The following is a 144,179-nucleotide window of genomic DNA, read 5'->3' on the forward strand; positions in this document are numbered from 1 at the left end:
AAGACCAAGTGGGCTTCATACCGGGGAGACAGGGTCCTGACCAAATACGAAGAGCGATAGACATAGTGTCTCTTATCAATTCCAACTGGGATGGGGGCTCATCCAGGCAGGGATGTCTTCTATCTCAGGACTTACAAAAGGCATTTGACACTGTCCAATGGCCCTACATTTTCAATTCACTACAAAAATGGGGATTCTTTTCTCAATGTCATTCACGCATTGTACTCAACTCCCTCAGCTCAGGTGCGTCTGCAGGGATTTTACTCAGACTCCTTCCCCATATCTAGGGGTACAAGACAGGGATGCCCACTCTCCCCGTTGATCTTCACCATAGCGATCGAATCCCTGGCGATTGCCATCAGAAACAATCCTAACATTCAAGGTATCCAAAGTGGTTCCAGATGTCATAAATGCGCATTATTTGCGGATGACATCTTGCTATTTGTTTCCTCCCCGCTGACATCACTCCCCAATATTTGCCGTCTCTTGGATGATTTTGGGAAGATCTCAGGCCTCAGGGTCAATTACGACAAATCTCAGGCGCTTAATATCAATATCCCAGATCCTCTCCTGTCCAGACTCAGGGACAGCTTTCGGTTCTCATGGAGCGACTCTTCCATATCATATTTAGGGATACAGCTGACTCCTAAGACTGAACTCCTTTATCAAGACAATTTTTCCCCTCTTTATAAAAAACTGGAGGAGGACCTATCTCGTTGGTCCAGGCTGTCCCTGACCTGGCTAGGCAGAATCAACACAATCAAGATGACACTACTCCCCCGCATCCTGTACTATTTTAGAGCTCTTCCAATACCGGTCGATAATACCCGTCTAAAACGCTTCCAGGCCAACATTGTTAAATACATATGGGGTAAAGGGGGACACAGATTCTCCAAAGCGATCCTGTTTAGACCTAGGTCAGAGGGCGGCTTGGGTTTACCAAACCTACTCTGGTACCTACAAGCGGCTCAATTAGCCCAGATCTCTACAGTCTACTCTCGATGGGAACATCCTGATTGGATCCACATAGAGAGGCAAGCGGTCCCCCTACACACCCTAGACTTCCTCCTCTGGAGCCCAAAAAACGTAGACCCCCCATCCTTTCCCCAACATTGTCGCATTCATTTGCATTATGGGACAGACTGAAAAGCAACAACCGCTTAACATCTCCCACGACACCACTACAGCACTTGTTCCACAACCCCGACTTCCCCCCAGGTCTCAATATTTCAGACTTTAAATGGTGGCTCGACAAAGGGATAGGACACTTCCTACAACCTTTAGGCCCACTCTCTAGAGCTTTTTGTGTCAGGAAACTAGATATGCCACAGTCGGAATCCTTTCGATTCTCCCAAATATCAAGCTTCTTACACAATAAATGTAGGTCTCTACCGAATGGACCCCAAATGACTCCTTATGAAATATGGTGTGGCCAGGCCTGCGAGCAGAGGGGGGGCATCTCGGTGATTTACGGGGCACTAGCCTCTGCACAGCTCAAGGCACCTTACATGCTAGCCTGGGAGGAGGATCTTTCTCAAAGTTGGCAGCTGGAAATTTGGCACAGGAACTTCTCCCAGTCCTACAAGAGCATTTTAAACACTGAACTAGTAGAAGCTAGCGTGAAAGTGCTAACTAGATGGTACCTGGTGCCCTCCAGGATAGCTTGCTTCTACCCTTTGGCCTCATCCCTCTGTTTTCGGGGATGTGGCCTTAGGGGAGACATGCTTCATACGTGGTGGACCTGCCCTAGAGTCAGACCATTCTGGCACAGGATTTTCACTTGGATTAGTAGGATGGCCGAAAGGCCTGTGCAAGCGTCCCCACTGGTAGCTCTCCTCAATTTCCCAGTAAGGGAAGTCCCCAGGGCTACGCAACGCCTCATCTTCTTCATCATTCTAGGAGCTAAACTCACCCTAGCCAAAGCCTGGAAAAAATCCTCAGTATCAACAACCCTAGCCAAAAGAAAGATCTCTTGGATCATGAACCAAGAAAAAATGGCTAGTGTGGTCCTGGACAACTCGACCAAATTCAAACAAATTTGGGAACCCTGGGCAAACTACATTGGCGTCACGCTTTGACTCTTTCTCAGAGCTGTCGCATCTAGATATGTCTGATCTCCCCCAGTTGACTCTTATGCATCTCTTTCTACATTTATCTCCTCCACCATCTCTCCCCCTTTCTTCTCTTTTTTTTCTCTCTCCCTACGCCTTTCGTCCTTTTCTCTTCCAACCTTAGCTCCTTACTGATGGTCGTGGGCATTGGCCTGCTCTCCAACGGCCATGACCTGGGCCTCGGCCAGGGTTCATTTTCAGTTTGCCTCCGATCCGGGCCCAGATTTGAACAGCCATAGTGGAATCCATACTCCCTGTCTCCTAATTCAATTATTTTTATTTTCAACTTTTTAGTTACTAATGTTGAACAGTTTCTGACAGAGCTATTTATTGATCGGAAGACATCAGATCAACTCATACACCCACTGCAGTGAGCATTAATTTTGGTAGCTTCCGGGCATTTCACCTTCATTCCTATTGGAGAATGGATATTTTCTTTTCTCTAGTTGGAAGAAGGTCCAGGGTGGGGAGGCCTCGCCACAGTATGTCCCCAATTGGGGTGGCGGTCCTCTTCATCCCAATATCACATACAACATCTACATTATCTGATCATATGTCTTTTCTTGTTTACCACATGTAAAGCTCATGTCTCACTTCGTTATCTCTATTTTATGATGTTCTGTACTCCATAGCTTTATTAAGATGTTTGTCATGCGACCGTGTTGGTCATCTGTTTTATGCTGACTCGAGATGTGGTCATGCTATGCACTGTTTTCCCCTCCTCCCTTTTCCCATTTTCATTTTGTCTTTTTGAAAATAAAAATATATTGAAACTAAGAAAAGATTTGAAGACAAAAATACAATGATGTTAATTAGATGTTATTATGAATAATAATTTTCTGTGTTAACAAAGTGATTTCCATATCAATAGACAGTAGTGGCCAAAAAGGATTAGGACAAGAATGATAAATGCTGCAGTCAGAATGATAGTCTTTTCTATTTGGACACATTCAATTTTTAAAAGTCATAAGCTGAAAAGTGTTTGTGATTGATGACCAAAAAACTAAAATTATGTTCCATTTTCACACATAGGAAATTTTGAGCCAAGAAGAAGCCGGGCCCAGCGGGCAAATGGAGTGCCAAATCCCTCCCCTGCGCCCTCCTATCAAAAGGGCCAGGAAGAGCCACAACCTGGATGAGGCCACGGCTGACTTCCTGAGTCGGGTAACATCAGCAATCACAACAGCTCCCGATAGTGCTGAAGGGTTTGGCTGTTTCATTGCAAATAAGCTCTGGGAGGTGGACGAGGAGCAAAGGGAGCTATGTGAGGGGCTGATCTCCAGCTCCTCTGCAAGACAAGGAAAGGTAAGCTCACACCTCCACCTCCTCCACAACAAGCCTACCCACCCCAGCAACCCTACCCACCTCAGCAACCCCACCCACCTCACCAACCCTACCAACCTCAGCAACCCCACCCACTTCAGCAGCATGGTGGTCAGTGACAAATTCAGCCCCAGGATCCCCAACAAGGCCACTGCTCTGGGGAGTTTCTGGGCTACTATTTATATAGTAAGTATTATTTGCTTGGTTATACTTCAGTTCCTTTTCTGTGTATCATTTGCTCTTTTTGTTTCAGTTTGTTCATTTTGATGACAGAGAATATGTCTACTAATTTTTTTCTTTTATTTTTGTTCTGAATGCACAAGAAACGAAATGGCCACGGCTGATGTGGAAAGAAGTGTGTAGAGCGATGGGCGTGGTTCGGTCTGGTCTGTCAAAAATCACAGCCTGATGTAGTACCACAGCCTGGGGACATATACGTCATCTGCTGCTGCTCCCGATCCACAAACTTTTTGTGCTCCCTATTGTATGGACTCCTCAGGTTCCCAGTTTTGCTCTTCACATAATTGATGTCTGCCCTGTGGTACAGAGGCTTCACCAATTCCACCAGTTGATCCATTGCTGCCTTCCTCTTGATTTTTATATGCCCTTCTTGTGCTTACTATTCTAAATAAAAAAATAATATAAAAAATACTTGCATATGTGTTTAACTTCTAAGGACATTTTGGGATTAGGCAGGTACATTTCTAAAATACAATCTAAAATTAATAACAAGGGACACAAGCAGAGTTGGAGCTTTGAGCTTCAAAACTACTCGGGGATAATGGGGTTGTGCTAACTTTACACAAAAAAAAAGAAATCTTATTGATATCACTAGAACACCAATCCTTTGTAAATAGGTTTGTCATTACTCCGTCAGTATCACCAGCAAAGCAGCTTTATTATTATCCCATTATAAAGAAGAAGAGAATGTGCGTTGCATTTCGCATTTTCATAATTTACCGCGTCACGAATGTGATATCTCCATTACAAATGCTAGTTTTACAAGACCGAAGGCTTCCGGTTGGTCCTTGCTTCTGAGCGTGCGTGTTTGTACTTTGAATTTTAGTCCGATGGACTTGTGTACACACGCTCGGATGAGCTGACGTAACACATTTGTTGTCGGAAAGTTTGAGAGCATGCACAGCGAACATTTGTCCATTGAAAAACCAAAAACAATTGTCCGATGGAGCATACAGACGGTTGGATTGTCCAATAAATCACGTCCGTCGGACTGCTGTTGTCGAAAAGTCCGATCGTGTGTATGGGCCTTAAGACTGTCTAGGCTATCTAGCTTTGTGGGTGTTGATTTCATTGTGAAGAAATTTTTTGATTTAGGTTTCATGGGCACAATTAACACCCAAGGACCAAGTTTTCCACACAGGTTTGCATATGAATTAAAATTTTGACAGCAAGGCAAATTCTTGCTTTCATCAAGAGTACCTCTATAGGGTTACAGTGTGAAGGCACCACCAACACCCAAAGCTCAATTATTCTGTACCTGTTTGCCTGGGGCATATCATTTAAATTTTTGACAGCAAGGCAAATTCTTGATTTCATCAAGAGTACATCTATAGGGTTATTATGTGAAGGAACCACCAACACCCAAAGCCCAATTTTTCCTCACCTGTTACTTCTATCCAAAGTCTGCGAAACAGACACCAGAATTTATCCAAAAGATATCTAATCTTGTTCTGATTGCACTAAATTGTGGCCTCATCATACAGACTGGCTCCCCAAGCCGTTGTTTATAAAATAAAGAAAGCTTGTAGGGAAAATATAATTTTTCTGGCTTTATAAATGTAATTTTTTGCTGCAGCAGGTTCTATACACTGTACAGATCCACCACTTTGCAGGCATGACTAAGGGGACCCCCAGGCACTATATTTAACCACTTAAGGACCACCTCACGCCGATGTACGTCGGCAAGGTGGCACAGGCAGACAGAATCACGTACATGAACGTGATCTGCCTCCCGCGGGCGGAGGGTCCGATTGGACCCCCCCGGTGCCCGAGGCAGTCTGCTTTTGTCCAGCGGCGATCGGAGGTGAGGGGGAGACCATCCATTCGTGGCCCCCCCCTCGCGATCGCCGCCGGCCAATCAGATCATTCCTCTGCTGCTGTTTGCTAAACAGCAGCAAAGGAAATTATGTCATCTCTCCTTGGCTCGGTATTTTCCGTTCCGGCGCCGAGGAGAGAAGACTGCAATGTGAGTGAAAACACTACACACACACAGTAGAACATGCCAGGCACACAAAACAACCCCCTTTACCCCCCGATCCCTTTTCTGATTACTGCATGGTGTCAGTTTGTGACAGTTAATGTGGTAGGACACTTACTGTTAGCCCCCTTTAGGTCTAGGGTACCCCCTAACCCCCCTAATAAAGTTTTAACCCCTTGATCACCCTCCATCGCCAGTGTCGCTAAGCGATCATTTTTCTGATCGCTGTATTAGTGTCACTGGTGACGCTAATTAGGGAGGTAAATATTTAGGTTCGCTGTCAACGTTTTATAGCGACAGGGACCCCCATATACTACCTAATAAATGTTTTAACCCCTTGATTGCCCCCTTTCACCACTGATCACCGTATAACTGTTACGGGTGATGCTGGTTAGTTCATTTATTTTATTTATTTATTTTTTTTTCATAATAATGTTTATTAGCAGATGAAATTATACAACAACTTGCACTGAATTAAAGGTATTTTACATTCCTTTTGTACATATTGATCCAGGTTACATATGTATTACATTAATATAGATAGGTACATGCATAGACAAGTTTAAACTCTTTGGTACAATCATATGGTACTGAGCGTAACCTCTCATAATCTGCTCGAAGGGGGGTGTAAATAGCCCCCCTGCGGTAGCCGGGAATGTGTTTAGTGGGAAATATATCTGTTTAACTTCTTGATTAGGCCAGGGTAATTGTCAAGGTTGGAATGTTCTGTATCGCTGGGTTGATTTGAAGTAAGTCCAGCAAGACCACGTGGTCGTGAACTTTTGAATTCGTTCCTGAGAGATATGTACTAACTCCTCCATCTCCTCTATCCTGGAGACCCTCCGGAACCATTCCCCTATTGTGGGGATGGAGGTGGATCGCCAATGTGTTGGTATGCAGAGCCTAGCCGCATTCACCAAATGCATAGCCAAAGATTTGAAATACTCACTTTTAGTCAGGTGAGTGTGGTGGAGAAGATACTGAGCAGGCGAGTAGGCCAAAGTGTATGTTGTGATATGTGAGATAAGGTCGTGTACTTCCTTCCAAAAGGGTTGTAATAGGTCACAGTCCCACCATATGTGTAACATAGTCCCTTTAGCTTTCCCGCACCTCCAGCAAGTGTCTGGGACAGTAGGGCAAAACTTATGTAGAAGTGATGGAGTCCTATACCAGCGTGTTTGGATTTTATATCCATTCTCCTGGATGGCTACATTAGGGGAGCCCTTGTGTATATATTCATTGATTCGTGTCTAGTCCTCCTCTGTCAAGGTCATCTGGAGGTCCGTTTCCCAAGCTTTGTGTGCTGAGTCAGGAGCGCATGTGGCGCCTTCTGAGAGTGCATTGTATATGTGGGAGATGAGATGTCTCTGTGGAGAGGTGCGGGTGCATATGTCCTCGAATAAAGTTAGTTGTCTGGTCCAGGTCGGGGTTGTTCCTTGAGTAGAAAGGAAATGTCGAATCTGTCTGTACGTCCAGAAGGGGAAGGATTTGAGCAGAGAAAGGTCGACTAGGTTCTCGTATGATCTAGGGGTTTTGTCAGCAAAGAACTGATACGCTAGTATTTTATCGTGCGGCCATATTTGTTTAAGGAAGGAATGTGATAGCCCAGGCACGTAGCCAGGGTTCCCCCTCAAGGGAGTCAAGGGGCCCGGTATAGAGGATATGTGAGAGAGTTTGGTTGCTCTTCTGAACGAATTGAGCGAAGCTGATATCAGAGGGTGTGCTGATGTCTGCTGTGGAGCTTGTCCAGGTAGAATCCAGGGTAGAGATTCCAGTGGGAGATGGGAGAATGATTTCTCCAGAGTAACCCAGGTTTTACCCGACTCATGGACATTCCAGTCTACCACCCGAGCCAAATGGCTTGCCAGGAAATACTTATGGAGGTCTGGAAGACCTATGCCCCCCTTAAGTTTTGGCCGCGTAAGTCGAGTGAATTTCATGCGTGGGAGGGAACCTTTCCACAAAAATAGATTGCACATCTTCCTATATGTAGCAAAAAAAGCGGCCGGTAGGTTGATAGGTATGCATTGGATGAAATATAGGAATCTTGGTAGAGTTATCATTTTTAAGAGGGCTGAGCGGCCGAACTAGGAAATGTTGAGGGGCCCCCATTCTGTTAAGTCATGTTGGGCTTTTTTCAAGGCCTGGAGGAAATTGGTCTTGTAGAGGTCGTCTAGTTTGGAAGGGATTTGAATGCCTAGATATGTTATTGGGCGTTGACTCCACTGAAAAGGGAAGGAGGATTGACACCGTTCAAGTTCCTGTGGCATAAGCGTGATATTTAAGGCTTGTGATTTTGCGTAATTAATTTTGTGAAATGTGTGATAGAGTCCCAAAGTGTTCAATGTCCTTGAGCAGGTTGGGTATAGAGGTGATTGGGGAAGACAGGGAGAGCAAAATGTCATCTGCAAACGCTGAGACTTTGTAGTCTCGTCCTTTGATTGTAATGCCTGCAATGTCAGAGTTGGCCCTTAGTCTGTTAAGGAAGGGTTCCAAAGATAGCACAAAAATTAAAGGTGAAAGGGGGCAGCCCTGGCGTGTGCTGTTACTGACGGGGAAGGCGTTCGACAGGTGGCCATTTACTCTTACAGCTGCACTCGAGTTAGAGTACAGCGCTGAGATGTGGGACAGCATGCGCGGGTGGAGGCCAATCCTCTTTAGAACCTCACGCATATAGTCCCAAGCCACTCTGTCGAACGCCTTCTCAGCATCTAAAGACAGGAAAAAGCCATGCGTTTTTGTGGTCGTGAGCCAATGGTGTAGGTTTAATGCTCTGATAGTGTTGTCCCTAGCTTCTCGGCCGGGGACAAAGCCCACCTGGTCTAATGAGATAAGTCCTGGTAGTAGGGTGGACAATCTGTTAGCTAAAATTTTGGTGTAGATCTTAATATCCACATTTAATAATGAGATTGGTCTGTAATTTTGTATTTGTGTGGTATCCTTTCCTTCCTTAGGGATTACTGTGACATGTGCCTCCAGCATGCGTCCCATGTTCATTGTAGAATCTGCTAGTGAGTTAAAGGCGGTTATCATTTTAGGGGCTAGAATCTGGACAAAGCATTTATAATATTGTAAGGTAAACCCGTCTGGGCCCGGGCTTTTACCTGTTTTCATCTGTTTCAGAGCCAATTGTAATTCCTCTGTGGAGAGGGTTTTTTCTAAGTCTTCCGCTTGTGTTTGTGTGAGTTGTTGTGGGTTGTATTGGGACAAAAAGTTTTGTATGTCTTCTTTTCTGCTTAGGGCTTGGGCAGAGTTCGTCTTAGGGGGGTCTAGGTTATATAATTTCTTGTAATATTGTTCGAAAGCACGGGCTATGTCTTCATTTTTAGACAGCAAAGTGCCTTGCCGGGTTCTAATATGGTGAATCGTGTTAGATGGTTTAGAGGCTCGTACTGCCCTGGCTAGCAATTTACCGCATTTGTTGCCTTGTTCGTAAAAGACTCGTTGATGAAGGACATATCTACGTCTAACGCGTTTATCTAGTTCTTCCAGGAGCGTTGTACGTAGATGCGTCAACTCCTGTAAAGTCTGTTGTGATTGGGACTTTTTGTGTGTGGCTTCCAGCCTGTTAATGTTGGTGATCAGGTCGTCTATGATAGCCTGATGGGCTCTTTTGACTTTCGCTGCCTGGGCCATCAGCTCCCCTCTGATCACGCATTTGTGAGCCTCCCACAGAATGGTGGGCGATACGTCGGGAGTAGGGATGAGCCGAACACCCCCCTGTTCGGTTTGCACCAGAACATGCGAACAGGAAAAAAGTTTGCTCGAACACGCGAACACCGTTAAAGTCTATGGCACGAACATGAATAATCAAAAGTGCTAATTTTAAAGGCTAATATGCAAGTTATTGTCAAGTGTTTGGGGACCTGGGTCCTGCCCCAGGGGACATGGATCAATGCAAAAAAAAGTTTTAAAAACGGCCGTTTTTTCAGGAGCAGTGATTTTAATAATGCTTAAAGTCAAACAATAAAAGTGTAATATCCCTTTAAATTTCGTACCTGGGGGGTGTCTATAGTATGCCTGTAAAGGGGCGCATGTTTCCTGTGTTTAGAACAGTCTGACAGCAAAATGACATTTTGAAGGAAAAAACTCATTTAAAACTACCCGCGGCTATTGCATTGTCGACAATACACATAGAAGTTCATTGATAAAAACGGCATGGGAATTCCCCAAAGGGGAACCCCAAACCAAAAAAAAAATAAAAATTATGTGGGAGTCCTCCTAAATTCCATACCAGGCCCTTCAGGTCTGGTATGGATATTAAGGGGAACCCCGGCCAAAATTAAAAAAAAAAAATGACGCGGGGTTCCCCCTAAATTCCATACCAGACCCTTCAGGTCTGGTATGGATTTTAAGGGGAACCCCGCGCCAAAAAAAAAAAAAAAAACGTTGTGGGGTCCCCCCAAAAATCCATACCAGACCCTTATCCGAGCATGCAACCTGGCAGGCCGCAGGAAAAGAGGGGGGGACGAGAGTGCACCCCCCCTCCTGAACCGTACCAGGCCACATGCCCTCAACATTGGGAGGGTGCTTTGGGGTAGCCCCCCAAAACACCTTGTCCCCATGTTGATGAGGGCAAGGGCCTCATCCCCACAACCCTGGCCGGTGGTTGTGGGGGTCTGCGGGCGGGGGGCTTATCGGAATCTGGAAGCCCCCTTTAACAAGGGGACCCCAGATCCCGGCCCCCCCCTGTGTGAAATGGTAAGGGGGTACTTACCCCTACCATTTCACTAAAAAACTGTCAAAAATGTTAAAAATGACAAGAGACAGTTTTTGACAATTCCTTTATTTAAATGCTTCTTCTTTCTTCTATCTTCCTTCATCTTCTGGTTCTTCTGGTTCTTCTGGCTCTTCTGGTTCTTCCTCCGGTGTTCTCATCCAGCATCTCCTCCGCGGCGTCTTCTATCTTCTTCTCCTCGGGCCGCTCCGCACCCATGGCATGGGGGGGAGGCTCCCGCTCTTCTCTTCTTCTCTTCTTCTCTTCTTCTCTTTCTTCTCCGAGCCGCTCCGCAACCCATGCTGGCATGGAGGGAGGCTCCCGCTGTGTGACAGCGCTCCTCGTCTGACAGTTCTTAAATAACGTAAGTATTAATAGGCAGTATTAAGGGGTGCTATTCCCCAGTCTGTTTAAGTATCACTGACCTCTACTGTGCAAACCATTAAAAAGCGTCTGCATTATTTTAGAAAAGGGGGGGGTCCGCTTATGGCTGCCTTGGTGACTCCAGGTCCCTCACATGTCTTCCTACTATCCATGCACTTTATCATTTAATACAGATGACCCTATTGAAAATTAACGGGGTAATGGGGGAATGGGACGAAGGGGAAGGAAAAGGAAAAGGGGGGACTGGGAAAGGGTGGTGAGGGAAAGAGGAGAGTGTAGTGGGTGGAGGTCGGTAGAAGGGGGGAGGGGGGGGAGAGGTGGTGGGAAGGGAAAGGGGAAGGGTACAGGGAAGGTGGGAGGTCAGGAGTGGAAGTGGGAGGGCATGGGAGCAAATTTAGGGAGAAGGGGTTAGGGAAAGGTCCAATGAGGTTAATTGGTGACCCAGTTACTTCAGTGACATTGCAATGGTTGTTCTCCTTAAACTAAGAACAGTATGTCTGTTCATCACCTGAAGTGATCATCTTCGGTAGCTTTAATGGGAAGAGATTGTTCTAAGAGTCTTCTGTATGGGTTGCTTCATCGGTGACGTAGTGCTGGTTCTGTAGCTTGTTGGGTAGTTCCTGCAGCCCGTGATGTCCAAATGATGATCTCGTCTCAAGACCCTTTGGCTGCCGCGGTCAGTTCTTTGTTTTTGCTATCTCCTCATGTTCTGTTTCTCCTTGCTGTTCTTGGGTGAATGGAGTGTGCTCAATTCCTCTCAGCATAATGGCTCCTTATGTTTGTTGAGTATTTCGGAGTCTATTTTGTGGCTGGCTAAAAGGTTATTTTCTGCTACTCATAGAGCAAGCAGTAGAACTTCCTTGCATGTATGCTGAAAACAAAGCGTGGAAGGGGCTGGGAGGCATAAAACGAACCAGGCAAATTAAAAGTCAGTAACAGTGGTGTGAGTCTCTCTGGAAAAACAGACCTACTCAGGTGGAATCAGGTACTGTGTATTTCAGGCTTCATGGTTGTTCCTTTGGGGAGTTACAGGTTGTCCCATGTCGCGGTATGTCGAATCTCGGTGGGAAGTGTGAGCACCGGGAGAGGGGGGCCCCGATCTTCTTCGTCTGGAGCGATGCCTCTGTGCTTTAGGCGAGGGGTTGTGTGAGAGTGGTCTCCATGGCTCGGACGGGAAGTGGAACGCACACCAGTCCGGAAGCTCCGTCAGCGGTAGATCGAGCTGATCACAAAAGGCTGCTAGATCGTCTGGTGATCTCAGGAGTGCAGTGCGGCCCCTGGCGGTGGCGGACAAACAGAAAGGAAATTTCCAGCGGTATTGTATGTTTCGCGCTCTGAGTTGGTCCAGCAGCGGGCGCAGTGCCCGTCTATTCTGTAGAGTGGTTGGGGAGAGGTCTTGGAAAAGCTTGATCTCAGTGCCATTGTGGTGTATTTGGCCTCTCTCTCTAGCTTTTCTCAAGATTTCCTCTTTCAACGGAAAGTTCACCACACAACATATAACATCCTTCGGGGGCTCATTGTCTCGGGGAGGAGGTCTGAGGGCTCGATGTAATCTCTCCATCTCAATTGGGGAGTCCGGAGGACGATCTAATAGATCGTTAAAGATGGCACAAACTACTTGGGGCAATGAACCGCTTCTAAGCTCTCCGGGACCCCTCTGACACGGATGTTGTGCCTCCGTCCTCGGTTGTCGAGGTCTTCGATTTGGCAGTGTAAATCATATAGATATGATAGTTGGGCATCGTATGTATGTTGCACTTGCCTGATAGCTGCTGTGTGGAGCTGCATGGTTTGCTCCACGTCTGTGATCCGGGCTGCCACTGCTTGAATGTCCATCTTGAGGTCTAATATGGCTGCTTTCAGGGTGCCTGTAATGTTGTTGGTAATGTCCACTGCAACATGTTGTAGGTCCGAGAGATTGACCGCTTGGCTGTGTCGGTGGATTCGCGTATCCCCGTCTGTCAGCTGCGAGTCCGAGTCATGGCTGGGTGAAATGGAGCCTGAGGCCTGTGGCATCTGCAAGGCCTCGTGGTCGCTGGACCGGAGCGTACGGAAAATCTCTGGGATATTGCGACTGAGCTGGGTTATCGGCTCCTTCGGTGTCCGGGAAGCTGAGGCGCTCCTATTAGGTTTTCCCATCGTGGAATATTGCGTTAGTCCCCAATAAAAAGCTGATTTTAATCCTCGGGTGGCCGGAGCTCTGTATTCAAGCGACCATTTCGGACTCCAGTCAAACCTAGTTCATTTATTTTTTATAGTGTCAGGGCACCCACCGTTTATTACCTAATAAAGGTTTAGCCCCCTGATCGCCCAGTGGTGATAAGCGTCACCCCAGGCAGCGTCAGATTAGCGCCAGTATCGCTAACACCCACGCACGCAGCATACGCCTCCCTTCGTGGTATAGTATCTGAATGGATCAATATCTGATCCGATCAGATCCATACTAGCGTCCCCAGCAGTTTAGGGTTCCCAAAAATGCAGTGTTAGCGGGATCAGCCCAGATACCTGCTAGCACCTGCGTTTTGCCCCTCCGCCCAGCCCAGCCCACCCAAGTGCAGTATCGATCGATCACTGTCACTTACAAAACACTAAATGCATAACTGCAGCGTACGCAGAGTCAGGCCTGATGCCTGCGATCGCTAACAGTTTTTTTGGTAGCATTTTCGTGAACTGGCAAGCATCAGCGTCCTAGTACACCCCGGTCGTAGTCAAACCAGCACTGCAGTAACATTTGGTGACGTGGCGAGTCCCATAAGTGCAGTTCAAGCTGGTGAGGTGGCAAGCACAAGTAGTGTCCCGCTGCCACCAAGAAGAAGACAAACAGGCCTGTCATGCCCATAATGCCCTTCCTGCTGCATTCACCAATCCTAATAATTGGGAACCCACCACTTCTGCAGCACCCGTACTTCCCCCATTCACATCCCCAACCAAATGCAGTCGGCTGCATGAGAGGCATTTTCTTTATGTCCTCCTGAGTACCCCTACCCAACGAACCCCCCCAAAAAAGATGTTGTGTCTACAGTAAGTGTGGATATAGGCGTGACACCCGCTATTATTGTCCCTCCTGTCCTGACAATCCTGGTCTTTGCATTGGTGAATGTTTTGAACGCTACCATTCACTAGTTGAGTATTAGCGTAGGGTACAGCATTGCACAGACTAGGCACACTTTCACAGGGTCTCCCAAGATGCCATCGCATTTTGAGAGACCTGAACCTGGAACCGGTTACAGTTATAAAAGTTAGTTACAAAAAAAAGTGTAAAAAAAAATAAATATATAAAATAAAAAAAAATAGTTGTCGTTTTATTGTTCTCTCTCTATTCTCTCTCTATTATTCTGCTCTTTTTTACTGTATTCTATTGTGCAACATTTTATTGTTATTATGTTTTATCATGTTTGCTTTTCAGGTATGCAATTTTTTGTACTTTAGCGTTTACTGTGTTTTATTGTTAACCATTTTTTTGTCTTCAGGTACGCCATTCACGACTTTGAGTGGTTATACCAGGATGATGCCTGTAGGTTTATGTATCATCTTGGTATCATTCTTTTCAGCCAGTGGTCGGCTTTCATGTAAAAGCAATCCTAGTGGCTAATTAGCCTCTAGACTGCTTTTACAAGCAGTGGGAGGGAATGCCCCCCCCACCATCTTCCGTGTTTTTCTCTGGCTCTCCTGTCTCAACAGGAAACCTGAGAATGCAGCCGGTGATTCGGCCAGCTGACCATAGAGCTGATCAGAGACCAGAGTGGCTCCAAACATCTCTATGGCCTAAGAAACCGGAAGCTACGAGCATTTCATGACTTAGATTTTGCCGGATGTAAACAGCTCCATTGGGAAATTGGGAAAACATTTTATCACACCGATCTTGGTGTGGTAAGATGCTTTGAGGGCAGAGGAGAGATTTAGGGTCTAATAGACCCCAATTTTTTCAAAAAAGAGTACCTGTCCCTACCTATTGCTATCATAGGGGATATTTACATTCCCTGAGATAACAATAAAAATGATTTAAAAAAAAAATGAAAGGAACAGTTTAAAAACAAGATAAAAAAAAATAATAAAAAAAAAAAATTAAAAAAGCACCCTGTCCCCCCCTGCTCTCGTGAAAAGGCGAACGCAAGCGTCGGTCTGGCGTCAAATGTAAACAGCAATTGCACCGTGCATGTGAGGTGTCACCGCGAACGTCAGATCGAGGGCAGTAATTTTAGCAGTAGACCTCCTCTGTAAATCTAAAGTGGTAACCTGTAAAGGCTTTTAAAAGCTTTTAAAAATGTATTTAGTTTGTCGCCACTGCACGTTTGTGCGCAATTTTAAAGCATGTCATGTTTGGTATCCATGTACTCGGCCTAAGATCATATTTTTTATTTCATCAAGCATTTGGGCAATATAGTGTGTTTTTAGTGCATTAAAATTTTAAAAAGTGTGCTTTTTCCCCAAAAAATGCGTTTGAAAAATCGCTGCGCAAATGCTGTGTGAAAAAAATGAAACACCCACCATTTTAAAAATATATAATGTTTGGGGGTTCAAAGTAATTTTCTTGCAAAAAAAAAAATTTTTTTCATGTAAACAAAAAGTGTCAGAAAGGGCTTTGTCTTCAAGTGGTTAGAAGAGTGGGTGATGTGTGACATAAGCTTCTAAATGTTGTGCATAAAATGCCAGGACAGTTCAAACCCCCCCCCAAATGACCCCATTTTGGAAAGTAGACACCCCAAGCTATTTGCTGAGAGTCATGTCGAGTCCATGGAATTTTTTTTATTGTGACACAAGTTGCGGGAAAGACAATTTTTTTTTTTTTTTTTTTGCACAAAGTTGTCACTAAATGATATATTGTTTAAACATGCCATGGGAATATGTGAAATTACACCCCAAAATACATTCTGTTGCTTCTCCTGAGTATGGGGATACCACATGTGGGAGACTTTTTGGGAGCCTAGCCGCGTACAGGACCCCGAAAACCAAGCACCGCCTTCAGGCTTTCTAAGGGCGTAAATTTTGATTTCACTCTTTACTGCCTATCACAGTTTTGGAGGCCATGGAATGCCCAGGTGGCACAAAACCCCCTCAAATGACCCCCTTTTGGAAAGTAGACACCCCAAGCTATTTGCTGAGAGGTATAGTGAGTATTTTGCAGACCTCACTTTTTGTCACAAAGTTTTGAAAATTGAATTGTCTTTCTTCATTTTCAAAAACAAATGAGAGCTGCAAAATACTCACCATGCCTCTCATCAAATAGCTTGGAGTGTCTACTTTCCAAAATGGGGTCATTTGGGGGGGGGGGGGGGTTTGTGCCACCTGGGCATTCCATGGCCTCGGAAACTGTGATAGGCAGTGAAGAGTGAAATCAAAAATTTACACCCTTAGAAATCCTGAAGGCGGTGATTGGTTAAATCCGGGGCTTAAGTCGTTAAAGGAGTTTGTCATTTTTATTATTTCACTTCAAGAATCGGTAAATCACTGCTCTTTTAAAAATTATCTTTTTTTACAAACTTATTTTTTAATGATACATGTCCCCAGGGCAATATCTGGACCCCATACCCTTTGCATGCCCAATAACTTGCATATAAGCCTTCAAAATGGGCGCTTTAAATTTTTCCAGTTTGGGTCCCACAGACTTCAGTGGGGTTTGTTGTTTGGCTCCGAACTGTGGCGACCGGGGGGTCGTTCGGCCCATCTCTAATCAATAGGCAAGAGGCTACCTAGCAATCCCTTCCAAAAGACCCTGTCCTGGTTGGGTCTGTCACATTGGGTCTGTCACATTGAGGTCCCTCTACACTTTCCACTTCATCGTTAGACCTCCCAACTGGGCTTCTTCTGGCTCTGAAAGCGCTGACAAAATTGTAGAACCATTAACAATACCGTTTTCCTGATGAGAAACTCTCCAGGTCACATTGAGGCACCTTCCAGTGTCAGGAGAGGATGGTCAGATAATACATGGGCTGCTGGTGGCCCTAGAGAGATTAAAGTGGTTGTAAAGCCTTACATATACCCAGTGAAGGGACTGGCCTCAGGTAATACACAGAGATTAAACAAATTAAACAAATCATCCTACATAAGTTGTACCTGTTTATCTGAAGTCTTCTTTCCTCTACATCCATTCAACTTCCAGAATTTATAAGCTTGTCTGAGCTGTTAAAAAAAGGGGAAAGAGAACTGAAATTACATTCAGTAAGGAGAGCTTTGAGAACTGATTGAGGGGACGAGGTACACCCCCCTCCACACAGCTCACAGGAGCAGAGCTGAGGCTGTCAAACTGCTGAAGCTCCCTCCTCTGTCACCTTTTATTTCCTGGTGTCATGAAAACTTGTCAGAAGTAACTCATCCTGATAGCAAAGGAACTAAGCAGCAGTTAGAAATCGCATTTAGAGTGCTTTCACACTTTAAGTGCCAGCCGCTAGAGCTAAAGCTCCGCTCACTTTAGCACTGTTTAAGCGGCGCTGTTTTTGCACTGCTTTTCGGCCGCTAGCAAGGTGCTTTTAACCCCATTTTGCTCTGTTTTCAAAGCACTTTTCATTCCAATGGGCAGGGCGTTTTGGGAGCGCTAAATACAGTGCTCCCAACCCATCCCAAAGATGCTGTTTGCAGGACTTTTCAGAACGTCTCGCAAGTGCACCACCCGAGTGTAAAAAGTCACACTGGAATGAATGGGAGGCGGTTTTCAGGCGCTTAGCAGAGGCTATTTCCAGTGCTAAAGAGCCTGAAAACTGCCCTAGTGTGAAAGGGGTCTAAGTGCTTTGGATAGAGATAAATACACACTATAGAGGGATATGCTTTGCTCATATGTCATGTCTGAGGTTTACAACCACTTTAAGCCATGACTCCTGGGCTGCTGTGTGTGTATACTGGGCCAGTATTCTAAGTTGACCCAGTCTTCACCCCAAAATGGAAACATTTATCAATACATTTCAATTTTCAGCATCCTCAGATCTATCAGATACAAATAAATAGGTCCATTGTATACAGTTATTATTTATTGCTAATATGATGCTTGTAAAAAAAAAGAAACCCCTTTGTCTGGCCCAACTAACTGCTTCGACCAGCATCTTGGCATTCCTGCCCATCAAGCATATTTTGTTGTTTCTGTTTTCATTTCAGTTTTCATTTCTTTTTGCTGCCCGTTCCATATATCCCCTTGGCAATATGCAAAATCCATAGGAAAACATTTCTGAATGCCATTTTATCAGTATGTTCAGGTCAAAAGAAGGAAGATTCAGAATTCACAAGAATAATTTTTTTTTTTTTTACACCTACCACATACTGTATATCTGTAAATCTCTGACTTTTCAACTTTTAATTTTAAAACATGAATCCATCAAAAATAATATTGCAGTTTTTAGCTTTGTTTTGCAGAATGCCAGTCAGACATGACATTTTTAAAGTGACATTATTTCAGGAAGAACATAAATCTGTCTACAGTACAAACACTGAAATGTAAATGTAGATTTTATTGTCTGCAATCACTCTATAATGTATATAAAGAGGGTCTGACTGGCTGTTTGTTATCACTGTCACCCACACATCACCTTTCCGGTGCTGTGTTATGTTGTCTGACCCTGAGCTCTACAGACTACTCCTCATATCATGCCTTATATTGGGGTGTTTGATGTTATTATCTGCGGGTATCCTATCTCCAGCTCCATCCTCCTGTCATCCCCTCTACAATGTTGCTCTTTGTCTTCCTCCTGTGTGTAGGACTTTGTAGACTGGAGATCCAGAGACCTTCCTCGGCCTGTCATCTGGATCTTGTTAGCGCTTTTGATGATTATGAATATGTGCAGGACGGAGACATCATCATTGGAGGGGTTTTCACTGTGAACCATTTTATGACAGAATTGGTGACAAGAGGAGAACATGTTAAAACTATGATGTTATGTCTAAGGTAAGCGGCATTGGCATTCTATTAAATTATTATATTATGCATCAGACAGAGTTAAGTGTACAGGGTGCAGCTCCAGAAAAGTCACAATTCTTCATATCACCCGTATTTTGATCTGCAAGAGTCTTCACAATATGATAGAGAATAAGACTAAATTCTGGAGGGAAGGTTTAACACAGGGCCAGATCTAGCCTGTCTGATGTAGGGAGTCAGTAAAAAAAAATTTCAGGGGGGCAGAGGATTTGGAATTCAGCAGGGAAAGGTACAGGGGGTCAGAGGATAAGATCATCAGTTTGTAGGACAGTGTACTGGGGCTATTAGATTTTAGGACAGCATACAGGGTTCATCTGGGCAGTGTACAGTGGGTCAGCAAGGAATTAGTAAAGGAGTATACTGGGAATCAGTAGGGCAGAGGACAGGGGTCATCACTGGCAAGGCAGAGGACAGGGGTCATAGTTGGCAGGGCAAAGTACAGGGGTCAACACTGGCAGGTCAGAGAACAGGGGTTACTGCTGGCAGGGCAAAGGACAGGGGTCTGTGATGTGAGTTATTCCTGCGCTACCGTGGGGGAGAGATCCAAATAGAACAGCTGCATGCACCGAATGGGGTCAAACAAAACCCATACTCCAATCACATCGCAATCAAATGGTGCCAAAATAATAAGTCTATCAAATGAATCTGAAAAGTCCTGAAAGTGTGCACAGGTAAAAAAACTGGAGAATATATAAAGAGTTCGGTGATAATATTTCTTCTTAGAGTAAATAAAGCAGTCCAATGTGCAAATAGTAAAGTGGGGTGCCGGAAGAAAGAGGGTGTGTATCCTCTTCGTGCACAAATCACACAGAAGTGAGCAGTGGCCCCTTACCTTGCGGTAATGGGAAAACCACAAAAAAAGTAAATGCTGATGGGGGTTGCCTCTCCTTGGGATTCCTGGACCAGAGTAGGTACTTGCTCTGTCTTGGTACCTCAGTGTAGGTGGAAAAGGTAATGAAAGAACGAAGGGGTACCAGATAGTGAAGTATTTCCAACAAAGATGAGTTTTATTAAAGTCATAGGGATGTACTCACATTAAACAGTAAAGCACAACATCTATCTCCTACGAGCGGCGAGCTCGTCAACCTCTGTCAGTGTAGAATGCCTATCCCGTCCCTACGCGTGACGTCACCAATCTTTATATATTCTTCAGTTTTTTCACCTGTGCACACTTTTAGGACTTTTCAGATTCATTTGATAGACTTATTATTTTGGCACCATTTGATTGCGATGTGATTGGAGTGTGTATGTCACACACCGCCTTGCACTGTTTATGTGATTTTGCATGTTTTCACAGGAAGTTTTATTTATTGCTGTGTTTTGCACATCCATTTATTTGCACCTTATGTCCAGGACTGCACACATTGCTCAGTACTATTTTATGATTATTTGCACAGGAAGTTTTATTTATTGCTGTTTTTTGCATATTTATTGCTGTATATTGCACATCTATGCATCTGCACTGTACGTCTAGGTCTGCACACTAGTGTACATTATTATCATGTGATCGTCTGCAGATAGTATTTTATTTATTGCTGAGTTTTGCACATTATTTTGTTCGTACTGTCCTTTAGGGCTTTAGATATTGCACACCCACTTGTGACTGTCCTTTATTAATACTAGTTTTTTATGATCTTATACTACACCGTAGTGTACACATACCCTGCTGCTGACAGCTCTCATTCCCCACTTGGCTGCAACATTTACCTTGTACTGCTACCTGTAGCAGGATTTTCTCACTTCACCAGAATGGCGCAGCACCAACCTCCATCCTTTCCAAAGGACAGGGGTCATCCCTGGCAGTGCAGAGGACAGGGGTCACCTCTTGAATGAGAGAGAACAGGGGTCACAACTGGCAGGAGAGAGGACAGGGGTCACCGCTGGCAGGAGAGAGGACAGGGGTCACTACTGGCCAGGCATGTACTGGCCATCGGGACTACCGGGAGTTTCCCGGTGGGCTGATGGCTCAGTGGGCCGGTCATGTGCAGTTCTGGAGCCGCTCCTCTCTGACAGTGAGTGATCGCGATTTCTTGCCTGTCAGGAGCAGCAGCTTCCATCACTTTCTGGAGAGAGCATTAGGCTTTCTGCTCCCTCCAGCCTGCAGGGGGAGATAGACAGCCGGCAGACTTTCCTTTCTCTCTCCCCTTATCACTTGTTATTACATGACTGGAGAGAGGAACGAGAAGCTGCCTTCAAAACTGTAAGTACATGTGGGAGGGGGAGGAGAGGGAGGACACTCTGAAGTGAAGGTGGCTGCTGATGGGGACTCTCTGATGTGAAGGGGGCTTCTGATGGGGACTCTGATGTAAGGGGGACGCTGTTGGGGACACTCAAAATTAAAGTGGGCCGGTCATGATGAAGTCCAGGGCCAAATTTTTGTCCCAGTCCAGCCCTGCTACTGGCAGTAGAGAGGCCAGTGAAAGAAAATCGATGAAAGGAAAAAGATGACAGGGGTCACCTTCGGAAGGGCAGAGGACAGAGATCACCACTGGCAGGATAGAAGACAGGGGTCATAACTAGAAGGCGGGAGGACAGGATTCACCGTTGGAAGGATAGAAGACAAGAGTCCCTGCTGGAAGGAGAGAGGACTGATATCACTGCTGGATAGAGAGAAGACAGGACTCATTGCTGAAAGAAAACAACCCAAGTGGCAAATTTGCGCTTACTCAAAAAGTATTAAGCCGCTAACACAGCACAAGAATAATTGCCCAATATCCAAATATAAAACCAAACGTGTAGCGCTAAAAGGAAGAATAAGGCACCTTCAAACTGGTAAGGTGAAGAGCCAGTGCCCTATATACAGTTTAACTGGAACATGGTTAAATGTCTCACATTAAAACATTAATATGGATACAAAATACAAAAAAAGGAAGTCTGTGAGTGAGAAACTGAATGGGTCACCGCTTATGAGTGATGTGTGAACCACCTTCACCGGCATAAGGCCATAAAGTCTTTGGAATGGTAATGAACAGCTGTTTTTTTAAAAAACATACAAGTCCAAGTTGGATAATGTATGGATGGATCAGTTCTAAAACGTCACACCACAGTGTCTTCACAAACGTGCAAATCACTCAGACGGTAAAGATGGAGGCTTACCGGAGGGTTTGAACCCAAGACAGTATATACTGTAAGGGTCAAACCAGCTTTTATTGCACACTGGCAATGGTGGGGAGACCTTGACAGCCAGAAGGGATCACAGGGGGTTCATGAAGGTGTGTCTTCTCCAGACGTAACAAAGAAACTCCCCGCATATGGCTCATAAAGGATATAAAAAAGGCCACATAGTGTGATACCGTAGAAACCGTATTTTATTAAAAAAAGGAAATACACTTACATGATTTAGATGATAAAAAGCGCTTGTATATAAAAGAAGGCGGCAGTGGAGTCCTTCCGACGCATTTCGTCTGAATAGACTTCGTCCTGGGGTACCCTCCACTGCAGCCTGACTCCCTAATATAGGTACTGTAATCCTCTTGAAGTGATTCCAGCCCATTTGATTCAGTAAATTGGCACTTCCGGGTTGCCCAAGATGGCAGGCCCGCGTGCGTTCCAAGCCTCCCTTTAGTAGGTATGCTGTGCGTTCCACCCCCCAGTATTATAGCCTAGTGATCCCCGTATATGTAACTTTAAAGCAGTTTCTATTTGCAAGACGTATTAAAAGTAATGTTGATATGGGAAACCTCTAGTATTTGTGGTTTTTAATGTCTTAGTCCGTTTCACGATGTGTACCGAGACACATCCCGGCAGATCTCGCGATACGACGCTGTACCGTCATGACGCGAGAGCGGAAGTGCACTGATGTGAATCTCGGAGTTTGCGTTCCATCAGTGGTTGGCCGGAAACTCTCGATGCGGCAAATCCCGGCAGATCTCGCGACATGACGCTGTGACGTCACGACGCGAGAGCGGAAATGCACTTCCGTAGATCTCCGAGTTTGCGTTCCAAGATCTCAGGGTTTGCGTTCCAACAGTGGTTGGCCGGAAATTCTCAATGTGACACCAAATCTAAAATACCCCAGTGCCGGACGGCATGTGCTCCAGTTTCAATGTAGCAACTGGAAACATGCGTTCCACCAAGTGTCATACAGAGAGTAAAAACAACTTAGCACACTCAGATATATACCGACATGGTTATTCATAAGAGAAACACCTGTTGATATAACGGTTGATTACTCATGGGCCTAGACTTTGTAGTTATAATTAAAAGAGTAACACTACATGTAAGGCCGAGACCAATGCTCGGTCCAGATGGTTATGAAAATTGATGCCCAACCCAAATGCGTTTCCATGTGTATAAATATATGATCTATACATCCCAAAAAAAGGATTTATATAGACAACCTGATCAAACCTGGCAGTGTATAAAGTCTATGATAGCAAAAAGATGCATGTGTGTAGAACCCATAAAACGAAATTGATGAAGGGAATTAAATGAACTGGATTCACCTGTGTCTACATAATTCACATCTATATCATCTATAATTGCCATCCAATGCAGAACATAAACAAAAATCAGTTCATATAGATACACCAGTGAACCATAAATTATATCCAATAAACTGTTCACCTTATGATTCGTCTAAAAAGGCATTAACATCTATCTCTACGTTAAGCCCTAGAGGGTAAAAAGTCTGTAACTCATATGCCCAAAACATTTCCAGGCGGGATACTCCCCTTGTTTTCGCACCCCCTCTCCAAGGTGGTGTGTATTTGTCAATAATGACAAACTGTGATCCATCTGGATTTCCGCCATGGAATTCTTTGTAATGTCTCGGGACCGTGTGTTTGGGGTCTCTTCTTTTAATTAGGGCGATATGTTCACCCACCCTAATAGAGAATGTCCTGGTGGTACGGCCTATATATTGTTTCTGACAGGGGCAGATAATGAGATACACTACAAATTTCGTACTGTAAGTGCAGAATGGTTTTATAGTGTATCTCCTTCCCGTAGTTGTGGAAGTAAACTCTGTCACTTTACGTGTTCTAACAGCATTATGTTGACATACTACACATTTCCTGCAAGGAAAAAAGCCGGTCCAATCATGAAAGAAGGAGGGGCGGGTGGGGGGGGTTTATAATGTTAGGGGCTATCCGACCTTTTAATGATGGTGCGCCTCTAAAGATAACATTGGCTTCTTCTGGGATAAGAGGTCCCAGAATGTTGTCTTGCTTGAGGACGCCCCAGTGCTTTCTCATAATATTTTTGATTTGTCTGTGTTGTGTTGAAAAGGCCGTCAGCATGGCCCACCTAAATTTCCCGTCAGGTTCTCTCATAGGTTTAACTTCCAATAGGGATTTCCTATCTGTGTTGATAGTTCTTTGAATTTCTTGATCTAGGCCATCAGTATCATACCCCTTATCTATGAATCTAGATTTTAAAATCTTGGCCTGCTCAAGAAATACCTCAATATCCGTACAGTTCCGTCGGAGTCTCAAAAACTGGCTCCGAGGGACCGCATTAAGCCATGAGACATGATGACAACTATCAACGGGAATGAACCCGTTGCGGTCTGTAGGTTTAAAATATGTGCTGAATCTAAATTGCTTATTTATTATCTCTATCTGTAAATCCAAAAAATGGATTTTCGTTTCGCTAGCTTCATAAGACAGAGATATACCTCTATCGTTTGAATTCAAATTCACGAAGAACTCCTCGAGTGTTTCCATGGTCCCATTCCATAGGAGAAGGATGTCGTCTATGTACTTAGTCCACAGAACCAGAGAACTGGTTTCGTGGACATAGACGACATCCTCCTCCCACTTAGCCATGAATAGGTTCGCGAGACTCGGTGCGAATTTCGCCCCCATAGCAACTCCACGTTGTTGGAGATAGAAATTGTGGTTAAACCAAAAGTAATTATGTTTGGCTGCGAACTCTAGTAACTCCACAAGATAATCACACTGAAAAGACGCCAGGGAATGTTCCTGGGCCAAAAAATGTTTAACAGCGTCAATGCCCTTATCATGTGGTATACGTGTGTACAGTGACGCCACGTCGGCAGTGGCCATGATGAAGCCATCCTGTACAGTGACGTTTTCAAGGAGTCTAATTGTGGAACTGGTGTCTTTCAGATATGAGGGTGTTTTCTTCACTAGGGGCTGTAGGAAAAAATCTATATATTTGCCTACTCTGGCTGTAATGGAATTGATACCGCTTACAATTGGCCTGCCAGGGGGGCAAACAGGATCCTTATGGACTTTCGGCAGGTAGTAGATAGTGGGGATTCGGGGTGCTGAAGGAATCAGAAAGTCCTTTTCTCTTTTGTTCAAGATATTCAATTCATAGCCCTTTGAAACAAGCTGGTGTAGTTTTTGTTTGTATTTATGTGTGGGATTATTAGGTAATATTTGGTAGGTACCCGATTCGTTCAGAATGCGATGCATTTCTGTTTCATATTGGCTTTTGTCCAAAATGACTATTCCCCCACCCTTGTCCGCTGGGCGAACTACCAGATCCTTACGTGCGCATAAAGACTCCAAACCCCCTTTTAACAGTGGAGGATGGTAAGTGCGTTTCATTGGTAATCTGGCTAAATCCCGTAAAACAAGGTCCCTAAAGATTTTTACAGCAGGCGCTGTGGGAACCGGGGGAGAAAAAAGAGAGGGATTGGATAAACCGGAATGAACAGTTCCTGACGTGGCTGCCGGGTAGTCAGTACGAACCGGATTAGATACCAAATACCTCTGTATATTAACCTTACGTATGTATTTGTGAACATCCATGAATGTATGGAACTTATCCAGTTTTTTAGGGGGGGCATATTTAAGACCCTTGTCTAATATGAATAGTTCTGCTTCCGTGAGGGTTTGTGAGCTTAAATTGTAGACACCTTGGCCTCTTACACTCTTTGTCTTTTTTCTTCTTTGTACTCTCCTCCCCCCTCTGCACCCTCTCTTTGATCTGGGCCTCTTTTTCTCGAGTGTGAAGCCTCGCGAAAAACCTGGTTCCCATATGCGTACGGATTGTGTATGTACAGGGTTTGATCATAATCATCTCTTCTACGTTCGGGACTGTAGACCTCCCTAAGAGGTGAATATCTGTTATAGGTGCGTATAGGAGAGGAATAACGATGATAGGACTCCCCTCTGTGCTGAGAATCTGGACCTGTTCTATATTCTCTAGGAGAGGGGTGATATGGAACGTGTTGTGAGTGGGTGTCTGGATGGTAACTCCTATTATGAGAATTACCCCTACCCCCCCTTTTCCCTCTAGAGTTGTTTTTACCCCTATGGGGAGTCTGAGGACTGTAATGTTGTACCCGTTGTTGGGATACATGAGATACTAGGTCGCGTTTGATACCACCTCTCTGGGAACCCCGGCCACGGGAATGAACACCCGTAGATTGAGAGTCTTTACCGTCTTTACCGTCTGAGTGATTTGCACGTTTGTGAAGACACTGTGGTGTGACGTTTTAGAACTGATCCATCCATACATTATCCAACTTGGACTTGTATGTTTTTTAAAAAACCAGCTGTTCATTACCATTCCAAAGACTTTATGGCCTTATGCCGGTGAAGGTGGTTCACACATCACTCATAAGCTGTGACCCATTCTGTTTCTCACTCACGGACTTCCTTTTTTTGTATTTTGTATCCATATTAATGTTTTAATGTGAGACATTTAACCATGTTCCAGTTAAACTGTATATAGGACACTGGCTCTTCACCTTACCAGTTTGAAGGTGCCTTATTCTTCCTTTTAGCGCTACACGTTTGGTTTTATATTTGCTCATCGCTGAAAGGATAGAGGACAAGGGTGACTGCTGACAGGGTACTCAGAATAGCTCCCATCCCTGCACTGTACATACACAGCTTGAGCACAGGCAGCAAGATCTCCTCCTCGGCTCTTCCCCCACACAGCACACAGCTGAAATCCAAATTCTCTTTCACACAGCTATGATCTGCACTGTGTTTAGCTGGTGACTATATTGCACTTCTGACATGTGAAATTCCCTGGTCAGAATGGAAGCACGACTGTAGTATCCAGCTACACACACTACTGCAGATTGTAGCTGTGTGAAAGAGAATTGTATTTCAGCTATGTGTTGTGTGGAGAAGAGCTGAGGAGGAGATCTTACTGCCGGTGCTAAGGCTGTGAATGTATAGTGTAGGGATGGGAGATGGCCAAGCACAGCAACAGGTGTGGAGGGGGTTGTAAATGGAAAGATTTGGGGAGGCGCAATTGAAATCTGGAGAGGGGGGTGCAGCCCACCCCAGCACCCCCCTAGATCAGGCCATGGTTTACAATCATATACTTCATTGAAAACAAGTAGAGATGAGCAAATCTGCTATGGTTCAGGTCATGTCTTTGTCCGCGGTATTTTGGCCTATCTTTTACCGCAATCAATCACTGCACTTTATAATTCAACTGTGTATTTTATTGCTAATTATATGAATAAAATTGTTTTTATTTTGTAAAATATCCAACATTATTCTGTTGCTAATAGTAACGTCTTTTTTAACCCCGCCTCTAATGGGCTTATTTCCCCTCCCTTCCTCCCCTTTAAGTAGTGTTTATGTGCCAATGGCTACTGCTACAGCACCCTAATGGGTATAGGGTATAGTACCGGTCATTAGACTTTCCTGACCAGGTACAGGTGACCACTCACGTACTTCATTCCCTTTCCCCCTTTCTCCCCTTTTGTTGTGATATGGTTCAGGTCAGCATCCAACCCTATGAAAGTTCACAGTGGTGGATCTTGACACAAAGTTCAAGCCAAAGCTAATAGGCAAGCTATTATTAAAATAAGAGCATGGGGACATTGGCACTACTATAGGGGGACATTGAACAAAGCAACAACATTTTTTAAACATAGTACAGGAGGTAGAGGGTCTTCTTAAAGCAACTTTGAGGGTGATATGGTAAAAACACCAATCCTTTAACCACTTGCTGACCGCCATGAGTATATACTGTATACGTCATGTCAGCAAGTGGCTATAAAACTGTCACGTTTACCCCTAGGTTTACCCCGCAGGTGGTCAGACACTATAGCTAGCTTCTGTGTTCTTCACCTATGACAGCACACTTTCCCATAAGGCAATCAGGCCTACCAGTACTCAGTTGCTCCCAGGACTTATACACAATGCTATAGTGCCTGGCCACCATGTCAGGGCATATGTGAACTGAGCAAAGCAAACAGGTACATGCAAATGCCAGAGTGGTTCAATGACAGTCCAGGTACAAGGCAGGCAGAGTTCAAAGAATAGTCGATATCTAATCTGCGGTCATTGACAAGGGAATCCAAACAGAAGAGAAGGACAGACAAACAGGCAGCTTGGTTCAAGGCTTGGCTGCCTGGAATCAGGAGTGGTCTCCACCCAGGGACTGGCCACATTAATCACCTTGCAGGTGGACAGAGAGACAAGAAGAATGCCACAGTCAAAATCAAGATACTGGAACGAGAAGCAGGAGCGCTAGATGCTCCTGACAACAAGAAGTTGCAAGCCACGAGCTATGTGTTTTTACAGCCGACAATCAACTATTCAGTAAACATATTCCAATCAGTTTTACAGCCACCCGATCACTTTGCTGAAATGCGATAGGTTGTCGCTCCTGCTGCCTGCAGTGTTTGCTGGACTTCCCGATTCCTTCAGGTAGCCTGGACTATGGTAAACGGACAGGATAGCTAAATATCCATTCCCCAATCTCCTCTGCGACTAATGTACAGTAGACATGGGCCGAACGACCCCCCAGTTCGCAAAAGTTCAGAATTGAATAACAAACCCATACTGGAAAAATCAAAAGTGCCCATTTTGAAGGATTATATGCAAGTAATTGGGCATACAATGGTTACAGGGGTACGGTTACTGCCCTGGGCTCCCCTGAAAAAAAAGTTAGTAAAAAACATAATTTTTAAATGAGCAGTGATTTACTGATGCTTAAAGTGAAACCATAAAAATGAGATATAACGATAAAAATGAAAAATTCCTTTAACTATAGTGCCTGGGGGGTCCCCTTAGTCTGCCTGCAAAGTGGCGCATCTGTGCCGTGTTTAGAAGCTGCTGCAGCAATAATGGGGTCCTGCTCTTTGGATCATCATCTGTGTTAGATGTTTAAGGCAATGAACATTATGCTGTCCTATGTATATTATGTTATGTACCCTAAGCTAAATATTTTTTTAGTATGTACACCAGTGTTCCTTTTATGCATGTTGGTTTTTGACTACATTATCAAATAAAATGTTGTATTTGTTTTTTATATATAAGTTTCCACCTATTTTTTACGTTTTGGCTGATCTAATCCCATTATATGTTTTTTCTTTTCTTTGCATCTACCTATTACGGATAATGGCCCATTCTACTTCAACCATACCCCTCCCCCTCCCCCCTATCTATGCTGCAGCAATGACGACATTTTTAAAGCCAAAAAAATGAAATTTTTCCTGCAAGCTTTCTTTATTTTGTAAACAACGACTTGGGGAGCCAGTCTGTATGATGAGGCCACAATTTAGTGCACTCAGAACAAGATTAGAGATTTTTTGGATAAATTCTGGTGTTTCTTTCACAAACTTTGGATAGCAGTAACAGGTGTGGAAAAATTGGGCTTTGCGTGCTGGTGGTCCCTTCACACTGTAACCCTATAAAGGTACTCTTGAGGAAAGCAACAATTGACCTTTTTGTCAAAAAGGAAGTGATATGCCCCAGCCAAACAGTGGCGAAGAAATTGGTCTTTGGGTGTCGGTGGTGCCTTCACACTATAACCCTCTAGAGGTACTCTTGATGAAAGCAAGAATTGGCTTTTCTGTGAAAAAATTAACCAGGTCAAACAGGTGTCAAACAGGTGCAGAATAATTGGTCCTTGGGTGTTAATTGTGCCCATGAAACCTACACCAAAAAAAATTTTCCAGATGAAATCAACACCCACAAAGCTAGGCAGCCTAATCCAGGACTGATTCATTTGGATAAATGTCAGTTGTCAACGGAGTTTGTAGACAGACGCACACTTTTATCTGTCAAAAAACCTCTGGCAGCACTATATGCCCATTCAGAAAATACACTGCATACAGGGCAGCCCAGCAGCTCAATTGCATACTGGGCAAGCTCTGGCCAGTGGTCTATTCTCATGACCCAGTAACTCAGTGGATTGTCAACAGGAAAGCTCTCCATGTCTGTTTTTGCCCCTAGATAATCTCCCACCATATGATGCAGACGCTGTGGATGGGATGTGGAAGCTGACAGCCCTGGGTGCTGAGGACTAAAAAAAATTTGAAATGCATCACTGAGGCAGCCCCCTTCTCCACTGCACCTCTCTTGACTAACAGAAGCCTCAAAACTACATTTTCCATGAAACTGTAACTGACCAGAGTCTGGAAAGGCATTACATAAACTCCTTTTTAAGGTGTCCTCAAGAGATTTCATCTTCTGCCCCCCCCGTGGGTACAGGATGAGTTCAGAGACTTTCCCCTTGTAATGGTGGTCAAGGAGGGTTGCCAACCAATAGTGATCCTTCTCCTTGATACCACATATTCTTGGGTCCTTTCGCAGGCTTCAAAGAATGAGGGAGCCCATGCACCGCAAATTTACAGAGGCATGAGAAGCAGACTCCTCTGGGTCACTAAGAATCACAGTATCTGGAACTGCCTCCTTCCAGCCACGTACTACTCCCAAGGGTTCTGGGGATGGAAAACCATCTGTTAAGGGTTGATGTATGTCTTACTTTGCTTCAATGCCTCCAAAACTGCCAGAATCCTCCTCCTCCCTCTCCTCTTGTATGTTCTGTGGCGTCACAAGAATAGTATCTGCATAAAGCTGGCCTTGAGAGAAAAGGAAGTCCTCTTCCTCCCGCTGCTCTGCCTTGAGGGCCCTGTCCATAATGTCATACAGAGTCTGCTCCAGCAGGAACACAACAGGGATTGTGTCACTGGTGCATGCATTGTCACGGCTCGCTATACTTGTCGCTTCCTCAATTGGTGGCAGTATAGTATATGCATAACAGCAGTAATTGGCATGGAAAAAAAATGAGCCAGCTTGAACCTGTCTTTGTGCAACACTCACACAAGTACTTGTTGTCAGCCCTCTGCTGCATGTGCAGCCACTGCAGCATTGCCAATGTCGAGTTCCACCTGGTGGGCATGTCACAAATCAGGCGGTTTATGGGCAGGTGGAATTCCCACTGAATTTCAGCCAAACGAGCACTGGCTGTGTATGACCGCCTGAAATAGCTACAGACTCTTCTGGCCTGCTTTAGCAGATTTTCCAACCCTGCTTAAGAAATGCTGAACCACCAAATTGAGGACATGTACCAGGCATGGCACATGCATCAAGTTTCCCTGTCTAAGGACGGACAGAAGGTTTGTACCATTATCGCACACCACCATTCCTGGCTCCAGCTGGAGTGGCGTGAACCACCTCTGGGGCTGCCCCTGCAGAGCTGCAAGCTGTGGCACCTGTCCCCTACACAGACCAGCTGAAGCACTGCATGGCACCTTTTAGCCTGACTCATTGAATAGCCCCTTTAACGCTTAGGGGGTACTGGTGCTTCATAAGACAATTCAGCAAAGGAGAGTGGGGCTGACAAATCTTGCATCATCACCACTAGCTGCATGGAGACGTGGTGGCACAACAAGCTGCAGCACTGATCCCTGTCCTGCATCCTTCTGAGTTGCAAGCAGAGTTACCCAGCTAGCTGTAAACTAAATATATCATCCCTGACCATGCTTGCTGGACCACATGTCACCAGTAGGGATGAGCTTCAAGTTCGAGTCGAACTCATGTTCGACTCAAACATCGGCTGTTCGCCAGTTCGCCGAACAGCAAACAATATGGGGTGTTCGCGGCAAATTCGAAAGCAGGAGAACATCCTTTAAAAGTCTATGGTAGAAATCAAAAGTGCTGATTTTAAAGGCTTATATGCATGGTATTGTCATAAAAAGTGTTTGGGGACCTGGGTCCTGCCCCAGGGGACATGTACCAATGCAAAAAGAAGTTTTAAAAACGTTTTTTATGGGAGCAGTGATTTTAATAATGCTTAAAGTGAAACAATAAAAGTGTAATATTCCTTTAAATTTTGTACCTGGGGGGGTGTCTATAGTATGCCTGTAAAGGGGCGCATGTTTCTCGTGTTTAGAACAGTCTGATAGCAAAATGACATTTCAAAGAAAAAAAAGTCATTTAAAACTACTTGCGTCTATAATGAATTGTTGGTCCCACAATACACATAAAAGTTCATTGATAAAAATGGCATGGGATTTCCCCACAGGGGAACCCCGAACCAAAATGTAAAAAAAAATGGCGTGGGGGTTCCCCTAAATTCCATATCAGGCCCTTCAGGTCTGGTATGGATATTAAGGGGACCCCGTGCCAAAATTTTAATAAAAAATGGCGTGGGGGTCCCCCTCAAAATCCATACCAGACCCTTATTCGAGCATGCAATCTGGCAGGCCTCAGGAAATGAGTGGGGGACGAGAGAGTGCCCCCCCTCCTGAACCGTACCAGGCCACATGCCCTCAACATTGGGAGGGTGCTTTGAGGTAGCCCCCCAAAGCACCTTGTCCCCATGTTGATGAGGACAAGGGCCTCATCCCCACAACCCTTGGCCGGTGGTTGTGGGGAGCTTATCGGAATCTGGAAGCCCCTTTTAACAAGGGGACCCCCAGATCACACCCCCCGTGTGAAATGGTAATGGGGTACAAAAGTACCCCTACCATTTCACAAAAAAGTGTCAAAAATGTTAAAAATGACAAAAGACAGTTTTTGACAATTCCTTTATTTAAAGTCGTCTTCTTTCCATCTTCTTCGGGTCTTCTTCCTTCTTCCTTCCTTCTTTCTTCGGTCTCTTCCTCCATCTTCTTCTTCCTCTGCTTCTTCCTCCGATCCTCTGCTTCTTGCTCCGGTGTTCTCGTCCGGCATCTTCCTCTGCGGCGTCTTCTTCCCCGATTCGTTCTTGGGCCGCTCCGCATCCATGGGAGGCTCCTGCTGTGTGACACTTCTCTTGTTCTGACACTTCTTATATAACGGAGGGCGGGGCCACCCGGTGACCCCGCCCCCCACTGACGCACGGGGACTTGACGGGGACTTCCCTATGGCTTTCCTAGTGATGTCAGAGGGGGCGGGGTCATCCGGGTTATGTAACAGATGACCCCGCCCCCTCTGACGTCATGGGGAAAGACATAGGGAAGTCCCTGTCAAGTCCCTGTGCATCAGAGGGGGGCGGGGTCACCGGATGGCCCCATCCTCCATTATAAAAGAAGTGTAATGCCCCGTACACACTGTCGGATTTTCCGATGTAAAATGTCCGATCGGAGCGTGTTGTCGGAAATTCCGACCGTGTGTGGGCTCCATCGGACATTTTCCATCTGATTTTCCGACACACAAAGTTGGAGAGCAGGAGATAAAATTTTCCGACAACAAAATTCGTTGTCGGAAATTCCGATCGTGTGTACACAAATCCGACACACAAAGTGCCACGCATGCTCAGATTAAATAAAGAGATGAAAGCTATTGGCCACTGCCCCATTTATAGTCCCGACGTACGTGTTTTACGTCACCGCGTTCAGAACGATCGGATTTTCCGACAACTTTGTGTGACCGTGTGTATGCAAGACAAGTTTGAGCCAACATCCGTCGGAAAAAATCCTAGGATTTTGTTGTCGGAATGTCCGAACAAAGTCCGACCGTGTGTACGGGGCATAAGAAGAAGAGAAGCGTCACACAGCGTGAGCCTCCCATGTATGCGGAGCGGCCCAAGAATGTAGCAGTGAAGAAGACGTCGCGGAGGAAGAATCTCGACGAGAACACTGGAGCAAGAAGCAGAGGATCGGAGGAAGAACCAGAGGAAGAAGAAGATGGAGGAAGAAACTGAAGGAAGAAAGAAGTAAGAAGACCTGAAGAAGATGGAAAGAACAAGACTTTAAATAAAGGAATTGCCAAAAACTGTCTCTTGTCATTTTTAACATTTTTGACACTTTTTTGTGAAATGGTAGGGGTACTTTTGTACCCCATTACCATTTCACACGGGGGGGGGCAGGATCTGGGGGTCCCCTTGTTAAAGGGGACTTCCAGATTCTGATAAGCCCCCTGCCCGCAGGCCCCCACAACCACCGGCCAAGGGTTGTGGGGATGAGGCCCTTGTCCTCATCAACATGGGGACAAGGTGCTTTGGGGGCTACCTCAAAGCACCCTCCCAATGTTGAGGGCATGTGGACTGGTACAGTTCAGGGGGGGGGCACTCTCATCCCCCCTCTTTTCCTGCGGTCTGCCAGTTTGCGTGCTCGGATAAGGGTCTGGTATGGATTTTTGGGGGGACCCAACGCCATTTTTTAAAAAAATTTTGATTCGGGGTACCCCTGTGGGGAAATTCCATGCTGTTTTTATCAATGAACTTTTATGTGTATTGACGGTCGACAATTCATTAATAACCGCGAGTAGTTTTAAATGACTTTTTTTCCTTTGAAATGTCATTTTGCTGTCAGACTGTTCTAAACACAGGAAACATGCGCCCCTTTACAGGCATACTATAGATACCCCCCAGGTACGAAATTTAAAGGAATATTACACTTTTATTGTTTCACTTTAAGCATTATTAAAATCACTGCTCCCATAAAAACGTCCGTTTTTAAAACTTTTTTTTTTGCATTGATACATGTCCCCTGGGGCAGGACCCGAGTCCCCAAACACTTTTTATGACAATAACTTGCATATAAGCCTTTAAAATTGGTACTTTTGATTATTCATGTTCGAGTCTCATAGACTTAAATGGTGTTCGCGTGTTCGAACAAATTTTTTTTTGCCTGTTCGTATGTTCTGGTGCGAACCGAACAGGGGGGTGCTCGGCTCATCCCTAGTCACCAGAAATGTGGTGGACCTTGTGGCTGACTGCTTTGCCCAACGATGCCAAAACATTGACTTCCACATGATGGTACAGAGCTGGAATCGCCTTGTGTGCAAAGAAATAGCGACTGGGAACCTGCCATTCTGGTACAGCACATTCTACAAAATCATGAAAGAGGGAGAATCCACCAGACGGAAAGTCAGGAGTTGTAAGCCAGCAGCTTTGACAAGCTTGAATTTAGACACTAGGCATGTGGGTGGCAGTGACTGTATTTTTTTACTGCTGCAGTAGATGAGGCAGAGAAATTTGCCTGCTATACTCTACAGCTGGTGGTGTGCTACTGGCAGACGTGCTGCAGGGACCTGTGACACCCTTAGCTATACCATCATCGTTGTCAGTGAAAGGCTGCTGAGAGGTCATGAGGTATAGTGGGGGTAGACCGGAAATGTGAGGCATGAGGAGGAGCCTTTTGTGAGGCTCTCAGGTGCTCTTGCCAATAGGCTGAGTGGTGGGAGGTTAAATGCCTTGTCAAGCATGTGGTACCTAAGTGGCTGGTGTTTTGCCACGCTTGATCTGCTTGCTGCAAAGTTTGCAAATTGCAACTGTGCGATCGGCTGTACATTTGCTAAAAAAGACCCAGACAGCTGAGCTGTGGGAAGTGGGCTGGAAGATAACAGCTCCACAAATTGGTGGAATAGAGTGGCTGCTCTTTACTCTTCCACGATAGCTGCCTCATTGGGGTTTTACCTCACCCTCACTTTTCTCCTCTGCTCTACCTGGCATCCAAGTCGCGTCAGTGACTTCATCATCATCACTATCCCCTCCATCCTGGAGCCAACTTGGCAATGCGCTGTGGCTGGGGGAACATGACCGCAATTTATTTTTTATCAGTGTTTTTTATCAGTGTTCTCCCCTCTGTAGGCTCATGTTCCTGCCTTTCTCAACCTCAGAACCAACATCAGAATCAAGTAATGCCTGTGCATTGTTAAGGAGTAAGTTACTGACACTGTGTTCAAATAACTCAGTTGACTCCTCCATGCCTGATGCTGGAGCTTTGGCAGGAGTGGCTGTGGACAATTAGGCAGAATAAGCCACTCCGGTAGCTGTGGTGGACTGTGCACTAGCCTCTGCTTGGGTGATGGAGGATTAGGAGGATGAGGATGGTTTAGTAAGCCAGTCCACCACCTCCTCTGCATGATGTGGCTGGAATGCACGGATTTGCCTGTGGCCACAGATGCTGCTGGTCCCCTCACAGTGCCATGGGAACGTCTGCCTCTCCTTGTTGGCCTCCCAGACATGATTGGGGGGGGCTTATTAACAAAATGTAATAAAGATGGGGAAATGTGTATGTGGATGCACTTTAATCAATGGAAAGTGGTGTTTGGTGCACTTTAACCTGAGTACACACTACACAGACACACACCACTGACACACTGCAATATACTGCAGTAAAACTGCACTAACACACTGCAATATACTGCGGTAAACCTGCAATAACGTACTGCAATATACTGCGGTAAATGTGCAATAACGCTTTAAAATATACTGCATTAAACATGCAATAATGCACTGCAATATACTTTGGTAAACCTGCAATAACGCACTGCAATATACTGCGGTAAATGTGCAGGAACTCACTGCAATATACTGCGGTAAACCTGCAATAACTCACTGCAATATACTGAGGTAAACCTGCAATATTCGCACTGCAATATACTGAGGTAAATCTGCAATAATGCACTGGAATATACTGCATTAAACGTGCATTAATGCGCTGAAATATACCGCAGGAAACCTGCCCTGACAAAATAAAATGACACTAAAGTAAAAATGAATGGTTGCACTACACTGAACTATCAATAGAATCACACTCAACTGATACTTTACACTCACAATAGAATTACAATAGCCCACTATAGCACACTAACTCACTAGTAGCACTGAATAGAACCCGTTTATTTGTATAGTGTAGGGTGGGACTAAGATCAATGAGCCATGATTGGATGGAGTCATCATTACTTTCTCAAATCATGGCTCTGACTGTGCTATGTGCTCTGATTGGGCAAAGCTTTCATTGCTTCAGCCAGTCAGGGCTTCCAATGCACTGTGTGGGGGAGCAGTGCATTGTGATCGTTCGATGGGCCGAACAAACGGTCAAACGCCCTGACAACTCGGATGTTTACCAAACGGGCACACAGCCAATGTTCAGCCCAAATTCATGCCCGAACCATTCACCCAACACTAATGTACAGTATAGACAGAGGGAGAGAGAGGCTATGTTTGGACTTTGGTGGTACCGTATAGTAAACTGGTATTCAACAGTCAAGAATAAAATGATTCAGGAAATTTTATTACAAAAAATAAATAGCTCATTTTACAAAGATAAAAACCAGATCATGACAATCAGAAAAATTGCATCCTATCTTAATAGCTAGAACATCAATGCCATCTATGTGGTGATTACTCTACATGTTTCGCAGACTTAGCTGCTTCTTCGGGAGCTTTCTATGGTTAGATGGTGTAGAGAAATGTTTGTCATATAGCTAAAGAGATAGAGAAAATATATACATATTATTTACAAGATACATTGTATGTATACAACGAATAGCATTTCATGTATACAGTATATAAGACATTTGTTGCAACATAGATGGTATTGATGTTCTATCTGTTATGATAGGATGCAATTTTTCTGATTGTCATGATCTGGTTTTTTTATTTTTGTAAAATGAGCTTTTTCATTTTTGTAATATAATTTCCAGAACAACTTTATTCTTGACTGTTGAATACCAGTTAACTATATGGTACCACCAAAGTCCAAACATAGCCTCTCTCTCCCTCTGTCTATATCTTGATGGGACGAAGGTACCATGAATAATATTTCTGTTTCTATGGCACTTCCTTACAACTAATGTACAGTACCTGGAAACAATGATTTTATCACTTCTGGTTTCAAAGCTATCATTCACTGGCATGCTACAATGAGATAAGCAGCTACAGTAACCTAACATGGCTTGTTAGCCCCTTGGTGACAGCAGTAAAGTTAAATGAAAAAAAAAGCGCCCCAAAAAATAAATAAATGTAAAAACACAACTGTCCCTTCAGCGCATGCACACAGATGCAAACCAAAAAAATTAAGAAAGTAAATACAATTTGATTTTATTTCTCAAAGTTTTAATTTTAATAAGTTATTTCTCACACACAGGATTTGAATACTTACACCCCAAAACACATTCTTCTACTCCTCCTCAGTATGGGGATAACACATATGTGAGATTTTTTCATTGACGAGATGCATTCATGAACCCAAAATCCAAGGAGAACTTTTGAGCCTTCAAGGGGCATAATTTACATGTCTAATTTCTTGACTACCTATCACATTTTTGGAGGCCCTGAAGTGCCAGCACAGGAGAATCACCTACAAAATTACCCCATTTGCAAAGTAGATCCTTCAACATATTTAATTAGAGGCATACTGAATTTTTTGAAGATCACATTTTTTGCCTCAAGTTTTTGGAAAATGAAGAAAGAAGATGAAATTGTATTTTTTTTTTACACACAGCTGTCAAATAATAAGATATTTTCCTTAAAATCAGGGGAAAATCGTGGGTGCGTGCTATACGCCGATCCCTCGCTGACTGTGAGCGGAGGAGCGAGCACCGCCGACATACATACATAGCTGAGTGTACTCGGCTAGGTTCGGCTTGCTCCACTCACAGTCACGCCCAGTCCCGTCCTATGATGGACATAACACAGGGACTGGGCGTGACTGTGAGCGGAGCTAGCCGAACCTAGCCGAGTACACTCAGCTATGTATGTATATCGGCGACGCTCGGCTCCGCCCACAGGACTAAGAGAGGAGCCGAAAGCGGCCGAGAGCCGCCGAGATACACAGGACAGGCTCTGCAGTGACAATGACAAGTCTGTAGTGTCACTGGGCAAGGCTGCAAATGACACTAGAAGGCTGCAGATAACACTAGAAGGCTGCAAATGATACTAAAAGGCTGCAAATGACACTGAAAGGCTGCAAATGACACTGAAAGGCTGCAGATGACACTGACAAGGTTGCAAATGACACTACAAGGCTGCAAATGACACTGACAAGGCTGCAGATGGACACTGACAAGGCTGCATTGATGGGCATTTAAATGTAAGTTTTTTTCCTTAAAACGTTTTTTTCCTTAAAATTCCTTCCTAAACTTGGGGTGCGTGTTATACGCCGATAAATACGGTACATTTTCCCCCATTCTTCAATTGCTCCCCCAATTGAAGCGCAGACCGGGTCTCCTGCTTGTCATAATGACTGCAGCAGACCCTGCTCCTGAAGCCAGCAAGCAGCGCTCCCGCCCCCCCAGCCCGCCCCTGTTTGTATGCTCAGAAAGCTAAAACTCACAGCACAGCAAGGAGATGCAGGATGATCTGTGCAGTCACATGACAATTCTTATCCAATCATGCTACTCCAGCCCCTCCCCTTTCCCCTGCCGCCAGATTTGGACAACTTTAAGCAGCAGTTCCAGAGGAGGAGGAAGTGGCTAAAATGACCCCTCTGCTCCTCTGAGTCACAGTGAGTTTTTTTCCTTTGCTTCAGGAATAGAAAGCAGCAGCATGGATAGTCAGTGATAGGGAGAGGGGCAGCAGCATGGATAGTCAGTGATAGGAAGAGGGGCAGCAGCATAGATAGTCAGTGATAGGGAGAGGGGCAGCAGCATGGATCGTCAGTGATAGGGAGAGGGGCAGCAGCATGGATAATCAGTGATAGGGAGAGGGGCAGCAGCATGGATAGTCAGTGATAGGAAGAGGGGAAGCAGCATGGATAGTCAGTGATAGGGAGAGGGGCAGCAGCAAGGATAGTCAGTGATAGGGAGAGGGGCAGGAGCATGGATAGTCAGTGATAGAGAGAGGGGCAGCAGCATGGATAGTCAGTGATAGAGAGAGGGGCAGCAGCATGGATAGTCAGTGATAGAGAGAGGGGCAGCAACATGGATAGTCAGTGATAGAGAGAGGGGCAGCGGCATGGATAGTCAGTGATAGAGAGAGGGGCAGCGGCATGGATAGTCAGTGATAGGGAGAGGGGCAGCGGCATGGATAGTCAGTGATAGAGAGAGGGGCAGCAGCATGGATAGTCAGTGATAGGGAGAGGGGCAGCGGCATGGATAGTCAGTGATAGGGAGAGGGGCAGCAGCATGGATAGTCAGTGATAGGGAGAGGGGCAGCAGCATGGATAGTCAGTGATAGGGAGAGGTGCAGCAGCATGGTAGGTTAGTTGTTTAGTGCAGGCAGAAGAGGGAGAGAGGGGTACAGGATCCGAAGAAGACATGCTCTTACAGTCTGTTCATGTTCATCCTGACACCGGGCTGTGAAAGATCTTCATCATCAGAGGGAGAGAACACAGACTTGTATTCCTTTAAACCAGCAGAAATCATGTTTCTTACATTAGATCTCTACCTGGGAGAAAAGAATGCAGGGTCTGTGTGTTCTGTCTCTCTGCTTCACCTTAAAGCCTTAGGGCTAATTCACACTCGTTTTGATTTCTGAAGAGCAATCCACATGCAGATCACTTTTTAGAAAGCATTAGACACCCACAGCCACTGCCTGTATGCAGCTAACGGGAGTGGGGGGTAAAAACTTGGTCAACTTGGTAAAAACTTGGCTCAACTGCAGGATTTAACAGCCCCCCTCACCACTTGTGTTAATGAGTTCTAACATTGCTGGTGTTTATCCACAATAAGACAATAAAAATACCACATTACGCTGGACCTTTGTGTGTGTGTGTATATATATATATATACACACACACACTTATTTAGTTTATTTTAGTTTATTAGTGTCCCCCAAGTTTTGACTGTGGCATCTTATGTGCCCCCCCTATATATTGTTCCTAGAGTCGCCGCTGCGCCCAATAAGCCATTCCTAGTCCCGGCCGGCGGGACTTCACCAAGAGGCCGGCCGGGAGGCAGGATGGGAAACGAGCATGGAGTGCTGCCACCCGCCGGAGCTATCAGTGACAGTGCATTAACCCCCTTCCTGCTGCATATTACCAATACCATTGCTAATTAACCACTTGCTACATGCACCAGGACATACCCACATGTCGCTGCCTGTTTCGGGTGCATGCTTCTCCCACCTACTCCCCTGTGATTGTACACACAGCGAGAGTGTTATTTGTGGCTGGGAGCTGCTGATCGGCTGTGTCTAATCACAGCCCAGAGCTCTGTGTTAACAATCAACACAGCGCTCTGTACCGATTTTTTTTCTTTTCCGTGCAAAGCAGGGAAAAATAAACAAATCAGTCAGTAGTAAAAAGCAGCTCACATTACACATTGTTAGATAAAATTAGCCCCTTGATTCCCCCTAGATGTTAACCCCTTCCCAGACAGCACCTTTAGGAAAGATTACAGTTGAATGTCATATGTTTCAGTGAGAAATAGTGTAATCTCTTGATTTTGCAATTTTATATGTTAATATTTTGTATTGAGGCGCTCTTTTTTGCTGAAGGCCATGCATGTTGGTTGAGAAGTTTGTGATATTTTTTTGATTTTACATTTTTCCTATTTATGTGAATATTTGGTTTTGGGGCACTACGTCACATAAAATAATGCAAAACTGAAAACTTTTGTATGTTCACATGGGCCTTGACAGAAAAAAAAAGTTAACAGGCCTTTCTACAAGCACATTTTTTGCATTATTATTTCAAAGTGCCTCCAATAAAAATACATATAATTAAAAATGTGTGAGTGAACTCTGTTTCTATCACATTAAACCTAATTGAATTTGTATTGTTTTAAGTATATTCTTGTTTTGAAATGACATTGATTCTTTCTTAAAAAGGGGGGGGGGCACAGTTTGCCATCTTCGCCCTGGGCACCAAATGGCCTTGTCCCAGCACTGGTCAAGTGAATCTGGGGACTGGTGTAGCAGCAATCAGGGACACTGTTGTTGGCTCAAACTGATCTGTTGAGACTGGGACTGGTGTGGTGGTGGTCAGGAACATGGTTGATGGTTTACACTGGCCTGTTGACACTGGGACTGGTGTTGCAGCTATCAGAAACACTGATGCTGGTTTACACTGGTCTAGGGACACTGAGACTGGTGTGACAGCAATCAGGAACACTGTTGCTGGCTTCCACTGGTCTGGGGAAACTGGGACTGATGTGGAGGTGATCAGAAACCCTGTTGATAGCATACACTGGTCTGGTGACACTGGGACTGGTATGGCAGTGATCATGAACATTTTTACTTACATAGACTGGTCAGATGACTCTGCAACTGGTGTGGCGATGATCAGGAGCACTGTTGCTGGCTTATACTGGTCTGGTGACACTGGGTCTGGTGTGGCAGTGATCAGGAACACTGTTTCAATATGGGAAGGTTCCCCCAGGGGTTTTAAAGCAGCAATGCAAACAGATTCCATTTTAGATTCCATTTTAAAAGAGAGCGGTCACCAGGTGTCACAGCAGGAGATACCTGCAATGTGTGATTCAACGGCTCTCTTCGCTAATCCCCATGCACTGAGGGCACACTGTGCTGGCTGAACTGAGGAGAAACTGATCTGGCTGCACTGAGGGGACACTGATCTGGCTGCACTGAGGGGACACTGATCTGGCTGCACTGAGGGGACACTGATCTGGCTTTGGGTCTGAGGGTCATAGAGATGGTCATAGAGATGGCCGGGGACCATCTGGTCCTCGGTCAGCTCTAAGGTAGACTTTAGCCGCCGGCTGATTCATTATCTGACTCACCGATCACACGTCCCTTCCCACCACCTGTAAAAGCAATCAAGCAGCGTAACAGCCTCTGAGATTGTTTTTACTGTGCAGGGAATATAGTTACAAAAGACACAAGTTCATCAAGTCCAACCTACGTGTGTGATTATATGTCAGTATTACATTGTATATCCCTGTATGTTGTGGTCGTTCAGGTGCTTATCTAATAGATTTTTAATACTATCGATGCTCCCCGCTGAGACCACCGCCTGTGGAAGGGAGTTCCACATCCTTGCTACTCTAATGCCCTGTACACACGGTCGGATTTTCCGATGGAAAATGTGTGATAGGACCTTGTTGTCGGAAATTACGGCCGTGTGTGGGCTCCATCACACATTTTCCATCGGAATTTCCGACACACAAAGTTTGAGAGCTTGCTATAAAATTTTCCGACAACAAAATCCGTTGTCGGAAATTCCGATCGTGTGCACACAAATCCGACGGACAAAGTGCCACGCATGCTCAGAATAAATTAAGAGACGAAAGCTATTGGCTACTGCCCCGTTTATTGTCCCGACGTATGTGTTTTACGTCACCGTGTTCAGAACCATCAGATTTTCCGACAACTTTGTGTGATCATGTGTATGCAAAACAAGTTTGAGCCAACATCCGTCGGAAAAAATCCATGGATTTTGTTGTCGGAATGTCTGATCAATGTCCGACCGTGTGTACAGGGCATTACAGTAAAGATCCCTCTACATAGTTTATGGTTAAACCTGTTTTCTTCTAATTTTAATGATTGGCCACATGTCTTGTTAAACTCCCTTCTCCCTAAAAAAGTTTTATCTCTATTGTGGGGTCACAAGTACGGTATTTATAAATTGAAATCATATCCCCTCTCAAGTGTCTCTTCTCCGAAGAGAATAAGTTCAGTGTTCGCAACCTTTCCTCATAATAACTAATATCTTCCCGACCCTTTATTAGCTTAGTTACTCTTCTTTATACTCGCTCCATTTCCAGTACATCCTTCCTGAGGACTGGTGCCCAGAACTGGACAGCATACTCCAGGTGCGGCTGGACCAGAGTCTTGTAGAGTGGGAGAATTATCGTTTTATCTCTGGAGTCGATCCCCTTTTTAATGCATGCCAATATTCTGTTTGCTTTGTTAGTAGCAGCTTGGCATTGCATGCCATTGCTGAGCCTATCATCTACTCGCACCCTCAGGTCCTTTTCCATCCTAGATTCCCCCAGAGGTTCTCCTCCCAGTGTATAGATTGCATTAATATTTTTGCCACCCAAATGCATTATTTTAAAATTTTCTACAATAAACCTCATTTGCCATGTAGTTGCCCACCACATTAATTTGTTTAGATCTTTTTGCAAGGTTTCCACATCCTGCGGAGAAGTTATTGCCCTGCTTAGCTTAGTATCGTCCGCAAATACAGAGATTGAACTGTTTACACTATCCTCCAGGTCATTTATGAACAAAATAAATAGGATTGGTCCCAGCATGGAACCTTGGGGGACCCCACTACCCACCTCTGACCATTCCAGATACTCCCCATTTATCACCACCCTCTGAACTCGACCTTGTAGCCAGTTTTCAATCCATATATTTACTCTATGCTCCATGCCAACGGACCTTATTTTGTCCAGTAAACATTTATGTTGAACTGTGTCAAATGCTTTTGCAAAATCCAGATACGTCACGTCTACAGGCCTTCCTTTATCTAGATGGCAACTCACCTCCTCATAGAAGGTTAATAGATTGGAATGGCAAGAACGATTCTTCATGAATCAATGCTGATTACTGCTAATGATACCGTTCTCATTACTGAAATCTTGTATATAGTCCCTTATCATCCCCTCCAAGAGCTTGCATACTAGTGATGTTAGGCTAACTGGTCTGTAATTCCCAGGGATGTATTTTGGGCCCTTTTTAAATATTGGTGCTACATTGGCTTTTCTCCAATCACCTGGTACCAGTCCAATTAGTAGACTGTCAGCAAAAATGAGGAACAATGGTCTGGCAATTACGTTACTTGCCTGAGATGCCCAAGTACCCTCGGAAGCAAGCCTCCTGGTCCCGGTGATTTATTAATGTTAAGTTTCCCAAGTCTAATTTTAATTCTGTCCTCTGTTAAGCATGGAGGTGCTTCCTGTGATGTGTTATAAGGATAAACACTGCAGTTTTGATTACTGAAGCCCCCCGATTCTCTCGCGAAGACTGAGGAGAAGAAGAATTTCAATACCTTCGCCATCTCCCCATCCTTTGTAACCAGATGTCCATCCTCATTCTTTATGGGGCCAATATGCTCTGTCCTCCCTTGTTTACTGTTTACATACTTAAAGAATTTATTGGGATTTTTTTTGCTCTCCTCCGCTATGTGTGTTCTATCTTAGCCGCCCTAATTGCACCCTTACATTTCTTGTTGCATTCTTTATAAAGCCTGAATGCTGATGATGATGATCCCTCAACCTTGTATTTTTTGAAGGCCTTCTCATTTGCTTTTATATGCATATTTACATTGGGAGTTAAGCCATCCAGGACTTTTGTTCGCTCTTTTAAATTTATTACCCAATGGGATGCATTGGCTAATGCACTTATTTAATATGCTCTTAAAGCAAACCCATCTCTTCTCCGTGTTCTTTGTTCCTAAGATTTTATCCCAATTCATGCCTTCTAACAAGGTTCGTAGTTTAGGGAAGTTGGCTCTTTTAAAATTCAGTGTCTTTGTATTCCCCTTATGTTTCCTATTTGTGTGATTTATACTGAAGCCAATTGACCTGTGATCGCTATTTCCTAAATTGTCCCATATTTCCACATCCGTGATCAGGTCTGTATTGTTGGTAATTAGTAGATCCAGTAATGCTTTATTTCTAGTTGGTGCGTCTACCATCTGAACCATGAAATTGTCCTGCAGGACATTTAGGAAATGGCGAGCCTTAGACGAATGCGTGGTTCCCTCCGCCCAGTCTATGTCTGGATAATTAAAATCCTCCATTATGATAACACTTCCCATCCTTGCTGGTCGCATGCTATCCTCTTATTGGGTGTTCCGAGATTGCAACTAGGACTTGTTACTATACTTACCTTGGGTTTATGTGCTTTAGTCAACCTACCACTAATGCCCCCAATACTGCCCTCTGGAATATGTTCCGAGCTGACTATATCTACCTCTGGGCCTAGTTTAAAAACCCCTCTAACTTTTTTGCCATCTTTACTCCCAGCTGATCTGCACCCTCCTCATTTACATGCAGTCCATCCCTTCTATAGTACTGGTGATCGACTAAGAAGTCAACCCAGTCCTCCAGGAACCCAAACCCCTCTTTACTACACCAGCTCTTCAGCCACTTGTTTACTTCCCTAATCTCCCTCTGCCTTTCTGATGTGGCTCTATGTACTGGTAGTATTCCTGAGAATACTACCTTGGAGGACCTTTTCCTCAATTTAGATCCCGAATGCATAAAATCATTCTTTAGGACACTCCATCTGCCTCTGACTTAGTCATTGGTGCCAACGTGCGCCATGACAGCTGGGTCTTCCCCAGCCCCTCCCAGTAATCTGTCCACCAGATCCGTGATGTGCCAAACCCAAATGCCCGGTAGACAACATACAGTTCGGCGCTTCAGGTCTTTGTTACAGATTGCCCTCTCTGTACTTCTAATGCCCTGTACACACAGTCGGACATTGTTCGGACATTCCGACAACAAAACCCATGGATTTTTTTCCGACGGATGTTGGCTCAAACTTGTCTTGCATACACACGGTCGCACAAAGTTGTCGGAAAATCCGATTGTTCTGAATGTGGTGACGTAAAACACGTATGTTGGGACTATAAACGGGGCAGTAGCCAATAGCTTTCCTCTCTTAATTTATTCTGAGCATGCGTTGCACTTTGTGCGTCGTATTTGTGTACACACGATGTGAACACGATTCACCGATGTCACTCAATGTAGCGTACTTATTGGCATGCTACAGCCCTGAATCGGCCTCCCTGGCACTTCCCCCTCTACCCTTCCTGACTGTCACCCATCTACTCTTTCCTAGTGCCTGCACCTCTTTGCCTCCACCTGCCTCTGTGCTGGCTTGTGCCAGCACCTGCCGTGTACGTTCCTGGCTCTCCTTTAGTATGGAGGGACTTCTCAGTGCTGACGGTTGCTTCCCCAGATTCAGAACCTGGGCTTCCAGGGAAACAGTGTGCTTACACAGCAGTATTTGCACTCGACCAGATGGATCAAGGAACGCATACATGCCGCAAGATGTACACCGAGTCTCATCTCCACACGACGGGCGTTGTACCTACTAATTTAATGAGGATTGGGGATTAAACCCTGTCCTAATTACCTAACAACTAGCTTCCTGACACTAATACTCAACAAGACAATACACAGGTACTCAACAAGACAATGCACAGGTACTCAACAAGACAATACACAGGTACTCTCTGACCAACGTGCACTCGTAGACCAATGTGCACTCGCTGACCAACGTGAATCGCCTGCTGAAAACAAAGATATCTGGGTGATGCCCTCAAGTCCCCGACGTCATATGACAGCGAGCCGGGGGACCCTTTTTGGGCAGAATTTCACTTTACATAATAAATAGAAGCGTTTTCCAATGCCATGTCTTGCCCAGCCATCCCAATGTGCCTTTCTCTCATTTACCTTATCCACAGGAGGTTTAGAATCTTGTCAGTTTTTTTGTATCTTTGAATTGATTTTCAGATTCTATCACTTCCTGTAGCTTGTATCAGCATTCACTTCCTGTAGGCCATCTTCCAGAAGCCCTCACTTCCTTGTTGCATCACAAAAGAGGGCATGATAGGGTGTGTTCACTACTCTGGACCACACCTCCCTCATTACAATACCACCTTCCACCTACTCCTATACAATCTGATGTCAGGCCTTGTTCACATCTCCATCTAGCGACGACTCAAATTCCCGCATGCGTTTGTTTTGGAGCATTTTCACTTGTCACGCATAGGTCAGCCAATTCACTTGCATGATCTGCCTTACACACAACAATCGCCCCAGAGAAGCTCCAGAACTATTTTTGGAGTGGCGTATGGTGTGTTACTGCAGTTTTCAGTGTGTTTGCCATACTTGGGGTGCCTTTAACATGTAATGATGACAACACAAACACGATGCAAATTTGCAACATTTCTGAAACACATGGCAAAGCGCGCATTTTCTGTGCGGTTTGCCATGCGTTTGGAAACACACAGATGTGAATGGAGCCTTATTGTCCTTGTGTAAATGCATCAATTTCACTTTCAGGCCCCATTCACACCTAGAGTAGTGGGAGTGCATGTTTTGTAACTCCTATTTCCAGTGACACACATAGGGCAGCCCATTGATTTCAAAGTAGCTCATGGGACATTTGAGCGTTTTTTTTTTTACTGCATTTGTCACCCATTTTTTTTTATGTGGCAAAATGTGTGTCTGCTTCTGTGTTTGGTGTGCCGTTAACAATTAACTACACTGAAAGCATGACTAGGTAATTTTAGGTGTATAAATGTGGCGATGCACTAAACAATCTGATTGTACAATCTTTACATTCTCCTTTAGATTTACCAAAACTATATAATAGGAGGACACACCTTCTATCCCATCACTCTGTATACAATCAGGCTGACTTCTGTGATACATCAGGGGTGTCCCATGGGCTGCATGTTGTCCCAGAGAGTTTAGCATGCACCCTGAGCCTGTCTGAAGGGATGTTGGGGAAGCCAGGCAAATGCACACATGGAGGAATGCCGGGGGTGCTGTGAAAACGTAGTTGATCCGTGAAGGTGAGCTAATGAGGTCAGCTGGTAAACTCCTTCCTGTGTCGTACTGTCTAGCCTGTCCTGTCTGTAGACCAGGGAGTCTCTGAAGTGATCTGCAAAATATAGCCATGGATGAGGTAGGCCTTGTTTTCAAAATCAAAGACAACTTTTTTGTGCAACAGAGGTAAATCACTAGTACAGTGCAATGAAAAAATATTGATACCCCTTGAAATTTTCCACATTTTGTCATGTTACAACCAAAAACATGAATGTATTTTATTGAGATTGTATGTGATAGACCAACACAAAGTGGCACATAGTTGTGAAGTGGAAGGAAAATGCTAAATGGTTTTCAAAATTAAAAGAAAAAAAATATCTGAAAAAGTGTGCCATGTATTTGTATTCAGCCCCCTTTTAAGCTGATACCCCCATCTAAAATCTAGTGAACCAATTGCCTTTAGAAGTCATTGAATTTGTAAATAGAGTCTACCTGTGTGTAATTTAATCTCAGTATAAATACAGCTGTTCTGTGAAGCCCTCAGAGGTTTGTTAGAACCTTAGTGAACACACAGCATCATGAAGGCCAAGGAACACACCAGACAGGTTAGGGATAAAGTTATGGAGAAGTTTAAAACAGGGATAGGTTATAAAAAAATATCCCAAGCTTTGAACATCTCACGGAGCACTGTCCAATCCATCATCTGAAAATGGAAAGAGTATGGGACAACTGCAAACCTACCAAGACATGACCGTCCACCTAAACTGACAGGCTGGGCAAGGAGAGCATTAATCAGAGAAGCAGCCAAGAGGCCCATGGTAACTCTGGAGGAGCTGCAGAGATCCACAGCTCAGGTGGGAGAATCTGTCCACAGGACAACTATTATTCGTGTACTCCACAAATCTGGCCTTTATGGAAGAGTGACAAAGAAGAAAGCCATTGTTGAAAGAAAGCCATAAAAAGTCCTGAATATAAATGCACACCACACTTTTCACATATTTATTTATAAACAAAACTGTGAAAACCATTTATCGTTTTCCTTCCACTTCACAATTATGTGCCACTTTGTTTATCACATAAAATCCCAATAAAATATATTTACATTTTTGGTTGTAACATGACAAAATGTGGAAAATTTCAATGAATACTTTTTCAAAGCACTGTATATTGATACATAAGGGAGCTGGATTTTAGAAAAAAAATAAAAAGGTGAACTTGGGTGTCCTTTTATGAAACTGAGATCAGCGGCGATCCCGAGACTCACTGCTGATCTCAGCGCTTTACCAGTTTATGAAACTGAGATAATCAGCGGAGAACATGTTCTCCGCTGATTATCTCAGCACAGTGAGAATTCACAGAAACGGCCAGTTTATGAAGGTGCGATCTCCACACCTCACTGGCGATCTGTGACAGAATTCTCACTTTCTGATTCACCATTTCAGAAGTGGAGAATCAGAGTGAGAAGCCTGAAACTGGCTGATATTCTGGAGAAAGAAAGAAGTCTTTTGACTTCTTTCTTTCACCAAACAGTCAGAGCACACCTTCCCCACCATTACACACCCCAAAACCAGCAGGATAGGAATTTATAGTGTATATATATATATATATATATATATATATATATATATATATATATATACATATATATATACATCTATATATATATATATATCTATATATATATATATATATATAGATACATATATATATATACATATATATATATATATATATATATATATATATATATATATATATATATATATATATATGTATCTATATATAGCTATATATATATATATATATATTTTTTTTTTAGATGTTCACGTCTCTGGCTGGGTTCACACTTGTGCGATGCGTGAACCAGCGTGATTCCTGTGCGGGTTTTCACATCGCACCTACATTGACATCTGCGCACCACTGCGGGTGTCAATGTAAAGTTAATGACACCCCCAGATCATTTCACAGATCGCAGTGCGAACTATGTAATGGTGCAGGAATCGGATCGCATGGGTGTTCACACCCATGCGATCCGATTCCAGTGCGGACCAAATAAAGGGTCCTGTACCATTTTGGTGCAAATGCAATATGATTTAGGGCCAGTTCCCACTGCTGCGGTGTCCGAGATCGGATGTGATTCGCACCGCAGTGCAAAATTACATCCGATCTCTGTGCGATGCGATTTCAGCCATACAGATAGTATTGCTAAATTTGCATTGCCCTCGGACCAAACTCTTACAGGACCCTTTTTTTGGTCCACAGCAGAATCGGATTGCATGGGTGTTCACACCCATGCGATTCGATTACTGTCCGAGTTTGCAGATCGCACTGCGATATGCGAACTGATTTGGGGGTGTTGTTAACTTTTAGGCCCAGTTCACACTTGTGCGATGCCGGACATCGCACAGGCATCGCATGTTATTTGCAGCACACTGCCATTCACATTACATGCGATGTCTGTGCGGTGCGATATCAGCTGTACAGATAGTATGGCTGATATCGCACCGCATTCGGTGCAAACACGCACAGGACCCTTTTTTCTGTTCGGACCAGAATCGGATCGCATGTGTGTTCACACATATGCGATCCGATTCATGTCCGAACTGTCAGTTCGCAGTGTGATATGCAAGCTGATCTGGGGGTGTCCTTAACAATGTATTGACACTCCCCAGCGATTCGCATATGGCAGTGTGAACTGACATGCGAGTCGGTGCGATGCGGGAACCCGCAGTGGATTCGCAGTGTTCTCGCATCGCACCAGTTTATCAATTTTTATGTTTATCTATAATGAAATATATTTTATTTTAATTTATTAATAAATATTTATACTTGTATACTTTATTAAAATTATTTTTTTAATGATTATAAATGTATTTTGCATTTATATGAATGGTGTATAGCTGCATTACATATGTGCATTACATTCATTTACTATACACCATTCACATTTAAATAGGGACATGTATGATCTTTAAATATTGATAAAAACAATGTTTTTTTTATAATTAGGTTAATGTATATTGTGTAGGGGGAATTTAACTTTATTATTTTATTAATATGTTGGGGAATAATGTGTGCTGATTTGTGTTAAACTTTTGTATTTTATGGTTCCTCATACTGTAATCCCGCTATATCACGCGAGATTATAGTGAGAGGAGCCATTCTCAGGAGTTCCCGGCGTTTGTAGATCGCTCCTCAACTCAACATGAGAAGCGATCTACACACTTTCATAAACAGGCACTCAGAGGAGAGCGATCTCCTCTGAGAATGCCTGAGAACTGAAAAGCGGTATTTTACCGCACTTTCATAAAAGGACACCTTAGCCTTTAAGTTAGGATTCACCAAACCCTTTGAGAATAAGACCTGGGCAGATTATCTTCATTTATCATTTTTTCCATTGACTTCTCATGGGATCTGATTATTTATGTTTTATTTATGACATTGTTTTTCAAATCTGTTAAAAATAAAATTCTAATTAAAATAATTTTTTTCACAAATTTTTTTACCCCATCAGGCCTTTCCCTCCATATTACCGATATTTTCTGACTATTCTTTATGCTATCGATGAAATTAATAAAGACCCGACAATTTTACCAAATGTAACTCTGGGATATCATATGTATGATTCATGTAATGACAAAAGGAAAGCCGTGAAAAGCATCTTACAGATCTTATCTGGACCAGGACAGACGGTGCCAAATTATTCCTGTAGGAAACACGGCAACTTAGCTGGTTTTATTGGAGACCAAAACTCTGTAACTACAGTGAATATAGCAGAGATACTGGCTCTGCATAGATACACTCAGGTATGGAAATTGTATCTCTGCAACTTTTGTTTTAATATAAATCCTTAAAGCCCATATTTTTATTTATTTTTTCAATATTTTCACCTGGTGATCCTGCCAGTAACACATTTCCTGTCTTAGATTGACTATGCTCACTCATTGAACTGATTCTATAGAGCACCAGCATATCCTCTAGGACAGGAAATGCTTTAGGACTAGAATACACTCCTCATCTCCATAAGATAGTGGGAAAGTGTTCTGTAATCAGATAACTGGGAAGAATTTACACTGAGAAGAGTGGAGCACAGGCTAACCAATGTGAGACAGTGCCCAGATTTTGAGATCAATCCCTTGGCCCATCCACCGTTACAAGGATGGGGGAGTAATGCCAATGATTCAACAGATCTCCAAGATTTCTGGTTTCAGTGCCAGCTGATGAGGAGAAAGGGGCTGCGTGTGAGCACCAATAGGGTGAGTATAAAGGGGTCAGGAGATGCTCTTTGCAGAGACAGGGTCACTTCCATGGCTTTGTCGTGTTTTGGCATGGTGACACTATCTCTTAAAGCATGTGGGCCTCCAGCTGTTGCAGAACTACAAATCCCTTGAGGCATTGCAAGGCTAATAATGACTCCCAAAGGCAGGGGCATGATGGGAATTGTAGTTTTGCAGCAGCTAGAGGGCCATAGGTTGAACACCAATGTCTTAGGCTGGGTTCACACTGAGGAACGGAGCAGCTCTCAGCAGGGGGTCCGGTGCGTCTACATTTACCATTTCAGGTCTGAATTCAGCCCAAACTTTTGGCTGAATTTGAATTTGAAATGGACCAGAAAACGCACTGGACTCCTGTGCAATTTGCACTGGAGCCGCTCTGGAGATGTGTGAAGCGGCTCTGTAGAGAGTCGGTCACAATCTCCTGCCAGGTGAATTGGATGTGGGGAAACCTGCATCCAATTTGCACGGGTGTGAACCCAGCCTCAAAGTGTATTTATGCAAAAATCTGATTGTTTTGAGGAAAAAATTCAAATGTTAGGTCTCTATATGGGTACATTTTCAAGAAATCCAATAACTCTATATTATAGGTCAGTTATGGTGCAACCACTGATGTGCTCAGTAACAGAAATTTCTACCCAACATTTTTCCGGACGGTTCAAAGTAACCAGGCCATTTTTTTCATACTATCGGGTCTTCTCCAATTCTTTGGCTGGACGTGGGTTGGAGTTATATCTTCTGATGATGACAGCGGTAATCAGGAAATCCAACTTCTGACCCAATATCTAACCATGAAGAGTATTTGTGTTGCCTACATGATCAAGATAAAGTTAGAGGCTATGAGTGTTTCAGATGAAATTTTTAAAAATAGCATTGGTATTATTTCAAAGTCATCTGCTCAGGTTATAATTCTTTGTGGGACCTTTTCTTCATTTATGGCTGATCTTTTAATAAAAGTAAGGCATGTGCTCTCTAATAAGACATTTATTTTTGGACCAATATTTGCCTCCAAAACATTTCTTGTGGAACATTACAGCAAAGCCTTTGATGGGAGTTTGGCTGTAGAATTTGATGAACTGCATGTTCCTGATATGAAGAGTTTCTATCACAGCTTTCAGGTTGTGAACCATCCTCAGGACACGTTACTGGAACACATATGGCTGCTACATCTACACTGTTCAGGAACCAATGAGTCACGTAATAGATTTTATAGTACAATATATAAGTTTCCTCTTCGCAACTGCTCCGAGGCTAAACGTGTCACTGAATTCATTAGTTTTAATAGCATGGGTTTAACTGATTGAGTTTATAGAGCAGTTTATTCATTGGCTCATGCTCTAAACAACATGTATCTGTCTATAGGAAGTCAGAATCAAGATAAAATAACACAGGTACATAACTACCCACATCAGGTAAGTAATGGCTTTATTATGATAATTACAGTATCTAAATTCTGTGTAATATTATTATTATTATTCAGGATTTATATAGCACCAACAGTTTACGCAGCACTTTACAATATAAAAGGGAGACAATATAGTTATAATACAATAAAATACAAGAGGATTGAGAGGGCCCTGTTTGGAAGAGCGTACAATCTAATAGGGTGGGGCAGGTGGTACAATAAGTTGTAACTGTGGACAATGAGCTGATGGAAGTGGTAAAAGATTAGTTGGAGACGTGATAGGCTTCCCTGAAGAGATGAGTTTTTAGCGATTGCCTGAAGATAGCAAAAGTAGGGGATAGCCGGACAGGTGGAGGTAACGAGTTCCAGAGGATGGGAGAGGAACTCCTGAAGACGAGCATGGGAGGAGAAAACGAGAGAGCTTGTGTTAGGGAAATAATTTCACCATCTCAGACCGTCCTCGGGCATCAAGGTAATATTTATTGCATATGCAAGAGAAATGAATTACACGTTCATGCAGCCTTCATCATTTCTGAAGAGAATACTATGGTACATGTTTTTTATAAGCCCTGGACACCCCCCTTTCCTGTCTTAAAATGCCCAGTCTCATGTATTTTCAACTTTATTCTGGACACAACAGGAAAGGTGGAAGTGTCTGTTACAGACTGTTATCTGCATATAACAATGCTTACAGGATACTGACTTGAAAACTCCCCAAGTCAACACAAAAATTCAAAACTGCACATCTAAGCATATTATATTGCTGAGTATATACATATATATATATTGCTGACTCCATATTATCACTATAACTTATTTCTAGGCCATGATAATCAAAATGGCGTCTTTCATAACTGACATTTAAAGTATAATTTCTCTAACATCTCCCCCCTTTTATACTAATAATGTCAATAATTCAAATTTCCAGGTTTTTCATTTTACCAGGTATTATCATTTAGACAGATAAGTCCTTAGCGAGAGTTGTAAATTCATCATCAAGTTCCGAGTATAGTTCCGTGTCGCTCTGGAGGAGCATAGTTTTCGTTAAAGATGTGTCAATCAGTCTTTGAAGAATTCCCCTAATACAGGGAATGCAGCAACATCCACACAATGTAAGAACTGCGGCTGCCATGACAATAGAGATAAGCAAACTTTTTGCAAGATCACCCCATTTACCAAACCATTTTCCGAAAAGTCCTGTCAGGGGGTTCTCTACACCAAAGTTCTCAGCTAATTCTTCGGATAGCATTTGTAGGCCTTGTAAGGCTTTGGTGATACTTCCATCAGGTGCCGTATTGTTTGGAATAAAAGTGCAGCAGAAGGTGCCGAACATTTTGCATACCCCGCCCCTTTCTGCCAGCAACATATCCAACGCTATACGGTTCTGCCACGCTGTCAAAGAGGTGGCGTCCAATTGTGCTGCTATACCTTTGATAGCATCTCTGGTGTAATTCACAAACCTCTTCTGGTTGTAGTAGATGTAGTTTATCCAGTCGACGTTCTTGTTGGACTGGACCCATATGAAGAGTGAGGTGAGTCCAGCTGTTATTTGATTCTGCGCTTTAATTTCATCTGGAACTCCTCGTGGAACACCTATATACACTCGATTGTCAAATGATCCTTGTGGTGTTTCTCGCTTAATACATTTAAAAAAAAAGTATTTACCTGGTAGTTTCATTGATTCATCACTCATAGGAACTATATAAAAGGGAAGCAGCAATCGGGTAAGGGCACAACTACCCTCCTATCTAGGTGGCAGTCTGGGCCTTAGTCTCTTATCTCCACACAAACACCAAACATCAGCCAATTGCTGTTTCTGTTCCTGAAACCATTTTAGTTCATACTTAATGTCTGTAGTAAGGGTTGTAATTGCACAGTATTCAGGGGACAGGGTGCCAACATTTGTACCATTACTGTCATTTTTAGAAAAACAAGTAAAATTTCCTGGTAATGCTTGTACTGATGGGGGTATACTTTGCATCATAGTCTTAGGATAGCTCTTTTCTCATCTACACATTCTGACCCAGTTATATTTTATGAGAACATTCTTATTATACAAGTCAAGTCTATTTCCTCTTTAGGGAGAGGAACGGTGGCTAGTTATTGAATATAATAAGGTTTACCATACAACATTTCATACGGTGTTAGTCCTTTAGCAGTAGGGGTAATTCTTATACTCAACAATGCCATTGGCAAACACTAAACCCATTTATTTTTCCCTGTTTCCTTCAACAATTTTCTTAGTTTATTCTTTAAGGTACCATTGTGTCTCTCCACTGTGCCCACAGATTGTGGGTGGTAGACACAGTGGTTTTTTTAGGTCAATATTGTACCATTTACTAATTTGTTGTATTGTTCGGTTTACAAAATGGGAGCCATTGTCACTGTAAATCACAGAGGGAATCCCATGAAGTGGAATCACCTCTTTAATAAGTACTTTGGCTACTGACTGCCCATTTGGGTGTGCCATAGGAAAAGCTTCCGCCCACTTTATAAACAACAATAATCATAAAATCCATGCATATCGTGTGAAAGGGATAAGAGGGTTGTGGGAAATGACCTCTTAAGGGTCTTAGGGCACCTTGAGCATGGTATCTGTTACAAAGCGGACATGTGAGGCATAAATCTCTAGAGTCATTCGTAAACCCATATGTTGTGAACACCTTATTGATCACCTGCACCATCCCTCCTTTTGAGATATGGGCTTGCCCATGGCTCAATAACGCAGCATATCTAAATAGTGATGTAGGTAAGATGGGTTTACCTTCTGTACTTGTGTATATACCATTGACCAGCGTTGCCCCTTTAGATAACCACTTTTGTTTTTCACCTGCCGGTGATGTTTTCTGCATTTCTGATAACCATGTTTTATCAATAGCTTTCCGTACCTCACCATTCTCTTGGGGACCTGTATAGTATATGTGTGTTTTTTGCGGTCCTGTAGTAGCTTCCCTTGCAGTCTTGTCTGTTAGTGCATTCCCTAGAGCAATTGGATCTGTTCCCTTTCTGTGTGCTGTACATTTACAAATAGCCACTTATGTTGGTTTCTGTACATTTTCTAGAAGGGCCAGAATAAGATCTCTATGTGAGATTAGTTTACCTGTGGACGTAATCATACCCCTATTTTTCCATTGCTGGGCAAATATGTGTATAGTAGAAAAAGCGTATTGGCTGTCTGCATAAATATTTATTTTCTTCCCTTCCCCTAGACTACAGGCCCTAGATAGGGCAATAATTTCAGCTTGTTGTGTAGAGTAGGAACTGGGAAGGGGTCTGGCTTCAATGACCTGGTCATGTATTACTATAGCGTATGCCGTTTGATGTACCCCTTTATCGTCCTTTTTACAAGACCCATCAACACAAAAGGTAATGTCAGCATCTAGAAAGGGAACATCCGTGAGATCCTTCCTTACAATCTACAGTTTGATAAAAGGTTTTACTTTAATTAGGAAGGCTAAGCATAACCCACAATGAGGTGCTTTACCTTCGTAAATGCATCCTCTGCTTGCACATTCCACTGAATGGAATCTTTTGCAGCCATTAGTGAACCATAGATGAGATCAGAAAGAGGCTCCACCTCCATAGCATAATTTGCTATCCATGCTCTACAGACATTTGCCATGCCAAGAAATGACATCATTTATTTTTTTGGTATGTGATTTGGGGACTTGAAGGATGGCCTCTTTTCGGATCTCATGCAAAAGTCTACCTTCTTGAGATAAAATGTAACCCAGGCATTTCACCTTTTCTTTCCACAGTTGTAATTAGTCTTTGCTGACCTTTTAACCTTGGTCTGCGAGGAAATGCATCAGAACCATGGTAATTTTACATACATTACTACCAGAATGTCATCCACATACAAGAGAATTTAACTCACACTGGGAGGTACAAACCGAGACAAATTATTGGACATTCTTTGTGAGAATATAGTTGGACTTTCACAATATCCCTGGGATAACCTAGTGTATGTGTACCTCTTTTTTTTTTTTTTTCGTGTACATAAATGCAACCCAGAACTGACTGTCTTTGTGTAAGGGAATGGAAAAGAAGGATTACTGTTATCAATAACAGAAAATACCTCGTTCTCTGGGTAGAGCTTGTTCAGGAGGACATGCATGTCTGGGACCACCGGGGCCCTCGGTATTACAGCCCCATTGACTGCCTGTAAATCCTGCACGAGTCTCCACCCATCTTTCTCTCCCTTATGCCTCCTATACCTCTGAATCCCTCTGGATTTTAGTTTCTCATCTGCCAGTTGGACCCAGTTCGTGATAAATTCTCCTAGCTCATGCCATGATACCTTGGGGTTCTGGGTAACCGAAACATGAGGTACAGTATCCTGCCTGTATATTTGCAGAATAGGCTATGGTAGAAGACAAGTAGCCACGCTATTTCCTTCCTTATCACAGTACAGACATTTTAATAGAACTTCAGTGTTAGTGAGACTCATTAACTGTTTCTCATAGGACTTATCAGGCCCAGAGGTCTTTCTGTAGTACATGGTGCAATAGAGGTTTGTCTGGACCTTATACCTTTTCCTCACAGACTCTTTGTCAATTATTTCTGCCAGGGTTTTGGGTATATTTAATCCCTCAGTTTGCAAATTCCAGGCTATACCAGTATCAGGGCTCATTATCCACGGCTGTGATTTGTTTTTCACACAGCCGATGGGCTCTGAGACCTCCCTCCACTGGTATGACAGAAATATCAAGAGCGTGCAACATGTCTCTACACAACAAATTAACAGGACATTTAGTCATAATGACAATTTTACACTGAGCCTATTTACCCGTCTGTGGATCTTCCACAGTAAGGCCTTCAGACATGACCTCCTGGTGCATCAACCCATTTTGCAGATTTTACATATACTACACCTTTTTCTTTTCATATCCAGCGGGTGTATTAGGGTCCTACAAGCCCCAGTATCACAGAGAAATGTTAGCCATCTACCCTTCACAGCCAAGATTATTTCTGACTTGACTTTAGCATGCAAACAAGTTTCAACAGTGCACACATCCAAAATTTCAGATTCTTTCTCATCATTTTCTTCTGTATCTCTCTCTCTGCAGACATACCAACATCTTCATGCATCTTCCTCTCTGTTTGACCTACATTCTTTTGCCAAGTGACCTCTTTTACCTCACAGGAAACACTCCCCTCTCTCTCTTTTTTTTTTTCATAGTCCTAAATGCGGGGCCTTGTTCAGGTGTTTCCTATCCTTCTGTTCTCCTTCTCAATGACATACACATCATTACCTTCATCTTCATAAACACTTTCCCTTTCTTTACTCTCTTTTTTGATTGGAAGTGCCGCTCAGCATGCCTCGCATACTCTATCAGCCCCTGAAGTCTGCAGATCCTATGGTTGATCATGTGTTTGATAACAAACTTGATATAGGGGCAAACAGCCCCTTCAAGATTGCATCCTTTAGCTGTTGCTCATATGGGCTATCGTTTACTTGATTTACTGGGACTTCTATTCCTGAGTGATTATTGAAAATCTCCCTCATCCTAACAATGAAATTGTCCACTGTTTCCTCTTCTCCCTGCACACACTGATTTATAATGGACCAGTCGGCTCGACATATCCATCTATTCTCTATCCTTGTTATAAGAGCATTTCTCCTGTTTTCTAGTGCTGCATCATCATGAGGCAACACAACTCCCTGATTGTTTAATCCACTCCAATCTCCCACTACATGATGCCAGTCGGGACCCAGGATCTGTCTGGTGACCTGCTCTATTTCCCTCCCAATAAGATGATAGTTAGCAATCATTCCCATGATACCATCCCTGCTTTAAGCTATGTTAACCTTGGGATGTGGTACCCCTTCAGTAGTTTTTTTAACATCCTCAGGGGTCCAGGGGCGATAGACCATCATAGTGTTGGGGACTACTATACCTCCTACATTTTGTCCTGCCCTAGGTTTGGGAACTTCAATTAGTGGAAATTTTTCCTCTCCACATTCTGTTTGTTCCCCAGCTGAGGGGGATATCAATTGGTTCACCAGGTCCCCGAAAAATTTTGTAACAGTTGCTGTAAAGGGGGTCCCTTGTGGACTCCTCTGGACAGCCAGAGTCATTTTGAGAGGGGTTTTAGATGCAGCCATAGGAGAATCGGTTGCATCTGCGGGTGACCCAGGTGACCACGGGGGAACAACAAACAGTGGAGAGTCAGGTGGCATTTGGTTTGTTACGTTTTGTTCAGTCAATACTTGCTGAACTAAACTTCAGAGGACGGTCATATTATTGTCCTCCTCTTTGTTCAAAAACATAGTCTTTTTATGGTTTTCTGAATTTAACCTATGGTTAGCCTCCTCAAGCCATTTCTTTGCCTGGGGAAGGCCTAATTTCTTCTGTTTTCTTATTTTCATGCCGGCATCATTTTTAAGCTTTCTACACAGTATTACACAATAATCCTTATTTAAAAACGCATCAAAATTATACTTTGTTTTCCACATTTAAAGAAATGTCACATTCTCTTTGTCTAGACTACACATATACTTAACATCTTCCATCACACCAACAGATTTTCCATGGATCATACCTACTTTGTTTATCGTGCACACGGAGCTCTTTTTTTGTTAATGTCTTCTCACAATGACACAACACACGCACACAGTATCTTATCACTTGCAATCACTCACAGACTTTCTAGTCATGATATATCACTTCTAGATTACTGATCTTGTGTATTGCTAAACCACTGGTGTTTTAGAGAATTACAGAATTACGGGGAGACTGTATTCTCCCGACTGTTCTTTTATCATTACTTGATACTTCACTAACTTGTAGAGAGCATTTACAGAATTACAAGGAAACTGAATTCTCCCGACTGTTCTTTCATCCTATCAAAACATTTAATATTTCAGTCATTGATCCAAGGGTATTTATGTGCCTGCTCAGGATTAATACAACATATGTGGCTGGCATGAACACTGCGGTCCGCCAAATGTCCTCTGTTACCTGGAAATCTATCAGGCCACACCCTTGTATCAACGGAGGGGGGGGGTTCTTTATCTGGAAGTATTTTTGATCCAAGGGTATTTATATGCCTAGAAATCTATCAGGCCACACCCTTGTATCAACAGGGGGTTCTTTAGGTTTTGATCTAGGAGTATTTATGTGTCCCCAAGGGATTTTCTGCAGTTTACAAGGCTGTCTGGATCTAAGATCCAATCGACAAATTTCCTTTATCTTCACCCGGATATTAGTATGGGACCATACCCCTATATCAAATGACAATTAACCAGAAGAATCAAACAAGAACACACAAGAGAGAACACCCGCAATGCTCGACTGCCGCCAGGTCGCCCTGAGCGCGTCTTCCCAAAACGCGGGCTAGTCACTAGGTCTGCCCATCCAAGATGGCCACAGACGGATCTATACGGGGAATACGTGACCACTTATTTCCCCTCAACAAGAGTAAGCAGATAGGAGGACAGAAACAGATAAACCTTCGATCAAAACACACAAGGGAGAACACCCGCAATGCTCGACTGCCGCCAGGTCGCCCTGAGCGCGTCTTCCCAAAACGCGGGCTAGTCACTAGGTCTGCCCATCCAGGATGGCCACAGACGGATCTATACGGGGAATACGTGACCACTTATTTCCCCTCAACAAGAGTAAAGCAGATAGGACAGAAACAGATAAACATTCAATCAATCTCTATATTGTATGTATATATATTCAAATCCCTTATTCATCAAATTCCTAATCAAGTCTAACACAAAAGGTTGATAATAAAATAAAAATAAAAATCTTACCTTGTCCCGAGAGCGGTCTCTTGTGCTGATCCGGTAAGTCGCTGCCCGGGAGGCACTAGTTCAGCAGACCGGCCTCTTTTTAACATCTAATTTGAGATGGAGGACTTACAGTTTTGCCGTACGGTCATCGGTCACTGTTGGCCAGTGCGTCTCGGGGAATTGGACTCCCGGCTCGAAAGACCAAATTGTTAGGGAAATAATTTCACCATCTCAGACCGTCCTCGGGCATCAAGGTAATATTTATTGCATATGCAAGAGAAATGAATTACACGTTCATGCAGCCTTCATCATTTCTGAAGAGAATACTATGGTACATGTTTTTTATAAGCCCTGGACACCCCCCTTTCCTGTCTTAAAATGCCCAGTCTCATGTATTTTCAACTTTATTCTGGACACAACAGGAAAGGTGGAAGTGTCTGTTACAGACTGTTATCTGCATATAACAATGCTTACAGGATACTGACTTGAAAACTCAACACAAGTCAACACAAAAATTCAAAACTGCACATCTAAGCATATTATATTGCTGAGTATATATATATATATATATATATATATATATATATATATATATTGCTGACTCCATATTATCACTATAACTTATTTCTAGGCCATGATAATCAAAATGGCGTCTTTCATAACTGACATTTAAAGTATAATTTCTCTAACAGCTTGAGAGTAGGTGGTCTTGAGAAGAGTAGAGAGGACGATTTGGGTGATATTTGGAGACAAGATTGGTGATGTAGCTCGGGGCAGAGTTGTGAATGGCTTGTTGTGGTGAGTATTTTGAATTTAATTCGCTGGGTGATTGGGAGGAGAGGGTTGGCAGACACTGAGCGGTTGGTAAGGTGTATAAGTCTGGCTGCAGCATTCATGATAGACTGAAGAGGGGATAGCCTATGGAGAGGCAGGCCAATGAGAAGGGAGTTCCAATAGTCAAGGCGAGAGATAACGAGGGAGTGAATGAGGAGCTTGGTGGTTTCATTTGTTAAAAAGGGACGGATTTTAGAGATTTTACGCCTAGTACCAGTGGCAGCCCATCCATAGGAGGCACATGGGCACTCCCCCCCCCCCCCCCCAAGCTATTCACAAAAAAAATAGTAAAAAAAGTGTCACAGGCGCCGGACACACGGCAGTCTATGGGAAGCTGATTGCAAGCTGGGAAGCTGATTTGCCCCTGTTCAGGGCGTGTGCAGGGTACAAGCATTGCACCAGAAAACATTCCCACTCTTCAATGATTTGTTTCTTGCCGCCTGTTCCTTATTTTTATTGGCGGGGACCAGAGGACAGTGGGTGGTCCTTTTTCTGAGTCACTTCCAGTTTCGCCTCACTGTGCTGTGGACTGGGCTTCGCGTAGAAACATTCTGGAGTTTCTACTAATTTTTCACCTTCCTCTGGGCGCCTGACCCTTCACAGCATGGGACTGAATTCCCCTGGTGCAGCCGGTGTCTTGCCGAAAAAGTTCCCCCGGCGGATAATGACCCCCCTGTACTGCACAAGTACAGCGCTTGCGCAGTACAAAGCACTACCGAGCCACCGAAAATAGCCGAACATACACAGCGCCTGCGCAATGAAGACCACATTGAACACCACATTCGACCAGATGCTCCCGATGCTACCAGACAATGCCGCACGCTCCTGATCCCACCCATCAACATTGCAAAACCCGCCCTTCATTTATTTAAACACACCCCGCAAACAGCTCTGCCCATTAATTTAATATTCGGCCTCTTCTGTAGCATCCACCCCTTACACGATATCACAGTAATAAACCCCCCCCTTGCAGAGCAGCACGAGCATCGGGAGCATGCGGCAGCTTCAGGCACAATGTCCTGCTCATTGCGCAGGTGCCGTATACAGCTGACTGACAGCTGTTCAGCTTCGGATATTTTCGGTGGCCCCCTTGTTGTTCGTACTGCGCAAGCGCTACGCCTGCGCAGTACAGGGGGGTCATTATCCGCCGGGGGACATTTCTTGGCAAAACAGGGCAGCAGTGATGGATGTCACGACAACGATCACACAGTAAGTGTCTGGAAGGGGGAATGGCCAGCCTCTGCTCTACTGTATAGAGAGGTGAGATAATGAAGCCAGCAGTGTGTGTGCAGCTTGTTACTTCCTCTCACTTACTTTTTCCACTTCCCCCTCTCCCTAACCAGCCTGCTTGCAATGCCGGGGTCGTGCTGGAACAATCACACCCAGCTGTGAGGGGGGGTGAAGAGGGCTTAACCTGTCAGTGTATTTGTACATCTCTACTGCTTGTATGTGTGCTACACTGAGACACCTCCCCCACTGTATACACAGCATGTGTCAGTACACAGTCCCTCTCCTTCACACACTACTGTGTATGGCATTGTCCAGGTCCCTGTTTAACCACTTCAGCCCCGGAAGGATTTACCCCCTTTCTTGGCCAGAGCATTTTTTGCGATTCTGTACTGCGCCGCTTTAACTGACAATTGCGTGGGTGTGCGGCGTTGTACCAAAACAAAATTGACACCATTTTTGTCCCCACAAATAGAGCTTTCTTTTGGTGGTATTTGATCAACTCTGCATTTTCTTTTTTTTTTTTTGCAGTATGAACAAAAAAATTTTGAAAAAAAAAAAAAACAATATTTTTTATTTTCTGGTGTAAAACATCCAATAAAAAAATTGAAAAAAAATATAATTTCATAAATTTAGGCCAATATGTACTCTGCTAAATGTTTTTTGGTAAAAACAAATCCCAATTTTTTTTTTTTTATTTGTGAATAGCTGCATTTGATGGGCACAGTGGTGGCAATTTATGGGCACAGTGGCTGCGTTTGATGGCAAAATGGCTGAGTTTGATGGCACAGTGGCTGAATTTGATGGCACAGTGTCAGTGTTTGATGGGCACAGTGGTTGCATTTGATGGCACAGTGGCTGCGTTTGGCACAGTGGCTGCGTTTGATGGGCACAGTGGCTGCGTTTGATGGGCACAGTAGCTGCGTTTGATGGTACAGTGGCTGCGTTTGATGGGCACAAAGGCTGTGTTTGATGGGCACAGTGGCTGCAATTGATGTTTTTTTTTTTAGTTTGTTTGGAAAAGTCATGGAGGGGGGCACGGGCGGGGGGGGAATTAATAACTCAGTTTTAGAGAGATTTAGTTTAAGGAAGTGGTGCGACATCCATGCTGATATGTCAGTTAGTAATGTGAGAGGAGACTGATGTATATCTATATATAGATATATATATGGATATTTTACCTAACATATAAATGATGGATAATGTATTCGATTTTATATTAAATACAATAAGTGCAGTGCTATAACTTACAAATGATTATACAAAGTAAAAAAGTCCAATTAGTGAAACTGACCCAACAGTTTGTGAACAAATGTGAAAAGTGATGAAAGTTCAAAGTAGTGAAAAATGGTAGTAAATCATCTGTAGGAGATACGTTGAGTCACCGGAAGATCACCTTCTATGATGTATATGGGGTGCCAGAACACTCACCAGACATCAGCCAAAACAGTAGCATAGTAAACAAGTGCACCAAAAGTATTGTCAGTTGATTCTCCACGGTGATATCCCTCCACCACTAAATTGCACTCAACAGAAAATGAGCAGAAAAAAGCCTTATGTCAGGATGTAACTGTCAGCAGATGAACCGAGAGGAATCTGCCCTCATTGTCAAACAGTCTGCTGGGAGTGGGATACGTTGCAATGGATCCACAGTCCCCTTCAATGGGGTGTGCACTGTGTGTAAAAAACGTTCACCACCGGGAGCCAGAATAGTGCTAATATGGTGTAGTATTTATTAAAAAAGGAGGTACATGTACATGCACATTAAAAAATCCATAAAAACTTACATGAAAAAATAACGCCGCTCCTGCCACAAGGACACGGTGGTCAAAATCATTAGTGTGTAGGCCTTTCCCGACGCATTTCATGCCCAAGCATAATATCAAGAGGTCTGCCTATCACTGACGTCTTGTTACTGCAAAGTTTAAATAACCACAGACCTGGAAATAGGGGAATTTTGGGGGAACTCTATAATTTACTGTGGTTTCCCCTACTTTCACACTCTCTACATTCATCACTAAATACTGCTGTTTTGTTTAGTTGTATTCTTTCCTCTAGTTTACCCACCATTAAGATGGCGGCTGCACACATCAACTTGCCGAATTCCAGGCGACTGGTAATAACATTTTGATCCAGCTGTTTAGAATGACATAGTTCTGGTTTTTGAATAAATGGTGGCCGCGCCACCTCCGGTTTTTGCCAAAATTGTGTTTTTCAAACTTCCAGTATGGAATTCTGCGATTTTCGGGTCTGTGGTTATTTAAACCTTGCAGTAACAAGACATCAGTGATAGGCAAACCCCTTGATAACATGTTTGGGCATGAAATGGTAAGGGCCTACACACTGACGTTTTTGATCGTCACGTCCTTGTGGCAGGAGAGGCGTTTTTTTCATGTAATTTTTTTTTATGGATTTTTTATTGTGCAAGTAAATGTACCCCCTTTTTTAATAAATACTACACCATATTAGCACTATTCTGGCTCCCGGTAGTGAGATTTTTTACACACAGTGCACACACCATTGAAGGGGACAATGGATCCATCGCAACGTATCCCACTCGCACCAGACCGTTTGGCAATGAGGGCAGATTCATCTTGGGTCATATGCTGACAGCTACATCATGACATAAGGCTTTTTTCTGCTCATTTTATGGTGAGTGTAATTTAGTGGTGGAGGGAAATCCCCGTGGAGAATCAACAGACAACACTAATGCAGTTTTACTGCAGTATATTGAAGTGCGTCACTGCAGTATATTGAAGTGCGTCAGTGGAGTTCTACTCTGGTATATTGTAGTGTGTCAGTGCAGTTTTACTGCAATATATTGTAGTGTGTCAGTGTAGTTTTACTCCAGTATATTGAAGTACATCAGTGCAGTTTTACTACAGTACATTATAGTGCATCAGTGCTGTTTTACTGCAGTATATTGTGCATCAGTGCAGTTTTACTGCAGCGTATTGGAGTGCGTCAGTGCAGTTTTAATACAGTATATTGTAGTGCGTCAGAGCAGCTTTACTACAGTATATAGTAGTGTGTCAGTATAGTGCCGTGTTTTACACCGCATTTTTTTTTTTTAGTTTCAATGGTTTTTAATTCAAGTTTTCTCATTTTCCATAGTAAAACAGAAATACAAAATATGTAAACAGTTTCGTAGTAATATTTGTAACATTACACTTTAAGGCAAATATAAACTATCTATGATATGGTGCTGACATATCAACCTCCGAGATGTAATTAATATTGTTATTGCTACATTTGTGTTTTTCTAGTGCGGTCTGTGTCTAAGCTGAGTTAACATTTCTAGATTTCAGCAAGATGACCCCCTTTTTTTTGTCAGCCCAAGTAGGGGTACCAAAGAAAAAAGTTGTACCCAAGGAGAGGTAGTTGAAAAGAAAAGAAGAGAAAAAAACAGTTAGAGATTTAGAAAGTGACCCCCCCCACCGGTCCCCCTATACCAATACAGCCCTAGAGCCTCCCATTAAGTACTGGATCCAGGGGCTCCATATCTTTTCAAACTGTTGCATTTTATCATTTAGATTTGCTGTCATGCGTTCATTGAGCATGATCCAGGAGAATTTATGTTTGAGCTGGTCAAACGGCACCACCGCCAATTTCCAAGATTTTGCTATTGTGATTTTTGCTGCTATAAATATAAACATTATAAGATGCCTTTGGGACTTTGAGGCTGATTTTACCTCGGCACCCAGTAATGCCTGTCCCGGGGATTTTATCAGGTTTACCTGGGTGAGGGTGTACACAAAGTTGTACACCCTGATCCAGTAGCGCCTCACCTTAGGACACTGCCACCATATGTGGTACATCATCCCCAGTTGTCCACAGCCACAAAAACATTGAGGGGATGCTTCAGGTATGAAGGTCGCCAGTCTTGCCGGGACCATATACCATCTCATTAAGACTTTGAAATTTGCTTCTTTTAAAAAAGTATTTATGATGGATTTTGTGGCCCCCTCGGCTACTTTGTGCCACTCGTCCAGCTCAATACTCTCCTGGAGGTCAGCCTCCCATCTCTTCATATATTCTAACTTTTCAGTACAATTTGACAGGATTGTGTATATTTCTGAGATATGCCCTCTGATCTTATCGTACTGTACACACAAGTGTTCCATCGGGGTCATCGTAGCTATGTCCGAATTTCTTGATATGGTAGATAGTGTGTTTTCTATCTGTGTGTATCTAAAGAATTCTGAGATCAGTAGCTAATGTTTATCCTCCAGTGCTTTTGTCGTTAAGATACCCCTATGATCACATATATCTGCTATTCTCAGTAACCCCTTGTTCGTCCACCATTCAAACGTTCTAGGGGTGAGGCCCGGGGTGACGTTCACGTTTCCCAATAGTGGAGCTAATGGAGTGTGTAAGGATTAGAGCTTATGAGATTTAAGTAGTCTGTCCCAAATGCTCAAAGAGATAGAGAGTGGCGAACATAGGATCGGGGGTCTTTGCTTAGGAGATAACCAAAGGATGGAGGAAATTGGGTGTGACTTACAGGCTTCGGCCTCTACCTGCATCCAAATTAGATGGGGTCTCGAGCTGTGGAATCTAGTAATATGAGCCAGCTGTGCAACATAGTAGTACTTTAGCAGATCTGGGAAGCCTAGTCCACCTTTTCTCTTGGGAGCGTATAACGTACGTATGTTCACCCTAGGCCTCTTATTCCCCCAAATGAATGACAAGAGTTTAGTTTGAAATGATTTCAGGTCTAGTTTGGCTAATGGCACTGGTAGCGTTCTGAAGAGATATAATATCCTTGGTAGCACATTAATTTTAACCGAGTGTAGTCTGCTGAACCACGGCGGCGGGTGAAGCGACCATCTTGTCAGGTCTGTTCCTATATTTTTAAACAATGCAGGGTAATTTTGGGAGTATAGTGTATTCCACAATGGGGTGAGGTTTATTCCCAAATATGGGAGTGTATTTGTTTTCCATGTGAATTTGTAAGACTGTTTTAGAGTGGAGATCACGGATTCCTCCAAGGAAATGTTCATAGCTTGTGATTTGTCATAACTGATTGTTAGGCCTGAGATTATGGAGAATGGTTTAAGTATGGTGTATAGATTCGGGAGGGTAGTGATAGGGGATAAGATTGCCAGCAATATGTCATTCACAAAGAGGATGCATTTATGTTCAATACCTCCACACTCTATACTTTTGACATATAATGAGGCTCGTATCTGGATTGCTAGCGGTTCTAATGCCAACACAAAAAGTAACGGGGATAGTGGACTGTAACGGAACGTCCCACACTCCGCTTGAGTGCTTCCATCAGTATACCACTTCCTCCCAGTCTGGATACAGATATCAGATATTCCAACCCCTTCCAAGCACAAAACAAGACGAGACTTACTTAGATGCTAACGTGGACTGACTTTTTATTTGAGGTCTCACTCAAATATATACAGCAGGATGACTAAAACCTAACCTAATTAATATGAGATAATTATCTAATCATTTATTCAGCCTAGGTGACTAAGAGACATGACCTTTTAGAACAGACTTGTGGTCACCGAGCTTCACACAGTACATTATACATTATCATAAGTACAACCAGAGGACATGTTCTCACAATAGCAGGAGCTAATTACAATTAACAATACAAACAGTGATCTCCCCCCTCCTCAGCTTAGTCATCAACAAACTATAGTAGGAGTAGACTGTTCATCTCCTAGCCATTAACTATTCAATACACATTACCATAAACATCAACACAGGGTTAATTAGAACAAACAACAATGTGTGGAATATCCTTAGAAACTATGGTGAGCCAGACTAGACTAATTTACATTAAGCATGTTATAGCAGACATCAGACAGGTGAGTGGAGTTGATATTAGCATCTCCTTACAGTATGTGTCCCAACAGTATGACTCAGTCACTATTGCTAATATGGCAAATACAGGGTCCCCAGAGTCTGTGTGCACTGAGGGACAAGGACCCGAAGCCAAAGTAACAACACCTCAAGGGTACCCCAAATGCCAGGGCCCATAATTTGTAGGCAAGAGGCTCGCATTCAGTCCCCTCCAAAAGCCTCTGTCCCAGGTGAGTCTGTCACATTTCTCCCCCATCAAAAGTTGACTAACAAGGTCCCAGACCTCCACCTGGTCTGGACATGCGTTAGTCAGGTAGAGTGAACTCACAAAGTCTGTCCGTATGATCTCCTTTCTTGGCTGCAAGGAATAGTTGACCTCAGTAGGTGTGAGGCAGAGGTCATTGACTCTCTGTCCGTCTGTCAGTGCTTCATCTGGGTGGTGTTTACCATTCCATGGCTTGGCCTGTTGTTGTGAAGAGGGGCCCACTGTCCCAGTTCCCTGAAGCTGAGGAGAAACTGTAGGTGATAAGCGGAGGCCAGCTGTGCTCTGCCCTGTTGCCATCGATTCAGCTGGGAGTAGCAGCTTCACTACATCAGCTTGTCGCCGGAGAGAGGGGCCGACTGCCCCGTCTCCCTGGATCTCCACAGTTGTTGCCGGTGCTGGGCAGAGGTTGGTAGCACTCTTCCCTGTTGCCAGCACTTCTGCTGGGGACTTCACACCCTCTGCTCCGGCTAACCTTTGGGGCAGGAGGCTGGATTCCTCCACTCCCAAACTGTGTAGCTGCCATTGGGGAGGTGAGCCGGCTGCTTCCTGTTCCATTCCCTCATCTGGCTGCTGGGACGACATGTCTGTGGTACTGTCTCCCATGTGCACGGATCTTTGCTGGGGAGGAAAGACCGCTTCCTCCACCCTGGCCAACTGTTGGGGAGGGACAAAGAACACCTCCTCTCCCTTCTCCCCCTGTATCTGCTGCTGGGAAGAGATTGCCACCTTCTCACCCTGAGCCTCCGAAACTGCCACAGGTGTGGGGCAGAGGTCTTGGACCCTCTGTCTGGTGACCAGCACTTCAGCTGGGGAAGTTCCTTGTAACTCCACAGATACTGCTGTTGGTTCTGGAAAGGCACATTCCTCCATCCAAGATCATCTAATGCAGAAAAAGGATCATCAAGGTCAGTCAGCACTTGCTGCATCTGCCATAAGACCTCAGCCTCCCTAGCTGTGGGGGCAGGTTGGCAAAGCACACTGTTACTCTGCCACATTGCTGACTCTTCAGCCAGGATTTCAGAGTTGTCACCTGGTATTTCCTGATAGTCCCAGGCAAAGGGAGCCCAGCCCTTGCGCTGGGCAGAGTCTAGCAGCCGTCTGTAGGCGATCTCCAGCTCCCATTCCTGAACGGCCAGAAACTCTATATCTTCCAGTGCCCAGTGCACTTCCGAAACATTCAGTAGCTGTTCTCTGTAATCCATTATTTCGTCCAACCGCCACTCCAAATCACTCCCAAAGTTAGGGTCCCCTGTCAGCTTCACATACAACAGTCCCAGGCCACCGTAGCCAAAGCCTTCCGTCATCCGCTATCCAAGGGCATGCTTGGTAACATGCCACCGGAGGGCTCTGTACCTCTCATCCAGCTGCATCTCTACCCAGACCTGCCAGCTTAATTCCGCTGTCTGCTCCTTGTTCGGTTTTTCTCCCAAAAACAGAACCCGCAATCCATACTGCTACCAGTACCTTTCCTCGATGGAGGGGAGAACTTTTCCCTGGTGTCGCTCCTCACGGGCTAGCGCTTCTTTCCAGAGTTCACAGCGGATAGAAACAAACCATCCCAGCAGGACCTGCTCTGATACTGGTCCTCTGTGCTGTATCTGCATCTCTCGCAACCTCCTTCTGAATTCCTCTTCCATGGCGGCTGGTATCTGTACCTCTCCTCTCCTGCTATCCGGACCTTGGATCCAGGTGGAAGCTTGGATGTCCCAGACTGTAGGAAGCATCCCACCACTGCCACCAATGTAACAGAACGTCCCTCACTCCGCTTGAGTGCTTCCGTCAGTATACCACTTCCTCCCAGTCTGGATACAGATATCAGATATTCCAATCGCTCCCAGGCACAAAACAAGACGAGACTTGCTTAGATGCTAACATGGACTGACTTTTTATTTGAGGTCTTACACAAATATATACAGCAGGATGACTAAAACCTAACCTAATTAACATGAGATAATTAGCTAATCATTTATCCAGCCTAGGTGACTAAGAGACATGACCTTTTAGAACAGACTTGTGGTCACCGAGCTTCACACAGTACATTATACATTGTCATAAGTACAACCAGAGGACATGTTCTCACAATAGCAGGAGCTAATTACAATTAATACAAACAGTGATCTCCCCCCTCCTCAGCTTAGTCATCAACAAACTATAGTAGGAGTAGACTGTTCGTCTCCTAGCCATTGACTATTCAATACACATTACCATAAACATCAACACAGGGTTAATTAGAACAAACAACAATGTGTGGAATACCCTTAGAAACTGTGGTGAGCAAGACTAGACTCATTTACATTAAGCATGTTATAGCAGACATCAGACAGGTGAGTGGAGTTGATATTAGCATCTCCTCACAGTATGTGTCCCAACAGTATGACTCAGTCACTATTGCTAATGTGGCAAATACTGGGTCCCCAGAGTCTGTGTGTCCTGGGGGACAAGGACCTGAAGCCAAAGTAACAACACCTCAAGGGTACCCCAAATGCCAGGGCCCGTAATCTGTAGGCAAGAGGCTCACATTCAGTCCCCTCCAAAAGCCTCTGTCCCGGGTGAGTCTGTCACATGGACAGCCTTGGCGTGTCCCTCTTTGGATGCTAATTGGGCTTGAAAAGTAGCCTTTTACCGTTAACGCTGCCTTCGGAGAGCTGTAAAGCGTTTGAAGTGTGGTTAGGAAGTGAGTTCCGAACCCTAGTCGTTCCAGGACAAAGAAGAGGTAATCCCAGGACAGGGAATCGAATGCCTTATGTATATCTAAAGATAGCAGCATTCCCTGCCTTGGGCCCCCTCCGTCCCAGTCCGAGTGGATTGCTGATATAATATCTATGACCCTTCTTGTTTGATCCGTCGTCTGACATCCCGGTACCAAGCCCGCCTGGTCTGGGTGGATGTAGTTTGCTAAAAATTAGTTCATTCTGACTATGTCTATGTTGATCAATGAAATGGGACGGTAATTTTCACAACTCCCATGATCTTTTCCCGGTTTCGGGAGGATATGTATAAATACTTTATTTTCCTGGTCAGGAAGAGCAGTGCCCTGTCAGAATTTCTTGGAATTTTCTGTAGTATAAACCTGAGAACCCATCTGGGCCCAGTGCTTTTGGAGGGATTTAGGCTTTTGATCGCCTGCATTATCTCTGTTTCAGTGAATATTTGATCCATTAGTTCTAGATGTTCCTTCTGTAATTTAGGAAGAGGGATGTGTCTAAAGAATTCTTCCATTTTATTTGTTCCTACTTTCTCTGAGGCCCTATATAGTTGGGTATAAAATTTCGTAAATTCAGTGACTATTCTTTCCAGGTTCTGACTTGTCCATTAGTTAATCGCAGCCTAGGTAACGCTGATGTGTAGGGTCGGGATACTAGTTTCCTCGCACATAATGTGGTGGGTTTATCTCCCATCGTGTAATATCTGTGTCGTGACCAGCATATTCGTTTTTCTGCCTGTGTAGTAAGACTTAAGTTCAGTGCTAATCTAGCCTTGTTTATTTTGTGTCTGTTGTCTACTTGTGGAATCGCTTTTTGTTCTTTAAGAAGGTCACGCAATATCTGTTCCCTTTGTGACATTGTGCTATCTCTGGACCGCTTGTGTCGTGCCGCCAATTGGAGTAGTTTGCCTCTAATAGTGGCCTTATGTGCTGCTCATTTTATTATAGGGGAAGTTGTTGCTGGTAAGTTTTCCTTAAAAAATAGGCGTATCTCCTGTTCTATTTCTGCTACCGTTATCGGATCATTTAATAGTGCAGTGTTAAGTCTCCACAGGGACGGATGAGTTTTTTTTTCCACAAATTGGAGAGAGAAAGCCTGACTGGTGAATGGTCTGACCATGGTGTATTAAGTATTTCAACAGAGATTACATATGGTAATAATGGGGTCCCGATAAAAATGTGGTCAATTCTGGAATATGTGCGATGGACATGGGAATAGAAGGTGTAATCCCTAGCTGAGGGATTGTCCTCTCTCCATGCATCTATAAGCTCATTGTTATGTAGCAGCCTTGCAAGGCTACCGCTGCTTCTAGGTACACTTTTGTATGTTAGTTTACTGTGTGATGATTTATCTAGTATTTTGTCTAACGGTAGGTTGCTGTCCCCTCCTAAAATCACCTGTCCCTGTACTTTAGGAAGTAATACCTTGAACATGTTATGGAAGAATTCCATTTGACCTGTATTAGAGGTGTAGTAGGAAATTAAAGTGGTTACCTGATCATTTATGTGGCCTACTGCCATTATGTATCTACCCTGTTTATCTTTAATTATAGTAATAGGGACAAATGGTACTTTGCGAGAAAAACATAAAGCTACGCCAAATTTTTCTCTGGGTCCGAGGAGGTATAAAACTGTGGGTATTTTGTGCTGAGATATCTTGGGGTCGAGGTTTTGGAAAAATGAGTCTCCTGTAACATCAAGATATCTGCCTTTTGTTTGTGGTAATAGGTGAAGTCTTTCATTCTCTAAGTGGGGGAGTTAAAGCCCTGCACGTTGTGTGTGATGATGGTGTATTTTGTTTCATGATCAATCACCATCGTGGTTTTGCAGAACACACTTACCCAGTCCTAGACATGGGGCCACCTGTCTCCTTAGGGACAGGGCCCACTCCAGGTAAAATTCCTGGGGACTATGAAGTTGCTCTCACCCGAGATGAGAACAAGATCACTAGAGTGGCATGCGTGTCCACATCGGCTTCAAACTTTAATTCTAAACAATGCAGGAAATGAACAAAAAAGAAAATTTAGTGACAACCAAATGTTTCAGCAAGAGTCCACCAAGAGTACCTGAGGCATACCAGCCTCCTCTCTCTCCATATAGTGTATATGGTGGGTCAGCCGACCCCGCTTCAGTATGGTGAATTTGTTCACTCCCGCTATTTAAACTTCAAGAAATGTAACCTGGTGAGCAAGAAAGATCAGGGTGTGACCTATATCTTCATCAGCAAATAGTAACTGTCAAGATTTGAATGCCTTGTTTTCCCTCTGAGGGGGTAGCCTCCAAAGATGGGCTTAACTTGTCTTAATAAGACCTTGCTCCCATTGTGGGTAAAGGGGAAAGATACCCCGTGGGTAGAACGAGTCCCGGTATTGGGGCTCAAACTGTTCTGTTCAAGTTGGTGCAGGGTTCTTCCATTCTTCCTGGGCCGTTGAGAGGACCAAATGGGGGACAAAGCCCTGTTCTGGTAATTGGTGGGTGGCGTGGGCGAATGGTCTCTAGAAATGATTCCCAATTCCAGTAGGAGCCCTTCTCCATCGTGATAATTCGAGAAGGAATGATTCCTGCCTCTGTATGTAAAGGAGAGACAGAAGGGGAAGGACCACCTGTACTTGATTTGGCAGTTCTGTAATTGCTGCAGGAGTGGCTTTAGGCTACAGTGTTTTTTCACTGTGGAAGGGGTGAGGTCCATGAATACTTGAATCAGAGATCCCAGTAGATTTAAATCCTGTTTGTACCTGGTAGCCGCCATTAGTTTCTCCTTTATCTTATAATAGTGTGGCTTCACTATTATGTCGTGAGGAAGTCCATCAGACCTTGAAGCTGTCAAGGCTCTGTGGATTCGGTCGACTTCCAGGTGCTGTGGTTATATGTGGGGTATTAATTTCTTCATGAGGGCGTGCATGGCCCCCTCCAGGTCTGTGTGTATTTCTGGGAGTCCCCGTATGCATATGTTATAACAGCGGGACCTATTCTCTAAATCTTCGATCTTAGCATAGGCCTCATCCAGTTGCCCCTGTATTTCTGCTGCCATCCTGGAATTTTGGTTGATTCTGTGCACTGATTTATCAACTTTTGTTTCAATCATGTCCAGCCTGAGTCCAAAGCTTTGTATATCTTGTTTAATGTCATAAGTAATGATGGAGCATGCTTTGGATAGTTCCTGTTGCAGCATGGCCGATAATCTTGCTAGCAGTACTGCATCCCCTGCATAAGGGGCCTGTGGAAGGGAGGGGTCTGCTAGGGCTGGGCTAGATTGACTAAACATGGAGTCGCCCAGATCTGCCATGTTCCTGTCCATGGATGAACCTGGTGATTCTGCCTGGTCTGGGTGTCTCAGGGATGCTCCAGTGTACAGGGACAGGGAGGGAGATACCACTCCCTGCAGCTCCTCATCTGGGTCTCCGGAGGACTGGGATGAGAAGGGGTCCCTTGGTGCTGCTATAGGAAAGGGGTGGGAGTGCTGTGGGGAGTCAGGCGGCTCAGGGCCCTGGCCGCCTCGTGTGTCTTGCTTACCCGGCGCCATCTTGGGAGAGTGAGGATGTGTAGAGGGAAGCTGCCGCGGCTGATTTCTCTTTATCGTCTGCATATATTGACGCTTCTGGCGTCTCATCTCAGTCCCCGCGGGTTCCGGTGCTCCGGTGGATTGGTGTCAGGTCTGTGTAGCAAGTCCTGCGCTATTGATAGCTGTTTTAGAGCTGGTGGTGTGCGGAGCTCGGCTACAGCATTACCGCCCCGGGCGGCGCGCGTATGCGCACTTATACCGCACTTTTTTAACATTTTGTGCTGTATACAGTTAACTCTTTTTTTGGTTTGCTGCATGCTATTTCTTTTTGCTTCTTTGTCTCATGCCTGCCCCCCTTTTTTGAATTATGAGCAATTTTTCTGACTGTGGTGCTGTTGTTGAGGCAGCCATCATAAAGGAGTTGAGAGCAGCCACCCTATTCCATCAGATTGTGGAGCTGTTATCTCCCGTCCCACTTCCCACAACTCAGCTGTGTGGACCTGTTTTAGCACACGTGCAGCCAATCGCACTGTTGCAATTTGCAAAATTTGAATCAAGCATGACAAAAATACCAGCCATTTGGGTACGACATGTTTGACAAGGCATTTTTTTTTTTAACAAACAGTGGTGCTTTATTGAATATAGTGCAAGCTATGCAAGACTAGAAAACAGAGTAACAAGAGGGTCAAATGCTTTAAGTAATATACTGAGCTACACACAATTAGGTTGTACAAAGTCCCGAAGGGATCGCTGCCCAGCATTATTAGTATCATTCAAATGCAAGCCATGGTCTATATTATTATAATTTTCAGGGATACCAGTGCTGTTACATGATCCTATGACTTCCCATTTTTAATTCCATACACTATGTTATGCATATCAGGTCAGTGTCCACGGTGCCCAGACCTTCTCAAACCTCCATGGACAACCCCTATTCGAATAGGTCGTTCTATATATTGGGAGTGCTGCGTTGACTATCATTTCCCAAGCAGCTACTTCAGGTTTGTGGGGAGGTAGCCATTTCATTAAGATTTCTTTTTTAGCATAATAAAGGAGGATATCAGTAGCTTCAGATGATGAGGATGCTGCTCATCGTTAGGGATTCCTAAGAGGGCCATGGACGGGGTAGGCATCAGGGTTAATTGTAACCTAAGGTTAATTTCAGCAAACACCGCCTCCCAATATGACAAAATTACAGGGCACTCCCAAAACATATGTGAATATGAGCCCCATTGTGTTTTGCAGCGGGGACACACAGGGTCACGCTCCTATGTAGCCTCCCAGGAGTATAGTACACCCGGTGTAGAAATTTGACCTGTATCAGCTCATCCCGGGATGAGATTACTAGCTTTGGGCCCTGTTCTAGACAATCCTCCCAGCCCTCTTTATCTAAAGATGGAATATCCCCCTTCCAGTGCTCCCACAGTTTCCCCATCCTGGGGAGGTCTGTGCATAAAAGAGCACCATAGAGGGATAAAAGTGGTTTACGTAGGTCTCTGGGTGCCAAAAGTTCCTCAATGGAGTCAACTTTGACAACAGGAGATCTAGGGAACTGAGCATTGTTGGCATGTCTCAGCTGGAAATACCAAAACAGCATCCAGCCAGGCAGTTAAAACTTTTGGGATAGTACTGGGAAACTCAGGAGGGTACCTGCTGGCATAATGTCCCCAATAGTCTTCACTCCATGTCTGGCCCAGAACTGCGGGTCAGGGACGGTATGGAAGTGAGGAAGTCCCGGGTTACCCCATAAGGGCTGCGCAGGAGAGAGCTGGCCAGAAGTGGATAACCGACGTGTGGCTGCCCTCCATATCCGGAATGTAGTGTGTGTAGGTCCTGGCAGAAACCGGTATGCCCTCGGTCCCCGGTAAATTAGGTTACGGAGATCCATCAGGGAGCCCAGGAAAGCCGCCCTTAAACAGGTGGCCGCATTAGCCCTAGAGCCCTGGAACCACAAATAGACAGACACCAGCATCGCTGCCCAAAAATAAACCTGGAAGTTTGGTAAGACCAGACCACAAAGCCTGGGGGGGAGATTCAGCATGGTTTTTGCCACACGGGGGGAGGCTCCATTCCAAATAAAGGGGATCAATCGATTATCTACTTCTCTAAAGAAGGCCAGCGAAATCTAAATTGACATATATAGTTCCACCTGCCCATAAACCACCTGATTTGTAACATGCCCACCAGGTGGAACTCAACCTTGGAAATGCTGCAGTGCTGCACATGCAGCAGAGGGCCGTCAACAAGTACCTGTGTGAGTATGGCACAACGACAGGCTCAGGGTGACTCGTCTTTTTTTTCTTCCATGCCAATGACTGCTGATAAAGAATGCATGCACTGTACTGTCACCATTTGAGGAGGCCACAAGGATGGTGAGCCGTAACAATGTATGCATCAGTGACACAATCCTTGTTGTGTTCCTGCTGGAGCAGACTCTGGGTGGCATTATGGACAGGGCACTCGAGGCACAGCAGCGGAAGGAAGAGAAGGGCTTCCTTGTCTCTCAAGGCCTGCTTCATGCAGACAACATTCTTTTGACACCACACAATACACAAGAAGAGAGGGAGGAGGAAGAGGATTCTGGCAGTTTTGGAGACATTGAAGCAGAGGAAGACATACGTCAATCCCTAAGAGATGGTTTTCTGTCCCCAGACCCCTTGGGAGTAGTACAGGGCTGGGAGGAGGCAGTTCCAGATACTGTAATCCTCAGTGACCATGGGGACGCTGCTTCTCATGACTCTGAAAACTTGCGGTGCATGGCCTCCCTTATTTTTCAAATTCTGCAAAAGGACCTGAGAATTTGTGGCATCAAGAAGTATCATTATTGTTGGGCAACTCTCCTTGACCACCATTACAAGAGGAAAGTCTCAGAACTCATTCCGTCCCCACAGACGGAGCAGTGGATGAAATATCTTGAGGACACCTTAAAGCGGAGTTCCGCTTAAAAAAAAATAATAAAAGTCAGCAGCTACAAATACTGCAGCTACTGACTTTTAATAATCGGACACTTATCTGTCCCAGGGTCCAGCGATGCGGGGGAATGAAGCCCCGCTCATCTCCCCCTCTTCTCTGCAGCACCAGGACTGTAACTGTGGGCGCTCGGCTGTGGCTTCACAGCCGGGCACCCACTGCGCATGTGCGTGCCGTGCCGCGTGCCGTGACTGGCCGTGCAATCATCTGGGACATGTCCCAGATGATTGCCGAGAGGGAGGGGTGAGAGGTGATCTTCCTTCCGGCGCCGAGGGTGTGCCAGAAGGAAGTGGGAGCTGAGACCCTCTAAAAAGAGGGTATTCGCTCCCCCCCCAAAAAAAAAATGACATGCCAAATGTGGCATGTCAGGGGTCACCTTCCCTTAAAGCGGAAGTTCCATTTTTGTGTGGAACTCTGCTTTCAATAGACTCTTTACAGAATCTGGTAAGTTACAGTCCCATGGAAAAGCTAGCTTTGAGGCTGTTCATCAAAGGAGGAGCGGTGGAGAAGGGGACCACCTTAGTGATGCATTTCAAAATTTTGTTAGTCCTCTGCGCCAGGGCTGTCAGCTTCCACATCCTATTGGCAGCATCTGCATCATATGGTGGGAGATTATCTAGGGGTGAAAACAGACATGGAGAGCTTTCCAGTCAATGGTCCACTGGGTTACTGGGTCATGAAAATAGACCCCTGGCCAGAACTTGTCTTGTATCCAATTGAGCTGCTGGGCTGCCCTGCATCCAGCATGCTTTCCGAATGGGCATTCAGTGCTGCCAGATGTTTTGTGACAGATAAAAGAGTGTATCTGTCCAAAGGCTCCATTGACCAGCTGACATTTCTAAAAATGAATCAGTTCTGGATAAGCATAAGCAGCAGCTATCAAACCCCTGATGCCAATGTCACAGATTAAGTGTTTTTGGGATGTGGGATGTGGGTGTTAATTTTATCTGGAGGAAATTTTTTGGTATAGGTTTCATGGGCTCAATTAACACTCAATCTGTTTGACAGGTGCATATATATTCAATTTTTTTACAGCAAGGCCAATTCTTACTTTCATCAACAGTACCTCTATAGACTTAAGGTGTGATGGCACCACCAACACCCAAAGATGAATTTTTCCGCACCTGTTACTTCTATCCAAAGTGTGAGAAATCAGAATTTATCCAAAAAATCTCTAATCTTGTTCCGAGTGTACTAAATTGTGGCCTCATCATACAGACTGGCTCCCCAAGTCATTGTTTACAATAAAAAGAAAGCTTGCAGGAAAAATGTATTTTTTTTCTTTATAAATGTAATTTTTGCTGCAGCAGGTTCTATACACAATACAGATGTGCCACTTTACAGGCCGACTAAGGGGACCCCCAGGCATTATATTTAAAGGAATATTTAATTTTTATTGTTTTACTTTAAACATCATTAAATCACTGCTCATTTAAAAATTAACTTTATCAAAAAAATTTTTTGCATTGATACATGTCCCCCAGGGCAGTACCCAGACCCCCATACCCTTTGTATGTCCAATAACTACTGTATACTGTATAAGCCTTTAAAATAGGTACTTTTGATTTTTCCAGTTTGGGTCCCATAGCCTTTAATGTGGTTTGTTATTCGGCTCTGAACTTTTGCGATGTTCGAAAGTTCTGGCCCAAACTGAACCGGGGGTTGTTCGTCCCATCTCTAGCTGACACTATTCTTTTAAAAGTGTGATTGCAAGGAGTTCATGACCATAGGCAGCATATTTTTCCTCTGCCAGGGAAAACTTCTTAGAGAAGAAAACACATAGTTGATGTTTATCTTCAGAAGATTGGAGAAACACGGGTACTTCTCCTACTGAGGTTGCATTTAACTTAAAAGAGAAGGGTATGGTGACTGTGCTTGTTTTTGGTGGGAATCCTTCTTTTTGCTCTTTTTAAGTTTTCATAAAACAGATGAGATTACACAACAAAGCAAAATCTAGGCCTAGGCCATATTCCCAAATTTTGTATATATACAGTGATTAATTTTGTTGTTTATTTTTTTCTTTATTAATACATTTTAGATTTATTGAGCTAGATAGGTCTCTGTAATGGATTTGCAGCCTCCTAAATTTATTGTTCTTCCACAATAGCCAATCACAGGCTGCTTTCTGTGGAGGAAGCCCCAGAACTGTATGAAGCATTTTCTCTTTTTTTATTTATTAGCTTCACTATTGGGTCAAGAATCTGAGAAGCTTAAAGGGGAGTCTCCTTTTTCATGAAAATGGGGAACTGATCGAAACATTTAACATTGTTAACTGGAAGATCTTAAAAAATAGTACTCTAATGGTAAAAAGAGTTGGCAAGACCTTCATGGCAAATGGATCTTGGCAGAATTTCTTCATCCAGGCTGAGAAAATATTGTGGAAAAGTGGAATTAATAAGGTTAGATTTGGTGTTTATATTTCAAAGAAATTGTTGTTGTTATCCTCAGACAATTAAATTTGTCATGAAATGATGAAGGAAGCCAATAGGAACAGAACACCCTCCATCAGAATTCTGTTTAAAACAGCAGAACCCTTTTGAAGAAGGTAATCTTTTCTTAACAAATCTAACAAACGGATGTATTCCTCATTTAAAAAATAACTTCAACCAAAAATAATATAAAAATGAATAGCCAATAGAAACAAAAAATAAAACTAGCTTTTGCTGCTTTATTCAGCTTCCATCTAGAGATTTGCCAACAACCACTTTCCCACCACACACACACTCTACCACTACCAGAGCTTTCTTTAAACTTTCTTAGTCTAATGGCCAGCATTATTCAACCTACTTTCTCTAAACCCAAATTATCTTGGATCCACCCCAGTCCTCCTATCAGCGTGCTTCTTGCCAGCACATAAACTGATTGGCTCCTTGTGCTGTTTGGTTCTCTCACACTCCAGCTCTGCTGTACAAGGATTTCAAGAGGCTAATACCAGTCAAATTCAGGTACTTACATTGCTTACCAACAATCCATAAGAAGTTGCTCTAAGACCACTGCTATCTTCCTCCTTAGACTGGGAACACACACTCCTCCCGGGTCCATTCCTCCTGTGGGCCACAAATATTGTGTAAAGAGCCATAAACCACTCCTGTGAGATTAAAATCAACTTTATTATTCCAGCACATGCACAAACACTCTCTCTCTCAGTTGGGTGGAGTGTTTGTGCACGTACTGGAACCATTTAGTTAGTTTTAATCTCATAGAAATAGTGTGAGGCTTACAACAGGTTGCTTAGTCACCATGCTTTCATTTTAAAATACATTTAGAGTGTACCTCTGTGACAGGACTCACTTTGGGATGTGGGCTCATGGAACTCACTTTAGAGAGGTCAGGAAACAGCTCCACAGGCCCCTCTTATGTCCAAGTCACCCTGTGTCTATTACGGACACAGGGTGACTGAGAAAGTGATGGACAACTACTTATTGGACTCCGAGAATGCGGTTTGGGTTACTTCAAATAGGACAGTAATATTTATCAGCAATATCTCCCAGGAAATATATAAAGTCTATTCCTGTAATACTTACCTGCTCTGTGCAATGGTTTTGCATATAAATGGTGAATGAATGCAGCGCTATATATAATAAGTGACAGGATGACATGCTCTCATCCTGTATATAATTGTGTGGTAATTGATGCAGGTGGTGCTCATAGATTAACAATGGACAGAATGAACAGGCAATCACAAATAAGATGAATGCAGCACTAAATATAATAAGTGACAAGATGACGTGCTTGCATCCTATATATAATTGCATGGTAATTAATGCAGGTGATGCTCATAAATTAAAAAATGGGCAAGATAAACAGACAATCATAAATAACTAGAAAATGTCCATAGTGATAAGAATCAAGCACTGAATAAAAAGTGATTACAAAATGGTAATAAAATTGCGTGGTAGCAAGACATCGAAAGCTTCAGCAACCCGACATGTTTCGGACGATGGTCCTTCAACTGGGGCATATAGCTTGATGTCTGGCACCACGCTGGCATATATACACATGAAAACTTATGAAATAGCAATCAGCTGTGTGTAACATCCCTGGGAGAACACACCAGCCAATCAATGATAAATCTATTGTGATTATACAGTTACACTCATATGAAGGCAAGTAAAATGTTAGGTCAATGCACGGTATAAGGTGATAAAGATGTGACAAAATACAAAATAAGCACCATAAGGCTATAAATAGCAGCCGCACAATGCTGCTATTTTTAGCCTTATGGTGCTTATTTTGTATTTTGTCACATCTTTATCACCTTATACCGTGCATTGACCTAACATTTTACTTGCCTTCATATGAGGGTAACTGTATAATCACAATAGATTTATACCCAGTGTATTATTCTGTTAATAAGTTTTACATATTTTGCTGTATAGGGGTTTAGACAATGTGTACACTTATGATGTTGTCCGTATTTGTGCTTCTGTTTAGGTGCAAATATGAGGGATATCTCCCTTCCCTGAGCCCATTGGTTGTAGTAATTTGTGTGACACCTCTTTTATAATGTATACACAGAAAAGTTCGGTCTCCCCTGTTGCCTTGGTCTCTTCCTCCTTTTTGCCACCTCACAGTGCCCTGTTTCATCCTTCCGTAGACACCGGAAGCTACGTACATCTGAGCGCTCTATACCGGCGCGCAATGATACTCCTCTATTGCCAGTGGGTGTGGTTATCTCACCCCCTGGTCTTGTACAAATAGCAGTCGTTTCCTTGATTGAGTAAGAGGCTTGGAGCGCAGCGGCTGGTGCGCGATGATGTCACACGCTTTCACGCGGTCACATGACATGGCGTTTGGGGCTGTAATTGGAGGACACCACTTCCACTTCATTGCTGACACTTCCTGTGTCAGCAATGTAGGCTGCAGACACAGGGCTTATCATTGATTGGTTGGTGTGTTCGCCCAGGGATGTTACACACAGCTGATTGCTATTTCATAAGTTCAATGTGTATATATGCCAGCGTGGTGCCAGACATCAAGCTATATGCCCCAGTTGAAGGACCATCGTCCGAAACATGTCGGGTTGCTGAAGCTTTCGATGTCTTGCTACCACGCGATTTTATTACCATTTTGTGATCACTTTTTATTCAGTGCTTGTCCTATCATTTTTTGACATTTTTAAATAAAACATCCTTTTATATCGGATTCATGCCCTATGTGGAGATTTTCTTTCCTTCTTACTAATCCAACTCACATGAGGTGGAAGTTGCCTTCTCCAGGAGCCTGCTGCCTTTGAAAGTCATCCCCCCATGTCCAGGAGCCTGCTGCCTTTGAAAGTCATCCCCCCATCTGATGTGGATCTATACACCACTGATAGGGTTGAAATAATGACTTAGAGTTCTACTTAAATTGTTTGTGCTTTTTCTCCTCTGTGTACGTATCAATCTGTCTCTAGATGGAATTTGGAACTGCTGAATAATCATTACGTGATTACTGATAAGAAACTTTTTGTACCTTAACCTCATTTGGTAATGCCGATAAGATTACTGCTTGTAGAGCTGCCTATAAAAGGCCTTTGAAAGAAGTAAAGGGCGTGGTCCTCTTTTGCTCCGGACTGTGACACAGACATATCTGACTCCGTGTCATTATTCTTATAGAAGCAATAATTTGCAAAGCAATATAAACTTAAAGCAACTTATTTAAGAGTTGCCCCTAACACCACCTTGTAAACTACGGTTGTCCTGGATGGAACCTATCGGCATGGTCTTCCAGCACAGTACCCCAGGGATCGTTTGATCCCCAAAGCTCGCTTGACACTCCACCGTATGGTGACTGTGTCCATCCCCTCCGGTAAGATTATTCACTTCTGCCACCTTTTATGCTGATTCGAATGCATGAGATTTCCTTCCAAATAGAAATTATCATCTACATTCATTTTTTGTTGTCATCTCACTTCAAGAATACTGCTCTGCACATGTCAACAGATTTTCTTATCACTGTGGACATTTTCTAGTTATTTATGATTGTCTGTTTATCTTGCCCATTTTTTAATTTATGAGCATCACCTGCAATAATTACCATACAATTATATATAGGATGCGAGCATGTCATCTTGTCACTTATTATATATAGTGCTGCATTCATCTTATTTGTGATTGCCTGTTCATTTTGTCCATTGTTAATCTATGAGCACCACCTGCATCAATTACCACACAATTATATACAGGATGAGAGCATGTCATCCTGTCACTTATTATATATAGCGCTGCATTCATTCACCATTTATATACTATCATTGCACGGTGCACCACACTGTTTTGATGCTGGCAGCTATTTTACACAAAAATTTTTTTTGTAATAAGCGCAATTATTTTTGAGTTTTATTTGTTAGTAATGGTTTTGCATAGAACAGCCTTAATACTGCACTTCTAGGCTCCCCCAACAGTGCTCCTGGCCCCTTCCTCCTGCCAAGTGCCCCTACAGCAAGCAGCTTGCTAAGGAGGCACCCGAGCAGGTTCGCTCATGAGTCACTGCTCTGCATGTCCATTCACACATAGAGCCATATCTCAACCCCACCCCCTTTCTCTCCTCATTGGTGTGATTGAGGAGCCTATGGCTCCTGGTGCTGTCTCAGCCAATGACGAGGGAGAGTCCCTGTAGAACCGAGCCGAGCCTCTACTGTACATCGCTGAATTGCGATGGGGCTCAGGTAAGTATTGGGGGGACTGCTGCAAAAAGAAGATTTTGTTAACTTCATGCATAGAATGCATGAAGGTTAAAAGCCTTTAGAACCACATTAATCTAACAATAATAATTTGTTGTGGGGGGGGAGTTAAAGGATTCATCATTTCAGAACTAGTTCAAGCTGGTTTTCATATAGCAGATATCACCAATTATTGGCCAATCTGTGATCCGATGTTTAGATTGTTGTTCATTTATAAGCCCAGCATATTAGGAATATTAAATTATGTCTATATATTAAGAGTACCAGCATACATTAGGCCACTTACTATGGAAGTACCAGCTCATTTACCTCATGTACACAACAAAAGTACAGTGTATTATGTTTTCAGGTACTTCTTATTTGCTTTGACTTGCTTTAATTTGCTTCAAGCTGCTGCTGAGTTGTTGTGTTTTTTTTTTTTTTTTTAGTTTCCTTTGACTCACAGAACCAAGAAAATAAGCCAATAAGCAATAAAGTCCATGTAAATGAACCTTTAGACAAATAAAGTGCATGAGTTTGGTTGGAGCATTGTTTGGATGTCAAACAGCATTGAAATCAACAGGAGCCAAATCTGGCAAATTAAAAATGCCCATTTTCTGGGCTAATAGGTAGAACAACAAATAGGAACAATTCTTGGTTACATATTTCCAATCCTGTTGATACAAAGCATGGAGTTCATTGTTACTGCTATTTTAGATCCCGAAGTCTCAGTGTTCGAGGAACTGTTTGCCAGGAACCAGTAAAGTCCAGAGGTCTGGAATCCACTCCTGCTGCTATGACTGTGTCCTGTGCGCAGAGGGGGAGATATCCAATGTCAGCGGTATATGGAAATTTATACACAGATGTTGTTTCTTTCATATACATCTGTAGGAAGGCACCTGGCTCACCTTCACATGGTCTTCACATAGAGCCAGGTTCTGCCTCTACATACAGATTGCAGGCCATCACAGGTTGTTCAGCCCAAACCAATGCTGTCATGTGCATTGATGTTGGTTCAAGACCTCTTCTTCCCATCCTCCTGGCCTTTATTTAAACAACCCCTTGACACAGACGGACAGATTTACACAAGAAAAATACACCTCTCATTCCACTCCCTAGGTATTGGCTGTGGTAGACACTTCATCCATTAGATTATCACAAAGAGGCTTCTTGCAGGAATGATACGTATATACTGGCATAGGTCAGCAAACAGAATAAACAGTCCAAATTCTAGCATTAGTATTCTCCAAATAATGGCCCAAGGTCAGAAGTGCTTAAGGGATGTAAAACTTGTGGCTTCCTGCCAGCTTAGATAAGTCATCCTATAGTTTTCTAGCATAGTGCTGACTACTTCTGACTGGAGGGGAAGACAAGGGGCAACACCATCCTCTGTCTCTCTGTAGGATTCTTACCCAGCTCTCTCCCAGAAACAGTTCTTTCCTCCATTCTCCTTTCTAAGACTTAAGCCGGTCATAGAAAATTTGAACCATGTAGCGGCAGGCTGAATGTAATAAGTTGATCAATCTTTCAACTATAACCAGCCAGATGGATTTACTTGTGATTATCACTAGCACTGCTATAGATGCTGAGAATAATCACTCTTCTCCCGGGGGAGGGCAGCTTTTCCTGCCCGACCACCCACCCCCATCCCGCCGGGAGAATAAAATGTCTCGACGGGATGGATTCCCCTTTCAGTACTGCCTGTGTTGATGGGGAAATCGTGCAAATTTGTTTCCTGTACCCACCGTCTATGGCCTGCCTTAGTAGAGATGGTTGAAATAGTGGGATCCTCCAGAAGCCCCTGAAGGGAAGAGCATGAACAGCCTTCATCTCTCTTTGGTTCACAGCTAAGAACTTGAGAGCAAGCTCCACCCTCCCTATATAGGGGTACCCCCACCAGTAGGAGGAGTAACCCTTAGGGGACCTCTACCTGCCAATATTTATTAGGGAACCTAACAAACAAAACAAAAGTTTTCCAAGCACACTTGCCAGCTAGCCTGCTAAAAAAGGAAAAAAAAGAAAAAAATTTACAATTTGTGTTTTATTTGCAAAAATATGTGGAAACTGCACTGCCTCATCAATGCCCCTCTGTAAAGTGTGTCCCTAACTCTAATCTTTGAAAGTCTTCATGTTGGAGCATAATTAGCAAAAGATAAATTAAGGTCAGTTGTGCCTGGAGAAAGCTAAAATAGGAAACATCATTCAGAATCAGAATACATGTGCTCCTGTCTATTTTCGACATGACAAAAGCTGCTTTAAGTTTGATTCTCCAATTTATGAATACATTTTCTTTACAAAGTCATAATTTGATCTAAAGTCATATTTTGGAATTCTTGAGCAGATTGGGGGAATTTGCAAAAAAATATAATTTGTTACTTGTAACTCTTTCATTCTTAACATTGCAATTGAATCTAAATGATGTACACCTAAATCAGGTTTGTTTCTGAACCAGAGATTACCGTAGATAACAAACACGTGTTCTTGCAAACCACAAAAAATATGAACAGACTTAGAAAGCAGATTTTTTTTTGTTACATGATTTTAGGTGTTTATTTTGAAAATTATTGAAAACACAATACAACAGGAAATGTATATATCTGTTACACCCTCCTAAAGAAAGCTGTTAGGTAAATGTATTTGGCTCCTCTGTAATCAGTGGGACAGGAATTGATTGTTTAGGCCTGCTCAGTTTCTCACAGGCTGCTACCCTGTTTCCCCCTCCATTCTAGAGGATTCTAAAATTATAGCGGGAGGAAGATCAGAGTGAAAAGACTGAATATTTATGGAACACCAGTCAATCCTTGAGAGGTGTGCCCAGTGGGTGCTTGGGGAGCCCTTAAATAGTCTGAGGCCTGAGAAAGGGGGAAAGATTTCCTGTGTCCTGTCCTACTGAAGGAGACCCCTGTGCAGGGGCTCTGCCCCTGAGGCAGGAGTGCTAGAGGTGCCATTAGAAAGACATTGAGGTGTTAGCTAAGCCTTTGCTGGATACCCTATTTGCAAGCTCAGGCCTGGAATCAGTTTGGATCTGGAGAATCTCACTGGAGAAAACCAGGAGGAAGTTTGGGTTAATAGAGGTGTGAGCCTGTATCCCTCTAACTGAGAAAGCCTGGTGGATATAGGACAAAGGCAACCAATGGTCCTGTGGCTGTGTGAGAAGAAAATCCAGGTGCTGGAAAGTCAGTGAATGTGTGTAGCTTTTTGGTCCCTGGGAGAAGTCATAGAGCATAGAGTTTCTGTGGGACATTTTTGTACAGTTTAGTAAGATAGTTGAGGAGACCTCAAAGTGTTCAGTTTTGGGGTATCCCATGCTCCCCTCACCCCATTTAAGTTCAATATTCCAATAAAACCATGAAAAGATATCCCTAGACTGTTCTTTTAAGCCAGTGGAACAGTAAATAAAATGCTGTGTACCTGTCTGTGTGTGTTTTAATTGAGGGAATGGAACTATGTTCACCAGCGGCTCTTTAGGGGTGTGTTTCACAGCTTCTCCATTAATTTATTTCATGTGCAATGAATATAACATAATTAATAACATAATCAACCAACATTCTAGTCTGAAGGCTGATAGGAATAATACATCACTGAATTATACGGAATATCAATTATGTGTAAATTTTTATCTTCCAGACAGTGAAAGCTGCCAGCAATGCAGATATGACGAATGGCCTAATGAGAAGAAGGATCGGTGTGTACTGAAACGGCTGGATTTCCTGTCTTACTCTGATGATCTTATAGGAATGGTTTTTGCCTCATCTTCTTCCATTCTTTGCGCTTTGACTGGACTGATATTACTGGTTTTTATTTCACACCAAGACACGCCCATTGTGAAAGCCAACAACAGAAACCTGAGTTTCACCCTTCTGGTCTCCATCATGCTGAGCTTCCTTTGTGTCTTCTTCTTCCTTGGACGTCCTGCTGATATATCCTGCTTGTTGCGCCAAACCTCATTTGGAATTGTTTTCACAATTGCCATCTCTTCTATCCTTGCAAAAACTATCATGGTTTATGTAGTGTTTAAGGCTAGTAAACCTGGCAGTCTGTGGCAACATTGGATCGGAACCAGACTTCCTAACAGCATAGTTATTTTATGTTCATCCATTCAAGTTTTAATTTGTGTTATCTGGTTGTCTATCTCTCCTCCCTTCCAGGATCTGGACACCTCTTCTTATCAGGAAAAGATGATTGTTCAGTGTAATGAAGGGTCAGTTATTGGGTTTTATTCTGTTCTTGGTTACATGGGGTTTCTGGCAGTTGTGAGTTTTGTTCTGGCTTTCATGGTGAGGACATTACCGGACAGTTTTAATGAGGCCAAGTACATCACCTTCAGTATGCTGGTTTTCTGTAGTGTGTGGATTGCCATGATCCTGGCCTATCTCAGCACCAGAGGGAAGTACATGGTGGCTGTGGAGATATTCGCCATACTGAGCTCCAGTGCCGGTATCTTAGGCTGTATATTTCTTCCAAAATGTTACATTATCTTATGGAGACCAGAACTGAACATTAAATCTTATTTATTGGAGAAAAGAAGTCAATGATAAAAAGCAGAATTATTGCTTAAAGCAGAGGCCCACCCTAAAAAAAATTTACATTAACAGGCTCCTTAAAATCTGTTAAACATTTGAAAAAAAAATTTTTTTTTTTACTTACCAGAAATGCCTGTTGCTAGGCAGTCGTCCTAATCTTCCACTTCCTAGTCCGCGGAGCTCCTCGTTCTGGTCCTCCCTCGCGTTGTCTCCTGGGAAATGGGGCCCGCTGTCTTCTGGGAACTGGCTGTGTCCCAGAAGACAGCCGGCCATTCACAAGGCTACGTGCGACTTGCGCATGCGCAGTAGGAAATGGACAGTGAAGCCGCAAGGCTCCACTGCCTGTTTCCCTTCCTTAGAATGGAGGCGCCGGCACCCTATCCAATGGACGGATCGGCCTCGGGGGGCCGACATCACAGGCTCGCTGGACAGGTAAGTGTCCTTATTAAAAGTCAGCAGCTACAGTGTTTGTAGCTGCTGACTTAAAAAAAAATAAATACATTTCGGCTGGAACACCGCTTTAAAGCTGAATTTCAGGGAAAACAAAAATTGCTCTCATAGTAGGGCTGCCCCCCACACTGCAACTATTAATGTTCATTTATGTTCAGGGTACCAGTAAAGGCACTTTTTCTTACCAGATCTCCCTCACAGACACCCTCCAGACTACTAGACCAGCTTCTGCAGCCTCCCTACGGTCCAACGACTGCATGCCCTCTGACATCCACAAGCTGGAGAGAAGGGAAATACCAACTGCCAGGGAAGTGGGGTATCAGGTAAGTAAAACATTTTTATCTGGTACCCTAGACATAACATTTAATGCTTACAGTGCTGGGCAGCCCCACTACATGTGCGCTGCCGAAAATATTTTGTTTTCGTTTCACTGTTTTTTTTTTGGAGGGGGGTTTCGGGTCATTCGTCATGATCGAAATTCGTTATTTCGAATTTGTAAATTTGTAAATTCAAAAATTAAAAAGAAAAACGAAAATCAGAAAATTTGAAAGAACAAAAAAACGAAAATTCAAAAATCCCAAAAAATTATAAAATACGAAAATTCGAAAACCTGAAATAATAACTAACTAATAAAAACTAACTAATAAATGATAGCTATTGGAATTTCCTTTCAAATTTGGTTGTTAGTAGGGATGGGCTTTATGTTAGGGTCGAACATGAGTTCGACTCGAACATTGGCTGTTCGGCTGTTCCCCCGATGGATTTTTGGGGGGACCCCACGCCATTTTTTTTAAAATTTTGGCGTGGGGTTCCCCTTAATATCCATACCAGACCTGAAGGGCCTGGTATGGAATTTAGGGGGACCCCCACGCATTTTTTTTAAAAATTTTGGTCCAGGGTTCCCCTGTGGGGAAATTCCATGCCGTTTTTATTAATGAACTTTTATGTGTATTGCCGGACCGACAATTCATTAATAACCGGCACTAGCACTAGCACTTTTAAATTACTTTTTTTTCCTTTAGAAATGTCATTTTGCACTCGGACTGTTCTAAACATGGGAAACATGCGCCACTTTACAGGCATACTATAGACACCCCCGGGTACGAAATTTAAAGGAATATTGCACTTTTATTGTTTCACTTTAAGCATTATTAAAATCACTGCAAAAAAACCTCAGTTTTTAAAACTTTTTTTTGCATTGATACATGTCCCCTGGGGCGGGACCCAGGTCCCCAAACATTTTTTATGACAATATCATGCATATAAGCCTTTAAAATTAGCACTTTTGATTTTTCATGTTCGTGTCCCATAGACTTTAACGGTTTTCACGTATTCGAACAAAGTTTTTGCCTGTTCGCATGTTCTGGATGCGAACCGAATGGGGGGGTTTTATTATAAGTAAAATTGTTTGGGTATATTGGCGCTACCTAAAAATGGTTATACTATGGGATAGCCTAAAGTATAGCACTCCCTACTAATGTTCATAGATCTTAGGTGTGCAATATGTATGAACCCCCTATTATAGTATGGGTGGTCCTACGATCAGTATGAATCCACTACTCATATATTATGGAAATTTATGATAATTACCAAGTGTCGCACAGCTTACTGTGTCATACAGCCTTTGGGAAGGAAGCCAGAGGCTGCATACCATACTATGCATTTATTAATAACCATATATCTCTATGATGGTATATAGATATCGTGTTGTCCTAATTTAATTGTATGAACAACATTATATTGTATTGCATAGAACAAACCAGAATATAGCAGGTCCAACAATTAAAACTACAACATATATTGCAAACGTCCCATATATTGCTGTTAATATAATTTATTCAGGTTCCCACAGGTGACTTGTGTGCTCCAACAATTTGTCTGGTGACTCTTGTGCTCCCCCTTTGGTTGCTTACTCACCAACTCCCAGAACCCCACCAGGGGTATGGTGCTTTTGATATAATTTGCTGGGTCACTCCACTTGTTCCGTCTGTCAGATAGTCAGCTACCAAAATCCACACTGGGGTAATCCACCTGAAATGGGGGATGGGTCGCCTTGCTGCTGTGTTTTGTGTTGGATGTCTCCTATGCTTTCCAATCCTTGGAGGTATTGCTTCCCCTCAAATATTATAAAAAAGGAGAGCTTCCATAGCGTAATAAAGTTTGATACTTTATTTAAAACTTCATATACCCGCAATACGGGGTTAAATAGCCATAATGGGTATGACTGAAGCAAAATTAATTAACAAAAAATTAAAAACTTAAAAAATCAAACAGAAAAAAATGTATATGATTTTTAAAATTAACAAAATGACAAAAAGTAAAAAATAAAAAATAATAACAAAGTAAAAGAAGTCCAGGTACTATTGTATATTATTGACCAAGTTAGGTAGGACAGCATTAGTACCAAGCTAGATAGAAAAACAGTCCCTCCAATCAGGCATAAACAGTGCAGTGGAGGTGTGTAAAGCACCAGGCTGCTAAGCACCGTCCTCCTCTCTCGTATGCCCTAGAGCAGACTGACAGAGCGTGATGCCGTTGTGCGCGCTTCGTCACATGACGTCCTCAGCAACGGTGTCACACTCTTCCCTCTGCTAGATTTTATAGGAGGAGAGTGCCTTCATATTCAACCTCCCCCTTATATTACAGGGTTAAATACAAGTATGTTTGATGAAAGGTTAAGCATGGACTATGTGTAATGCAGGTTAGTCTTCTATTTGCCACATAGTAAGGAAATAAAAGTTTGGTGTACATATAAACTAATTTGTTGTGCAATCATTATGAAGGCGCTCTCCAAATACAGTTCATTCACATCATTTATAATGAACGAAACTCCCCCTACTGGTTCAAAATGGAACAGCGGGTATATTGATTCAGTATACACGTAATTTAGAGAAAGTTTTTTACATAGTATCATATCCAGAGTCTATAATCAGGTTTCAGCATAGATCCTACTATATAACTACATCCCCAGCTGTTACCATATGGTTAACTTATATTTTCTATATATTTGCTACTTAATATATATGTGCAATTTTTATATATATACTTTTATAACACCCAACTACTATATCCTCAAGGATTATGTGTATATACATATTGAAACTTAAGTGTGTTCAGGCAAGAGGCCTGACTTATTCATGAATAAGGGGTATAGTGATATCATAATTGATATATTAAGTGTCATAAACAGACAAGATTTTATTTAAATTAATATAGATTGGTGCTACTATCACGTACTGGTAGCACCCATATAATACTGTTTAAAAGTGAAAAAATACCTTCATACAAATTATTAAACTCTATTATTCTCCCATATCCATGCGCTACCTCATAGGGAGTGCTGCAAAATGGGAATGGAGTACATAGAGTCTTGAGTAATATTGTATACTCTTAACTGGATATCATAGTTCATACTAGATTACCAGTATTATATATGTATATAGATATCCATAGTACGGTGTGAAAAATGTGCTACAATGGGTGTTTAGAGTGCAAAGTGAACGTTAGGTGATTAACTATTTTGTGAATTACATCTCTTCCATAACATAAAAAAACTATTCCAATGTGTATATATATAGATTACGTTAACTCATATGTCGGGGGGATCATATATATAGGGGAAGTATAGTAATCCATAGCTGTTTCCTGGAATAAAGGTGAACCATGACCCCCCATGTTGCAAGACAGCATTAACCAGGGATTAAATATGTCAGGTGCAGTGTGTTACATAATGCCCCCTAGAATAAGGTTATCTTCAGTCCCCCCTGCCATGTTTGGGAGAGGAGAAAATGGACTTAGGTAAATCAGGCATTGGTTATGAAGCAGTTAAGATCTATGTCGAGGTTGAGGCCCCTGGGCGCCAGGGACCTCAACCTATATATCCAGGCCGTTTCGTTCTGTGAGATGAGGGTGGTCTTGTTCCCTCCCCTCCAGTGGTCTTTTATGGAGTCGATGCCGTAGAAGATTAGTCCTGAAGGGTCCCTTCTATGCACTTGATCAAAATGACGTGACAGGTTATGTTTAGGAAAACCTTTCCTTATATTTTTGATGTGCTCACGTATACGTACATATAAGGGCCGAGTGGTTCTACCCACATATTGGAGGTGGCACGGACATTCGATGACATATGTCACATGGGTACTGTGACATGTGATTAGGTTTCTAATTTTGTATTCTTTCTGATCTACCTTAGATTTAAAGGTTTCTCTCCTCCTGGGTACTTTCTTACTGACCCTACAGGGTAGGCATCTCTGGCATTTGTAAAAACCTTTTAGGTCAGGGAAGATCCCTATTTGTTTAGGGGGGTTGATGGCATTGTGGACCAGGTGGTCTCGAAGGTTGGGGGCTTTTCTATAGACAAATGTCGGTTTATTCGGTAGAACCTTGGCTAGCACTCTATCCTCCCTGAGGATGGGCCAGTATTTTTTAACGATTTGTTCTAAGCTTTTATATTGGCTATTAAATCCGGTTATAAACGCTGTATCCATTGGTCTATTTTTTCTTCTTATATTCTTCGTGATTAGTTGTGTTCTATCCATACTTGCTACAGTAGCTTTTAATTTTAGCAATTCATCTTTTTTGTAGCCTTTTTCACAAAATTGCTCAATCAGCCCATCTGATTGAGTCTGAAAATCCTCGATGTTATCACAGTTTCTACGTAATCTTAGTAGCTGCCCTTTAGGGATGTTTCCCTTCCATTGTGGGTGGTGGCAGCTTGTCATGGGTATATACCCATTTTTGTCAGTGGCCTTAAAGTATGTTTTTGTATGCAGTCTATCTCCATTCTTGAAGATCACTAGGTCTAAATATTCAATGTGCTGCTGATTACATTTGCCAGTGAAAGTAAGCCCATATCTATTGTTGTTAAGGTTATTTAGAAACTGTTCAAACTCTTCTGGTGTTCCATCCCAAATTATAAACAGGTCGTCAATGTACCTCCGATAGAACTTGAGGTGGGGGTTGCTTCCTGTATATACATATTCCTCCTCCCACATGTTCATGAGGAGATTAGCTACGCTCGGTGCGTAGCGTGCCCCCATTGCGACTCCTTTCTGTTGGACATAATAGTTGTTGTTGTACCAGAAGTAATTGCAGCTCATTGCTAATTCTAGGCCCTCAAGGATGTAGTTGATTTGTGCTTGTCTCGAATGGGGGGGTGTTCTGCTCATCCCTAGCTGTTAGTGAACGTAACAAATTTATCCGAAGTTACGAATTATCCGAAATAACGAATGCAGCATCTGAACGAATGGAACATAACAAATTAATAACAATAAATAATAATCATAATAATAAAATGTTTATTATTATTATTATTTATTATTAGTAATTTGTTACGTTCTATTTGTTTAGATGTGGCATTTGTTATTTTGGATAATTTGTAACTTCAGAAAAATTTATTACGTTCACTAACAGCCAACTTTGAAAGGCAATTCCAATACCTATAATAAAGTAGTTAGTAATAATTATTATTATTAGTTAGTTATTATTTTGGATTTTCATATTTTCTGTTTTTTCGGATTTTCATTCTTCTTTTCAGATATGGATTTTCACATTTTTGGATTTTCGAAAAAATTTGTTAAATGGGTTTTCGGTAATTCGAATATTTCAGAATTAACGAATTTGTTGAATTTTGTCAAAAAAATAATTTGGAACAAAATGAATTGCACATGTCTAAGCCCCACTATAATGGAGGATTTTCGTTTTCCTTGGGGATCAGCTTTAATATAAAATAAGTATGTGTTATTAAAAATTTGAGTATGCTTTAGGAAGATTAGATAAACAGATTATATAAATTCAATGAACAACCTTGAGACTTTAAGAAAATCTAAAACCCATTGTACTAAAAAACTAAAAGAACACCTAATGTGTAAATACATAAGATATGAAAATAACATTTTTGCAAGTATTTCAGAAATTCCTCTGTGAGCAGAACTTTCTCTTTTCGAGAGCCATTTAGTATCACTGTCAATTTATCTTTTATAATTGTGCCTTGTAATCAGTTTTTGACGTGGATTGTTTGGTGGTGACAAATATATGTGATATCAGGAATAGTTTTATGGAAGATTCCCAAGGATTTATATATGTGTATTCTATATTTTTGACCACAGTTTAAACCCTGACCCATAATCGCCCAACTTTATTTCAGACCACCAACTGTGAATCATTTTGCCCTCACCTAGACATTCTCTGAAACATCTACCTCGAAATCTTGGGATATATTTTGCTGTTTGTTCTGTAGTGAAGTATAATATATAATACACATGTCATAAAATGTAAAAAAAAACATTGAAGATTGTTGACCTAGGCAGTATTTTATTGCCTTAGAGCAGTGGTCTCCAAACTGCGGCCTGGGGGCCAGATGTGGCTCTTTGCTTGCCTTTATCAGGTCCTTGGGACACTATTCCTCCCACTGATACAAGGACCTATTTCTTCTACACCAACATTGGGGCATGATTCCTGTCACTGAACCCAGCAAAGGGCACTATTCTGACCACTGACCCCAGCAATGGGGCACCATTGTTTCCACTGACACCAATGATGGGGCACTATTCTCCCCATTGACACCAATGATGGGGTACTATTCTTCCCATTGACACCAATGATGGGGCACTATTCCTCCCAATGAGACCAATTATGGGCACTATTCTCCCCATTGACACCAATGATGGGGCACTATTCCTCCCATTGACACCAACGATGGGGAACTGTTCCTCCCACTGAGACCAATTATGGGCACTATTCCTCCCACTGACACCAATGATGGGGCACTATTCCTCCCATTGACACCAACAATGGGGAACTGTTCCTCCCACTAAAACCAGTGTTGAGGCATTCTTCACTCTCATTGACACCAAGGGATTTTCTACTCCCACTGGCCACTAAGGATGAGCCTAATGTTCGAGTCGAACGTAAGTGTTCATTTTAAAGGCTTATATGCAAGTTATTGTCATAAAAAGTGTTTGGGGACCTGGGTCCTGCCCCAGGGGACATGTATCAATGGAAAAAATGTTTTTAAAAACGACTGTTTTTTTCGGGAGCAGTGATTTTTTTAATGCTTAAAGTGAAACAATAAAAATGAAATATTCCTTTAAATATTGTGCCTGGGGGGTGTCTATAGTATGCCTGTAAAGTGGCGCATTTTTCCCGTGTTTAGGACAGTACCACAACAAAATGACATTTCTAAAGGAAAAATTGTCATGTAAAACTGATCACGACTGTAATGAATTGCCGGGTCTCGGCAATATAGATAAAAATCATTGAAAGCAAGAGCATGGGATTCCCCCCAGTCAATTACCAGGCCATTTGGGTCTGGTATAAATATTAAGGGGAACCCCCGAACCAAAATTACAAAAAAAATATGTGGGGGGGTCCCTCTAAAATCCAAACCAGGCCCTTCGGGTCTGATATGAAAATTAAGGGGAACCCTGCACCAAATGTAAAAAAAAATGGCGTAGGGGTCTCCCTCAAAATCCATACCAGACCCTTATCCGAGCACGTAACCTGGCAGGCCGCAGGAAAAGAGCCTGAACCGTACCAGGCCACATGCCCTCAACATGGGGAGTGTGCTTTGGGGTAGCCAAATGTACCCCATGGTACCCCATGTTGATGAAGACAAGGGCCTCATCCCCATAACCCTTGGCCGGTGGTTGTGGGAGTATGTGGGCGGGGGGCTTATCAGAATCTGGAAGCCCCCTTTAACAAGGGGGCCCCCCCATGTGGCCTGGCATGGTTCAGGAGGGGGGGCACTCTCTCATCCCCCCTTTTTTCCTGCGGCCTGCCAGGTAAGGGTCTGGATTTTGAGGGGAATCCCTACGCCATTTTTAAAAAAAATTGGCCCCCCTTTACATCAGATGTCCCAATATGAGTCCCCCTTTACAATAGATGTCCCCATCAGCATCCCCCTATAAACCCGGTGTCCTCATCAGAGTCCCCCCTATACATCAAATGTCCCAATCAGAGTCCCCCTTTACAGCAGGTGCCCCCCTTTACATCAGGTGTCCCCATCAGCATCCCCCTATAAATCACGTGTGCTCATCAGAGTCCTCTTTTACATCAGATGTCCCCATCAGAGTCCTCTTTTTATTAGATGTTCCAATCAGAGTCCCCCTTTACATTAGATGTCACCATCAGAGTCCTTCTTTACATCAGATGTCACCATCAGAGATCCCCTTTACATCAGATGTCTCCATCAGAGTCCTCCTTTACATTAGATGTCATCATCAGACTCCTCCTTTACATTAGATGTCCCCTTCAGAGTCCTCCTTTACATTAGATGTCACCATCAGACTCCTCCTTTACATTATATGTCCCCATCAGAGTCCTGCTTTACATCAGAGGTCACCATCAGAGCCTCCCTTTACATTAGATGTCACCATGAGAGTCCTCCTTTACATTAGATGTCACCATCAGAGCCCCCTTTACATTAGATGTCACCATCAGACTCCTCCTTTACATTAGATGTCCCCATCAGAGTCCTGCTTTACATTAGATGTCACCATCAGACTCCTCCTTTACATTAGATGTCCCCATCAGAGTCCTGCTTTACATCCAGTGGTTGTAATGGATGTGATTAAGGGAATCATGAAACGTCTATTCCAATGTATATATAAGTACATGGGTTTTTTTTTTTTTTTTTGCCACTTCAGTGAGTTCTTTGAGAGACTTAATTCAGCTCAGCTGTTCATACCAGTCCCTTCTCATTTTCACATCATCGTAGCTTGTCATCAAGAAAAAATAATAAATAAGTGCAATTGCAAAATTTTTCCCAAGCCTTACTATAAAACTAGTATTTATCTATTGTCATAACTCTCAATTCACCTACCCAAAAGTGGGTATTCCCACCCTCAGCCCCCCCTCCCACCCCCCACCCTTCCACTGTGCATTATATTTGTCACCCTCGTTACTATTCTAGATTCTAAGTTTTTCTGCGTAACTCCATGATTTTTTAAATTTGCTCCAACACTCCCACTTAACATTTACCACCTCTCTATTTTCTTCTCTATTATAAGACGTCCGTTCCATGTTGTAAGTTTCTTCAACAGCATTTATCCATTCCCAAATCTACTACTTGCCAATTCCTAGGAATTAGCCTTTTTGCAGCGTTTAGTAAATGTGGAACCAGGGAAGCCCTGTACTGCTTCACATCTCCTTCTATGCCATGGAAAAGCGCTGTCCACGGGTCCTCCACTACCTCCGTTTTAGTGATTTCTTTTATATAAGCTAAAATCTTTTTCCAATACTTTTTAATTATTGGGCAATTCCACCAGAGGTGGGCCATGATGCCCACTTTCTTACAGCCCCGCCAACATTCTGCCGACTTCCCCCTTTGATATCTGCTAATTTTGTCAGGAGTTGCGTACCAGCTGGTTAAACATTTGTAGTTAATATCGGCCGTTTTTATGTCAACTGCAGACTGTGGGCTAGGTCCAGAATTTTCCCAATAGTGTTTGTGTCTTTCTGCGTCCCCAGTTCCCTTTCCCATTTTTTGGTGAATGGAGGGACATCCCCCTTAATCCTCCGTTAATAACATTTTATAAGCCTTGGATATAGTATTTTTTGTATTGGCTGTTATACACAGCCTTTCCAACACGGTCAGCTCGTCTCCTGATCTTATTGGCTGAGGTAGTTTCTTCACGAAGTGTTCCAGTTGCATGTACCTCCATTCATCAATCACTCATGCTTCATTGTTTTGTTTTAACTCTTGAAGTTAAACTATTTTCCCTTTTTTTATTATATCTCTAAGTTGGGCCTTATCATTTTTTACCCATTCCCCCCTATACTTGTTTTCCCTGGTGCAAAGTATTCATTTTCTTTTAGTGCTATTAAAGGTGAATTATATTTATTATCCCTTACCCATTCAATCGCTGTTGACAAAATTATAGCTTTGTAATATTTTTGAATGTCAGGAACAGCCAGTCCTCCTCTTTTTTTTCTGTTTTAATGTCTGTAAGGAGGCTCTCGGTTTCTTATTTTTTCAAATGATGTTCATTATTATTGATTTCAACTTTCTAAAATAAAACTGCGGTAGCGTTACTGGCAGCATTTGGATTCTATATGTAATTTTTGGAAGGAGAACCATCTTTATAGCATTAATACGCCCCATCCAAGATAACGGTCTGTTAAGGATCTTTTTGCCCTCGGTTTTAATTTCATCTAATAAGGGTATAACATTTATTTTATAGATCTTTTCAAAGGAACTTGCTAATTTTATTCCCAAATACTTTCTTTCTTTCTTCCAGACAAACTGGAATTCCCTTTTCAACCTCTCCTCTTCAGGCGTACCTAGGTTTATGTTTAAAATTTCAGATTTACCCAAATTAATTTTAAAGTTTGATATTTCACCGTATTGTTTGAGGGTTTTTATTAGGTTTGGCATTGTAATCCTAGGGTTGCTTATGTAGAACAGTACGTCGTCCGCAAATGCGGCAAGTTTGTGCTCCTCCTCTCCTACCTTAAATCTGCTGATATCCGGATTATTTCAGATTGTTGCTAGGAGTGGTTCAAGGGACAAAACGAAGAGCAAGGGGGACAGGGGGCAGCCCTGTCTCGTCCCGTTCTTCATTTCGAAGGGAGTTGAGAGGGATCCGTTGATTTTAATAGATGCCCCAGGATGTCCATACAGCGTTTTGATCCACCGGGTCATCCTTGGGCCCATTCCCATTACGTCCAGTGTTTGAAACATGAGCCCCCAGTCCACTCTGTCGAAAGCCTTTTCGGCATCAATCGACAAGAGTAGACCTTGGGGCCCCCCTCCTTTATCTTCTGGAGCAAGAGTAGGGTTCTCACCCCATTGTCTCTACCCTCCCTTCTTGAGATAAAACCCGCTTGGTCCGGGTGTACCAACGTATTTATCAGCCCTTTCAACCGTCTGGCTAGAACTTTGGCGAACAACTTAGTATCGGCATTAAGCAACGCTATTGGTCTATAACTGGAACACAGGGTCTCATCCTTTCCCTCCTTTGGAATAACCGTAATTGTGGCAAATAGCGCCTCTTTACTCAACTCAAAATCCAATTCCAGTCTGTTCATATACTGACAGAGTTTAGGCGTCAGTATATCCTTGTATTTTTTGTAGTAATAGGTTGTGAATCCATCAGGGCCTGGGCTTTTCCCCTGTGCTGAGTCTGCTAGGGCTTCGTTTATCTCCTCCTCCGTTATTGATTTCTCAAGTGTCTCTCTAGAATTTATAGGAATTGTTGGTAACCTGGCCTCTTTTAAAAATTCACTTATCTTTCTACTTTTACTTTTCTCCCCTGTCTGTCCCCCCTTCTTTTCCACCGCGTACAGGTCTTTATAGTAGTTTTTGAATATATCACCTATTTCTTTTGTTTCATAAACCATATCTCCTCTCTTATGCCCCGTACACACGGTCGGATTTTCCGATGGAAAATGTCCGATCGGAGCGTGTTGTCGAAAATTTCGACTGTGTGTGGGCTCCATCGGACATTTTCCATCAGATTTTCCGACACACAAAGTTGGAGAGCAGGAGATAAAATTTTCCGACAACAAAATCCGTTGTCGGAAATTCCAATCGTGTGTACACAAATCCGACGGACAAAGTGCCACGCATGCTCAGAATAAATAAAGAGATGAAAGCTATTGGCCACTGCCCCGTTTATAGTCCCGACGTACGTGTTTTACGTCACCGCGTTCAGAGCTTTCGGATTTTCCGACAACTTTGTGTGACCGTGTGTATGCAAGACAAGTTTGAGCCAACATCCGTCGGAAAAAATCCTAGGATTTTGTTGTCGGAATGTCCGAACAAAGTCCGACCGTGTGTACGCCCTATTAGTTTGAATTTTTCCTATGAAATTTAGGGATTTTTTCCTTCAAAGCATTCTGGCCAGATGTTTGCTGGATTTATTCCCCCACTGATGTCTTTCTTTAGCTATTTTTTTAATTTTTTTCTTTGTCTCTTGTTCCATAAGATCTTTTAATTCCTCCCGCTTGTTCATCAGCCTTTGGTATATCGCTCGGTCGAGGCCTCTATATTTTTTATGTTCTTGTTCTATGTTAAATATTTCTTTAGTGAGGTTTCCCATTTTTTTCTCACTTCCTTTATTTTTTTTCCCTGCTCCCTCTTGTAATAAAATCCCCCTTATATAGGCCTTGTGGGCCTCCCACACCACAGACCCCAAGATCTCTTCCATTTCATTTTGTTAGGAAATAATGTTCTAGTTCTCTCTCTACTATCTTTGAGCTTTCTACGTCTTGTAATATGTCTTCATTTAGTCGCCACGCGGGGGACTGTTTCAAGTTCTTTGATATCCGCATTTTCATTCTTACAGGGGCGTGATCTGACAGTGCCAAGCTTAAACTGTACACCCTTCGCAAACCCTATTGCTACTCCCCTTGCTTCCTTCGTGATTGTATCCCCATAATACCAATTCGGGAACTCCTTGGACCATAATTAAATGTTTAATTCATGGGACAGATGAGTCTCCTGCAAGAAGACCACTTCTGCGCCGTATCCTTTGAGTTCTTTTAAGATCTTATGTCTTTTGGAGGGTAAGTTTAATCTTCTAACATTGTATGTCAAAAAGTTAAGTGTTGTCATTTTTCTCCTATTTAACTCTGTCCTGCTCCTCTAACCTGTAACGGGTTGCTGTTCTTCTTTTATATAGTTTGCACAGTGTAACCCCTCCCTCCCTCACCCTCCCTTCACCCAATTTACACAAAGTGTCCCCTCCCCCCAACCCCCCCTCCCCCCTGACCCATGTCAGGCCTCCTGATCGTTGAGGACTTTGGATGCCATAATCCTCCCCAGATCCTTTCCTCTTAAGGTGGAGCTCCCGGTGTGCCCCTAAACTCGTCCTACTAGATTAAGTAAAGTGAATAGATTATACCGGTTGTGTGTCTAATACCTTCTTTCCTTCAACCCCTATCCCCCCCACCTCAACCCCCCGCCACCCCCCCATACAACATTCCTCGGCCCACCCGGGCAGTTCTGGGACCTGCAAGTCCAGTTTTTTACAGAAATCCAACAGTTCTTCAGGGAATCGCAATCTCGCAGATCTCCCTTCCCTATAACCTACTAAACATGCCGGAAAACCCCAATGATATTTTATATTCTGCGTCTTCATCTTTTCCAGCAAGGGTTTCAAAAGCTTCCTTCTAGCTAATGTCTCTGGTGCAAGATCTGTGTATATCTGTATCTCTATAACTTCAAAGACCACAGGCTGTTTGCCTCTCATTTTTGCCATAATCTCTTCCTTATCCTCATAAAATCTAAATCTTATGATTATGTCTCCCGGCCTACTGGGATCTCCGTTATATGGTCTTCCTACCCGGTGTATCCTCTCTATTTTTGGGAAGTCCCCAGTTCCTCTCTCCAACACTGGACTCAGCAGGCTCGCTATAATAACCCTCAGGTCTTCTCCCTTATTTTCTGGCACAAAACAAATTCTTATATTTTGTCTTCTGCTTCTATTTTCCTGGTCTTCCTGTCTATAGAGAATTCTCCTCTGGTTCTGTTGCGTCATTTTTATTTGTTCTTTTAACCTACTTAATTCCTGATCTTGTTGTTCCACCCTGTTCTCTGTTGTCTCCACTCTTCCCAGCAGGTTTCCCAACTCTGCCCTCTGGAGGTTTATATCTGCTTTTATTGAGGTTTCCAGTCTTTGGAACATGTCCATAATTTCACCTTTTGTAGGGATTTGATCATTAGTGCTTCTTTCCTCTATTCTACTCACTTCCAGTTCACTTTCAACTTCCATGTCATCTCTAGAGTGCTCTGCTCCTTCTCCTGTTTTCCTCTTCTCTTTCTTAGTCAGTTTCTGTCCCTCTTGGTCTGTATTTCTGGGGCTGGCTCCCTGTGCCATGTATTGTTTAATCGAACTGCCAGGAGCTCTATCTTTTGGGGATTTAGGGCTTTTATTAATTCCCCCTCTAGATGTTTTAGCTGCTCCTCTACTCATACTGCCCCCTCTTTTCCTCCCCTGTCTCCCCAGTTTTATTATTTTTATTTCCACTTCCTCTTGCCTCCCTGTTTATTTCTTCACGGGGGGGGGGGGTGATGTTACAATATTCCCTGACAGACGCCCCCAAGGCTGAATGAGCAGGAGGGTGTAACAAACAGTGTGTCCCTCCCAGGTATTTCTTATTTGTGCATTTAACCTTTTATATATCAGAGTGAATGTTGTTTATCTGATCCAGAATCTTGCAACAGTTACTACTTTAGGCCTTTAGTCCTTATCTTCAATTCGCTTAGCTTAGTGTCCCCGGGTTTCCCTTCAAGGCATATACCCTTGTTGTGACCCCGCCGGGATATCCTATATGTGTGTCATCTGCATAGTGCCCGTAGTGTGTACGCGTAAATATATGCCAATACAAGGCACCTTCCAGTCACCCCTACGTTTTTAATCTAGGGCATCACTTTGTAGTACCTCCAGATTACTAGACCAGAGGGGGAAATTCCCCTCATTTGCTTCTCCCATCCTATTCTGGTCTGCGATTTAGGTGTACTCCACTTTTCCCATTGACCAGTCCTGCACTCCTCCCAGCAGTGTCACTCGGTGTACATAATCTCTCAGCATTTGTCAATATCCCTCCCCATCCAAGTATCTATTCATCCACCATAGTTTTAAACTTTCTAGGCTCTTTAATACGAGCCTAATGTATAGGCTGAGGGAATGAGACAGGAAACGACAGGGGGAAAGCAAACACAAACTTAAAGTTCACAGTCATTCTACAATGATCAAGTCCTTGTTCTCCCTGAGTTTTCCTAATGCGATTTTCCTTCTTCAAAAGCTATATCATGCATGCAATTGAAGATGCATCCTAGTACATTAAACCATCCCCTAGGGGGGTACCTCCTTTTTCTGTTTTTCGGAGATGTACCACCGGTGCTCCGTGCTTTCCTCTCCAGCTCTCCCTGCCGGATTCATCCAGATCCTCCTCTCACCAAACCGGCAAATCCTCTCTTCTACTGGCACTGGGTCTAACCTCAAATCGCAGAGCTCCCAGCAGCTTGCTCCGAGGTCCGCGTGTATCACACCTGGAAGGGGGGAGGGGGAGGGAGAGGGAGGCGGGGGGAAGGTGTCTGTTACTAATGCTCCCGACCTGTAGCCCGTCTCGATCTCTCCTCTAGCTGGTCTCACGACATCCTCCCAGTGCATGTCGAGTTTCCAGGCTAGGTCACCTTCAGCTGGCCAGGACGCCATACACAAGGGCTAGGCGGTTCCTTCTCTCCCTTCCTTCCTACTACCGCCACAGCCTGCTCGGGGTTGGTACCGACTTCAGGCTCCGGCGAGCACCCGGGCCCCTCCCTTCATGACGGACGCTACGTCATCACGCCCTCCCTATGTCATCAGGATAAGTACATGTTTTATATATCAATCATATCTCAGCTTCTACTATTATAAGCCTTAAAAACAATATTTAGTAGATATCAAAGCTTGCCCCTCTCTTACTGTGGCTGGACTGCAAGAGTTAACAGAGAAGTTTGCGCCCGCTTCCCAGAATACATTCAGAATATAACAACATAACACAAATGAATTAAAAAGAAGCAAGAAATGCTGCAGGAACAAGATTTACTTCCTTAAATGTGCACCAGCTAAAAGCCAAAACTTTGTCACGTTCCTTGCACTATATGTATTTTCATACTTGTGGTTTGCATGTGCTAATCTATCTCAGAACTTTAACGAAAATGTATAAAAGTACTGAAAAAGAGGAAATTAAAACAGAAAGTAATTTGACACTGGACTACGTCTCAGTGTGAGCTTACTTGAAGCATGCATGCTTTATATTCAATGATCTGATCAGGGGTAGATATAATAATATCAGAACTTTTGTTCTGATCCAAATCATTTTGGCGCCCAACGTGGGGCTCGAGGCTAGGATCCCAAGGGATAGTCAATCGAGAAGGGACCAGGACAAGCCAACACGGAGACAGGATGGAGACTGATCACCTCTAAGAAACGGTAAGACACTTTTGATATCTCGTATATCTAGTCTACTGTTTATTCTGTACCCGTGGCTGGTCAACCTCTGTGTCCATATCGGCTTCCTGCTGCTCTCAAAGAGAGGTATTTATCTTGCCTCAAGCCTGTTGATAATATAATAAGAACCTGCAATTATATCTACCACCTGTTTTGTTCTGTTCTGTTTTGTTGATCGATCTTGTGTTTTGTGGTGGCTGTTAGGAATGAGGGATCGATTATATAGTCACGGATGAAATTGGTTGACGTGGTTAAACTCCTCCTGGGGAATAAATAATTGTGCGGCAAAGCACAGGTGCAAGGAAGTGCATGGGAGAACCAGGAGGGGGTGTCAGGAATACGCCCAGCGGGGGCGTGGGGATCCCGTGAGATATACAATCCTGTATTCCTCTACCGTTGTCACACATCTTGTTGCTTGTTGTTGGTTGTTGGTCACATTTTGTTGGTGGTGGTAATATCATGTCCTAAGTGTGTTGGTGGACTGCTGTTCGTGATACATGAGGAAGGTTTGGGTCTGATCAGAGTAGTAGAGCTGGGATAGAAGAGGTCAATCCTTGGTTACAAACCCCTATTGCCGGAGGTCCCCGCATGCAATGGTATTCAGATTGAATGTGCATTATCCAGTAAAAATTGTTGTTGGCAAGCCATTGGAGGTCATCGAGGTTGAGGCCAGGATTAGTGGACAGGGAACCAAAAGGTGCCCCTTGCAACCTGAACAACCGGAAGGGTTAGAAGAAAGGTAAAAAGCCAGGGTGAGAAGTTTGGGCTTTGAGTTGGGACATGTAAAAGATATTTAATGTGGTTCATTGAATATCAACTGCTGTACTCCTTATTTGTCTGTTAAATGTCTAGTTGAGAGTAATAAGTGGTCACATATTACTCAGCTCCTTTACCTGTGGCCACCTCGGGTGCACAGGGCTGTGACTGGTCTACGTTTTGGGAAGGCGCATGTAAGGAGGCTTGCTTGGCAGCTGAACACTGTAGATGTTCCTTTCTCTCTCTCTCTCTCCCTCTGTCTCTGTCTCTGTCTCTGTCTCTGTCTCTCTGTCTCTGTCTTGTCATTGTTAACTTGAGACTGTGATATGGTCTGAACTGGTACCAGGTGACAGATAGAGGGATTGTCGGACCCCTTGAGTCCAGAACAGCCTCGTGACCCGTCTGAAACCCTGAGCCCGGACACATGAACTCTTCAATAGCTAATGAAACGATAGGGCAAAAGTTAGTGAGGCCCAAGAGGGCAGTTTGGCCTGTGACTTGGTATTAGAGCGGGAAGTAGAGGGTGTTGTCAAAAAGGGAAAGAAGTTGGCAAAAATGTGGGGTTGATATGCATTTGGGCGAAAGGCTACAGATAGATGAATGGTGTATTATTTTGAAATGTAAAAAAGGTCTGTTGTATTGTGTATGTGTATTAAAAAAAAAACAGAAAAGGGGAAGTCAAGTAGTCAGCCACCGCCCTATAATGGCGTCTGGTCCCCAGGAAGTAGACAATGCCCCTTCGTCTACCGCCCCTCCATTCTAAGTGACACCTCCACCCGTTGCACCACACCCTATGCCACCACCCACACCGAAACCCACCCACATGTTTCCAGTGATGGAACATAGTAGCAATCAATGTAGCATTTTAATTAAATGAGTAATTTATGTATATGGTGTCTTGATTATCTCAGTCAGAGTCTGACTTTAAGGAGGAATAACAGCAAATGTAGCAAATGTGCTATACCTATGCGAATGGTTTTAATTGTGTTTAAGCTGTATTAGCAATAATTGGGGAGTTTAAAATGTTGATTTTAACCAGATACAAGTTTTAAGAGTATTAAAAATAAAGAGGAAGTTATTTATTCTGGGTGTTGTGCCGGGTGAATTATGGTTAGTAACGAAAGAGGAAGTGCTTTGCTTTTTTTGCGTAATTCTATGTACTAGGAAAAAAAAATCAATTACTCTCTATGGAGATGGTTCACATCTGCATTCTAAAACGCCAAAACGCCTGAAGCCAATATGTGTACAAGAGGTCACACAAGAAAAAGGCGAATCTGTTGAGAAATCTCACGACAGAATAGCACAAAAGTTTACTGATTTGGGTTTTAGCGTGCTGAACAAAGCGCATAGACACATGTTGGCTGCCATATTTCTCTCAGGTCTTAAAGAATCAATCCGAAAGGGTTTGATCCTATCACGCCCGGAGTATAGAGCAATGGAGCTTGAGACATTGTTATTAGTGGTTATTAGGTCCAGAATCCTCACAGAGCAGTAGAGAATAGCTCCTCTCAGGATGGCCTCTGACACACCCTATCTGCGCCCACCAGTACCAACTCCGCAGTTGTAGCAGACACGTGGAAGACCCGGCCACTCCAGAAGGGAATGCCAAAGCCCTCGGAAATTCACCCACAGTCAACCAAGCACCTACACCTGGAATGTTATGCCACAAGGTGCCTAGAATTCCCCCACCCAATTCGCCAGGGCAATGGCCCTCATTCTGGACACCTGGATGAAGTTACACCCAGACATTGTACTCCTTCAGTATGTAGATGACCTCCTGCTTTGTGCAGACACCCTTGGTGATGCCTCAATCTTCTCTGAAAGCCTCCTCCACTACCTGGCTGAGCAAGGATGCAAGGCCTCGAAGCAAAAGGTCCAGTGGTGCAGAGAGAAGGTGACATTCCTAGACCACTGCATCTCCCATGGCACCCGATATCTCACTGAAGAAAGAGTTGCTGCAATCAAGGCCATCCCTTTGCCTCAAGGTCAAAAGCCCCTTCACGCCTTTCTAGAATTAATCTCCTACTACCGTTCTTGGATCCCAGAAGCCTCACTCTTGATGCAACCCCTTTATGATGCCCTGAAATCTGACCCTTTCTCGCTTTCTCCAGAAGCTGTGGACAATTTTGAAACTCTGAAGGGGATCCTCTCAACAGCTCCTGCTTTGGGACTCCCAGACTATGAAAAGACTTTCAAACTGTTTGTCTCAGAGAGACAAGGACATGCCACGGGAGTTTTGGCTCAGGCCCATGGTAACAGACTCAGACCCATTGGGTATTACTCCTGTCAACTGGACTCAGTGGCCGGGGGGGACCCTCCTGCCTCAGAGCTGTCTTTGCAGCCCAAACCCTTTTGGACAAGACTGCTGACCTCGTATTGGGCCTTTGATCTTCCTTGCCCCTCATGACATAACTGCCATACTGAACCAAGTACAGCCCAAACACCTGTCCTCAGCAAGACCCCTGGACCCTTCTCCCCAATAACATCACCATCCTCCCATGTAATACCCTTAACCCATCCACTCTGCTTCCCCTTCTCGAGGGGGGAACCTCTTTGGAGAATGGTCCTAATCTCACCGCTCATGACTGCTTCGAAGTGATGAAGATGGAAACAACACACTTACCGACAGTCAGTAAAACGGCCCTTGAGAATCCTGACTTGACAATTTTTGTGGATGGTTCCAGGTATGCAGGCATTACCTTCCTCCATGTCTGCCCAGGAAGCAGAACTCCAGGCCCCAACTATGGCATGCAAATTGGCAGAAGGAAATTTTGGGATCATCTGGAAAACCAGAGGGTTCCTGACAGCAGCAGGAACACCTATAACACACAGTGCAGCTATCAAGGACTTAATGGATGCCCTGCTCCTTCAAGCACAAGTAGCTATACTTAAGATAAAGGCACACGGCAAGCTGGTTTCCCAAGAAGCCTGAGGCAATCACCTGGCAGATACCGCTGCGAAACAAGTTGCAGATGGGACGCGATAAGTGATCAGCAGAGTGAATGCACCCATCCTAGATGACCCAATTGATACCCCTGAAGAGACTGTACAAACCACCATGGTTCTACAAAACCCTCCTGTAAACAGGACTCGCTGCAAGGAGGCAGCTGACAAAGAAGAAAAAGAAGTGTGGATCAAAAAAGGAGCCACAGAAGTTGAAGGAATCATGGAATTAAACAAGAGACCGTGTCTGCCATGTGGGCCAGAAGCCTATCCCGTCACCAACATGACAGCAAAAACCACAGCTAAAAGACTTTTAACAGAAATAATGTGCAGGTATGGTGTCCCAGAGGTCATAGAGAGTGATCAGGGGCCGGCTTTTACGGCCTTAGTAGCCAAAGAGATATGGACAGCTTTAACGGTCACATTAGCTTTCCACACCCCATACCATCCTCAAAGCAGTGTGAAGGTGGAAAGATTAAACTGCACAATAAAGTCTAGAATGCTAAAAGTGTCTCAGGAAATGGGAATGAGTTGTCCTACTCATTGCATTATTCAGTGTTAGGTACACTCCAAAGGGAAACCATGGTTTATCACCCTAGGAGATATTGTTTGGTTCAGCCCCCAGACTGGGTTGTTATTTCTCACGACAGTTGCAGCTCCAATCTGATGCATTGACTGATTATGTTACTGCTTTATCTCAAGAATTAACCCATATCCATTCCCAAGTGTTTTCTTCCATTCCAGATCCTGAGCTAGATACAGGAACACACAAGCTTGTCCCCAGTGATTGGGTCCTGATAAAGAAGTTTGTGAGAAAACATACTCTTGATCCCAGATAGGAGAAACTGGAAAAGACCATCATAACAACTGCCACATCAGTCAAAGTGGCCAGGAAGAACACGTGGACACACACCTCCCACTGCAAGAAAGTCCCTGTACCTGTGGAAGAGGCCGAGGGGACCAAATGATTCTGCATATCTTTTCCATAGTAATCATTGCTCAGGCACAAGAGGTAGCCAACAAACAAAAAGATGGTATAACCCAATTCTGGTATAACTCATCCAATACACATGTTGCCACTTTTATATCCTCTTATGAGCAGATAATTCCAGGTACTATGTACAAGATCCGGTCCTGGGATGAGACAGTAAGACCCATGACTGTTTATGTATGCATCACTGATTCCTATTGGGGTAACAACTATGATTCCTGGGGAGCAGTGGGTTGGAACACTGGAGGTACAAACTGGGGGTACAAACCTGAAAACGCCCAAAATAGAAAAGACAAAAATGGTAAATCATTCTTAGATAGAATGACAATCAACAAACACACAGATCAGCCTTACACCAAAGAGTTCGGGGTGACCATTGAGAATCCTAGCCCAGGAGACGGTGGGACCTATGTTCTGGGCCTATAGTGGAGAAGTGGGTATCCCAGAGTTAGAAAGCCTTTCCAACTGAAAGATATGTTCAATCACCCAGAGTGGGGAGTTCCCCAATCCACATCTAGCTCAAACCCCCTGAGGCCCCATATACAGACATTAAAGGACACGGTGGCCATAGCAAACCCTACCTTTGAGGATACTATGGCTGCAGAAACCGGGTTCTCAGATGACAACTTGTGGCTCGAGTGGATGAGGTACAGTGCAGGGAAACACAATAAGACCAATTGCTTTGTGTGTGGGGGGGCTAGACCACACTTAGGAACGGTACCCCTGAACATACCCCCTGAACATGAGACATGCTTCCTCAGCCTGTTTACCAACACAACCACTCCCTGTGTGAACATTGGAAGAAGGAATTTCCCATAGTCACCAAGACCCCCAAGCCAGGAGAAGGTATCACCATATATCCTAGCAATTACACATGCTATGGACGGTATCAGGGAGTGGGGAAACCTCTTGGGAATTTCACTAAGGGTTACTGTGGATCTTATGGTGAGGTGTCTGCAGATCTTGTGCAAAATCAAGTCCAGTCTTTGGGAGAAGTGTACTGGATCCGCGGAGACATGAAAATTAGAAGCCAGTTGACAGGACAGTGGACAGGAGAATGTGCACTGGCCAAGGCCATAACGTCTTTACATATTCTCTCGGAAAACCCAAAGCCAAATACAAACAACACACCCAGGCCTAACCAGAGGCGTAGGAGTGCCCCAGCAGGAAGCTTCAACCCTCATGTATACATAAACGCCATAGGGGTCCCTAGAAGGGTCCCAGATGAGTTCAAAGCAAGAGACCAAGTAGCAGCAGGGTTTGAATCTCTGATTCCCATTATCACTGTAAACAAGAATGTAGACGGGATAAATTACATCTACTACAATCAACAAAAGTTTGTTAATTACATCAGAGATGCACTCCGAGGTTTAGACGAACAACTAGAAGCCACTTCACATATGACCTTCCAAAACCGTATGGCCTTAGACATGGTCCTAGCTGAAAAGGGGTGTGTGTGTAAAATGTTACCTGAAACAATTACATGCTGTACTTATATCACAGATAACACAGGCCCAAATAATAAAGTGACTTTAGCCATCCAGAAACTTGAGGATTTGTCCAAAGAATTAAAGAAGAATTCAGGGCTCTCTAACCCCTGGGATCAGTACTTCACCCGGATCAAGGGGGGGGTGGCAGGGAATTTTAACACAGATTGGAATAGCCATTCTGATAATTCTAGTGACCCTAGCTGTCATGGTCTGCTCTGTTCTTCCCTACTTTAAGAAGTGTGTAGAAAAAGCTGTTGACCAATCTACTCCCATGTTTGTGAACCAGGAAATACCAGATGATGATGATGAAGATTATGTGAGACTTGATGATGATTATGTATTACGCTCCGTTACAGTCACTTTCCCCTGGGATGCAACGCTATAGGATGACAGGGACAGACAGCACCTGACTGCCCTCTCCAAGCTGTATCGAGGGGGGTAGTGAATTAGTTGCTGCTCTTCTCTATATACAGCTGAAAAGAGTTGCAGAGGAGAATGGGGCAGGGGAGAGAGTAGGACTTTTAGTATGAGGGACAGTTTGAAATAGACAGTTTCAAGGGGGGAACTGTAATCGATGTGATTAAGGGAATCTTGAAATGTCTATTGCAATGTATATATAAGTACATGTTTTATATATCAATCAAATATCAGCTTCTATGCTTATAAGCCTTAAAAACAATATTCAGTAGATATCAAAGCTTGCCCCTCTCTTACTGTGGCTGGACTGCAAGAGTTAACAGAGTTCACGCCTGCTTCCCAGAATACATTCAGAATATAACAACATAACATGAATGAAGCAAGAAATGCTGCAAGAACAAAATTTACTTCCTTAAATGTGCACCAGCTAAAAGCCAAAACTTTGTCACGTTCCTTGCACTATATGTATTTTTATACTTGTAGTTTGCATGTGCTAGTTTATCTGACGTATCTCAGAACTTTAACGAAAATGTATATGTAGCACTAACTCACGGTGGAGCTGCTGGTTTAAGCGGGTCTGTTACCTTCACTTTGCTTCCCTCTGTTTCACTGGCACCGGGTCTAGGGGTTCCGTTGAGTTTACTTCTGGACAACACACGCACCAACACTGGAGTACGTTTTCAATACTTTACTGAACAGACAAACTTTAGGAAGTAGCAGGAAAGAGGCAGAAAAGGAAACTTTCAGGGGAAAACTCAAATATCTTCTTGCAAAATCTTAGCGACAAATGTCCCGGTAGAATTCAGATAATTATGTGGAATACGCTCCCCTCGTGGGACACACTCTTTGCTCATCTGGATAGGCCTCTCTCACCGGTCTAGCAGCCAGTACGCAGCACGAATCTAAAGTCTCTGCCACAGACTTGTTTGGGGGGTAAATCCGTACGATCCTCTGCCACAGGATGTATCAGATTTTCTGCAGTGAACAGTCAGTCACAGTGCCTAAACCTTTAAGCCGAACTGGCAATACTATGCTGTATGGTTACTTCTTTTGGATACGTCCTTCAGCCGAGTCACCAGGCCCCTCTATAGACCAGCACGCTGCATGATCTCTCCAAGACGGGTCCTCCCCTGGGATCTCCTCGGCTGTCAGGCTTCGTCTCACAGGACCGACAGCTCAGGACCATTCCTCGGCCGCGGTGGTAGGCCCCAGACAAGCCTCTGGACCCACCCCTGTGCCGTAGCATTGCAGGCCTCCCGATCGGAGGACCACGAGGTAGCTCCTTAACGCATACCTGTCGGCCAGGAGGGCCAGCAGGTGGCTGTAAAACAACCCTAGAACATGGCGTCTGTCCTATAAATACCCTCTTCCCAGAATGCAACTCGGAGGACCACCTCCACCGAGCTTGTCTCCGAGACAGAGGAGCATCTATACACTTTGACACGTTGCCTTTCCAACACTGACCAGTAGTAACAGCGACACCCACCAGTCAGGACGGAAGCACACACAACGTCAACCAAGCTGGAACAGAGGCAAACTTTTAACCTTCCTAACACACAATTTACTAAATTTACCTAACCTGCGGTAGATTGTAAATCTACCAGCGCTACATATAAAAGCCCGAAAAAGAGGAAATTAAAACAGAAAGTAATTTGACTCTGGACTACGTCTCAGTGTGAGCTTACTTGAAGCATGCATGCTTTATATTCAACAATCTGATCGGGGTAGATATAATAATATCGGAACTTTTGTTCTGATCCAAATCAAGGTCACCATCAGAGCCTCCCTTTACATTAAATGTCACCACGAGAGTCCTCCTTTACATTAGATGTCCCCATTAGAGTCCCCCTTTACATCGGATGTCCCCATCAGAGTCCCCCTTTACATTAGATGTCCCCCCTCCTCGTACTCACAGCTCTCACCTATCATCCACCTTCGGACAAGCCAGGATAAGTAGCTTTAGGGGGGCGACTCCCTTGTGCCCCCTATGGGCGGGCTACCACTTCTGCCCAATGTACCTGCACCAATCTATGTGTGTCGCAATGATGAAAGCTCTGCCTAACGTACCATCATCAATCCATGTGTGTACTAATAATATAATGTCTGGCCAATGTACAAGCACCAATCCACCAATTATTTTGGGCCTCAGGAAGAGGAGTAAGTGGAGAGCCATAGAATAATTGTGATGTGATATAAAAGAGCTGACGTGACTGCTGTGAGTAAGAAACTGTAAATATGATGTAATAACATAACCCTCATGTGTCTCAAGAAAGAGAATTGCAGACTTTTGCCGTGTGCACACAATCCGAATTCTCGTCGGAAAAAGCTATGATGGTTTTTCCGAAGGAATTCCGACGGGATTCCGCTCAAGTTTGCCTTTGCCTTGCACGCAAAAGTTCACTGAAACTACAGCTGTCCATAATGCGGTGACGTACAACACTACGACGAGCCGAGAAAATTAAGTTCAATGAGCATGCGTAGGAATTTTGCGCGTTGAAATTGCCACAGACGTGCCACAGACGATTGCATTTTCCGATAGGAACTTTTTCCAACCGAAAAATTAAGAACATGCTGTCAACTTTTTGCTGGCTGGAATTAGGCCAGCAAAAGTCCGATGGAGCATACACATGGTTACATTTTCCGACGATAAAATCTCATCGGTCTTTTGCTGGCAGAAATTCCGATCGTGTGTACACGGCATAAGGGATAAAACAAGTTCCCATTCCTGTCCTGCCACTTTCCTCCCATTAGAGTTTCTGATATAAATTCTAGAGATGGAGCCTCAAAACAGATATTCACTCTGGTAAGCAACCGTGGGACCAACCACAGTTGGAGCCCCCACCTTTCTCCCGGGGATCATCCTGATTCAGGCAGCATTGGCATGTAAGTGGGTCAGTGATGGAGAGGTGTTTGGGCACATTATGTTTTAGAGATGAGCTTCCCAGCTATCATCAGCCGGTGAGCCTCATTTATTGAGTTCTGGGTATGTGGTTAGGAGCACCCAGGACAAACTTTAATCTTGCTTAAAAATTGTTTTGTTTTTTTATTTTGCTAAGAACAATAGATAAAGCCAACACATTCACCTTTGCAGCTTTGCATTGTGGAGAATTAAAGTGATTGTAAAGCTTCGATATTTAAAAAAAACAAAAAAACAAACATGTCATCCTTACCTCCACTATGCAGTTCATTTTGCACAGAGTGGCCCCGATCCTTGAATTCTGGGGTCCCTCGGCGGCTCTCGCGGCTCCTCCCCACATCGTATAACCCCCTAGGGGAAGTTCTCTCCGGGGGGGTACCTTGCGGGCATGCTCCCGAGTCCAGCATTCGGCGTCGATAGACTCCAAATGTAGGGCTCGACCTCGCCCCCCCGGTGCCCGTATCATTAGATTTGATTGACAGCAGCGGGAGCCAATGGCTGCGCCACTATCAATCTATCCAATCAAGAGCCGGGACCCCGTGCAGAGAGGGACAGCGTGTCTCCACCGAGGGGGGCAGTCACCGGCAGGTGTTTTTTCACCTTAATGCATAGGATTTAATTTTCAAAGTTCACATTTCACATTTTTTTTTTAGTTGCTTTTTATTGCAGCAGAATCTTGGGAGCCTGCCAGCCCTCTGATGTGAACACACAACAGGAGTTTCTAAGCTGTTAGACATTGACTACCAGCTGATTTTAGGCCTCATTCACATGGGCTGGTAACATACATAATGTTTACACTCTATTTATAAAAATGCATTTAGAGAAATGGTAATTATGTGCATCCAGAGGCAGGTTACGATGCTTTGAACATGGCTAAACATGTGTAGCGCTACCCCCGGGGGATCCGCTGGAAATTGTCCAGGTTATATTTCACAGTAACAGTCACTCTTTGACTCAATAAGAAATCCAGGAGTGTTAGCAGTGAAGCATTTAAAAGCACAAAAGGTTCTGCTTTAGAGCAATCAGAGCAGAGTCCATTCTCAAAGAATCAGATAGACTCAGCTCTTCAAATCACCAGCCAAAGTACCTTTTACACAAACACACAGCTGACTCTCTAGGAGTGGTAGCAGCCCAAAAGTCTCTGAGATCTCTCACAGCAGTCTGTACTCACAAAATGTTTTTTGAAGATTTTGGAATATTTTTGAGAATGAAAAATTCCACAGTGCAAACAGCTACAGAGGTAAGTCAGGTGAGTCGTGGCTTGTTTTAAAGCTCTTTTACAAATTATGAAGAGTTTGTAAATGCTTAAATGTTCATAGTCTGGGCACAGGTCTGGTCATGTGCCTTGCCAGGCAGGACTGTGCTGTCTGAAAGAGCTGTGTAAATTTCAGCGCTGGATGGACTGTTTTTTTGGCAGGTAAAAAAGGTTATGTGAATACCATCATGTAAAGCAGCGCATCTGTGCGATGTGTAGAACAGTGCGGTAGCAATAATGACATTTGTAAAGGAAAAAATGTACCGTATTTATCCCCTGAAAACAGGGGGTAAACCGTGCCTGCGTGTTATACGCCGATATAGTTTTCTTTACCAATGGGGGGCAGGGATCGGCGGTCCAACTCATTGGGAGGGTGTCGGGCCGGCTGTCCCACCCTTCCTGGCCCTGGGACAGCGCTGCCATATTTCAAAAAGTTATGAAAATAACACTGCCAGCCCCCTCCCACACACCGCCCCCCGCGTCACCCCCAATGCAAACAGGAGCCTATACCTTAAGCAACACTGCTCGCTGCTCGTTCTGGCTGCTCTCCTCCTCCCGCTCCGCCTCCTTTCTGGATTGTAGCTTTTGATTGAAGGAGGCAGCTTCTCTGTGCCTCAATTGATGCCACTCTCTCGTGGACCCGGTCATGTGACTCTCCTCTGCTGTTTCATTGGTCACATGACCGCTCTCCTCCCACTCCGCCTCCTCTTCGATCGTAGCCTTTGATTGGAGGAGGAGAGCGGTCATGTGATCATCAATGAAACAGCAGAGGAGGGTCACATGACCGGGTCCATGAGAGAGCGGCATTCATTGAGGCACACAGAAGCCCCCATCCACAATGAGCGTGACACAGTAGGAGCGGCACATGAGGCTGTCAGCAACACCTTCTCAACCCCTAAAGGTATGCTGGCAGCGCTGTCCCAGGAGGCTTTATAATGAAAGGAGTCCGTGTTTTGTGCAGGGGGTCCGTGTACTATGCAGGGGGCCATGGAAAGTTTTTTTCCTGAAATTTCCTTCCTAAAATCAGGGTGCGTGTTATACGCCGGTGTGTGCTATATGCCAATAAATAGGGTAATGTAAACTTGCTCGTGGCTGTAATGTTTTGCCGGCTCCTGGCAATATAGATGAAAAATCAAGGAAAATAACGTCGTAGGGTCCCCCCCAGTCCATACCAGGCCCTTTCGGGTCTGGTATGGCTATTAAGGGGAAATTCACACCAAAATTTAAATAAAAATTGGTATGGGGGCCCCCCAAAATTCATACCAGACCCTTATCCGAACATGCAGCCTAGAGGTCAGGATAGGGGGGTGAGCGAGACCCCCCTCCTGAACCATACCAGGCCACATGCCCTCAACATGGGGAGGGTGCTTTGGGGTCCCTCCAAAGCACCTTGTCCCCATGTTGATGGGGACAAGAGCCTCTTCCTGACAACCCTGGCCATTGATTGTTGGGTTCTGCTGGCGGGGGGCTTATCGGACCTGGAAGCCCCCTTTAACAAGGGGGCCCCTAGATCCCATCCCCCCCATGTGAATGGGTATCGGGTACATTGCACCTGTACCTATTCACAAAAAAAAAGTGTCAAGAAGTAAAAACCCCAATAGACAGTAAAAAAAAAAGTGTCCCGCGATGTAAATCTATCGTCCATTACACCGCCGTTGAAGTTGCAAAAGTCAAGGCAAGCAAGAAAAAGGTAGTAAATTAGTATCTTCATGGTGTTGTTGGTTAAGAAGGAGCATTATTTTGGAAATGTTTTAGAGGTGAAAGCTGAAAAATGTTGTCAGCGATTGAATGCAGAATTGAAAGGAGAGATCAGAGCCCAGGATTACACCTACCCCTCTGATATAATAAATTAACTCATAGTTGTGTTGCTTATCTTGATTTAAAAAGTTGAGGGAGGGGATGTGGGGGCTCTACTCGCAGACCCATTTATAGAGATCCAAAATTTGAGAGCTCTGTCCATCTCACTGAGTAGTCCAGAACCTAGTCCTGGATGGCTCAAGGGGTAGGCAACCCCCAGAAGCATTTGCAGTCCATCCTCAGGTAGGTACGACCAGGCACCAACTAACTCCTCTGCCCAGATTCAGCCTTTTTGCCCCCTTCCCTGACCACCTCCTGGGCACACTCTCCCCAAGTGTTGGTCAGAGGGTAGTAAATATTTAAGCTGAGGATTTGAATCTTCACACCCCTAGCTCTGGAAGTTTTTCAACGTAACTAGGGGGAAACAATCAATACCATAGCCTTTGAAGCCACAGCAGGCCAAAACAGACAATCCCACTCCTCTGACTACAGAGTGAGCCAAAAAAGCTAAATTTCCTTAGCACCCAACTATAAATGCATGACATGACTAAAAGCCTGTTAATGATAAATGTTTAACCAAACCAAAAAAATGTACCCTCTATATTGAAAAATGTCCACATCACCATATGATATGAAAAAATGATCAACACCATTACTGAAACAATAGTCAAATATGGTAGGGAAGTACAACAATTATACAGTTAAATATGCAGATGTGCAAAACAAAAATAATGCAAATCCATGCCTGTCTATAACTATAGATAAGACATCATCTCTGGTCTCAATACGAGTCCTGTGCTGGCATGGTCTGGATCAAAGCATCTAGAGAAAACAGTAGGTAGTTCTCATGTTGAATGAGACGAAGAAGGAACAAAGGTAAAATACCAAGTCATTGTGCCAGATTCATAAAGTCTCAATGATATACATCTGATGGAGCAAATGGTACCTTTTGAGTGAATAGAACAATATGGATGAACTGGTAGAGTGAAACACTGTGGGTATCATACCTGCCAACCACTTATTCAGGAGGAGCATCCTTTTCTGACTAACCTGTGGGTGGCTGGGATAAGCATAGCGTTTGACTACTGGGATATCCCTTGTCCAGTGGCGGCTGGTGTTTTTGCCAATCGGCCTGGCACTTACCCCATTGTGGCGGGTGGTAGGCAGCGCAGGTGCAGTGGCTTGGCTCTGAGTCCTCTCCATGGGGGCTTCCAGCTCCTCCCCTCCTCCTAGGCATCCAAAAGGATCGCCTGTCCTTTCAGCCAATCTGGTGACCGGTGTCAAAACCCTCTTCCTGATTGGACCTGGGAGGAGGATCAGTGTTACAACATTGAAAAAAGGAGGGGTGTGGAGGCGCCAACTGTGGTAGCTTGTTTATGCAAAAATGAAAGTTAGTGTAACAATTACACTTACTGGTTCACAGGGTGGAGGTGTTTCTTTGAGATTTAAAAGTGTCCTGGGATGTGCTGTGATCTTGTTTCCGGCTCGGATTTCATTCCTTCAGGCGTCTGGGTGTGGAGTCTGTACACAGGCTGAACCACTGCATCCAGTGCATGGAAAGCTCCACGCTGACCACTCTGGAGTGCAGAAGAGGAAATGTCGTCACTGATGCACGGCAAACGTCCAGGCTGGTGTTGGGGATAATGCAGAGATAGTACAGGCTACGCACTCGGGGCTCACAGCTCCTTCTACTGGCCTTAGGCCAGTAGAAGGAGCTGTGAGCCCCGAGCGCGTAGCCTGTACTATCTCTGCATTATCCCCAACACCAGCCTGGACATGTTGGGGATAATGCAGAGATAGTACAGGCTACGCGCCTGCTGGTGTTGGGGATAATGCAGAGATAGTACAGGCTACGCGCTCGGGGCTCACAGCTCCTTCTACTGGCCTTAGGCCAGTAGAAGGAGCTGTGAGCCCCGAGCGCGTAGCCTGTACTATCTCTGCATTATCCCCAACACCAGCCTGGACGTTTGCCGTGCATCAGTGACGACATTTCCTCTTCTGCACTCCAGAGTGGTCAGCGTGGAGCTTTCCATGCACTGGATGCAGTGGTTCAGCCTGTGTACAGACTCCACACCCAGACGCCTGAAGGAATGAAATCCGAGCCGGAAACAAGATCACAGCACATCCCAGGACACTTTTAAATCTCAAAGAAACACCTCCACCCTGCGAACCAGTAAGTGTAATTGTTACACTAACTTTTATTTTTGCATAAACAAGCTACCACAGTTAGCGCCTCCACACCCCTCCTTTTTTCAACATTGATTATCAACAGAGGTAATGGACACCCTCTGAGGATGGCTGCCTCCTCATTCTAGAATTTACCTGCCTTATTTTAATGTGCTATTATAGCTACCATTGTACTATTTACCTTAGACATCACATGTTGCGGAGCGCCGGAAAACCCCCCCTAGTGTTACAACATTGAATATTGATTTGCTGTTGTAACTCAACTGGGTGGGCTCGAAGAGCACTCTCTGTGACCTGAGCCCACTCTTTATTGAAGCCTATTAGAGCCTCTGGCTCTGCCTAATACCTTCCACGGAGGGGTCAAGCAGATCCCCGATTAACAGCTCATGATAGATGGTAAAAAAATTGAAGGAAGACGAATTGTCATGTACCTGGTCGGAGTCTGAAGTGATGAGGGCAGCCTCCCTTGTATTTCCAGCCCAGGCTCCACTGAGAGTGTGACAGAGGGTGCCAAGGGACAGGAGGAACATGAGTGGCTGTAGGTGTAGATTGCAGAGCTTGTGGCAAAAGTTGTGATTCGTAGAATCAGGCAGAACATCAAGTCAGGAACCGCAACAGATGATCAAACAGGATACAGGCAGGTCACAGGGAAACAGCTGAAGATCAGTCAGCGTTGAGCAAAGTGTCCTTTAAATAGGCCATCTGGTGCCAAAGGGAACTGTGGACGCGCTCCTGCGAGCACGCACATTCCTTTGCGCATTGGCGCACCTGCAAACAGCCAGGTTCCGTATGTGCGCCCGATGGGCTACAACAGTTCTCTTACACTATTGCATTATCTTTTGATAAAAAATCAATTTATTTCAAAAGGCACTTAAAAAATATTAAGGCAAAAAATTGCAGTGCGGACCGTGCTCTCTGACGTTACAACTGTCTCACTGACGCGTTTTCCCCAGTTTACGCCTCCTTAAGGGAAACTCGTTGGAAGGAGCCAGTTGTAACGTCCGAGAGCACGGTCCGTACTGCAGGCGGCCGTGCCACTATTTTTTGCTGTAACATTTTTTAAGTGCCTTTTAAAATAAATTGATTTTTTCTCAAAAGACGCTACCTCTTACATTCTCTCTGACATCAGACCTGATGTGCATAGTGTGGCTTTGTTAACTGATCTTGTCAGTGTGATACCAAGGCTGGCCAGTCAACTGGGATAGGAGAGGAGGCACTTCAGGATAATTGGTCTAGTGGTGCAGGGAGTATAAACCTGCCCCTAGTGGCCAAAGCATTGTAATATTGGGCAGCATCTCAGTAATACTCCAGCATTGTCATTATACGCCATAGTAGTATTATTTAAAATGTGGTTTATTGCATAGCAGGCCAGGAAGAAATCTCTAGACAAAGCAGGCACACCACAATGCTGCTGTTTGCCAAACTAAGAAAGGGATATGTCAAAAGGATATAATATCACCAACATAATATTGAAGAGAGAAGACTCAGTCCCATACAAGTGGTCCTCCAGCACCCATCTATAGAAACAGATGAACTGCTAAGTCCAACAGCTTCATGAAGAATGGAGAAACCTGAACTGCAGAGCCCAGGGGAAGGGCCTTTACAGAATAAACCACTGCTTGGAGGTGGGAACTTACTGCTGGAGGTTGTTACTTAAGAGGATCCTGTTGCTATAGTAAACTTTCCAAAGAAAGGTCTACCTTTTAAAGAAGAGTGTACATAGTTACCTCTCCTGTCACACATGGTGCTCAACATCACTCTGATCTTGAGAAATGGTCCCCAAAGGTCCCCTGGGAAACCAATACTTCCTAGAAGTTTTGATTTCCTGGGCCCCTGAAGTTAAAAACATTGTTTTTTGCAAGAAAATTACTTAGAACCCCCATAAATTATATATATATATTTTTCTAACACCCTAGACAATAAAAAAGACGGTCGTTGCAATACTTTCTGTCACACCGTATTTGCGCAGCAGTCTTACAAGCGCACTTTTTTTTGGAAAAAATACACTTTTTTGAATAAAAAAATAAGAAAACAGTAAAGTTAGTCCATTTTTTTATATTGAGAAAGATAATGTTATGCCGAGTAAATTGATACCCAACATGTCACGCTTCAAACTCGCGCTTGCTTGTGGAATGCTGCCAAAAATCTCCATAGGCGATGTTTAAAAAATTCTACAGGTTGTATGTTTTCAGTTACAGAGAAGGTCTAGGGCTACAATTACTGCTCTCGCTCTACCAATTGTGGCAATATCTCACATGTGTGGTTTGAACATATGCGAGCGCTACTCACGTATGCGTTCTCTTCTGCACATGAGCTCAGCGGGATGGGGCGCGTTTAATTTTTTTTTTTCTTTCTTATTTATTTTATCTTTTTATTTAAAAAAAAAATGGTGTCACTTTTATTCCTATTACAAGGAATGTAAATAAACATCCCTTGTAATAGAAAAAAGCATGACAGGACCTCTTAAATATGAGATCTGGGGTCAAAAAGACCTCAGATCTCATATTTACACTAAAATGCAATAAAAAAATAAAAAATTCTAAAATTCTTGTCATTTGAAATTTTAAAAAATAAATAATGTCCCTTTAAGAGCTATGGGTGGAAGTGACGTTTTGATGTCGCTTCCGCCCTGCAATGATATGGAGACAGGTGGGGGCTATCTTCCCCTCACTCGTCTCCACACCAAGCCAGCAAGAGGACGCAATCGCCTCCACCGCTACCGACGGCTCAGGTAAGTGGCGGAGGGCACCAGAGCAGAGACCACTTTTATCTGAAAGCAGACTGCCCGCTGAAGAAGCGTATACCAGGGTTATAGCAGCTAGCTGCTGCCATAACAACGATACTCCTCTTCAAAGTAGCGACGTAAAACGACGGCAGGCGGTCCGTAAGTGGTTAACAAGACATGAAAAAGTGCTTTGACAAAGGGTGGAGATTATTTTAGGTGCTGATGACCTAAATCACAACATCACATAAAATTCATATATTTTATTTGATCAAATCATATTAAAAACACTTTTTTTTAGCAAAAAACAAACAAAAAGCGATAAACAGACATTTAAGGTTCATTAAAAACATTGGATCATTTCATTTTGGATATTCACAAACATAATTTATTACAGATGGTAATTGTGGTATAGCGATCCCGACATGTTTTGCCAATTAATAGGTTTCTTCAGGATTTCCAATTCCAATTCCAATTGAATAGTTCAAGATTAGAAATATTACATAGCTGCATAGCATGTCCAAAATACACGAAACAAAAAAAAATTATTTTTTGACATGCTATGCAGCTATGTAGTATATTTATTTCTGAACTATCTAACTGGAATTACACATATTACACATATGCTTATTTATATATTTGATCTATCTGTTCAGGTGTGGTAACACATATTTCCTGAAGTAACCTAATAATCGGTGAAACATGTTGGGATTGCTATACCACAATTACTATTTGTAATAGATTATGTTTGTGAATATCCAAGATGAAAAGATACAATGTTTTTCATGAATCTTAAATATCTGTTTTTCGCTTTTTGCTTGTTTTTCACTAAATTATTTATTTTTTCCATGAATTGAAAATAAAAAATATAATATTTTTATTTTTATATGATGTTGTGATTTAGGTTATTGACACCTAAAAAAAATCTCCGCTCTTTGTCAGAGTACTTTTTCATGTCTTGTTAAATAAACTCTAGGCAGGAATTAAAAATTACAAATTAATGCAGTTATGTGTATTAATATGAATATTAATGTATTAAAAGGAAAAAAAAATGTTTTATATCTCTGCAACACCTGCACCTCCCAGGCATTAAAGCCAAAATAAAGGACTACCAGGAGATAGAGTTAGGGGGTTAATAGTAGTGTATTAACCTGGCCTATCTCAAGCTCCTAACATGACCAATTACATTTTTTTAGCTGCTGTTAAGCCCAAACAAAAAAGTTACCACAACAAGATCTCGGCGTGCAAAACAAGTATTTATTTCACTTTGATCTGACCCTCACCCATCTGAGAAAGCTCTTATCTTAGCACATGCCTCTTGACTATTGTATATCAGATGTATCTAGTTTACCTTTAATATCACACCCTTTAAACCTGCTACGTACCCCCATCCCTATTTACCCCAAATAATTGAGACCACACCCATCTGGAGTAAAATATTGGCCGTAGCAGCCAATTATCTTTATTAATAATAACCAATAAAATTAATTTCAATATCAACTTAACGTAACTGTATAAAAACACCTGACATATCAGTTAAATACTCCCATTGGTCTTTGCAGGGAAAAACCCACCAATCTTAAACTCGATCCAATCAGGCACTGCGGTACCTTAACTAAAATAGGCCTCCAGCTGACATGCTAGCTCGGAGACAACAAACCAATTGACCGCAGTGCACCCAATAACCAATTCCAGCTAAAACCTCCGTTAGCTGGAATACTACAGATGGGTCCCCAAACTTTACCATAACTGGGGTTTAATCCTTCACCCGCAAAGACCAACATCACGCCACAGCACACACCAGGGTAAAGCCTTACCCTTGTGTGCCCTGCCAAACCCTCAATGTTCGCTGGATCCCATCCTGCATTCCCAAAGCCCACAGGTCAATCCCCACATCGTTCAGGTGTACCCCATCTCTCCGCAAGTAACGCCATGTATCCACCTCCAACTCCATGTGCCTGATAGCCAACCCACCATTCCTGACCACTAAACCACTGACTTCCTTGTTAACCTTCTTACGGGCCCCGTTAACCTTGTCCACCGACCTCGCCAACCTCCACGTAGTACGTGCCACGATGTCCGACCACACAATCAACATGTGTGGAAAAGCCATCCTAAGTTGCCAAAAATCAAATTTGATGTCTCGCACCAAATCTAACATTGACCTGAGCCCCAGATCATTGCTGCCAATGTGTAACACCAACAAGTCAGGAGGCCTATCCATACGTGCAAATTTACGCACCTATGACACCATTCTACCCCATATCATACCAGGCCCCCTAAACACAGGAGACAGGCTTCCTTCTTGAAAAAACCCAACTGTCTCCCATCCCTTCTTGCTTCACCTCTCCTCGCCCCCCAACACACATAGGGGTGGCCCACTATCCAGACCAGGCACTGCGTTTGACCTGAAAGAAAAGAAAAAAACAAACCCCCCAATAAATCAGTTAGACACCCCAGCACATATAATCTTTCAATGTACTCGTAGCCACCCCTATCCTAAAGGAATGGGATGAAAACTTTTGATCCCCCAAACCAAGTGCCCCCAAACATTTATTGAAAATTGCAATGAATTGAAAAATGCGATAACGACAACCCATCCTGATGTACTAAAAGGGGGACCATCCCCCCCAGGGCATATGGCAATAAACCCCCGCACCAATTTTACTGGGCACAAGGGAGAACCTGGCAGTGAAAAAAACCTGCCCCATTATTCCCTTGCCCCGCTGATCCGTTTTAGATTTTTTAACCAATACGGACAATCTGTCCTCCCCACACCTGACATCCATCACACCCAATCCCCCATTTTTCTTTTTAGAGGGGCTGACTAATTCACTAATTCAAAACGCCCCAAAAAACACCAAGGTGAATGCCGCCTTAAACAAAACTATCTCATAACCTGACGAACAAGTAATGTCTAACTGCGCCACTATCCTACCTAATAGCTCGAACGAAACCGGGCGCCTAGCATCCCTCCCCGGCTTAGAACGCCAGTAACCCTTCAATGCCTGCCCAACCCAAAAATCCTTATTAAAGTCAGATAAACCTTGAAGTTTTAACTAAAATGCCAGACCTGCCAACTTCTTTTCCAACCCAGACACCGACACCCCATCCTCCAGATTCCGGGAAACAAAATACAAAAACCAACAACCAGAAATCTTGTTCCTCATGGCCTTCCGCCACCTGTTGCAGCATTGATACCCAGTCCTTCCATACTCTGTTGTAAGCTGACCACATCACCTCGCTCACCGACTGTCTGATCCATCTTCCAAGGCAATCCTCCACAGCCACTTGGGACAAGGGACCCCGTTCTGCTCCGCCCCATGGCACCAACTCCCCCAATCTGACCCACTGAAAGCGAGTGCATCAGCAATGACATTTTCCACTCCAGAGAGGTGCACAGCATAGATGCACACGTTCAGCTGCAGACAGCGCAATACAAGGTGTCTGAGCAACCTTACCACCGGCGGTGATGCCGCTGAAACCTTGTTAATTACCTGTACCACCCCCAGGTTGTCCCCGTGAAATCTAACTTTCAAATTCCTGAAAGATTCCCCCCACAACTCCACTGCTAATACCACAGGGAATCGTACAAACAGTAACATGTTCTTTACTAAACCTGCCTCCTACCACGACTGAGGCCAAGGCCCTGCACTCCACTTACCTTGGAAGGAGGCTCCAAAACCCGCAGAACCCGCCGCATCTGTGTACAGCTCCCGATCGAAATTGCTAACTGGCCCTGACATCCACAACGCACTGCCGTTAAAATTAGCCAGGAACGTGTGCCGTACCTACAGGTCTTCTCTATGAGCCTTCACCAAGCGCACATAGTGCTTGGGGGATGTAACCCCTGCCATACTTGCAGACAGCCGCCTGCAAAATACACTTGCCATGGGCAAAATGCGACACGCAAAATTTAACTTACCTAATAAGGATTGCAGGGTGCGCAGCTGTACTGCATCCCATGATTCCCTGAATCTCTGCTTGCAAAGCCGTCAGCTTATCTTCCGGCAGCCTGCACTCCATGTTCTCTGAGTCTAACATGATGCCTAAGAAACTCAACACCATCCGTGGACCTTCTGTCTTCTCTGGGGCCAATGGAATACCAAACGTATCTGAAACATGTTCCAGCGTAGCCAACAGGACCGCACAAACTTCTGACTTGGGAGGGCCCACGCAAAGGAAATCGTCCAAATAGTGAATGATTGAATTTATTCCCGCGACGTCACTCACCACCCACTCCAGGAAGGAACTAAACTGTTCAAACAACACGCAGGATATAGAACACCCCATAGGTAGACAGCGATCTACGTAGTGTTCCTCCTGCCAACAACAAACGAAAACTCTCGGGTGAACCGGTAGCAAACGAAAAGTCGACCCTATGTCAGCTATCGCCCTAAGTGCCCCCCGCCCATACACCCGAACTACCGATGCATCAAACGACGTATATGAGACCACGCATACCTCTGGGTCGATGGCATCATTCACCGAACCCCCTTTAGGGTAGGAAAAATGATGAATAAGCCTAAATTTGTTAGGCTCTTTCTTCGGCACAACGCCTAGCGGTGACACTACCAGATCCGATATTGGCAAAGAAGGAACAGTCCCACTCATGCGGCCTAACAAAATTTTCTTCCGCAGTTTCTCCTAAACCATGTCAGCATGTTGTAAGGCTGACCGCAAATTGCATGACAGCGGGGGAGTATCCATTAAACGTGAAGGGATTCTAAAACCCTCCGCAAATCCCCGACCAAGTAACCGCGCTGCCTCCCTGTCTGGGTATCTATTTAGGAAAGGTTGCATCTTTTCCACTTTCACGGGCCTTCTCCCCTTTTTCCCCCAGGGTCGCCGGTACGGCCCTTTCCTTGTTTAAAAACACCGGGACACCGTGTGTCCCCCTCCACAACCTGAACCTTCGTGCTTGTACTTGCACAACCCCCCAAATCTACAGGAACCCTCATTAAACTGCCACCCCTTGAAAAAACGGACCCGTCAGCCTATCCGAGGTCATAAGGCGCATCCATAAGCTGATGTCCTTATGATCCCACTTCAAGGACGGGCGTATAGCCCTCCGCTGCCTAAACTGCTCGTCATACCGCAGCCAAGCTGTTCCCCTATAACTCTGAATGCCACACCTATGGCGTCCAAATAGCCAAACAATGACGAGCAGTGCTCTGGGTTCTTTTCCCCAATAACACTTGCCATTATTGCAAAGGCCTGCAGCCAATTCGCAAAAGTCCTGGGGATAAGTCTATACCTCCTTTTCTCCTTGACCTCCTTCTTGTTATCCTCCGGCTTAACCCTATCTAAGTTACATTTTACCAGAGGTAGGAGCGCAAAAATCTCCACGTATTCCTCTTTCCAAATTTTTTCTCGAACTTCAGGTTTAAGGTGCGCTCCGAGGGGCCCCTCAAAACACACCTAAACCTCACATTTTGCTGCATCTGCCAGTCTCACCAAATCTTGTTTTTTTGCCCCTTCCCTTGTCCCCCCCCCCGGCGGCTTAGGCACCACCTCCTGCACTGCCACCCCAGCAACCTCCGTCGCGGGCGCCGCTTGTTCCGTAGCAGGCACGGGGGGAGTCCCCGAGCCCGTTGACCACCCGGCCCTTGCCCCCCCCACCCCAGGATCCACCCACGCCACCGCAGGAAACTGAATCCCACTTGGCCCCGGCTCAAATTTTTTACTAAATCCTTCCAACCTGCTAAGAATTCCTGCAACCCCGATTCCGCTGTAGCCCGGCCAACTGCCCACGCAGCCGGAGTGGGAGGCACAGTCGCATCCGACTGCCCCGCTGCTCCCTGACCCCCACTGCTAATCTCGCCCCCCTCCCCCACAAGATTACCAACAACACGTGAAGGAATAAACATGGACTTACCGAGATGCCTGGGAAGGGTCCCACCAGCAGAAGGTCCCGTCTCCACCACAGCATGACGTCCCGACTGCGACAGCTCTCCCTCTGACCGGTCTTCTCCCATCTCCGCCTCAGTGGCCGACAGCCCTCCAGCAGACACCTCCCTGGATGCCGGGGATCCGTGGTCCTACCAGCTCCTCCTCCGAGCGCCGGATCCACCCACTGATTTGTGGGTCGCTTTTTTGGGCCCAATGACATCCATCCCACAGTGCCGCACCAGGCCACTGCCCGCTTCTGTCCTCTCTCCATCCCCTCTTACGTGCCCCCCAGCCCCAGATTTGGGGTGCCCGGGTGCCGTTGCCGCCATCCTCCCATGCTGACGCCCCAGCCCCTCCCAATGCCCGGGGCCTGTCTCCCTGCTCCATCTTCGCTAGGCCCAGCATCAGCCTTGGAACTGCTGGCGCTACTCCTGGATGCTCCACGGACTGACGGCCTCTGCCCCCCCTTCTCCCCACCTCATGCGCCGCCGCGCGCTTCGCGGGAGGCTCAGAAACCGGCCTCCCTGCCTGAACTTGCTGTCTCTGCTCTCTGGGAGGGAGGGGGATAGATGGATCTGGCTGGGAGCGAACCCCCCCCTTTCCTGCACCACCACACGCTTTGCGGGCGGCCCAGAAACCGGCTGACCCGCACGGAGCTTCTGACTCTGCACCCTGGGAGGGAGGGGTAGAGGGGGATCCGGGGAGAAACGAGCCAGGCGGCCTGGACCGCCGCGCTCGCACCGACTCACCCACCGCTGAAATGGCCGCTGGGGCACTGTCACCCGCAGCCAGACTGCTCTCAAACCATCCAGATCCCCTGGACGCCGCCCCGGCCTTCAATCTTGCAAACAGGGATTCCACAGCGGCCATGCTGCAAGCTCTCTCTTCCAGACCAACTGAGCTGGGGAGGGACCATGCCCCCTGCTCAGTTAATTTTTGCTCCACCCCTTCCTAATAACCAACCAATCCCAATTGTTCTAACATAAACATCCCTCAAACTATGTTCCACTGTTAACTCTGTCATGCCCGCCCTTTGCTTATTATTATTATTTCTTTGCTCCGGGATTTCTGTCCAGCCCTTGAGGAGTCAAGCAAAATACCAAAATTCTGGTGTAAACACAGCACTCACTGCACTTAGCCAAGCACAGCACATGACAAACTAGTAGAATTAAATGTACCCTCTGCTTGGAGCATGTGGTTAAAGTGACATAAAACTATGGTTTAAAAAAAAATCTATTCAAGTATGTATTTCTAATTCAAAAAAGTCCCTTCTATTGCTCTCAGGCTCTCTCAGATCTTCATATTCCATTGATGCTGGATTCCAACTTCCTGTTAGAGGGTGGTTACATTTGTTCTGCTTGCTCCTATTGTATGAAGGAAAATAGCCACCCTTGATATGGATTAGGGATTATCTACTATGGGATGTGTAGTGTGCATAGACTGTAACTAATGTGCACTGCTCATTCCAAATATTATGAAGTGAGTTGGAGAAAGAGGGGTTCAGGACCTTATGGAGGGCATTACAAGGAAGAAAAAACCCAGTAAGAAATCAATTCATTAAAAACAGATTGCACAGCCATTAAAATGTTGATGTGTATGGATTATTTTTGGGGAATAAGGAAATTATTTAATGTCATTTTAAATTACAGTCTCATTGCACTGCTGCATCTCTTAGCTGTGTCTGGTCTACTTCTCCAGCCAGCTGCAGTTCAAATAGTCTACAACACTGCATGATAGCACAATGTAACTGCTCCCAAAGCTCTAATTCTTCCAAGACCACCTCATGCCCTCTACTTGTTTCAAAAGCATTCCACAATACCCAAGGGTGTATTGCATCCTTCATCACCAAATGACCTCCATGTCCCATCCGCTTAGTGACCTTGTCCAATCAAGGTGTAGGATCTTGAAAGAGTCACAACCTAAAAGGATAAGCCAACCCAAAAGTGCATTCCCAGGTAGAGAGGAACAGTCAGAAATTATGGCAGAGAGATCCTGCTGTTGTGAAGCATCCAGGGTAATGTATCTTATTATATTATATATAATACATAATAATACATAATATATAATGTAAGACTACAAGGACTAACTAAAATATCACTTTTGAAAGGACTGACCTTTTGAGGATATATGTTAAAGCTTATACATACTTTACCATAATATACATTCTTTAATTCAACTTGATTAGGTTTACCTATCTAGTAATATAATGTGTTGCACATGCTCAACAACAGTACCCAGGTGGGCTGTGGCATCATCCAGAGTTGGTATTTAGGGGCCATTGTACCTTTTTCATTACCAACCTGACCTCAGTTTCAGGTGTTTGGGCACAAACACCAACATTTTCTGTGTCTCACCCTGACAGAAATATAAAGGGTGTCTATAACACTCTTTATTATTTCCCCAGATTATATCTTAAAAACAAAAATAGTTGGTCTTGGTTCTCATCAGTTGTACTCCACTGGAAGCCACCATGTCTATGATTGATTTAACAAGCTCAGACAATCTGGGAAGGACCATTGTTACCCAGGCATGATGAAAAGGTTTTTGTCACAGGGTCCTGTAGGTTTCTGAAGGGCCCAAATTGTTTTTAGAACCATATTTGATTTCATTAGTGCCTGTTAGATATTCTAAGGTCTCTGACCATCATCTTACAACAATATCAGTAATCAGAACAACAGCTAAAAGTTGCAGAAAGACCTTCTTTTCCACGAAGACTTAAATTGTATTACAAAAAAGAAATTCAGGAAATCCCATCGACTGGCACACTGCTCCCAGAGTCCCCTTTGTTAGTAACCCTCTTCCTAGTGATGTGCTTGAGCATTCATGTGCAGAGTTGGCCCAGCCCGTAGCCATGGGGGCCAGAAAACATGTCTACTCCAAATCTGTCCCTTAACCCACACAAGGCACTCCTTTTCATTAATGGAGAACAAGAAGGAATTTCAGCAAGATATTGCTAGTATTGGTTGGTCACATTCAACTGCACTTGTTTTGTCATTTTGAAGATGTTTTGCAGCTTCTCCAAGTCAGGTCTTTAGTTCTAATGAGTGTCAGGAAGATACCCCACCATCTTGTATCCACACAGGTACCACCAACATTTTTATTCAACATTTTTATTCAACCACCATGAAATGTGTCAAGGCAGAAGTTGATTGTTCAACTAAAAGATGGGAGGTGTGAAAGATGTGGAACATAGTTACATAGTTACTCAGTTTGAAAAAAGACACAAGTCCATCCAGTTCAACCATAAAAAAAAAAAAAAAATAAAAAAAAAAATATTGTACAATCCAATAGACCCAATTCTTATGTTACTGGAACCCCCCTGTTCCAGTAACATAATCCCATCCTTGTTGTCAAAATGCCTTTATAGGTGTTAATTGTAATATTCAATGGCTTATATTGTGAATTGTTGTCAAATTGCTGGGAATTAGATATTTACATTGGATGTGACAGATAGTGTTGAAGGCTCCCAGCCTGATCAGTGATAGTTGTTCCTCAGCAATTTGACAATTCACACCTTTAACAATGTAAATTGATGTGGGACTTTATACAAGGCACATGGGAGCAGAGACATGAGTTGGGTAAAAAATGCAATTTATTAATAAGGGAAAATAATTTTGGGGGGTTCGTTGGGTCGGTCTCGCCTGTCGGACTATGCCCCCTCAGCTTCGGGCCCGGGCAACTATGGTTGGCGTGGCACCCTGGGCCGCGTTGCCTCTGCGCAGACATCACTGTGAGTTCAGAGTTACAATCAACATCATGATATTCATTACTTATATTTTACCCCTTTTGCATATTCACACCAATCATCACTGCTATTTCCCCAACTCATAGGTACCACCTCGGTATCGCTCCTGATGAGTGGCTTTAAGGCCCCGAAACGACGTAACGACGTAGAGCTTCTATCTACCGTTAGGTGTACACTATATGAACCCATATGCATATAACGTTCCTATTTACATGTATTTACTTGTTTACATTTGTCCTTTTTAATGCGTTAATTTTGATTACTTTTTTGACTACATCTTTAATATTTCATACCTTAGAGCTGAGTGCCAACAAATGCAGAGTCAAGTGCCTAATTATGTATTGTATGAACCTTTGTAAAACTATTTATGTACTATTCATGCTTAATTATGTATTGTATGAATTTTGTAAAATTATTTTCCCTTATTAATAAATTGCATTTTTTACCCAACTCATGTCTCTGCTCCCATGTGCCTTGTATAAAGTCCCACATCTGCTCTCCCCCTACTCCACTATTCAATAGGGATGGAGGAGGGGTTTTGAACGGCCCCTATATCCTCATGCAAAGTCCCACCCTGTTGCTCCAATTTTCAACAATGTAAATTGATATAAAGCCTGAGAACATTCGATTTGGCCCATTCGTGCAGAGCACATTTACTGTATATGCAGTTTAATAGACGAACAGCTATGCATTTTTTTTTGTATCATTTTTACCACTTCAATACCGGGCCTATTCTGGCACTCTCTCCTACATGTAAAAATCATAATTTTTTTGCTAGAAAATTACTCAGAACCCCCAAACATTATATATGTTTTTTAGCAGACATCCTAGGGAATAAAATGGCGGTCATTGCAACATTTTATCTTGCACAGTATTTGCGCAATAATTCTTCAAACGCCTTTTTTTTTTTTTAAATTTCATGAGTTAACAAATAACAACACAGTAAAGTTAGCCCAATTTTTTTATATAACGTGAAAGATGATGTTACGCCAAGTAAATAGATACCTAACATGTCACGCTTTAAAACTGCGCACACTCATAGAATGGCGCCAAACTTCGGTACTTAAAAATCTCCATAGGCGATGCTTTCAAATTTTTTACAGGTTACCAGTTTAGAGTTACAGAGGAGGTCTAGTACTAGAATTGTTGCACATGCTCTTACATGCGATATTTCACATGTGTGGTTTGAACGGCGTTTACATATGTGGGCATTCACTTCTGAATGCGAGCTACCGGGGACAGGGGCGTTTTAAATGTATTTTTTTTTTATTTTATTTTTTTTTACTTAATTTTTTTTATTTTTACACTTTTTTTTACATTTTTTTTATCACTTTTATTCCTATTACAAGGAATGTAAACATCCCTTGTAATAGGAATCTATTGTGACAGGTCCTTTTTATGGAGAGATGCGGGGTCAAAAAGACCCCACATCTCTCCTCCAGGCTGGAAAGCATGAGATCGAGAAAAAAAATTCATTGATGTCATGCTGACAGCCGCGATCGCAGCTTTGTTTACTTCCAGGAACCTGGGCGTGACATCATAACGTCGTGCCTGGGCCTCCGACGCTCATGGAGATGACTGGTGACCATCTGGTCACCGTAAATCTCTATCATCGTCATCCGGCACCGGCCGATTCTTTCTCCGGGCCCCCGATGGCATGGGAGAGCCCGGAGAAGCACCGAATGGCAGCGGGAGGGGGGTGTCCCCTCCCTTCGCCTATAAGAACGATCAAGCGGTGGAACTACCACTATGATCATTCTGCACAGAATCGCCAGCTGGAAAGAATGATATCTGAATGATGCCTGTAGCTGCAGGCATCATTCAGATATCCCCGCACAAAGTCAAGGACGTCATATGATGGCGTGCGATATTGAACTAATTGTACTAACCACTTTTACTTTTACCCTCATCCTGCTCAGGGCAGGGCAATGACAATTGTGCGGTCATAAATCACTGTACCCATGTGAAATTTTTGTAATTTTTTTTCACACAAATAAAGCTTTCTTTTGGTAGTATTTAATCACCACTGGATTTTTGATTTTTTGCTAAACAAACAAAAATAAGCTGAAAATTTTGGAAACATTTTTTTTTCATAGTTTGTCATTATAAATTTTTGCAAACAGGTAATTTTTCTCCTTCACTGATGTGCACAGATGAGGCTGCACTGATTAGGCTGCACTGATAGGCGGCATTTATGGGCACTGATAGGTGGCATTTATGGGCACTGATAGGTGGCATTGATTGATTCTTTTAGGCGGCACTGATGAGGAGGCCCCGATGGGCACTGATTGGCAGCACTGATGGGCACAAATAGATGGCATTGATGGGCACTGATAGGGGGAACTGATTGAATCTGATAGGCAGCACTGATAGGTGGCACTGATGGGCACTGATTGGCAGCACTGATGGGCACCGATTGGAAGCACTGATGAGCACTGATTGGTAGCACTGGTGGGCACTGTTGGGATTGCACTGATAATCAGAACACTTATAATCAGTGACCTGATTATCAGTGTTAATGTCCCTTTAACACAAGCCAGTAATCTGCTCTCTTTTCCTCTCCTTGCGCTGTCAGCATGAGGAAAGAAAAGCCGATAACCGACTTGTGTTTATATCCGTGATCAGCTGTCATTGGACACAGCTGATAACGTGGTAAAGGGCTGCTGTAATTGGCCCTTTACCCCAATCTGTGATCAGCTGAGCCTGAAGGACTCAGCAATCATAGAGCACACTGCCCATGTGCCACAGGGGGTGCACAGGCAGTGTGATCATGGGAGGACGCCCATGTAAACCCTCCCGGCAAAGTAAGCCCCCCGCTGTATTATTATTATTATTATACAGGATTTATATAGCGCCAACAGTTTATGCAGCGCTTTACAATATAAAAGGGAGACAATACAGTTATAATACAATAAAATACAAGAGGATTAAGAGGGCCCTGCTCAGAAGAGCTTACAATCTAGCTTACAATACAAGCTGTAGCCATCTTTCGGCTATAGCACAGGCGGAAAATGGTTAAAACCAAAATTATTATATGTAATGTCAAGATTGTAACAATGTGAGCATTGAATCAGCAATGACTTTTTAGTCAATGCTACACAGTATATGTAAATGTCTCTTGTAGTTTGCCTTTAAGAACATAAGTAACTGGTTAGTAATTATCATTGTTCCTGGAATGAATCACATCACTATGACCCGGTGTTCAGTCAGCCATACAAATTCCCTTCATTGCATAAAGATGGAAATAAATCCTTTTGACAGGCGGTGCCCTGGGGCAGGGAACATCGGCATTGTCATGCTGTATTTATGCTGTATTTATTATTCTCTGACACATTTCTAATTGTTACATGATGATGGTACAATCCTGAAGCTTATGAGTAATAGAACTGCCTTTGTTTCCAGTTATACTAGCTGCTTAGTTTGGCTGGTATTATATCTGATCTTAGTGTGGTGAGGTATCTGATGTCCCTGTTCTGCTATTCATGGTGAATTATTTCAACCACAGTTTCCAAACACCTACAACCTGCAGACAGAGCTATGAGAATGGGTGTAGGATCCCTTTACTCTTAAAACATATTTACAACCCAAATGTAAAAAAAATGAATGTATTGCAGCTAACAAGTCCTTAGATGTGGTGGCTGTATTTTTTTTTTTTTTTCAGGTGAGCAATCCTGAAATTCCTGTGCTCACTCCTCAACTGTCCCTAGATGGGAATACAAACATGTTTGCATTTGTTCATTTCCATTACTTGGGGGTTAATAAGATTAGTGGTGACAAGGCAGTGTCTTTCTGGCAAGATGAACAGGTTTTTCTGTACTTGCTGAGAATGCCATTAGCCTGTAAAAATAAATCTGAGGACTTTATGGAGAAGGAGTAGTTGGTCTGTACAAGGGAGGGGACTGTGATGGAGTAAACTCTTGGGTCTCCCATTAGTTGAAGTAGACCAACCACTTAGGGCTGTAGTGTTCTGCTAGCTTGAGGGAGCATAAGCCCCTTGTACAATGCCTGGAGATAGTGGGAATAGAGAGGCCCCTCAAAGCCAAGAAATTCCCCTTATGATGTTGACGTTTGTAATGGTAAGTCATGGATATAGCCTAAATCTGAACTCTCTAGAAAGTCCCTGCAGGATTCTGAGGCTTAGACAGCTGCAATTTTTCTGTATGCCAATCATTAGGGGGGAAACCTGCAATTAATATTCTCCTACACGTTGGGTGTAGGCCACCCTGCAAGCACAGCCTTCCTAGTTTAGAGGCCTGCTGTGCTTTTCACATACAGTATGTAAGTTGGTACCATTGTATCAGTTCATTATACACATTATATCTATATCATATAAACAGAATTTATTCTTTGGATGAAATGAGGAATGGTTTGTCCATTTTTTTTTCTTGTTTGTGTCCTATTCATGAGTCTTTCCCTCACTCCCTGCCCCAAAGATACAACAGTAAGTAAAATATAATCTATACAAATTGAGGAGGACTCCCCTCTTAGATAGTTATCACTGGTACAAACAGGTGTCTACTTTGGAAGTTTCACCCTGGATCCCTGTTCTGGTAAAATTAATTTCCCATCACTGTCTGCATTAGTTACAATTGTTCACCAGTATAAATAGAGAGACAGAATCTTCCCAGTGGAATACAGATACACTCTAGTCTAGAGGATATACAATGTTTAGACTCTAAAGGCTTGCAGCACCTAAAAATAACATTTAGGTTAAGGGTCAGCCCTGGTAGTATAACCCCCCTCTTTATAACCCTTAAAGACTGCAGTAGGGTGATTTTCTCATGGTAGAATATATCTCTGCTCCCTCCCAAAAGGTAAAAAAAAAGTATGCTTCAACACTTGGACTCCCCAATATTTTAGTTTATGCCCCATCAGATGTGACGTCCTCAGGGGCTTGGGAATACTTTTCAGACGCCGCTACTTATACCTAAACAACAGACAGCGGATCAGTGCAGATTGGAGAAATAAAACAAGGGCAGACCAATGTTAACTGTGTTAATAACCAGCCACGTCCATGTTGAATGCACCAGGATGAGTACACAAACACACAATATCAAAATAAATCACTGATGGCAGTACTGAGTACCCAGCAATAATGCTATTTCAAAGAACACAGGCACCAACTCGATATTAAAGTGTTACTAAACCCAGTAATATGAAAATAGTTAATCTGCCCCCACCCCCACCCCCACAGTGCCCACAGCGCCCACAGCTTATACATCTTCTTTTTACAGTGAAATATTGGCAGTTGGATCTGTAAACGACGGTCAGTGAAAAACTGCACAGTTTCTCCAGTGCTGAGAGTTCAGGTGGGAGGAGATTTCCACTGCAGCCTTTATACACGCCCACATGTGTGATGCCAATATCATGTGACCTGGCTTTCTCTGAGAACAAGTAAACGTTCTCTCCAGCATAAAAGACACAACTAAGCATGTGCTGGTTGGCTACTGCCTGTGTGTTAGCGGGCCCAAGATAGACAGTGCAGCAAAGGGAGGATCTGTGCATACAGGTTAAAACAACCTTTTTACACAATGCAGAGGATTAACCCCTTAAGTTACACAGTGAGTATAACAAGCATGCTATGCTGCATATACAGACAGATTTTACTGTTGTGGGTTTAGTAACACTTTAAAAGCAAACTTAGTATATTGTCGCCCAATAAAGTTGATAATCAAACAAGCAAAGCAATATGAATAACAATGGTAATAATACACTTTAGTATACAGAGTAATTAGCAATAAGGACAAGGCATAGCTGTCATCACCCTTCATGGCTCAAATCGGTACCTAGGAGCCAATTCCTCCGCCTACGGCGGAATTGTACTCTTAGAGAGGACTTTTTTATACAGGCTGCTACTCTGAAAGAAAGGTTCATGCAAAAAGGGTATTCATCTAACGATTTGAGTACAGTTATCAAGGAAGTAGGTGCTATTGATCGAGCTTCGATCTTACAAGTTAAAGATAAATCCTTGTCAAGAGAGATTGATTATAATTTTTCAATGGTCGCGACTTACTCTCAGAAACACTCTGATATTAAAAAGATTTTAACCAAACATTGGGGAGTTCTTAAAAATGATAAGATTTTGGGTCTGGTACTTCCTGATCGGCCACAAGTTATTTTTAGAGGTGTTCCCCCCCTTAAACTACAAGTAGCACCCAATATTTTAGATGCCCCTAACAGAGTATCTTTTTTTCAAAAATCGAAAGGCTATCACCCTTGCCGCTGTTGTAACGTTTGTGCTATCAATAAGAATAAGAGCAGGAAAATATGCCAGTTTAAATCTCATGCCACAGGTAGAGTCTTTGGTATTAACACTTTTATCACCTGCACCTCGCTTAATGTGGTATACTTATTGATTTGCCCCTGTGGTATACAATATGTGGGCCGCACAACACGGGCCATGCATGTTAGGGTAAACGAGCACATAACTAATATCAAGAAGGGATTCCCGAAACACACTGTCTCTCGACACTACTTGGAATGTCATAATCGGAATCCTATGGGAACGACTTTTGTGGCCATTGATAGGTTCAATCCTCATTGGCGTGGTAGTTCTTCCAAACGGGAAATTTCTAAATTAGAGACCCGCTGGATATATGACCTGAAGAGCTACACCCCTTTCGGCATGAATGTTGATTGGGATGTGAATTGTTTTATCAATAACAGTTAAATTTTTTTTGACTATATATATATATTTTTATATATGTTTTCGACACTAGGGGGCAGTGTCTAGATTTAAATAGCCATTACCTTTTTATATTTTTTATTTACTTTTCATCTTAATTTTCATTAACTTTTTTGTGTTTATTCGTTTGTTTTATTATATCCATTTTGGATATATGTACCTAATTTTTAGTGTTCTTTATATTGCTGTATTTGGTTGAGAACCTCCTTTTCTCCTCTTCAATATCGGATATTGCTTTATCATTTTTTAATACTTTAAATGCTGATCTATGTAGGTCTTTTTAAATGTTAAATGCAGAATAACATTGGATTACACAGTGTATGGCTGCTACATGTTATTAGATATGTTATGTTAATATGCCTAGGCTTCTTACACTTCCGGTTTGAATGTTATTCACCCCCCGGATGTTGTTAAGGCACAAGTGCAGCCCTCTGTTGTTTCCCGTTTTGTTGGCCGGGACTTAGTTCCGCCGTTCATATGGAGAATATATTGAGGCTGTCCCGCGATCTGCACAGTTTAGCTGCACATGCGCGGTCTACATATTCCTCTCTTCTCTCCTCGTTCTATTTTATGATCCCTGGTTGGTACGACCGTACCGCGCATGCGCGGTCGGGTCGTTTATACCAACCAGAAAGGACGGCATTGATCTGGCTGTCCCACCCCCTTATATTTTAATGTTGTGCGGGCTGGTTTACCTTCCTCTCGCGCTGGAACGCACGGCCGCATTGCGCATGTGCGGCCTATCATAAACGGTCTTGTCATTTCCTGGTTTAATGACAGCATGGCCGCACTGCGCAGGCGCGGCCGGAATTTGCCATTTTAAACAGCTGCTGTATCTGTCGTGCTGCCCTATCAGAGGCCAGCAGGACTTTAAGATGTGTACTATATATGTGGGCGTGCTTGCATCATTGGCCATGCCTCTGATGATATCCACATAGGATGAAACATGTCAGGCTGGTTGATGCAAGCACGCTGAGAGCCGCGGATTGTTCCTGTTGTTTTTTTGCGATGAATTTTACTTCCTACCTGTAAGTAGACTATAATAAATCTTGACTGTTTTTCCTTATGGGCTTCACTACTATTGCTTTCTTTTCATTGGTTTATTCCTGTTGATGACTGCACCAATGCATCTATCGGTAATGTGAGTCCTGAGCCTGTGTTATGTGGTGACCTGATTGCTTCCATGCTGTGCCTACCAATGATAGAGTGTTCCATTTTGGAGTTGCTGCTGACCCTCTGCACCATATGAGTACCTTGCTTATTGTATATATCTTTCTGGTAAGCAGACTGATAGCACGTGGCTGTGGTGTGCTTTTCTTTTACACACTGAAGTCTGGTGGAGGTTTCCATGTCATCCTTATTGCCGATTGAGTTCCATGGACTATTATTTATATTTGGACATTTATTTTATTTAAGCGCTGCATTCTGACCTTTTGTTTTATGTTTGATGAAATCTACAAACTATGCCAGCTGCTTTTTGATGCTTTCTTTTAGTTAGCGCAGATATTTAATTTTTTGTTTTTTTCATAGAATGACATTTGCCATCCAGATGAGCATAAACCATAACAACGCCACTTGAAGTACAGCAATGAGGAGTAACAAGACTGAATCTATAAACCACCATTTGAGTTAAGCTGTCAGCCGCGACTCTTCCCAAGAATGAAATTCGATAGGAACTCCAGACTTTAAGCAAACTCCGAAGACGGGATACACATGGTGGATAGTTCGCAGCAAAAATGGAAGATAACTTTGGTGTGATGTAGATGCTGAGATAAGGTATTTTATCAACCGACCATTGAAATGGAAAGGATCCTCTGTGTGTCTCACACTGAGCAGTGGGTATATTAATTGGGAGAGCTGTAGATTTTGTAATATTTACTGAAAATCCAGAGATAGAGGCAAATTTAGATAAAATGGAGAATAAATTGGGCAGGGAGATTTGGGGTTGAGTCAAAAAGAGCATAACGTCATCCGCATACATGCAGCGTTTAAATTGTGAGGGTTCAATAGAGTACTCAGTTAAGTCCGGATGTTGTTTAATTGCAATACCTAAGGGTTCCAGGGCTAGGGCGAATAAGGTGAGGTAGAGGTGAGAGGTAGGGATGAGCCGAACACCCCTCTGTTCGGTTCGCACCAGAACATGCGAACAGGCAAAAAATTCGTTTGAACACCTGAACACCGTTAAAGTCTATGGGATACAAACATGAATAATCAAAAGTGCTAATTTTAAAGGCTTATATGCAAGTTATTGTCATAAAAAGTGTTTGGGGACCTGGGTCCTGCCCCAGGGGACATGTATCAATGCAAAAAAAAGTTTTAAAAACGGACGTTTTTTCAGGAGCAGTGATTTTAATAATGCTTAAAATGAAACATTAAAAGTGTAATATCCCTTTAAATTTTGTACCTGGGGGGTGTCTATAGTATGCCTGTAAAGGGGCGCATGTTTCCCCATATTTAGAACAGTCTGACAGCAAAATGACATTTCAAAGGAAAAAAAGTCATTTAAAACTACTCGTGGCTACTAATGAATTGCTGGTCCGACAATACACAGGGGAACCCCGAACCAAAATTTAAAAAAAAAAATGATGTGTGGGTCCCCCTAAATTCCATACCAGGCCCTTCAGGTCTGGTATGGATATTAAGGGGAACCCCGGCCAAAATGTAAAAAAAAATTATGTGGGGGTCCCCCTAAATTTCATACCAGGCCCTTTAGGTCTGGTATGGATATTAAGGGGAACCCCGCACCAAAATTGAAAAAAAACAACGGCATGAAGGCCCCCAAAAATCCATACCAGACCCTTATCCGAGCACGCAACCTGGCAGGTCGCAGGAAAAGAGGGGGGGACGAGAGAGCGCCCCCCCTCCTGAACCGTACCAGGCCACATGCCCTCAACATTGGGAGGGTGCTTTGGGGTAGCCCCCCAAAACACCTTGTCCCCATGTTGATGAGGACAAGGGCCTCATCCCCACAACCCTGGCCGGTGGTTGTGGGGGTCTGCGGGCGGGGGGCTTATCGGAATCTGGAAGCCCCCTTTAACAAGGGGACCCCAAGATCCCAGCCCTCTCCCCTGTGTGAAATGGTAAGGGGGTTACAAAAGTACCCCTACCATTTCACTAAAAAACTGTCAAAAATGCTAAAAATTACAAGAGACAGTTTTTGACAATTCCTTTATTTAAATGCTTCTTCTTTCTTCTATCTTCCTTCATCTTCTTCTTCTGGTTCTTCTGGTACTTCTGGTTCTTCCTCCGGTGTTCTCATCCAGCATCTCCTCCGTGGCGTCTTCTTCCCTTCTTCTCCTCGGGCCACCCTGCATCCATGGCATGGAGGGAGGCTCCCGCTCTTCTCTTCATCTTCTTCTCTTCATCTTCTTCTCTTCATCTCCTTCTCTTCATCTTCTTTTCGGGCCGCTCCGCATCCATGCTGGCATGGAGGGAGGCTCCCACTGTGTGACGCTTCTCCTCTTCTGACGGTTCTTAAATAACGGGGGGCGGGGCCACCCGGTGACCCAGCCCCCCTCTGACGCACGGGGACATGACGGGCATTTCCTTGTGGCATTCCCCGTGACGCCACAGGGAAGTCCCGTCAAGTCACCATGCGTCAGAGAGGGCGGGGTCACCTGGTGGCCCCCCCCCATTATTTAAGAACCGTCAGAAGAGGAGAAGCGTCACACAGCGGGAGCCTCCCTCCATGCCAGCATGGATGCGGAGCAGCCCGAAAAGGCGATGAAGAGAAGAAGATGAAGAGAAGAAGATGGAGAAGAGCGGGAGCCTCCCTCAATGCCATGGATGCGGAGCGGCCCAAGGAGAAGAAGGGAAGAAGACACCGCAGAGGAGATGCTGGACGAGAACACCGGAGGAAGAACCAGAAGTACCAGAAGAACCAGAAGAAGAAGAAGATGAAGGGAGATAGAAGATAGAAGAAAGAAGAAGCATTTAAATAAAGGAATTGTCAAAAACTGTCTCTTGTCATTTTTAACATTTTTGACAGTTTTTTAGTGAAATGATAGTACCCCCTTACCATTTCACACAGTGGGGAAGGCCGGGATCTAAGGTTCTGGCGGCTCTTCTCTAAGTCTCCTCCCGAGCCATATGTTGGGAGATTCATCATTATATTTGGAGAAGACACGTCTATGAAGCCCCCTGGGATCCCTTCATCTCCAGGTTGTCAAGGTCTTCCCCCTATTGCC

At 43.7% G+C, this 144,179-nt stretch overlaps 1 protein-coding gene across 1 annotated transcript; it reads left to right on the top strand.

Moving 5' to 3' along the window:
- Window positions 1-18,405: 18,405 nt before the first annotated feature.
- On the top strand, window positions 18,406-89,819 carry LOC141141108 (vomeronasal type-2 receptor 26-like). Its single transcript, XM_073628817.1, has 6 exons — window positions 18,406-18,623; window positions 51,408-51,699; window positions 52,758-53,364; window positions 53,530-53,579; window positions 86,002-86,125; window positions 88,912-89,819. The coding sequence occupies exons 1-6, from the start codon at window positions 18,406-18,408 to the stop codon at window positions 89,817-89,819; spliced, it is 2,199 nt and encodes a 732-aa protein (XP_073484918.1).
- Window positions 89,820-144,179: the final 54,360 nt, after the last annotated feature.

The sequence above is a fragment of the Aquarana catesbeiana genome, linkage group LG04, assembly GCF_042186555.1.
Source record: "Aquarana catesbeiana isolate 2022-GZ linkage group LG04, ASM4218655v1, whole genome shotgun sequence".
NCBI lineage: Eukaryota > Metazoa > Chordata > Amphibia > Anura > Ranidae > Aquarana > Aquarana catesbeiana.

Coding starts and splice junctions, on each gene's coding strand:
- LOC141141108 (XM_073628817.1), top strand. CDS start 18,406: ATGTTGCTCTTTGTCTTCCTCCTGTGTGTAGGACTTTGTAGACTGGAG. Junction 51,700..52,757: donor CTCTGCATAGATACACTCAG/GTATGGAAATTG, acceptor TCTATATTATAG/GTCAGTTATGGTGCAACCAC. Junction 53,365..53,529: donor TTCAGGAACCAATGAGTCAC/GTAATAGATTTT, acceptor ATCTGTCTATAG/GAAGTCAGAATCAAGATAAA.